This window comes from Tachypleus tridentatus, chromosome 13, assembly GCF_004210375.1.
Source record: "Tachypleus tridentatus isolate NWPU-2018 chromosome 13, ASM421037v1, whole genome shotgun sequence".
Lineage (NCBI taxonomy): Eukaryota > Metazoa > Arthropoda > Merostomata > Xiphosura > Limulidae > Tachypleus > Tachypleus tridentatus.
In genome coordinates, this window is record NC_134837.1 from 270,233,611 (window position 1) to 270,344,942 (window position 111,332).

A 111,332-nucleotide genomic window follows, 5' to 3' on the forward strand; every position below is an offset into this window, starting at 1 on the left:
TTGCCAGTATCTTATACAGATATTTCGTGTAAAATGACGGATTCATGGCACATGACAAATTAATAAAAGCCGTAGCAGCATAGACATGAGAACTGGACAAAAGTAAAGTAGATGTACCTCTTTAAAATAACATATTAATATTTTACCATTTAATGATATTTCTTGAAATTAAATAATCTCACTAAAACGTATAATTTTAATTAAATATGAAATATTTTCGTTTATATTTTCTCTTTCTGGAAACAATGAAAGAATGAAACACTTCTACAAAAAGTGAAAGTTAGAGACAACCATAAAGCCAAATTAAAATCTAGTTGTCGGTAATTCTAGCACTAGGAGATAATGATAGCGTCAATCTAACCATAAGGGAATAAAAAGATTAAACTGAGGAGTTGTTTTAGAATGATGCTCGAATATGATGATGATTGTCAACTCGAAGAAGATAAATTGTAAGAATGAAAAAATATGTTATAACAATTTTCTACTCGTAAAATTAAATTGTGAATTTTGGTCTAAGACACACTGGAGTATGTAGTGTAGATGTTGAGCTTGCGTTCAAAAGTAAGGCTAAGACTAATTCTGCTGGTATTTCCGTGCCGGTGACGTGTAATAGTTTAGACTTGGTGATAATACTGTAATTGTACAACTTGTTGAAAATAGTAGCAATTAGTAGGAAAAAGACTAATTACACATTAATAAATGTTTATATATACCAACAAAAGTAAACATTAGGCTATTTCAAGTCTTAAAAACTAATCAAACACGTTAAAGTTCTGTTACTAGTCTATAGAGTTTATTATAATTTTGCTTGGTATTACTTTGATTTAAAGTTTAAATGTTTTTTTCTGGTATTGGTTCTGTGTTTTGCAATTTTAGTTAGACTAACTAAGACATGCATCTCAAATAAACAATTTGTAGGTATTCATATATTTTCATAACAAGTAACTTAAAATAACCTATCAGTAATGTCTAGAAAAGCCACTTGTAGAGAAATATATATGCAAAAACGGCTCGTTTGGGTTGAGAAAATATTTTACGTAGAAGAGCGAACAACGTTTCGACCTTCTTCGGTCATCGTCAGGTTCACGACGCTCTTCTACGTAAAATATTTTCACAACCCAAACGAGCCGTTTTTGCATAAAAAAATAACAAACTATAAAGGAGCATTCTTTTTATATTTGTAGTATGTTTATCTTTGCAGTTTTTCAGAAATGTTTACTTTTAACACAACAAATAGAAAAGGACCAAATGGTAGACCAGCATGTAATTTATGTTTATATTAATGTTTTGTGCATGATTGAGCCGTTTTGTTCATTACTTTTGTGTTTGTGTGAAACTTGTTGTGACATTCAATAATAAATATTTGCAGAGATCAAGTTTTATTCAGTTGTAGGAAATAATATTATCTGCTTGTTTTTTTTTCTCATTAATTTTATTTAGCTACATGTAAGGAAAGCTGCTCGCACAGTGTTTTCTCTTATGATCTACTCTGTGTAGTAATAAATCATGTAGAATATGTCTGAAGAAAAACACTACAAATACCAACTGTTGTCTACTGTGGACCCTGAAGAGCATTATTCATTTGAATTTTTCACTATGATGGAAGATCGCATGTATGTTTCAAGTTTTTTTTTGTCATTCTGCTTTAATTTATTTACTCAGTTTCTTTTGTATGCTTTGTTTGTTATGTATCTGTATTTACTGTTTTTCGATCTTTAGCATTCAAACTGTTTTTTGTGTTTGTATATTTTTGTCTAATTTCTCAGTATGGTATAATTAAATGATCATATGGCATGATTTATATTTTGTAAATATTTTCTATTTTAATCTTTATCTTTGTGACTGTTTCCTTCATGGTGTAACTAAATCATGTGAAGATTGGATTTGAGCTCATAATGTTGAGTAATTATTAAGAAGTACAATCTCAATGTGTTTATGTGTAATGAGGTGAAATGACTATTATGTCAACCACGATTACTTATTTCATAACCAGTGTTAAATTTTTAGGCACAGTAAGTATCAACAGAAATAAAGGATACAAGTGCAACAATAATAGCCAAAAATCACTATCTAAGTAAGTTTGGTTTGCACAATAACATGTCTATTGTTAGAAGGTTCATACAACAGTAAATTTGGTTTACACAATAACATGTCTGTTGTTAGAATGTTCATTCAACATTTCCTAATGACTGACCAGGTTTTAAATATCTTAAATATTTTTTTAACCAAGTAATCTTTGACTCGATGACAGATGAAAATGTCTATTTTGGTAGATGGTGGATATCCATTGGATCCAGAAACCTATAAACAAGGTAAATGACCATGTAGGACATGATTCAGTTATCATTTTGCCATGCTCTTTACTTTGATCTAAATGATCATTGATGTGTTTATGTCATTATTGAAGTGAACACTCATCAAGCATGTTATTTTGCTATTATTATAGTACCTCTATTCAACTTATCCTTGTAAAACTCTTATCCTTCACTTAGAAAGCATCTTTGTGTTCTCCATTTCCTATCTGATGTTGAATGTTTCCATTTTTTGTTACTCTCATCCAAGTTTGTTGGATAAATGCCCAAGTTTACTGCTAGTTTTCTTCAAACATTTGACGTTATCTCTAGCCAAAGATTCACTGACATCTGCTAATTTTTTGAGCAACTGGTGTGTCATCAAAGTTGCACATACGTGTTATACTTGTAATATGTTGGGTATTTTGCTGCTTTTACATTTACAGGTTAAATTTAAAACTTATCTTGTTTACATTTTATCAAAAATAGACACTCGGAGATTCTGGCTTGTTTTCTCAGCATTTATTTACAGGTTTCACAATATCTTTAGGAAATGGTGTGTTTTCCACAGGTAATATCCTAAAAGAATGACATGACAGTTATCTGAATCAGGGTGAAAAAAAACACTCAACACTAGTGACAAAAGAAAGAGTCATAACCTATTTGGATGTTATCTCATTATACATTGGTGTATGCTTCTAGATTACTTATAAAATAATGCTAAATGTGTAGATTTTTCAAAAACAAAAATAAATTCCAGATATAATTCCTATTCTTTCTGTTGTTGTTGAGTTAGAGATTTATTTTTAACATGTTCTGTGCATGAACTTCACTGCTTTGTGAAGCACAGTCTCATACTTTATCCAGTATACTGATGAAGGATGAAGTTCCCTGAAATCAGTATAACTTTGTCACAAGTGGTGAATTGAGAAGTAGATTAGGCTTAACAACTTTTATGAAAAACTTATGATGATGAAAACATTGGTTTATTGAAAATAGGAAGCTAATTTTTAGATTTTTAAACATCTATGCATGTTGTCTGGGTATTGGTATTGAAGATTTTCAAACAATGCATGTTGTCTTGGTATTGGTATTGAAGATTTTCAAACAATGCATGTTGTCTGGGTTTTGGTATTGAAGATTTTCAAACATCTATGCAAGTTGTCTGGATATGGGTATTGAAGATTTTCAAACATCTATGCAAGTTGTCTGGATATGGGAATTGAAGATTTTCAAACATCTATGCAAGTTGTCTGGATATGGGAATTGAAGATTTTCAAACATCTATGCAAGTTGTCTGGATATGGGTATTGAAGATTTTCAAACAATGCATGTTGTCTGGATATGGGTATTGAAGATTTTCAAACAATGCATGTTGTCTGGATATGGGTATTGAAGATTATCAAACAATGCATGTTGTCTGGATATTAGTATTGAAGATTTTCAAACATTGCATGTTGTCTGGATATTGGTATTGAAGATTTCCAAACATCTATGCAAGTTGTCTGGATATTGGTATTGAAGATTTCCAAACATCTATGCAAGTTGTCTGAATATGGGTATTGAAGATTTTCAAACAATGCATGTTGTCTGGGTATTGGTATTGAAGATTTTCAAACAATGCATGTTGTGTGGGTATTGGTATTGAAGATTTTCAAACAATGCATGTTGTGTGGGTATTGGTATTGAAGATTTTCAAACAATGCATGTTGTCTGGGTATTGGTATTGAAGATTTTCAAACAATGCATGTTGTCTGGGTATTGGTATTGAAGATTTTCAAACAATGCATGTTGTGTGGGTATTGGTATTGAAGATTTTCAAACAATGCATGTTGTGTGGGTATTGGTATTGAAGATTTTCAAACAATGCATGTTGTCTGGGTATTTGTATTGAAGATTTTCAAACAATGCATGTTGTCTGGGTATTGGTATTGAAGATTTTCAAACAATGCATGTTGTCTGGGTATTGGTATTGAATATTTTCAAACAATGCATGTTGTCTGGGTGTTGGTATTGAAGATTTTCTAACAATGCATGTTGTCTGGGTGTTGGTATTGAAGATTTTCAAACAATGCATGTTGTCTGGGTGTTGGTATTGAAGATTTTCAAACAATGCATGTTGTCTGGGTGTTGGTATTGAAGATTTTCAAACAATGCATGTTGTCTGGGTGTTGGTATTGAAGATTTTCAAACAATGCATGTTGTCTGGGTGTTGGTATTGAAGATTTTCAAACAATGCATGTTGTCTGGGTGTTGGTATTGAAGATTTTCAAACAATGCATGTTGTCTGGGTGTTGGTATTGAAGATTTTCAAACATCTATGCATATTGTCTGGGTGTTGGTATTGAAGATTTTCAAACATCTATGCATGTTGTCTGGGTGTTGGTATTGAAGATTTTCAAACATCTATGCATGTTGTCTGGGTGTTGGTATTGAAGATTTTCAAACATCTATGCATGTTGTCTGGGTATTGGTATTGAAGATTTTCAAATTATAAAAGTATTGTCTTCAGATTATACAAATTATTGATTTCATTCTTTACAGTTGATTCTTAATAATGGTATGAGTAAATAAATATTTTAAATGTTCCACTGAATTCTTGTTTTGTTAATAGTTAAGTCTTTTCTGAAATGAGTGTCTTTCAGTACAGTTTTTAATAATAGATGATTGTATAATTTTACTATACCTTGTAATAATAGTTGAATGTTTTACCTGTTTGTACAGTTTTATTAATAGATGATTGTGTAATTTTACTCTACTTTGTAATCATAGATGAATGTTTTACCTGTTTGTACAGTTTTATTAATAGATGACTGTGTAGTTTTACTCTACTTTGTAATAATAGTTGAAAGTTTTACCTGTTTGTACAGTTTTTAATAATAGATGACTGTGTAGTTTTACTCTACTTTGTAATGATAGATGAATGTTTTGCCTGTCTGTATAGTTTTTATTAATAGATGACTCTGTAGTTTTACTCTACTTTGTAATAATAGTTGAAAGTTTTACCTGTTTGTACAGTTTTATTAATAGATGACTGTGTAGTTTTACTCTACTTTGTAATAATAGATGACTATGTAGTTTTACTCTACTTTGTAATGATAGATGAATGTTTTGCCTGTCTGTATAGTTTTTAATAATAGATGACTGTGTAGTTTTACTCTACTTTGTAATAATAGTTGAAAGTTTTACCTGTTTGTACAGTTTTTAATAATAGATGACTGTGTAGTTTTACTCTACTTTGTAATGATAGATGAATGTTTTGCCTGTCTGTATAGTTTTTAATAATAGATGACTGTGTAGTTTTACTCTACTTTGTAATGATAGATGAATGTTTTGCCTGTCTGTATAGTTTTTAATAATAGATGACTGTGTAGTTTTACTCTACTTTGTAATGATAGATGAATGTTTTGCCTGTCTGTATAGTTTTTAATAATAGATGACTGTGTAGTTTTACTCTACTTTGTAATGATAGATGAATGTTTTGCCTGTCTGTATAGTTTTTAATAATAGATGACTGTGTAGTTTTACTCTACTTTGTAATGATAGATGAATGTTTTGCCTGTCTGTATAGTTTTTAATAATAGATGACTGTGTAGTTTTACTCTACTTTGTAATGATAGATGAATGTTTTGCCTGTCTGTATAGTTTTAATAATGGATGACTGTGTAGTTTTACTCTACTTTGTAATGATAGATGAATGTTTTGCCTGTCTGTATAGTTTTTAATAATAGATGACTGTGTAGTTTTACTCTACTTTGTAATGATAGATGAATGTTTTGCCTGTCTGTATAGTTTTTAATAATAGATGACTGTGTAGTTTTACTGTCCCTTGTAACACTGCACAACAAAGTTTTTGCTTCTTGAACACTGTTGAGTGTTCCTTAAAGATTTTTGGCTGCTGATCACGAAAATCACATCCAGATTTGCCCATCACGTACAGTTTCATTGAAATCTTCAGTTTTGCTACAATGGAAAAACGATATCAGGCCAACTGAAATCCATCAATGCTTACTGACTACTGTTGGACACTGCAACGTGATGCACCGGACATTGAATACAAATGAAAATCAGGAGGAAAACACTTTTAATTATGTTGAACTTAATAGCGTATTAGAAACATAAACACAATTAAATACATTATTGCCGGTAAACAGTTAACTGTTTATTTCTCAAGAGGTCCCATGTGATGAAGCAAAACCAGAACTCTATTTGTGCATACCCACCATGTACCTGTCACAATCAGCAAAAACTTTTTAAAAAAATGTTGTGCAGTTGTAATAACACCTGTTTGTATAGTTTTTATTGATAGATGATTGTGTAATTTTAGTGTACCTTGTAATAATAGTTTAAAATTTTACCTATTTGTGCAGTTTTATTAATAGATGATTGTGTAATGTTACTCTACCTTTTAATGATAGTTTAAAATTTTACCTATTTGTGCAGTTTTATTAATAGATGATTATACAATTTTAATGTATTGTGTAATGATAGATGAAAGTTTTATGTGTTTGTGCAGTTTTTTAATAATAGATTATAGTGTAATTTTAATGTATTGTGTAATGATAGATGAAAGTTTTATGTGAGTGCAGTTTTTTAATAATAGATGATAGTGTAATTTAATGCATCATGTAGTGATAGATGAAAGTTTTACGTGTTTGTGCAGTTTTTTTAATAATAGATGATAGTGTAATTTTAATGTGTTGTGTAATGATAGATGAAAGTTTTACGTGTTTGTGCAGTTTTTTAATAATAGATTATAGTGTAATTTTAATGTATTGTGTAATGATAGATGAAAGTTTTACGTGTTTGTGCAGTTTTTTAATAATAGATGATAGTGTAATTTTAATGTATTGTGTAGTGATAGATGAAAGTTTTACGTGTTTGTGCAGTTTTTTAATAATAGATGATAGTGTAATTTTAATGTATTGTGTAGTGATAGATGAAAGTTTTACGTGTTTGTGCAGTTTTTAATAATAGATGATAGTGTAATTTTAATGTATTGTGTAATGATAGATGAAAGTTTTACGTGTTTGTGCAGTTTTTGATAATAGATGGTGTAATTTTACTGAATCTTGAAATGTTTTCATTGTTCGTTAAATCATAGGTAGTAGTTTGTCAGTGTGTGTTAAAAAATAGAAAAAAGGTTTATTTGTGGAAAGTAGTTTTCAAAATAGAAAATGGTTTGTTAGTTGAAAGTAATGTGTCAGTAGGTATTAAAAATAGAAAATGCTTGTTAGTGAAAAGCAGTTTTCAGTATTTGTCAAAAGAGGAAAGTGGTTTGTCACTGTATGTTGAGAAAAAGGAATAAATTTTGTCTATTTGTGAAAAATGGAACAAAGTTGTTTCATAGTTTATGTTCATTTATCTTTATTCAGGGATCGAAATTTTCTATTTAAAGCCAGTCATGTCCGTTAAAAAGTCAAGTTTGACTAGCACTTTCCCATCTATCGCCTGACATTGTGACCAGTGGTCATATTCCTAACATATTGGACACAAATACATCATCCCATCAAAAATAAGCGAGGCAAAAGCTGTGTATGCACAGCCCAAAGATTTTGCTTAAAAGTATATTCTATAATGAGTGGAAAATAACTTCCAAAATTTAAGATTTAATTTAAGACAAAAAATAAAGCAAATTTAAAAAGATAACGGTCGTGAATGCTCCCAAAATGCTCTTTTTAGGTTGCTTTATCCGTGCCGTCCGGATATGTCATGTAACTGCCAAATTTTCATGACGATCTGATCATGGCGTCTGATAGTAAATAAACGGGAAAGTCTCATGATCTGTTTCAGTTTGGCTTCACAAGCAAGACTAATAAATCAGAAGACAATACTACGGAACCCCGAGGGAAAAAACCCAAGCTTGTTGACCCAAGCCCAAGTGTTAAAGCAAAAACTGTTACCGCTAGTACTGGTGCTAAGCCTACTCGTTTCCAGGATGAATGGAATAGAGGCCGACCATTGCTGGAGTATAATAATGCTACTGGACTGATGTTTTGCTCAATTTGTCAGGAATATGACCAAAGTAGTGGAAGGCAGAAGAACACCTTCATAACAGGATCTTCCAACCTGAGAGCAAGTACTGTTAAGGAGCATGAAAACAGTCGTGGCCACAGTCTAAGTTGTCAAGCTAAGACAGCAAAAGAAACACCTGATTTAACTCCCATGATGAAAGAATTGAGCAAACTTACCAGACTGAGGAAGATCATTTGCTTGTGCTGTTCAGGACTGCCCTTTATATGGCTTTGAATGCCCAACCATTCAGCGATTTTCAAGAGCTTCTGTTGCTGCAGGAGCACAACTTTGATATGAACTTAACAGAACATTATGCCAGTGACAAACAAGCAGTTATCTTTACGAAGTATGTTGCAGAAACAATTAGAATTAATGTCATATCTCATCTGCACACCTCATTATTCTTTGGCATTGTGACTGACGGCTCAACAGACACTGCCAACATTGAGCAGGAGATAGTCGATGTGAGATACTTGGACAGAGACTGTTACCCAGTAACCCACTTCCTGTGTCTGCAGTCAGTTGAGAAGGTTGATTCTGAACACTTGCTACAGGCACTTAGTTCAGGTAAAGGTTTCTTAATTACCTGGGATGAGAATTTTCTGGATTTATCCTGAATTAAGAAAATTAAAATGGACAATATTTCATGTACATTTGTGTTTTAATTCAGGTTTACATAGTCATTCCATTATTAATATATATCAGTGAAAACTCGAGCATTTTTCAATTGATTTAAACCAAGAAGAACCATGTATTTACCACTGACAGCTTAACCTCGCACAACTAGCATAATCGGTAATGGAGCAATTGATTGTGTTAGTCACAGATTGGAACTTGTAATTAAGAAGACCATCAAGGATATCCCTTACCTTGATAGTATCCAAACCTTTTTAGAAAACCTATGAAAGTTTTATGACAATTTGCCACAGAACTGGGCTGGCCTCAAAGAAGCTGGTAAAGCCAACAACATTGTTGTTAGAGAGCCAACAAAAGGGACAGGAACCCGGTGGGTGGCCAACAAAGAGTGCACTCTGGAGTCAGTTTCTCATAATTGGCCAGCTTTAGCAGAGCATTTGTATCAAGTAAAACTGCATGACAAAGGGGAACATGAACAGAAAGCTGCAGGATTATACAGTACTTTGACAAGCCTTCAATTCATCCTATACATGGACATACTCTTGGCAGTTCTGCCTGTTTTGACATCTCTTAGTCTCATAATGCAAGACAATTCTGCTACTGTGAACATTGTTTCTGACAAACTCACTGCTTGCAAAGAGAAGCTGGGCAATCATGTTGAGAGATCCCAGAAAATTGTTAAAGATCTCACAACATGTGAACTAGCAAGTGGTTACATTGAGGAAAGGTGATTGTTATTAGTGGTCAGACAAGGGCCAGAGGCTCAAAAAGTGCCACAAAAGAGAAAGTTGCTCAATCCATGGCTGAAGAAATTGCCATCTTCATAGGTAAATCTATCACATATCTGAATGAGAGATTTGAAGAATTTATAAGGATTTTATTGGTGCCTTTCAAATTTTTGAACCAAGCAACTGGCCTAAAAGCAAGGAAGCATTGTCATCTTATGGCCACAATGAACTCCAGACACTATTGGACCACTTTGGTGCTCTTCTAGAAGCTAAGGGTTTCAACATTGCAGCTGATATTTGCCAAGCTGATTTACATGAAACATTGCTCAAAGCCACAAAACTTGCCAAATCAGCTGAGTCCCTGGCTAGTAGTGCAAGTGGATTGTGGGCCCACATATTAAGTCAAATTACCATTGAGGACAGTAAACCTTTCTACATGTCCTGCTGAAAATTTAGAATATTTCTACCCCTGTTGTCAGTCTGAAAATTACTAGGTATGTAATTAAATCATGTATAGATATCATTGATGTACTATTATTGTATTAAAAATGTGTGTGTGTATATATACTTTGTTTAGGGGAATGACTGTGACTTCAGGCAGTGTCACAATACACAAAGATGAAAGTAACCTGATTGGAATCAGTATAGGGGGAGGAGCACCACATTGTCCATGTCTATATGTTGTTCAGGTGTTTGATAACACCCCTGCTGCCAAAGATGGCACTATACAGTCTGGTGATGAAATTGTGGGAGTTAATGGAACATCTGTGAAAGGAAGAACCAAAGTTGAAGTCGCAAAGATGATCCAAGGGGTTCAAGTTAGTTGACTGTAATTGTAAAATGGTCTAATCAGGAATATTTCTCAATTTTAACTTGTGTTAGTTGGCTCTAGTTGTAGTACAGTCTAACCAGTAAGATTTCGTAAGCTTAACTAGTGTTACTTGACTCCAGTTGTTGTACAGCCTAACCAGGAATATTTATCAAAGTTCTGTTGGTGTTAAGAGTAAAAGTTGTCTTGTGTAGGCTGTTGTTTATAGAAAGAATTGTTTATAATTACAATTAAAAAAATCAAACTTAAAGAAATGTTGCTGTGAAAAGTATATTTTGTTTGTACCTAGTTATGTGAATATAGTGATGAAAGCAGTGAGTGTGTTCACAGTTTCTACCTGGTTATGTGTCTGTAGTGTTGATTGCTGTGAAGTCTGTTCACAGTTTGTACCTGGTTATGTGTCTGTAGTGATGAATGCAGTGAAGTCTGTTCACAGTTTGTACCTGGTTATGTGTCTGTAGTGATGAATGCAGTGAAGTCTGTTCACAGTTTGTACCTCGTTATGTGTCTGTAGTGATTAATGCAGTGAGTGTGTTCACAGTTTGTACCTGTTATGTATTTCTAGTGATGAATGCAGTAAGTCTGTTCACAGTTTGTACCTGGTTATGTGTCTGTAGTGATGAATGCAGTGAAGCCTGTTCACAGTTTGTACTTGGTTATGTGTCTGTAGGGATGAATGCAGTGAATTCTGTTCACATTTTGTACCTGGTTATGTGTCTGTAGTGATGAATGCAGTGAATTCTGTTCACATTTTGTACCTGGTTATGTGTCTGTAGTGATGAATGCAGTGAATTCTGTTCACAGTTTGTACCTAGTTATGTGTCTGTAGTGATGAGTGCAGTGAAGTCTGTTCACAGTTTGTAACTGGTTATGGGTCTGTAGTGATGAATGCAGTAAGTCTGTTCACAGTTTGTACCTGGTTATGGGTCTGTCGTGATGAATGCAATGAAGTCTGTTCACAGTTTGTACCTGGTTATGGGTCTGTCGTGATGAATGCAATGAAGTCTGTTCACAGTTTGTACCTGGTTATGTGTCTGTAGTGATGAATGCAGTGAATTCTGTTCACAGTTTGTACCTGGTTATGTGTCTATAGTGATGAATGCAGTGAAGTCTGTTCACAGTTTGTAACTGGTTATGTGTCTATAGTGATGAATGCAGTGAATGCTGTTAACAGTTTGTACCTGGTTGTGTCTGTAGTGATGAATGCAGTGAATTCTGTTCACATTTTGTACCTGGTTATGTGTCTGTAGTGATGAATGCAGTGAATTCTGTTCACATTTTGTACCTGGTTATGTGTCTGTAGTGATGAATGCAGTGAATTCTGTTCACATTTTGTACCTGGTTTTGTGTCTGTAGTGATGAATGCAGTGAATTCTGTTCACATTTTGTACCTGGTTTTGTGTCTGTAGTGATGAATGCAGTGAGTGTGTTCACAGTTTGTACCTGGTTATGTATTTGTAGTGATGAATGCAGTGAGTGTGTTCACAGTTTGTACCTGGTTATGTATTTGTAGTGATGAATGCAGTGAGTGTGTTCACAGATTGTACCTGGTTGTGTCTATAGTGATGAATGCAGTGAGTGTGTTCACAGTTTGTACCTGGTTATGTGTCTATAGTGATGAATGCAGTGAATTCTGTTCACAGTTTGTACCTGGTTATGTGTCTCTAGTGATAAATGCAGTGAATTCTGTTCACAGTTTGTACCTGGTTATGTGTCTCTAGTGATGAATGCAGTGAATTCTGTTCACAGTTTGTACCTGGTTATGTGTCTCTAGTGATGAATGCAGTGAATTCTGTTCACAGTTTGTACCTGGTTATGTGTCTGTAGCGATGAATGCACAGTTTGTACCTGGTTATGTGTCTGTAGCGATGAATGCACAGTTTGTACCTGGTTATGTGTCTGTAGCGGTGAATGCACAGTTTGTACCTGGTTATGTGTCTGTAGCGGTGAATGCACAGTTTGTACCTGGTTATGTGTCTGTAGCGGTGAATGCACAGTTTGTACCTGGTTATGGGTTCGTAGTGATGAATGCAGTGAAGTCTGTTCATAGGAAATGTAATTAGCATTTGAACATATGCTTTCATTGTTATTGCTTTGATGAATACAAATAAGATAGTAATGGTTTTCTAATGTATCCAGCAGCTTCTGTTATAAATTTATTTTATTACATGTATTGGAAGTAAGCACCTCCTCTTAGAATGTTTATTTCTATTAGGATAATCAACTCATATTCTGAAGTTCTCTTTAATATCAAGTTATCAGTATAGAAAGTTAATGATGCTTGAGGTGGCTGTCAGATAATCTATTAGTGGAGGTCGTTATTTCAAATCTGTTTAACTTTCCTAAGTGTTAAGTAAGTACAAATTAAATTTGAGAGAAAGTAGAAAAATATGTTTATCATTGTTTTTTTTCAATATTTGGCAGGATGAAGTTACTATTAACTATAACAAGCTTCATGCAGATCCGAAGCAAGGAAGGACACTGGACATAAGTATGTTGTATGTTTTTTGCTTTCATCATGTTGATTTGTTACAGTAGTTTTACAGATAATGAATATTGTTGTTTCCTACATATTGAGGTCTTTCAATATGAATTACTGAAAAGAAATGTATAAAAATTGTTTCTGTGTGTGATAATCTTACTGTAATGAGAACAAATACTACATAGTTGATTTGTTGTTGTTGATACACTACACTGAGTGTGTTTAATCTTAAATGTGATAAAATATACAAAGTATAAATATATGAAAGATTTCATAGGACATAAATATACATTTCATTATTCACGTCCTGTGTGTAAAACAATCCAATAACACAATTTTTATTCAGTAGAGTAGATAAAATGTCTCTTCTGTTTTAAAACTGTGTTTGTTACATACTACTAAATCTGCATGCACCCTTTATTCTCTGGTAAATAATCATACTATAATGGAACTTTTGCTTATATGATACTGGAAACAGTTTTTTATTACATGATGTGCAACCCTTAACTTTCCACAATCTTTATCCTGTGTGCATGTAGATTTGTAACAGGTGTCATGATTTTCCTCTTTCACCATCATTTCCCACCATGGGAAAACTTTATTCACTTCATTCTCAAGATGCATGTATAATGTCATGAAAACATCACATGCAGATCTAATACATTTCTAATTTCAGTTTTCATGCTTTATACAAAAAATTATAAATATAGTGTCATGAAAGTTCTATCAACTTTATTGTCTAGAGTACTAAACCAAGAAATATCTTTATTAATGTTTCTATTTACCTTCATAGTCAGAAACAGCCAAGGAAAACTTGTACACTGTACATTATAGAAAACTTTTACTCAGAGACTCATAACTAACCTGTACACTACTACACTATACATTATAACTTTATTTTTTAAGATCTGGTGCCTTCAGTGTATCAGTCTGTTTCTGACCCTTGAAGTAACATACCGTGTTATCTCATAGTGTGACAGTTTTATTTTATGCATGAAGTACTTTTATTTATTTATTGAATGTATTGTGTGACATTTTAATGATTTGTCTACAACTATTACAATTTCAGTTTTGAAGAAGATGAAACACAGAGTGGTTGAAAACATGAGTTCTACTACAGCAGATGCCCTTGGTCTAAGCAGAGCAATATTATGTAATGGTATGTTGAGAAGTTGTTCCTTACCAGTATAGAAACACTATTATGTGTAATGGTAAGGTGACATGCTTAGTTGTTGTTTACCAGTATAGAAACAGTATTATGTGTAATGGTAAGGTGACATGCTTAGTTGTTGTTTACCAGTATAGAAACAGTATTATGTGTAATGGTAAGGTGACATGCTTAGTTGTTGTTTACCAGTATAGAAACAGTATTATGTGTAATGGTAAGGTGACATGCTTAGTTGTTGTTTACCAGTATAGAAACAGTATTATGTGTAATGGTAAGGAGACAAATTTAGTTGTTGTTTACCAGTATAGAAACAGTATTATGTGCAATGGTAAGGTGACATGCTTAGTTGTTGTTTACCAGTATAGAAACAGTATTATGTGTAATGGTAAGGTGACAAATTTAGTTGTTGTTTACCAGTATAGAAACAGTATTATGTGTAATGGTAAGGTGACATGCTTAGTTGTTGTTTACCAGTATAGAAACAGTATTATGTGTAATGGTAAGGTGACATGCTTAGTTGTTGTTTACCAGTATAGAAACAGTATTATGTGTAATGGTAAGGTGACATGCTTAGTTGTTCCTTACCAGTATAGAAACAGTATTATGTGTAATGGTAAGGTGACATGCTTAGTTGTTGTTTACCAGTATAGAAACAGTATTATGTGTAATGGTAAGGTGACATGCTTAGTTGTTGTTTACCAGTATAGAAACAGTATTATGTGTAATGGTAAGGTGACATGCTTAGTTGTTGTTTACCAGTATAGAAACAGTATTATGTGTAATGGTAAGGTGACATGCTTAGTTGTTCCTTACCAGTATAGAAACAGTATTATGTAATGGTAAGGTGACATGCTTAGTTGTTCCTTACCAGTATAGAAACAGTATTATGTGTAATGGTAAGGTGACATGCTTAGTTGTTGTTTACCAGTATAGAAACAGTATTATGTGTAATGGTAAGGTGACATGCTTAGTTGTTGTTTACCAGTATAGAAACAGTATTATGTGTAATGGTAAGGTGACATGCTTAGTTGTTGTTTACCAGTATAGAAACAGTATTATGTGTAATGGTAAGGAGACAAATTTAGTTGTTGTTTACCAGTATAGAAACAGTATTATTTGTAATGGTAAGGAGACAAATTTAGTTGTTGTTTACCAGTGTAGATATTGTTATGTAATGGTAAGGAGACAAAGTTGTTGTTTACCAGTGTAGATATTGTTATGTAATGGTAAGGAGACAAAGTTGTTGTTTACCAGTGTAGATATTGTTATGTAATGGTAAGGAGACAAAGTTGTTGTTTACCAGTGTAGATATTGTTATGTAATGGTAAGGAGACAAAGTTGTTGTTTACCAGTGTAGATATTGTTATGTAATGGTAAGGAGACAAATTTAGTTGTTGTTTACCAGTGTAGAAACAGTATTATGGAGTGGTAAGGAAACAAATTTAGTTGTTGCTTACCAGTATAGAAACAGTATTATGGAGTGGTAAGGAAACAAATTTAGTTGTTGCTTACAGATGTAGATATTGCTTTGTAATGGTAAGGAAACAAATTTAGTTGTTGCTTACAGGTGTACAAATAATATTATAGAGTGGTAAGGAGACAAATTTAGTTGTTGCTTACAGATGTAGATATTGCTTTGTAATGGTAAGGAAACAAATTTAGTTGTTGCTTACAGGTGTAGAAACAGTGTTATGTAGTGGTAAGGAGACAACTTTAGTTGTTGTTTACAGGTGTAGAAACAGTGTTATGTAGTGGTAAGGAGACAAATTTAGTTGTTGTTTACAGGTGTAGAAACAGTGTTATGTAGTGGTAAGGAGACAAATTTAGTTGTTGTTTACAGGTGTAGAAACAGTGTTATGTAGTGGTAAGGAGACAAATTTAGTTGTTGTTTACAGGTGTAGAAACAGTGTTATGTAGTGGCAAGGAGACAAAGTTAGTTGTTGTTTACAGGTGTAGAAACAGTGTTATGTAGTAGCAAGGAGACAAATTTAGTTGTTGTTTACAGGTATAGAAACAGTGTTATGGAGTGGTAAGGAGACAAATTTAGTTGTTGTTTACAGGTGTAGAAACAGTGTTATGGAGTGGTAAGGAGACAAAGTTAGTTGTTGTTTACAGGTGTAGAAACAGTGTTATGTAGTGGTAAGGAGACAAATTTAGTTGTTGTTTACAGGTGTAGAAACAGTGTTATGTAGTGGCAAGGAGACAAAGTTAGTTGTTGTTTACAGGTGTAGAAACAGTGTTATGTAGTGGCAAGGAGACAAATTTAGTTGTTGTTTACAGGTGTAGAAACAGTGTTATGTAGTGGTAAGGAGACAAATTTAGTTGTTGTTTACAGGTGTAGAAACAGTGTTATGTAGTGGTAAGGAGACAAATTTAGTTGTTGTTTACAGGTGTAGAAACAGTGTTATGTAGTGGTAAGGAGACAAATTTAGTTGTTGTTTACAGGTGTAGAAACAGTGTTATGTAGTGGTAAGGAGACAAATTTAGTTGTTGCTTACAGGTGTACAAATAATATTATGGAGTGGTAAGGAGACAAATTTAGTTGTTGCTTACAGGTGTACAAATAATATTATGGAGTGGTAAGGAGACAAATTTAGTTGTTGCTTACAGGTGTACAAATAATATTATGGAGTGGTAAGGAGACAAATTTAGTTGTTGCTTACAGGTGTAGAAACAGTGTTATGTAGTGGTAAGGAGACAAATTTAGTTGTTGCTTACAGGTGTAGAAACAGTGTTATGTAGTGGTAAGGAGACAAATTTAGTTGTTGCTTACAGATGTAGATATTGCTTTGTAATGGTAAGGAGACAAATTTAGTTGTTGTTTACAGGTGTAGAAACAGTGTTATGGAGTGGTAAGGAGACAAAGTTAGTTGTTGTTTACAGGTGTAGAAACAGTGTTATGTAGTGGTAAGGAGACAAATTTAGTTGTTGTTTACAGGTGTAGAAATAGTGTTATGTAGTGGTAAGGAGACAAATTTAGTTGTTGTTTACAGGTGTAGAAACAGTGTTATGTAGTGGTAAGGAGACAAATTTAGTTGTTGTTTACAGGTGTAGAAACAGTGTTATGTAGTGGTAAGGAGACAAATTTAGTTGTTGTTTACAGGTGTAGAAACAGTGTTATGGAGTGGTAAGGAGACAAATTTAGTTGTTGTTTACAGGTGTAGAAACAGTGTTATGGAGTGGTAAGGAGACAAATTTAGTTGTTGTTTACAGGTGTAGAAACAGTGTTATGGAGTGGTAAGGAGACAAATTTAGTTGTTGTTTACAGGTGTAGAAACAGTGTTATGGAGTGGTAAGGAGACAAATTTAGTTGTTGTTTACAGGTGTAGAAACAGTGTTATGGAGTGGTAAGGAGACAAATTTAGTTGTTGTTTACAGTGTAGAAACAGTGTTATGGGTGGTAAGGAGACAAATTTAGTTGTTGTTTACAGGTGTAGAAACAGTGTTATGGAGTGGTAAGGAGACAAATTTAGTTGTTGTTTACAGGTGTAGAAACAGTGTTATGGATGGTAAGGAGACAAATTTAGTTGTTGTTTACAGGTGTAGAAACAGTGTTATGGTGGTAAGGAGACAAATTTAGTTGTTGTTTACAGGTGTAGAAACAGTGTTATGGATGGTAAGGAGACAAATTTAGTTGTTGTTTACAGGTGTAGAAACAGTGTTATGGGTGGTAAGGAGACAAATTTAGTTGTTGTTTACAGGTGTAGAAACAGTGTTATGGTGGTAAGGAGACAAATTTAGTTGTTGTTTACAGGTGTAGAAACAGTGTTATGGAGTGGTAAGGAGACAAAGTTAGTTGTTTTTTACAGGTGTAGAAACAGTGTTATGTAGTGGTAAGGAGACAAATTTAGTTGTTGTTTACAGGTGTAGAAACAGTGTTATGTAGTGGTAAGGAGACAAAGTTAGTTGTTGTTTACAGGTGTAGAAACAGTGTTATGTAGTGGTAAGGAGACAAATTTAGTTGTTGTTTACAGGTGTAGAAACAGTGTTATGTAGTGGTAAGGAGACAAATTTAGTTGTTGTTTACAGGTGTAGAAACAGTGTTATGTAGTGGTAAGGAGACAAATTTAGTTGTTGCTTACAGGTGTACAAATAATATTATGGAGTGGTAAGGAGACAAATTTAGTTGTTGCTTACAGGTGTAGAAACAGTGTTATGTAGTGGTAAGGAGACAAATTTAGTTGTTGCTTACAGGTGTAGAAACAGTGTTATGTAGTGGTAAGGAGACAAATTTAGTTGTTGCTTACAGGTGTAGAAACAGTGTTATGTAGTGGTAAGGAGACAAATTTAGTTGTTGTTTACAGGTGTAGAAACAGTGTTATGGAGTGGTAAGGAGACAAAGTTAGTTGTTGTTTACAGGTGTAGAAACAGTGTTATGTAGTGGTAAGGAGACAAATTTAGTTGTTGTTTACAGGTGTAGAAACAGTGTTATGGAGTGGTAAGGAGACAAATTTAGTTGTTGTTTACAGGTGTAGAAACAGTGTTATGGAGTGGTAAGGAGACAAATTTAGTTGTTGTTTACAGGTGTAGAAACAGTGTTATGGAGTGGTAAGGAGACAAATTTAGTTGTTGTTTACAGGTGTAGAAACAGTGTTATGGAGTGGTAAGGAGACAAATTTAGTTGTTGTTTACAGGTGTAGAAACAGTGTTATGGAGTGGTAAGGAGACAAATTTAGTTGTTGTTTACAGGTGTAGAAACAGTGTTATGGGTGGTAAGGAGACAAATTTAGTTGTTGTTTACAGGTGTAGAAACAGTGTTATGTAGTGGTAAGAGACAAATTTAGTTGTTGTTTACAGGTGTAGAAACAGTGTTATGTAGTGGTAAGGAGACAAATTTAGTTGTTGTTTACAGGTGTAGAAACAGTGTTATGTAGTGGTAAGGAGACAAATTTAGTTGTTGTTTACAGGTGTAGAAACAGTGTTATGTAGTGGTAAGGAGACAAATTTAGTTGTTGTTTACAGGTGTAGAAACAGTGTTATGTAGTGGTAAGGAGACAAAGTTAGTTGTTGTTTACAGGTGTAGAAACAGTGTTATGTAGTGGTGAGGAGACAAATTTAGTTGTTGTTTACAGGTGTAGAAACAGTTATGTAGTGGTGAGGAGACAAAGTTAGTTGTTGTTTACAGGTGTAGAAACAGTGTTATGTAGTGGTAAGGAGACAAAGTTAGTTGTTGTTTACAGGTGTAGAAACAGTGTTATGTAGTGGTAAGGAGACAAAGTTAGTTGTTGTTTACAGGTGTAGAAACAGTGTTATGTAGTGGTAAGGAGACAAATTTAGTTGTTGCTTACAGGTGTAGAAACAGTGTTATGTAGTGGTAAGGAGACAAATTTAGTTGTTGTTTACCAGTGTAGAAACAGTGTTATGGAGTGGTAAGGAGACAAATTTAGTTGTTGTTTACCAGTGTAGAAACAGTGTTATGGAGTGGTAAGGAGACAAAGTTAGTTGTTTACAGGTGTAGAAACAGTGTTATGTAGTGGTAAGGAGACAAATTTAGTTGTTGTTTACAGGTGTAGAAACAGTGTTATGTAGTGGTAAGGAGACAAATTTAGTTGTTGTTTACAGGTGTAGAAACAGCAGTGCTAGAATACAGGGTGCATTGATGTGGGTGGAGTACTCAGCAGTGCTAGAATAGAGGGTGCATTGATGTGGGTGGAGTACTCAGCAGTGCTGGAATAGAGGGTGCATTGATGTGGGTGGAGTACTCAGCAGTGCTAGAATAGAGGGTACATTGATGTGGGTGGAGTAATCAGTAGTCCTAGAATAGAGTGTATATTGATGTGGGTGGAGTACTCAGCATATCAAAGATTACCAAGATCATTTATGAGTGGTATAAAAGCATGTGAGACCAATGTTTAGATAGACAAAGGGAGAATTACAGAAGCAATACTATATAATAGTAAGGTGACGCATTAGATCTTGTGATTTGTAGCCTTGAACAGTTTCCATTAAGGAATGGTAATGGTTTATGTGATATAGTTTTTCACAGGTGTTAGTAGCTGAGAAGGAGCAAAACTGATCTGTTGTTCATTATATTTGTTTTCACATGGTTTCTAGGTGTTTAGTAATTCAGAATGAATTATAAACTTACTTGTTTTTATAGTTTTTCATATGGTTTCCAGGTGTTTGGTAATTCATAATGAATTAAAATTGTTTGTTGTTCAAGTTTTCACATTGTTTCCAGGTGTTTAGTAATTCAGAATGAAAGAAACTTGTTTGTTGTTATAGTGTTTCACTTGGTTTCCTGGTGTTTAGTAGTTTGGAATGAATAAAACTTTGTTGTTGTTATAGTTTCGCACATGGTTTCTAGGTGTTTAGTAATTAAGAATGAGTAAAACTTGCTTGTTATAGTTTTTCATATGCTTTCCAAGTGTTTAGTAATCCCGAATGAGTAAAACGTTCTTGTTATTATAGTTTTTCATATGGTTTCCAAGTGTTTAGTAATTAAGAATGAGTAAAACGTTCTTGTTATTATAGTTTTTCATATGGTTTCCAAGTGTTTAGTAATTAAGAATGAGTAAAACTTGCTTGTTATTATAGTTTTTCATATGGTTTCCAAGTGTTTAGTAATTAAGAATGAGTAAAACTTGCTTGTTATTATAGTTTTCATATGGTTTCCAAGTGTTTAGTAATTAAGAATGAGTAAAACTTGCTTGTTATTATAGTTTTTCATATGGTTTCCAAGTGTTTAGTAATCCCGAATGAGTAAAAGCGTTCTTGTTATTATAGTTTTCATATGGTTTCCAAGTGTTTAGTAATTAAGAATGAGTAAAACGTTCTTGTTATTATAGTTTTTCATATGGTTTCCAAGTGTTTAGTAATTAAGAATGAGTAAAACTTGCTTGTTATTATAGTTTTTCATATGGTTTCCAAGTGTTTAGTAATTAAGAATGAGTAAAACTTGCTTGTTATTATAGTTTTTCATATGGTTTCCAAGTGTTTAGTAATTAAGAATGAGTAAAACGTTCTTGTTATTATAGTTTTTCATATGGTTTCCAAGTGTTTAGTAATCCCGAATGAGTAAAACGTTCTTGTTATTATAGTTTTTCATATGGTTTCCAAGTGTTTAGTAATTAAGAATGAGTAAAACTTTCTTGTTATTATAGTTTTTCATATGCTTTCCAAGTGTTTAGTAATCCCGAATGAGTAAAACGTTCTTGTTATTATAGTTTTTCATATGGTTTCCAAGTGTTTAGTAATCCCGAATGAGTAAAACGTTCTTGTTATTATAGTTTTTCATATGGTTTCCAAGTGTTTAGTAATCCCGAATGAGTAAAACTTGCTTGTTATTATAGTTTTTCATATGGTTTCCAAGTGTTTAGTAATTAAGAATGAGTAAAACTTTATTTGTTTTTATAGGTTTTTACATAGTTTCCAGGGTTCTAGTGATTGTTCTTTATTATAATTGTTTTTCACAGCATCCATCAGCTTGATCACTTTCCATTTTCATTGTTTTATACGAGTAAAAGAAAATTCATATGTTGGTGGTGACAGCAATGTATATTACTAAGCTTCAGTAAAAATAAGTTCTTGTACAGATAGTTGTGTAAATTTTCCATTATGTGTTGTTTTGACAAAATGAATTTGTATTATACGTGTTTATGACATTGCAACAGATTGTGTGTGATGTGATGCCAAGTTATTTAAAGATTTGTTTTGTCATCATTGTCAGACAGCCTAGTAAAGAAGCTTGAAGAACTGGAAAGAAATGAACACATGTATAGGGGAATAACAGAGCACACAAAATCAGTGCTTAAAGCATTTTTTGATGTTTGTAAAGTCTACAGAGGTATGTATTCTCTTTTTCACTGATGTCAAAGTTACAACAGTCAAGTAACAAAGCATAAACACAATAGGGCTAAGTGAAAAGTGTTGAGTACAAAAACATTCTCTGTGTTTGGGTTTTGGATGTAAAACTAGTTGGATGAAGTGTTATACAAAACTTAGTTGTGGTGTTTGGAATGGTAGGTTTCTATCATAGGGATAGCAGGGGTGGTGTTGTGTTACTTTATGGAATGGTAGGTTTCTGTCATAGGGATAGCAGGGGTGGTGTTGTGTTACTTTATGGAATGGTAGGTTTCTGTCATAGGGATAGCAGGGGTGGTGTTGTGTTACTTTATGGAATGGTAGGTTTCTGTCATAGGGATAGCAGGGGTGGTGTTGTGTTACTTTATGGAATGGTAGGTTTCTGTCATACGGATAGCAGGGGTGGTGTTGTGTTACTTTATGGAATGGTAGGTTTCTGTCACAACGGATAGCAGGGGTGGTGTTGTGTTACTTTATGGAATGGTAGGCTTCTAACATTGAATAGCAGGGGTGGTGGTGTGTTACTTTATTGAATGGTAGGTTTCTAACATAGGATAGCAGGGATGGTGTTGTGTTACTTTATGGAATGGTAGGTTTCTAACAGAGGGATAGCAGGGCTGGTGTTGTGTTTCTTTATGGAATGGAAGGTTTCTATCATAGGGATAGCAGGGGTGGTGTTGTGTTACTTTATGGAATGGTAGGTTTCTAACATAGGATAGCAGGGGTGGTGTTGTGTTACTTTATTGAATGGTAGGTTTCTAACATAGGATAGCAGGGGTGGTGTTGTGTTACTTTATGGAATGGTAGGTTTCTATCATAGGGATAGCAGGGATGATGTGTTACTTTATGGAATGGTAGGTTTCTAACAGAGGGATAGCAGGGCTGGTGTTGTGTTACTTTATGGAATGGTAGGTTTCTAACAGAGGGATAGCAGGGCTGGTGTTGTGTTTCTTTACGGAATGGTAGGTTTCTATCACAGAGATAGCAGGGGTGGTGTTGTGTTACTTTATGGAATGGTAGGTTTCTAACAGAGGGATAGCAGGGCTGGTGTTGTGTTTCTTTATGGAATGGTAGGTTTCTATCATAGGGATAGCAGGGGTGGTGTTGTGTTACTTTATGGAATGGTAGGTTTCTATCATAGGGATAGCAGGGGTGGTGTTGTGTTACTTTATGGAATGGTAGGTTTCTGTCATAGGGATAGCAGGGGTGGTGTTGTGTTACTTTATGGAATGGTAGGCTTCTAACATTGAATAGCAGGGGTGGTGTTGTGTTACTTTATAAAATGGTAGGCTTCTAACATTGAATAGCAGGGGTGGTGTTGTGTTACTTTATGGAATGGTAGGTTTCTATCGTAGGGATAGCAGGGGTGGTGTTGTGTTACTTTATGGAATGGTAGGTTTCTATCGTAGGGATAGCAGGGGTGGTGTTGTGTTACTTTATGGAATGGTAGGTTTCTAACATAGGATAGCAGGGCTGGTGTTGTGTTACTTTATGGGATGGTAGGTTTCTAACCGAGGGATAGCAGGGGTGGTGTTGTGTTACTTTATGGAATGGTAGGTTTCTAACATAGGATAGCAGGGGTGGTGTTGTGTTACTTTATGGAATGGTAGGTTTCTATCATAGGGATAGCAGGGGTGGTGTTGTGTTACTTTATGGAATGGTAGGTTTCTAACAGAGGGATAGCAGGGCTGGTGTTGTGTTTCTTTATGGAATGGTAGGTTTCTATCATAGGGATAGCAGGGGTGGTGTTGTGTTACTTTATGGAATGGTAGGTTTCTAACAGAGGGATAGCAGGGCTGGTGTTGTGTTACTGTTTGAAATGGTGGGTTTCTAACATAAGGATGGTAGGTAGAGGTTAGATGTTACTGTTTGTATCATATTTAACACAGGGATGGCAGGTAGTAATGTATTATTTTAAATGACATGTCAGAAAGGATTGTGAATGATATTTTGTGTTTTTATAAAACTCTAGGTGGTTTTTGTAATGTATTAGAGAAAGGCAGTGGAACTCCATGTCTTTCTAAGAGAGGTTAAGTAAAGCATAATTTATACTTTATATTACAATCAGGTAATGGTACAAGTGTGTATACTATGTTTTGGAATGTTTTTTATATCTATTTTCAATATACTGAAAGAATCATAGATTTTATTAAACACATAATATAATGTGGTATGATGTACTATTTTATGTTAGTTTGGTAGCTTGCTCCATTTGTGTAAAACATCAAGTTTTATAAAAGAAAAAAGTTCAATTTTTAGCCACATAGTTAGTTCTTTATTTAAGGTTTTGGTGACGTATTTTCATCTATTGGTGTGAGAGAACCACAGAAAAGAGCCAGTGAAGCTTTTACGAGGTTCGTGAAGCTCATCGGTCAATGGAAAAATATGGGATTACACTTTTAAAACTGTCCGCCAGTAAGTTTGTAGTGTTTGTTTAGTAATTTTGTTTGCAGATAATGCATTGATCATCTGTTTTAACAGACTGCAACAGTTTGTGAAAAAACTAATTATGTGTATTGGATGATCTTGATAAGATAATGGATTCTAGGTTGGATGATCTTGATAAGATAATGGATTCTAGGTTATTGCTTGAAAGGCTAAATGTATAGTTTTCAGTAATACTATGCCTATGTACTTAGATCTGTTACCTTTAGGTAAAGTGTTTGAATTTTATTCAGTGTACCTGACTTTTAACTTAAGGGACATGAAGGTAAAACCAAATCATGATATGATTACTGCAGGTACTTAAATCGGTTTTTAATGTATTTTCTATTCAAGCAATTGTGTTTAGAATGTAATTCATAATTGACCTTCTACCAGATGCTAAATGACCTGAACACATACCTGAACAAAGCAGTACCGGACACGAGGCTGACCATGAAGAAGTATGTTGATGCCAAGTTTGAATATCTGGTAAGTGGAACATCCTTACGTACAGTCTTACTTCATAGATCATCACCATGTTTGCTAAGTGGAACATGTTAGAAAATCCTTACGTACAGTCTTACTTCATAGATCATCACCATGTTTGCTAAGTGGAACATGTTAGAAAATCCTTACGTACAGTCTTACTTCATAGATCATCACCATGTTTGCTAAGTGGAACATGTTAGAAAATCCTTACGTACAGTCTTACTTCATAGATCATCACCATGTTTGCTAAATGGAACATGTTAGAAAATCTTACGCACAGTCTTACTTCATAGATCATCACCATGTTTGCTAAATGGAACATGTTAGAAAATCCTTACGCACAGTCTTACTTCATAGATCATCACCATGTTTGCTAAGTGGAACATGTTAGAAAATCCTTACGCATTACAGTCTTACTTCATAGATCATCACCATGTTTGCTAAGTGGAACATGTTAGAAAATCCTTACGTACAGTCTTACTTCATAGATCATCACCATGTTTGCTAAGTGGAACATGTTAGAAAATCCTTACGTACAGTCTTACTTCATAGATCATCACCATGTTTGCTAAATGGAACATGTTAGAAAATCCTTACGTACAGTCTTACTTCATAGATCATCACCATGTTTGCTAAATGGAACATGTTAGAAAATCCTTACGTACAGTCTTACTTCATAGATCATCACCATGTTTGCTAAGTGGAACATGTTAGAAAATCCTTACGTACAGTCTTACTTCATAGATCATCACCATGTTTGCTAAGTGGAACATGTTAGAAAATCCTTACACGCACAGTCTTACTTCATAGATCATCACCATGTTTGCTAAGTGGAACATGTTAGAAAATCCTTACGTACAGTCTTACTTCATAGATCATCACCATGTTTGCTAAATGGAACATGTTAGAAAATCCTTACGTACAGTCTTACTTCATAGATCATCACCATGTTTGCTAAATGGAACATGTTAGAAAATCCTTACGCACAGTCTTACTTCATAGATCATCACCATGTTTGCTAAATGGAACATGTTAGAAAATCCTTACGTACAGTCTTACTTCATAGATCATCACCATGTTCCTTAATGTTTGACTAACGCACATGAAATATTTGTTTGTAGTTCTATATCCACAGAAGATAGATAGTTTGGTAGATGTCTGAAAATTAAAATATCACATTACACTATTGTTTTATATAACTTAGTCAAACTGTCTGTATCACAATATCATTATATGTAGCTTCCAGTCATAGTGTCTGTATTACATTACAGTGTCATTTTATGTAGCTTCCAGTCATAGTGTCTGTATTACATTACAGAGTCATTTTATGTAGCTTCCAGTCATAGTGTCTGTATTACATTACAGTGTCATTTTATGTAGCTTCCAGTCATAGTGCCTATATCACATTACAGTATCATTTTATGTAGCTTCCAGTCATAGTGCCTATATCACATCACAGTATCATTTTATGTAGCTTCCAGTCATAGTGTCTGTATTACATTACAGTGTCATTTTATGTAGCTTCCAGTCATAGTGTCTATATCACATCATATCATTTTATGTAGCTTCCAGTCATAGTGTCTATATCACATCATATCATTTTATGTAGCTTCCAGTCATAGTGCCTATATCACATCACAGTATCATTTTATGTAGCTTCCAGTCATAGTGCCTATATCACATCACAGTGTCATTTTATGTAGCTTCCAGTCATAGTGTCTGTATTACATTACAGTGTCATTTTATGTAGCTTCCAGTCATAGTGTCTGTATTACATTACAGTGTCATTTTATGTAGCTTCCAGTCAGTGTCTGTATTACATTACAGTGTCATTTTATGTAGCTTCCAGTCATAGTGTCTGTATTACATTACAGTGTCATTTTATGTAGCTTCCAGTCATAGTGTCTGTATTACATCATAATATCATTTTATGTAGCTTCCAGTCATAGTGTCTGTATCACATCATAATATCATTTTATGTAGCTTCCAGTCATAGTGTCTATATCACATCATATCATTTTATGTAGCTTCCAGTCATAGTGTCTATATCACATCACAGTGTCATTTTATGTAGCTTTCAGTCATAGTGTCTGTATCACATCACAGTATCATTTTATGTAACTTCCAGTCATAGTGTCTGTATCACATCACAGTATCATTTTATGTAACTTCCAGTCATAGTGTCTGTATCACATCACAGTATCAATTTATGTAACTTCCAGTCATAGTGTCTGTATCACATCACAGTATCATTTTATGTAACTTCCAGTCATAGTGTCTGTATCACATCACAGTATCATTTTATGTAACTTCCAGTCATAGTGTCTGTATCACATCACAGTATCATTTTATGTAACTTCCAGTCATAGTGTCTGTATCACATCACAGTATCAATTTATGTAACTTCCAGTCATAGTGTCTGTATCACATCACAGTATCATGTTATGTAACTTCCAGTCATAGTGTCTGTATCACATCACAGTATCATTTTATGTAACTTCCAGTCATAGTGTCTGTATCACATCACAGTATCATTTTATGTAACTTCCAGTCATAGTGTCTGTATCACATCACAGTATCATTTTATGTAACTTCCAGTCATAGTGTCTGTATCACATCACAGTATCATTTTATGTAACTTTCAGTCATACTGTCTAAAAGTAAAAGAAATGGATGATGAAGAATACACTTATCAAGCACTTCAAGAACCTTTGTACAGAATTGAAACAGGAAACTATGAGTACAGGTGAGTTTTAATAACATTAAAACTATGAGTGAAGGTGTGTTTTAATAAGTAACATTAAAACTATGAGTGAAGGTGTGTTTTAATAAGTAACATTAAAACTATGAGTACAGGTGTGTTTTAATAAATAACATTAAAAATGTGAGTACAGGTGAGTTTAATAAATAACATTAAAACTATGAGTACAGGTGAGTTTAATAAATAACATTAAAACTGTGAGTACAGGTGTGTTTAATAAGTAACATTAAAACTGTGAGTACAGGTGTGTTTAATAAGTAACATTAAAACTGTGAGTACAGGTGTGTTTAATAAGTAACATCAAAACTGTGAGTACAGGTGTGTTTAATAAGTAACATCAAAACTGTGAGTGCAGGTGTGTTTAATAAGTAACATCAAAACTGTGAGTACAGGTGTGTTTAATAAGTAACATCAAAACTGTGAGTACAGGTGTGTTTAATAAGTAACATCAAAACTGTGAGTACAGGTGTGTTTAATAAGTAACATCAAAACTGTGAGTACAGGTGTGTTTAATAAGTAACATCAAAACTGTGAGTGCAGGTGTGTTTAATAAGTGACATCAAAACCGTGAGTGCAGGTGTGTTTAATAAGTGACATCAAACCGTGAGTGCAGGTGTGTTTAATAAGTGACATCAAAACTGTGAGTGCAGGTGTGTTTAATAAGTGACATTAAAACTGTGAGTGCAGGTGTGTTTAATAAGTGACATTACAACCGCGAAAGTGCAGGTGTGTTTAATAAGTGACATTACAACCGCGAGTGCAGGTGTGTTTAATAAGTGACATTACAACCGCGAGTGCAGGTGTGTTTAATAAGTGACATTACAACCGCGAGTGCAGGTGTGTTTAATAAGTGACATTACAACCGCGAGTGCAGGTGTGTTTAATAAGTGACATTACAACTGCGAGTGCAGGTGTGTTTAATAAGTGACATTACAACTGCGAGTGCAGGTGTGTTTAATAAGTGACATTACAACTGCGAGTGCAGGTGTGTTTAATAAGTGACATTACAACTGCGAGTGCAGGTGTGTTTAATAAGTGACATTACAACTGCGAGTGCAGGTGTGTTTAATAAGTGACATTAAAACTGCGAGTGCAGGTGTGTTTAATAAGTGACATTAAAACTGCGAGTACAGGTGTGTTTAATAAGTAACATTAAAACTGAGTACAGGTGAGTTTTAACAACATTAAAACTGTGAGTACAGGTGTGTTTAATAAGTGACACTAATAATCAGAAAAGTTTTATTACTTTTGAAAAGTTAAGAAAAATTGTATTTAGATAAAATTTTATATTATGTATCAATTTTCTGTAATATTGTACCATATTACACAATTTACATCTTGTTTGTAACAAAACTCATAGTCCAGTGGTTAAGACATTCAACACTCAATCTGAAGGCCACTTGTTTGTTTCCTCAACACCTGTATGGTTGCTGAAAGGGCTGGTCAACCACAAACATTTTGGGATTAACTCTATCTGTACAGGCTTAGTCAATTTGTCTGAGATTATGACCCAAAAACTCTTCAGTGTTTCTGTTACCGTAACATCTAATATTTTGTTTCCTTGCTGTAACGTCTAATATTTTGTTTCCATCCTATACCCTCTATTATTTTGCAGGCTTTTAATAAATATTGTCTTTCATAGAAAAAAAACAGAATTATTAGTAAATATATAAAGTCAAATTGTGTCGACCGGTTTAAGTGCAAAGTAATTTGCATGATGATATTACAAACATCTATGTTCTTAGAGCATCATATACTTGGACTACTTGTGAACTCACCTAGTGAAAAATTATTTTTCTCTATACTTCCTAATCTAGCCCAACTAGTTTCTTGTCTTCATATTTTAATTACTTTTATAATAATAATAAAGAATGTATGTGGAAACATACCTTAGTAACTGATTCCTACCTTTTCTTTATACTTCTGATCACTTGTTTATTTAGAACTTGGCTGTTTCTCCTACCGATCACTTGTTTATTTAGAACTTGGCTGTTTCTCCTACTGATCACTTGTTTATTTAGAACTTGGTTGTTTCTCCTACTGATCACTTGTTTATTTAGAACTTGGTTTGTTTCTCCTACTGATGAGTTATTTAGAACTTGGCTGTTTCTCCTACTGATGAGTTGTTTATTTAGAATTTGGCTGTTTCTCCTACTGATCACTTGTTTATTTAGAACGTGGTTGTTTCTCCTACTGATCACTTGTTTATTTAGAACGTGGCTGCTTCTCCTACTGATCACTTGTTTATTTAGAACTTGGCTGCTTCTCCTACTGATCACTTGTTTATTTAGAACTTGGCTGTTTCTCCTACTGATCACTTGTTTATTTAGAAATTGGTTGTTTCTCCTACTGATCACTTGTTTATTTAGAACTTGGCTGTTTCTCCTACTGATCACTTGTTTATTTAGAACTTGGCTGTTTCTCCTACTGATCACTTGTTTATTTAGAACTTGGCTGTTTCTCCTACTGATCACTTGTTTATTTAGAACTTGGCTGTTTCTCCTACTGATCACTTGTTTATTTAGAACTTGGTTTGTTTCTCCTACTGATGAGTTATTTAGAACTTGGCTGTTTCTCCTACTGATGAGTTGTTTATTTAGAATTTGGCTGTTTCTCCTACTGATCACTTGTTTATTTAGAACGTGGTTGTTTCTCCTACTGATCACTTGTTTATTTAGAAATTGGTTGTTTCTCTTACTGATCACTTGTTTATTTAGAACTTGGTTGTTTCTCCTACTGATCACTTGTTTATTTAGAAAGTGGTTGTTTCTCCTACTGATCACTTGTTTATTTAGAACTTGGTTGTTTCTCTTACTGATCACTTGTTTATTTAGAACTTGGTTGTTTCTCTTACTGATCACTTGTTTATTTAGAAATTGGTTGTTTCTCTTACTGATCACTTGTTTATTTAGAACTTGGTTGTTTCTCCTACTGATCACTTGTTTATTTAGAACTTGGTTGTTTCTCCTACTGATCACTTGTTTATTTAGAACTTGGTTGTTTCTCCTACTGATCACTTGTGTATTTAGAACTTGGTTGTTTCTCCTACTGATCACTTGTTTATTTAGAACTTGGCTGTTTCTCCTACTGATCACTTGTTTATTTAGAACTTGGCAGTATCTCCAACAGATCACTTGTTTATTTAGAACTTGGCTGCATCTCCTACTGATCACTTGTTTATTTAGAACTTGGCTGCATCTCCTACTGATCACTTGTTTATTTAGAACTTGGCTGTAACTGCTACTGATCACGTGTTTATTTAGAACTTGGCTGTTTCTCCTACTGATCACTTGTTTATTTAGAACTTGGTTGTTTCTCTTACTGTTGAGTTGTTTATTTAGAACTTGGATGTATCTCCTACAGATCACTTGTTTATTTAGAACTTGGCTGTTTCTCCTACTGATGAGTTGTTTATTTAGAACTTGGATGTATCTCCTACAGATCACTTGTTTATTTAGAACTTGGCTGCTTCTCCTACCGATCACTTGTTTATTTAGAACTTGGCTGTCACTGCTACCGATCACTTGTTTATTGAGAACTTGGCTGTTTCTCTTACTGTTGAGTTGTTTATTTAGAACTTGGATGTATCTCCTACAGATCACTTGTTTATTTAGAACTTGGCTGTTTCTCCTACTGATGAGTTGTTTATTTAGAACTTGGATGTATCTCCTACAGATCACTTGTTTATTTAGAACTTGGCTGCTTCTCCTACCGATCACTTGTTTATTTAGAACTTGGCTGTCACTGCTACCGATCACTTGTTTATTGAGAACTTGGCTGTAACTGCTACCGATCACTTGTTTATTGAGAACTTGGCTGTAACTGCTACCGATCACTTGTTTATTGAGAACTTGGCTGTAACTGCTACCGATCACTTGTTTGTTTAGAACTTGGCTGTAACTTCTACCGATCACGTGTTTCTTTAGAACTTGGCTGTTTCTCCTACTGATCACTTGTTTATTCAGAACGTGGTTGTATCTCCTACTGATCACTTGTTTATTTAGAACTTGGCTGTATCTCCTACTGATCACTTGTTTATTTAGAACTTGGCTGTATCTCCTACTAATCACTTGTTTATTTAGAACCTGGCTGTATTTCCTACTGATCACTTGTTTATTTAGAACCTGGCTGTATTTCCTACTGATCACTTGTTTATTAAGAACTTGGCTGTATTTCCTACTGATGAGTTCTTTTAAGAACTTGTCTGCATCTCTTACTTATCACATGTTTATTTAGTACGTGGCTGTATCTCCATATGATCACGTGCTTATTTAGAACTTTGTTATACTTCCTACTGATTAGTTGGGAACATTGTGTACTTTTGAACGTGGTAAGTTAACCGTTTTAGGTACAGTTAATTATTATACTTGTTAAGAGAAAAATCAATACACATATTTCTATCTCAACCTGTTAGAGCACAATTGTTAACAACTGCAAGTTTTACAAATTAATCTGTATCAAGAAGTTCTTATTTAGTGTGACAATAACTAAATCTTGAACTCATAATATTATAGTTTGGTGACAGATAATTTTGTACTTTTCACAGTGAACCAGTTTTCCTGTTATGATTCTTGTTGTTATTTAAATTTGACTTCGTTAATGAAATGATAGTTTTCTTTTATTGCATGTAGAATAAATAAACTTTTCTATTGCATCCACTGGTGTCTCGCTTTTAAGTTCTTCCATTTATGTTCTGTATAACAAATAGTTTCTGCTGTATGTTTTTGTCTGACTTATTTTATTTTTGTAAAACGTCACGAAAAAATAAATATTATTTCATATATTAAGTTCTTCAGTGTGTCTTCTTTGAAAACACTGATTTTTTTTTTTTACATTATTTCCTGGAGTCTTGTACAATTACTTTAAGTTTAGTTCTTAGAATATACATTATGCCATGAATATAAGTGTTGTAGCTCTAATAAAATTTTCTTCATGTTTTTTTATATTACAGGTTAGTCTTAAGATGTAGACAAGATGCAAGAGCAAGATTTGCCAAACTAAGATCTGATGTCCTTGTTAAACTTGAACTACTGGATCAGAAACATGGTAATCAGTGATTGCTTCTGTCTGTCCAGAATGTACATACATATGTAATCAGAATATTAGTGATGGCTTCTGTCTGTCCAGAATGTATATAAGTATATAATCAGAGTATCAGTGATGGCTTCTGTCTGTCCAGAATGCATATAAGTATATAATCAGAGTATCAGTGATGGCTTCTGTCTGTCCAGAATGTATACAAGTAGGTATATAATCAGAGTATCAGTGATGGCTTCTGTCTGTCCAGAATGTATACAAGTAGGTATATAATCAGAGTATCAGTGATGGCTTCTGTCTGTCCAGAATGTATACAAGTAGGTATATAATCAGAGTATCAGTGACGGCTTCTGTCTGTCCAGAATGTATACAAGTAGGTATATAATCAGAGTATCAGTGACAGCTTTTGTCTGTCCAGAATGTATACAAGTAGGTATATAATCAGAGTATCAGTGACAGCTTCTGTCTGTCCAGAATGTATACAAGTAGGTATATAATCAGAGTATCAGTGATGGCTTCTGTCTGTCCAGAATGTATACAAGTTGGTATATAATCAGAGTATCAGTGATGGCTTCTGTCTGTCCAGAATGTATACAAGTAGGTATATAATCAGAGTATCAGTGATGGCTTCTGTCTGTCTAGAATGTATACAAGTACAGGGTGTTTGGAAAGTCACTGTGCACTTATACATTAACAGACATGTTTCAGTATAGAATACAGGAGGTAAATATGAATGACAATTATAAACAATGTTGAAAATGACCCCTGTTGGCATCAATACAGGCCTGGATCCTTCTTATTTTGTTTCTAAACACTGCTATCAGTTGCTGGCTTGAAATAAACTGAATAAAATATGATTACAGAACTGCACGGTGACTTTCCGAACACCCTGTATATAATCAGTGTTGCTTATGCCATCTCTACAAACCCTAACTGATGAGTCATGTTCCTGAAGGAATATAATGGTGGATCAGAATGCTATCAGTTTGTGTAGATCACTGACAATATTGTACTGACTTTTGAACCACACATCACTGGATATATATTTTTTTATATTCAATAAGATAAACTGTTCATAATTGTGGAATATCGCTCAAACTTGTATTAATCTATAATAAGCACACACATTCTAGTTTGCTCATTCTCTGTTTGTTGTGTACTGTCCACCTCAACCTTTAGTTAGATTACTTCTCCTGTGTTTGTGGTGTGGTGTCTACTTCAACTATTTTAGTTAGGTTGCTTCTCTGTGATGTGATGTCCACCTCAACCTTTTAGTTAGGTTACTTCTCCTGTGTTTCTCATGTGATGTATAACCTTTTAGTTAGGTTACTTCTCTGTTTGAAATGTATCTACTTCAACCATTTTCAATTAAGATACTTCTCTGTTTGTGGTGGAATGTCTACTTCAACAATTTTAATTAAGTCACTTCTGCTCTGTTTGTTGTGGAATGTCTACTTCAACCATTTTAGTTGGGATACTTCTCTGTGATGTGTTGTCTACTTTAACCATTTTAGTTAGGTTACTGTGAGATGTGTCTACTTCAACCATTTCAATTAGGATACTTCTCTGTTTGTGGTGGAATGTCTACTTCAACCATTTTAGTTAAGTTACTTCTGCTCTGTTTGTGGTGGAATGTCTACTTCAACTATTTTAGTTAAGTTACTTCTGCTCTGTTTGTGGTGGAATGTCTACTTCAACCATTTTAGTTAGGTTACTTCTGCTCTGTTTGTGGTGGAATGTCTACTTCAACTATTTTAGTTAAGTTACTTCTGCTCTGTTTGTGGTGGAATGTCTACTTCAACTATTTTAGTTAAGTTACTTCTGCTCTGTTTGTGGTGGAATGTCTACTTCAACTATTTTAGTTAGGTTACTTCTGCTCTGTTTGTAGTGGAATGTCTACTTCAACTATTTTAGTTAAGTTACTTCTGCTCTGTTTGTGGTGGAATATCTACTTCAACTATTTCAGTTAGTTTACTTCTGCTCTGTTTGTGGTGGAATGTCTACTTCAACTATTTTAGTTAAGTTACTTCTGCTCTGTTTGTGGTGGAATGTCTACTTCAACCATTTCAGTTAGTTTACTTCTGCTCTGTTTGTGGTGGAATGTCTACTTCAACAATTTCAGTTAGTTTACTTCTGCTCTGTTTGTGGTGGAATGTCTACTTCAACCATTTCAGTTAGTTTACTTCTCTGTTTGTGGTGGAATGTCTACTTCAACCATTTTAGTTAGTTTACTTCTGCTCTGTTTGTGGTGGAATGTCTACTTCAACCATTGTAGTTAGTTTACTTCTGCTCTGTTTGTGGTGGAATGTCTACTTCAACCATTTCAGTTAGTTTACTTCTGCTCTGTTTGTGGTGGAATGTCTACTTCAACCATTTTAGTTAGTTTACATCTGCTCTGTTTGTGGTGAAATGTCTACTTCAACCATTTTAGTTAGTTTACTTCTGCTCCGTTTGTGGTGGAATGTCTACTTCAACCATTTTAGTTAGTTTACATCTGCTCTGTTTGTGGTGGAATGTCTACTTCAACCATTTTAGTTAGTTTACTTCTGCTCCGTTTGTGGTGGAATGTCTACTTCAACCATTTTAGTTAGTTTACTTCTGCTCTGTTTGTGGTGGAATGTCTACTTCAACCATTTTAGTTAGTTTACTTCTGCTCTGTTTGTGGTGGAATGTCTACTTCAACCATTTTAGTTAGGTTACTTCTGCTCTGTTTGTGGTGGAATGTCTACTTCAACTATTTTAGTTAAGTTACTTCTGCTCTGTTTGTGGTGGAATGTCTACTTCAACTATTTTAGTTAAGTTACTTCTGCTCTGTTTGTGGTGGAATGTCTACTTCAACTATTTTAGTTAGGTTACTTCTTCTCTGTTTGTAGTGGAATGTCTACTTCAACTATTTTAGTTAAGTTACTTCTGCTCTGTTTGTGGTGGAATGTCTACTTCAACTATTTTAGTTAGTTTACATCTGCTCCGTTTGTGGTGGAATGTCTACTTCAACCATTTCAGTTAGTTTACTTCTGCTCTGTTTGTGGTGGAATGTCTACTTCAACCATTTCAGTTAGTTTACTTCTGCTCTGTTTGTGGTGGAATGTCTACTTCAACCATTTCAGTTAGTTTACTTCTGCTCTGTTTGTGGTGGAATGTCTACTTCAACCATTTCAGTTAGTTTACTTCTGCTCTGTTTGTGGTGGAATGTCCACTTCAACCATTTCAGTTAGGTTACTGTGAGATGTGTCTACTTCAACCATTTCAATTAGGATACTTCTCTGTTTGTGGTGGAATGTCTACTTCAACCATTTTAGTTAAGTTACTTCTGCTCTGTTTGTGGTGGAATGTCTACTTCAACTATTTTAGTTAAGTTACTTCTGCTCTGTTTGTGGTGGAATGTCTACTTCAACTATTTTAGTTAAGTTACTTCTGCTCTGTTTGTGGTGGAATGTCTACTTCAACCATTTTAGTTAGTTTATTTCTGCTCTGTTTGTGGTGGAATGTCTACTTCAACCATTTTAGTTAGGTTACTTCTGCTCTGTTTGTGGTGGAATGTCTACTTCAACTATTTTAGTTAAGTTACTTCTGCTCTGTTTGTGGTGGAATGTCTACTTCAACTATTTTAGTTAAGTTACTTCTGCTCTGTTTGTGGTGGAATGTCTACTTCAACTATTTTAGTTAAGTTACTTCTGCTCTGTTTGTGGTGGAATGTCTACTTTAACTATTTTAGTTAAGTTACTTCTGCTTTGTTTGTGGTGGAGTGTCTACTTCAACTATTTTAGTTAAGTTACTTCTGCTCTGTTTGTGGTGGAATGTCTACTTCAACTATTTTAGTTAAGTTACTTCTGCTCTGTTTGTGGTGGAATGTCTACTTCAACCATTTTAGTTAAGTTACTTCTGCTCTGTTTGTGGTGGAATGTCTACTTCAACTATTTTAGTTAGGTTACTTCTGCTCTGTTTGTAGTGGAATGTCTACTTCAACTATTTTAGTTAAGTTACTTCTGCTCTGTTTGTGGTGGAATGTCTACTTCAACCATTTCAGTTAGTTTACTTCTGCTCTGTTTGTGGTGGAATGTCTACTTCAACCATTTTAGTTAGTTTACTTCTGCTCTGTTTGTGGTGGAATGTCTACTTCAACCATTTTAGTTAGTTTACATCTGCTCTGTTTGTGGTGGAATGTCTACTTCAACCATTTCAGTTAGTTTACTTCTGCTCTGTTTGTGGTGGAATGTCCACTTCAACCATTTCAGTTAGGTTACTGTGAGATGTGTCTACTTCAACCATTTCAATTAGGATACTTCTCTGTTTGTGGTGGAATGTCTACTTCAACCATTTTAGTTAAGTTACTTCTGCTCTGTTTGTGGTCGAATGTCTACTCCAACCATTTTAGTTAGTTTACTTCTGCTCTGTTTGTGGTGGAATATCTACTTCAACCATTTCAGTTAGTTTACTTCTGCTCTGTTTGTGGTGGAATGTCTACTTCAACCATTTCAGTTAGTTTACTTCTGCTCTGTTTGTGGTGGAATGTCTACTTCAACCATTTTAGTTAGGTTACTTCTGCTCTGTTTGTGGTGGAATGTCTACTTCAACTATTTTAGTTAAGTTACTTCTGCTTTGTTTGTGGTGGAATGTCTACTTCAACTATTTTAGTTAAGTTACTTCTGCTCTGTTTGTGATGGAATGTCTACTTCAACTATTTTAGTTAAGTTACTTCTGCTCTGTTTGTGGTGGAATGTCTACTTCAACCATTTTAGTTAGGGTACTTCTGCTCTGTTTGTGGTGGAATGTCTACTTCAACTATTTTAGTTAAGTTACTTCTGCTCTGTTTGTGGTGGAATGTCTACTTCAACTATTTTAGTTAAGTTACTTCTGCTCTGTTTGTGGTGGAATGTCTACTTCAACTATTTTAGTTAGGTTACTTCTGCTCTGTTTGTAGTGGAATGTCTACTTCAACTATTTTAGTTAAGTTACTTCTGCTCTGTTTGTGGTGGAATATCTACTTCAACCATTTCAGTTAGTTTACTTCTGCTCCATTTGTGGTGGAATGTCTACTTCAACCATTTTAGTTAGTTTACTTCTGCTCCGTTTGTGGTGGAATGTCTACTTCAACCATTTTAGTTAGTTTACATCTGCTCCGTTTGTGGTGGAATGTCTACTTCAACCATTTCAGTTAGTTTACTTCTGCTCTGTTTGTGGTGGAACGTCCACTTCAACCATTTCAGTTAGGTTACTGTGAGATGTGTCTACTTTAACCATTTCAATTAGTATACTTCTCTGTTTGTGGTGGAATGTCTACTTCAACCATTTTAGTTAAGTTACTTCTGCTCTGTTTGTTGTCGAATGTCTACTTCAACCATTTTAGTTAAGTTACTTCTGCTCTGTTTGTGGTCGAATGTCTACTTCAACCATTTTAGTTAGTTTACTTCTGCTCTGTTTGTGGTGGAATATCTACTTCAACTATTTTAGTTAAGTTACTTCTGCTCTGTTTGTGGTGGAATGTCTACTTCAACCATTTTAGTTAAGTTACTTCTGCTCTGTTTGTGGTGGAATGTCTACTTCAACCATTTTAGTTAGGTTACTTCTGCTCTGTTTGTGGTGGAATGTCTACTTCAACTATTTTAGTTAAGTTACTTCTGCTCTGTTTGTGGTGGAATGTCTACTTCAACCATTTTAGTTAGGGTACTTCTGCTCTGTTTGTGGTGGAATGTCTACTTCAACTATTTTAGTTAAGTTACTTCTGCTCTGTTTGTGGTGGAATGTCTACTTCAACCATTTTAGTTAAGTTACTTCTGCTCTGTTTGTGGTGGAATGTCTACTTCAACCATTTTAGTTAGTTTACTTCTGCTCTGTTTGTGGTGGAATGTCTACTTCAACCATTTTAGTTAAGTTACTTCTGCTCTGTTTGTGGTGGAATATCTACTTCAACCATTTCAGTTAGTTTACTTCTGCTCTGTTTGTGGTGGAATGTCTACTTCAACTATTTCAGTTAGTTTACTTCTGCTCTGTTTGTGGTGGAATGTCTACTTCAACCATTTTAGTTAAGTTACTTCTGCTCTGTTTGTGATGGAATGTCTACTTCAACCATTTTAGTTAGTTTACTTCTGCTCTGTTTGTGGTGGAATATCTACTTCAACCATTTCAGTTAGTTTACTTCTGCTCTGTTTGTGGTGGAATGTCTACTTCAACCATTTCAGTTAGTTTACTTCTGCTCCGTTTGTGGTGGAATGTCTACTTCAACCATTTCAGTTAGTTTACTTCTGCTCTGTTTGTGGTGGAATGTCTACTTCAACCATTTCAGTTAGTTTACTTCTGTCTGTTTGTGGTGGAATGTCTACTTCAACCATTTCAGTTAGTTTACTTCTGCTCCGTTTGTGGTGGAATGTCTACTTCAACCATTTCAGTTAGTTTACTTCTGCTCTGTTTGTGGTGGAATGTCTACTTCAACCATTTCAGTTAGTTTACTTCTGCTCTGTTTGTGGTGGAATGTCTACTTCAACCATTTTAGTTAGTTTACTTCTGCTCTGTTTGTGGTGAAATGTCTACTTCAACCATTTTAGTTAGTTTACTTCTGCTCTGTTTGTGGTGGAATGTCTACTTCAACCATTTCAGTTAGTTTACTTCTGCTCTGTTTGTGGTGGAATGTCTACTTCAACCATTTTAGTTAGTTTACATCTGCTCTGTTTGTGGTGGAATGTCTACTTCAACCATTTTAGTTAGTTTAATTCTGCTCTGTTTGTGGTGAAATGTCTACTTCAACCATTTTAGTTAGTTTAATTCTGCTCCGTTTGTGGTGGAATGTCTACTTCAACCATTTTAGTTAGTTTACATCTGCTCTGTTTGTGGTGGAATGTCTACTTCAACCATTTTAGTTAGTTTACTTCTGCTCTGTTTGTGGTGGAATGTCTACTTCAACCATTTCAGTTAGTTTACTTCTGCTCTGTTTGTGGTGGAATGTCCACTTCAACCATTTTAGTTAAGTTACTTCTGCTCTGTTTGTGGTGGAATGTCTACTTCAACTATTTTAGTTAGGTTACTTCTGCTCTGTTTGTAGTGGAATGTCTACTTCAACTATTTTAGTTAAGTTACTTCTGCTCTGTTTGTGGTGGAATATCTACTTCAACCATTTCAGTTAGTTTACTTCTGCTCCATTTGTGGTGGAATGTCTACTTCAACCATTTTAGTTAGTTTACTTCTGCTCCTGTTTGTGGTGGAATGTCTACTTCAACCATTTTAGTTAGTTTACATCTGCTCCGTTTGTGGTGGAATGTCTACTTCAACCATTTCAGTTAGTTTACTTCTGCTCTGTTTGTGGTGGAACGTCCACTTCAACCATTTCAGTTAGGTTACTGTGAGATGTGTCTACTTTAACCATTTCAATTAGTATACTTCTCTGTTTGTGGTGGAATGTCTACTTCAACCATTTTAGTTAAGTTACTTCTGCTCTGTTTGTTGTCGAATGTCTACTTCAACCATTTTAGTTAAGTTACTTCTGCTCTGTTTGTGGTCGAATGTCTACTTCAACCATTTTAGTTAGTTTACTTCTGCTCTGTTTGTGGTGGAATATCTACTTCAACTATTTTAGTTAAGTTACTTCTGCTCTGTTTGTGGTGGAATGTCTACTTCAACCATTTTAGTTAAGTTACTTCTGCTCTGTTTGTGGTGGAATGTCTACTTCAACCATTTTAGTTAGGTTACTTCTGCTCTGTTTGTGGTGGAATGTCTACTTCAACCATTTTAGTTAAGTTACTTCTGCTCTGTTTGTGGTGGAATGTCTACTTCAACCATTTTAGTTAGGGTACTTCTGCTCTGTTTGTGGTGGAATGTCTACTTCAACCATTTTAGTTAAGTTACTTCTGCTCTGTTTGTGGTGGAATGTCTACTTCAACCATTTTAGTTAAGTTACTTCTGCTCTGTTTGTGGTGGAATGTCTACTTCAACCATTTTAGTTAGGTTACTTCTGCTCTGTTTGTAGTGGAATGTCTACTTCAACCATTTTAGTTAAGTTACTTCTGCTCTGTTTGTGGTGGAATATCTACTTCAACTATTTCAGTTAGTTTACTTCTGCTCTGTTTGTGGTGGAATGTCTACTTCAACTATTTCAGTTAGTTTACTTCTGCTCTGTTTGTGGTGGAATGTCTACTTCAACTATTTTAGTTAAGTTACTTCTGCTCTGTTTGTGATGGAATGTCTACTTCAACCATTTTAGTTAGTTTACTTCTGCTCTGTTTGTGGTGGAATGTCTACTTCAACCATTTCAGTTAGTTTACTTCTGCTCTGTTTGTGGTGGAATGTCTACTTCAACCATTTCAGTTAGTTTACTTCTGCTCTGTTTGTGGTGGAATGTCTACTTCAACCATTTCAGTTAGTTTACTTCTGCTCTGTTTGTGGTGGAATGTCTACTTCAACCATTTCAGTTAGTTTACTTCTGCTCCGTTTGTGGTGGAATGTCTACTTCAACCATTTCAGTTAGTTTACTTCTGCTCCGTTTGTGGTGGAATGTCTACTTCAACCATTTCAGTTAGTTTACTTCTGCTCTGTTTGTGGTGGAATGTCTACTTCAACCATTTCAGTTAGTTTACTTCTGCTCTGTTTGTCGTGGAATGTCTACTTCAACCATTTTAGTTAGTTTACTTCTGCTCTGTTTGTGGTGAAATGTCTACTTCAACCATTTTAGTTAGTTTACTTCTGCTCTGTTTGTGGTGGAATGTCTACTTCAACCATTTCAGTTAGTTTACTTCTGCTCTGTTTGTGGTGGAATGTCTACTTCAACCATTTTAGTTAGTTTACATCTGCTCTGTTTGTGGTGGAATGTCTACTTCAACCATTTTAGTTAGTTTAATTCTGCTCTGTTTGTGGTGAAATGTCTACTTCAACCATTTTAGTTAGTTTAATTCTGCTCCGTTTGTGGTGGAATGTCTACTTCAACCATTTTAGTTAGTTTACATCTGCTCTGTTTGTGGTGGAATGTCTACTTCAACCATTTTAGTTAGTTTACTTCTGCTCCGTTTGTGGTGGAATGTCTACTTCAACCATTTCAGTTAGTTTACTTCTGCTCTGTTTGTGGTGGAATGTCCACTTCAACCATTTTAGTTAAGTTACTTCTGCTCTGTTTGTGGTCGAATGTCTACTTCAACCATTTTAGTTAAGTTACTTCTGCTCTGTTTGTGGTCGAATGTCTACTTCAACCATTTTAGTTAGTTTACTTCTGCTCTGTTTTTGGTGGAATATCTACTTCAACCATTTTAGTTAAGTTACTTCTGCTCTGTTTGTGGTGGAATGTCTACTTCAACTATTTTAGTTAAGTTACTTCTGCTCTGTTTGTGGTGGAATGTCTACTTCAACCATTTTAGTTAGTTTACTTCTGCTCCGTTTGTGGTGGAATGTCTACTTCAACCATTTCAGTTAGTTTACTTCTGCTCCGTTTGTGGTGGAATGTCTACTTCAACCATTTCAGTTAGTTTACTTCTGCTCTGTTTGTGGTGGAATGTCCACTTCAACCATTTCAGTTAGGTTACTGTGAGATGTGTCTACTTCAACCATTTCAATTAGGATACTTCTCTGTTTGTGGTGGAATGTCTACTTCAACCATTTTAGTTAAGTTACTTCTGCTCTGTTTGTGGTCGAATGTCTACTTCAACCATTTTAGTTAAGTTACTTCTTCTCTGTTTGTGGTCGAATGTCTACTTCAACCATTTTAGTTAGTTTACTTCTGCTCTGTTTTTGGTGGAATATCTACTTCAACTATTTTAGTTAAGTTACTTCTGCTCTGTTTGTGGTGGAATGTCTACTTCAACTATTTTAGTTAAGTTACTTCTGCTCTGTTTGTGGTGGAATGTCTACTTCAACTATTTTAGTTAAGTTACTTCTGCTCTGTTTGTGGTGGAATGTCTACTTCAACTATTTTAGTTAAGTTACTTCTGCTCTGTTTGTGGTGGAATATCTACTTCAACTATTTCAGTTAGTTTACTTCTGCTCTGTTTGTGGTGGAATGTCTACTTCAACTATTTTAGTTAAGTTACTTCTGCTCTGTTTGTGGTGGAATGTCTACTTCAACTATTTTAGTTAAGTTACTTCTGCTCTGTTTGTGGTGGAATGTCTACTTCAACCATTTTAGTTAGGGTACTTCTGCTCTGTTTGTGGTGGAATGTCTACTTCAACTATTTTAGTTAAGTTACTTCTGCTCTGTTTGTGGTGGAATGTCTACTTCAACTATTTTAGTTAAGTTACTTCTGCTCTGTTTGTGGTGGAATATCTACTTCAACTATTTCAGTTAGTTTACTTCTGCTCTGTTTGTAGTGGAATGTCTACTTCAACTATTTTAGTTAAGTTACTTCTGCTCTGTTTGTGGTGGAATATCTACTTCAACTATTTCAGTTAGTTTACTTCTGCTCTGTTTGTGGTGGAATGTCTACTTCAACTATTTTAGTTAAGTTACTTCTGCTCTGTTTGTGATGGAATGTCTAGTTCAACCATTTTAGTTAGTTTACTTCTGCTCTGTTTGTGGTGGAATATCTACTTCAACCATTTCAGTTAGTTTACTTCTGCTCTGTTTGTGGTGGAATGTCTACTTCAACCATTTCAGTTAGTTTACTTCTGCTCTGTTTGTGGTGGAATGTCTACTTCAACCATTTTAGTTAGGTTACTTCTGCTCTGTTTGTGGTGGAATGTCTACTTCAACCATTTTAGTTAAGTTACTTCTGCTTTGTTTGTGGTGGAATGTCTACTTCAACTATTTTAGTTAAGTTACTTCTGCTCTGTTTGTGGTGGAATGTCTACTTCAACTATTTTAGTTAAGTTACTTCTGCTCTGTTTGTGGTGGAATGTCTACTTCAACCATTTTAGTTAGGGTACTTCTGCTCTGTTTGTGGTGGAATGTCTACTTCAACTATTTTAGTTAAGTTACTTCTGCTCTGTTTGTGGTGGAATGTCTACTTCAACTATTTTAGTTAGGTTACTTCTGCTCTGTTTGTGGTGGAATGTCTACTTCAACTATTTTAGTTAAGTTACTTCTGCTCTGTTTGTGGTGGAATATCTACTTCAACCATTTCAGTTAGTTTACTTCTGCTCCGTTTGTGGTGGAATGTCTACTTCAACCATTTTAGTTAGTTTACTTCTGCTCCGTTTGTGGTGGAATGTCTACTTCAACCATTTTAGTTAGTTTACATCTGCTCCGTTTGTGGTGGAATGTCTACTTCAACCATTTCAGTTAGTTTACTTCTGCTCTGTTTGTGGTGGAACGTCCACTTCAACCATTTCAGTTAGGTTACTGTGAGATGTGTCTACTTCAACCATTTCAATTAGGATACTTCTCTGTTTGTGGTGGAATGTCTACTTCAACCATTTTAGTTAAGTTACTTCTGCTCTGTTTGTGGTCGAATGTCTACTTCAACCATTTTAGTTAAGTTACTTCTGCTCTGTTTGTGGTCGAATGTCTACTTCAACCATTTTAGTTAGTTTACTTCTGCTCTGTTTGTGGTGGAATGTCTGCTTCAACCATTTTAGTTAGGTTACTTCTGCTCTGTTTGTGGTGGAATGTCTACTTCAACTATTTTAGTTAAGTTACTTCTGCTCTGTTTGTGGTGGAATGTCTACTTCAACCATTTTAGTTAGGGTACTTCTGCTCTGTTTGTGGTGGAATGTCTACTTCAACTATTTTAGTTAAGTTACTTCTGCTCTGTTTGTGGTGGAATGTCTACTTCAACTATTTTAGTTAAATTACTTCTGCTCTGTTTGTGGTGGAATGTCTACTTCAACTATTTTAGTTAGGTTACTTCTGCTCTGTTTGTAGTGGAATGTCTACTTCAACTATTTTAGTTAAGTTACTTCTGCTCTGTTTGTGGTGGAATATCTACTTCAACTATTTCAGTTAGTTTACTTCTGCTCTGTTTGTGGTGGAATGTCTACTTCAACTATTTCAGTTAGTTTACTTCTGCTCTGTTTGTGGTGGAATGTCTACTTCAACTATTTTAGTTAAGTTACTTCTGCTCTGTTTGTGATGGAATGTCTACTTCAACCATTTTAGTTAGTTTACTTCTGCTCTGTTTGTGATGGAATGTCTACTTCAACCATTTTAGTTAGTTTACTTCTGCTCTGTTTGTGGTGGAATATCTACTTCAACCATTTCAGTTAGTTTACTTCTGCTCTGTTTGTGGTGGAATGTCTACTTCAACCATTTCAGTTAGTTTACTTCTGCTCCGTTTGTGGTGGAATGTCTACTTCAACCATTTCAGTTAGTTTACTTCTGCTCTGTTTGTGGTGGAATGTCTACTTCAACCATTTCAGTTAGTTTACTTCTGCTCCGTTTGTGGTGGAATGTCTACTTCAACCATTTCAGTTAGTTTACTTCTGCTCTGTTTGTGGTGGAATGTCTACTTCAACCATTTCAGTTAGTTTACTTCTGCTCTGTTTGTGGTGAAATGTCTACTTCAACCATTTTAGTTAAGTTACTTCTGCTCTGTTTGTTGTCGAATGTCTACTTCAACCATTTTAGTTAAGTTACTTCTGCTCTGTTTGTGGTCGAATGTCTACTTCAACCATTTTAGTTAGTTTACTTCTGCTCTGTTTGTGGTGGAATATCTACTTCAACTATTTTAGTTAAGTTACTTCTGCTCTGTTTGTGGTGGAATGTCTACTTCAACCATTTTAGTTAAGTTACTTCTGCTCTGTTTGTGGTGGAATGTCTACTTCAACCATTTTAGTTAGGTTACTTCTGCTCTGTTTGTAGTGGAATGTCTACTTCAACTATTTTAGTTAAGTTACTTCTGCTCTGTTTGTGGTGGAATATCTACTTCAACTATTTCAGTTAGTTTACTTCTGCTCTGTTTGTGGTGGAATGTCTACTTCAACTATTTCAGTTAGTTTACTTCTGCTCTGTTTGTGGTGGAATGTCTACTTCAACTATTTTAGTTAAGTTACTTCTGCTCTGTTTGTGATGGAATGTCTACTTCAACCATTTTAGTTAGTTTACTTCTGCTCTGTTTGTGGTGGAATATCTACTTCAACCATTTCAGTTAGTTTACTTCTGCTCTGTTTGTGGTGGAATGTCTACTTCAACCATTTCAGTTAGTTTACTTCTGCTCTGTTTGTGGTGGAATGTCTACTTCAACCATTTCAGTTAGTTTACTTCTGCTCTGTTTGTGGTGGAATGTCTACTTCAACCATTTCAGTTAGTTTACTTCTGCTCCGTTTGTGGTGGAATGTCTACTTCAACCATTTCAGTTAGTTTACTTCTGCTCTGTTTGTGGTGGAATGTCTACTTCAACCATTTCAGTTAGTTTACTTCTGCTCTGTTTGTGGTGGAATGTCTACTTCAACCATTTCAGTTAGTTTACTTCTGCTCTGTTTGTCGTGGAATGTCTACTTCAACCATTTTAGTTAGTTTACTTCTGCTCTGTTTGTGGTGAAATGTCTACTTCAACCATTTTAGTTAGTTTACTTCTGCTCTGTTTGTGGTGGAATGTCTACTTCAACCATTTCAGTTAGTTTACTTCTGCTCTGTTTGTGGTGGAATGTCTACTTCAACCATTTTAGTTAGTTTACATCTGCTCTGTTTGTGGTGGAATGTCTACTTCAACCATTTTAGTTAGTTTAATTCTGCTCTGTTTGTGGTGAAATGTCTACTTCAACCATTTTAGTTAGTTTAATTCTGCTCCGTTTGTGGTGGAATGTCTACTTCAACCATTTTAGTTAGTTTACATCTGCTCTGTTTGTGGTGGAATGTCTACTTCAACCATTTTAGTTAGTTTACTTCTGCTCCGTTTGTGGTGGAATGTCTACTTCAACCATTTCAGTTAGTTTACTTCTGCTCTGTTTGTGGTGGAATGTCCACTTCAACCATTTTAGTTAAGTTACTTCTGCTCTGTTTGTGGTCGAATGTCTACTTCAACCATTTTAGTTAAGTTACTTCTGCTCTGTTTGTGGTCGAATGTCTACTTCAACCATTTTAGTTAGTTTACTTCTGCTCTGTTTTTGGTGGAATATCTACTTCAACTATTTTAGTTAAGTTACTTCTGCTCTGTTTGTGGTGGAATGTCTACTTCAACTATTTTAGTTAAGTTACTTCTGCTCTGTTTGTGGTGGAATGTCTACTTCAACCATTTTAGTTAGTTTACTTCTGCTCTGTTTGTGGTGGAATGTCTACTTCAACCATTTCAGTTAGTTTACTTCTGCTCTGTTTGTGGTGGAATGTCTACTTCAACCATTTCAGTTAGTTTACTTCTGCTCTGTTTGTGGTGGAATGTCCACTTCAACCATTTCAGTTAGGTTACTGTGAGATGTGTCTACTTCAACCATTTCAATTAGGATACTTCTCTGTTTGTGGTGGAATGTCTACTTCAACCATTTTAGTTAAGTTACTTCTGCTCTGTTTGTGGTCGAATGTCTACTTCAACCATTTTAGTTAAGTTACTTCTTCTCTGTTTGTGGTCGAATGTCTACTTCAACCATTTTAGTTAGTTTACTTCTGCTCTGTTTTTGGTGGAATATCTACTTCAACTATTTTAGTTAAGTTACTTCTGCTCTGTTTGTGGTGGAATGTCTACTTCAACTATTTTAGTTAAGTTACTTCTGCTCTGTTTGTGGTGGAATGTCTACTTCAACTATTTTAGTTAAGTTACTTCTGCTCTGTTTGTGGTGGAATGTCTACTTCAACTATTTTAGTTAAGTTACTTCTGCTCTGTTTGTGGTGGAATATCTACTTCAACCATTTCAGTTAGTTTACTTCTGCTCTGTTTGTGGTGGAATGTCTACTTCAACCATTTTAGTTAAGTTACTTCTGCTCTGTTTGTGGTGGAATGTCTACTTCAACCATTTTAGTTAAGTTACTTCTGCTCTGTTTGTGGTGGAATGTCTACTTCAACCATTTTAGTTAGGGTACTTCTGCTCTGTTTGTGGTGGAATGTCTACTTCAACCATTTTAGTTAAGTTACTTCTGCTCTGTTTGTGGTGGAATGTCTACTTCAACCATTTTAGTTAAGTTACTTCTGCTCTGTTTGTGGTGGAATATCTACTTCAACTATTTCAGTTAGTTTACTTCTGCTCTGTTTGTAGTGGAATGTCTACTTCAACTATTTTAGTTAAGTTACTTCTGCTCTGTTTGTGGTGGAATATCTACTTCAACTATTTCAGTTAGTTTACTTCTGCTCTGTTTGTGGTGGAATGTCTACTTCAACTATTTTAGTTAAGTTACTTCTGCTCTGTTTGTGATGGAATGTCTAGTTCAACCATTTTAGTTAGTTTACTTCTGCTCTGTTTGTGGTGGAATATCTACTTCAACCATTTCAGTTAGTTTACTTCTGCTCTGTTTGTGGTGGAATGTCTACTTCAACCATTTCAGTTAGTTTACTTCTGCTCTGTTTGTGGTGGAATGTCTACTTCAACCATTTTAGTTAGGTTACTTCTGCTCTGTTTGTGGTGGAATGTCTACTTCAACTATTTTAGTTAAGTTACTTCTGCTTTGTTTGTGGTGGAATGTCTACTTCAACTATTTTAGTTAAGTTACTTCTGCTCTGTTTGTGGTGGAATGTCTACTTCAACTATTTTAGTTAAGTTACTTCTGCTCTGTTTGTGGTGGAATGTCTACTTCAACCATTTTAGTTAGGGTACTTCTGCTCTGTTTGTGGTGGAATGTCTACTTCAACTATTTTAGTTAAGTTACTTCTGCTCTGTTTGTGGTGGAATGTCTACTTCAACCATTTTAGTTAGGTTACTTCTGCTCTGTTTGTGGTGGAATGTCTACTTCAACTATTTTAGTTAAGTTACTTCTGCTCTGTTTGTGGTGGAATATCTACTTCAACCATTTCAGTTAGTTTACTTCTGCTCTGTTTGTGGTGGAATGTCTACTTCAACCATTTTAGTTAGTTTACTTCTGCTCTGTTTGTGGTGGAATGTCTACTTCAACCATTTTAGTTAGTTTACATCTGCTCTGTTTGTGGTGGAATGTCTACTTCAACCATTTCAGTTAGTTTACTTCTGCTCTGTTTGTGGTGGAACGTCCACTTCCAACCATTTCAGTTAGGTTACTGTGAGATGTGTCTACTTCAACCATTTCAATTAGGATACTTCTCTGTTTGTGGTGGAATGTCTACTTCAACCATTTTAGTTAAGTTACTTCTGCTCTGTTTGTGGTCGAATGTCTACTTCAACCATTTTAGTTAAGTTACTTCTGCTCTGTTTGTGGTCGAATGTCTACTTCAACCATTTTAGTTAGTTTACTTCTGCTCTGTTTGTGGTGGAATGTCTGCTTCAACCATTTTAGTTAGGTTACTTCTGCTCTGTTTGTGGTGGAATGTCTACTTCAACCATTTTAGTTAAGTTACTTCTGCTCTGTTTGTGGTGGAATGTCTACTTCAACCATTTTAGTTAGGGTACTTCTGCTCTGTTTGTGGTGGAATGTCTACTTCAACTATTTTAGTTAAGTTACTTCTGCTCTGTTTGTGGTGGAATGTCTACTTCAACTATTTTAGTTAAATTACTTCTGCTCTGTTTGTGGTGGAATGTCTACTTCAACTATTTTAGTTAGGTTACTTCTGCTCTGTTTGTAGTGGAATGTCTACTTCAACTATTTTAGTTAAGTTACTTCTGCTCTGTTTGTGGTGGAATATCTACTTCAACTATTTCAGTTAGTTTACTTCTGCTCTGTTTGTGGTGGAATGTCTACTTCAACTATTTCAGTTAGTTTACTTCTGCTCTGTTTGTGGTGGAATGTCTACTTCAACTATTTTAGTTAAGTTACTTCTGCTCTGTTTGTGATGGAATGTCTACTTCAACCATTTTAGTTAGTTTACTTCTGCTCTGTTTGTGATGGAATGTCTACTTCAACCATTTTAGTTAGTTTACTTCTGCTCTGTTTGTGGTGGAATATCTACTTCAACCATTTCAGTTAGTTTACTTCTGCTCTGTTTGTGGTGGAATGTCTACTTCAACCATTTCAGTTAGTTTACTTCTGCTCTGTTTGTGGTGGAATGTCTACTTCAACCATTTCAGTTAGTTTACTTCTGCTCTGTTTGTGGTGGAATGTCTACTTCAACCATTTCAGTTAGTTTACTTCTGCTCCGTTTGTGGTGGAATGTCTACTTCAACCATTTCAGTTAGTTTACTTCTGCTCTGTTTGTGGTGAAATGTCTACTTCAACCATTTTAGTTAGTTTACTTCTGCTCTGTTTGTGGTGGAATGTCTACTTCAACCATTTCAGTTAGTTTACTTCTGCTCTGTTTGTGGTGGAATGTCTACTTCAACCATTTTAGTTAGTTTACATCTGCTCTGTTTGTGGTGGAATGTCTACTTCAACCATTTTAGTTAGTTTAATTCTGCTCTGTTTGTGGTGAAATGTCTACTTCAACCATTTTAGTTAGTTTACTTCTGCTCCGTTTGTGGTGGAATGTCTACTTCAACCATTTTAGTTAGTTTACATCTGCTCTGTTTGTGGTGGAATGTCTACTTCAACCATTTTAGTTAGTTTACTTCTGCTCCGTTTGTGGTGGAATGTCTACTTCAACCATTTCAGTTAGTTTGCTTCTGCTCTGTTTGTGGTGGAATGTCTACTTCAACCATTTTAGTTAGGTTACTTCTCTCTTTAATGACATCACTGTAAGAGGCACAGTGTGTTACGACTGTATCACATACTGTTTGGTAACCTCATTGTAACAGATGCACAGTGTCTAATTACTGTATCACATACTGTTTGGTAACCTCACTGTAACGGATGCACAGTGTATAATTACTGTATCACATACTGTTTGATAACATTTCCGTAACACACACACACTGTATAACTACTGTATCACATACTGTTTGATAATGTTACTGTAACAGAGACGCAGTGTGTAACTAGTGTATCGCATACTGTTTGATAACGTTACTGTAACAGAGATGCAGTGTATAACTAGTGTATCACATACTGTTTGATCACGTTACTGTAACACAGATACTGTGTATAACTAGTGTATCACATACTGTTTGATCACATTACTGTAACAGAGACGCTGTGTATAACTAGTGTATCACATACTGTTTGATCACATTACTGTAACAGAGACGCTGTGTATAACTAGTGTATCACATACTGTTTGATCACGTTACTGTAACTGTGTATAAATAGTATATCACATACTGTTTGATCACGTTACTGTAACTGTGTATAACTAGTGTATCACATACTCTAGGATATATGTGGATGACCAATTATGTTTTCCAAGACTGGGCTGTAAGTTTCAACAAGTGCATGAAACGACAGCATCATGTTGTTGTTTTAGTATTAGACAATGTCATATTGCACAGTCAAAAGAATCTAGGAATATCAGAATTGTGTTCTAAGTTTGCAGTGCAGCATAAGTGCTAAAGCCTCATGACCCAGGTATCTATCATTCATGCATTGAAAACCACCAACTTCGAGAAAAATGTCTGTGTGCAAGAATGCTTGTGTTGAGTGAAATAAAGAACAGAACAGTGTAAAAGTAGACAAGAACAGTGTAAAAGTGGACAAGAACAGTGTAAAAGTGGACAAGAACAGTGTAAAAGTGTTTCATCAACTTCCCTTCAGAAGACAACAGAGAAGATGAAGACTAAAACATCCTTTTCCACAACAGCTTCAGCTGGCTGAAAACATCTTCCAAGGAATGTGTTGACCAAACAACAGTGTGCCTTCATCCAACGTTCTGTGACAACTGGGTACAAGAACATTTGAACAACCTGAATAATGACAGCAACCAGTACACAGACACAGAAGAGTGTACAATCAAGTCAAGATTGAAGTGTTTTGAATACGTTAAGAAGTTTGCACTGAAAGACCCAGCACTCCTTACACTGATGAACAATTTGAATAATGTAGAAGATATTGTTTAAAAACCCATCACTTCAAACAGTGAAGGATAATTTAAATAATGTAGAAACATGTTCTGATGATATTTCTTGTTCATCTAGTACAATACAAGTCCAGCTGAACAGTTTTGTGTTAATACTGTCCCACTACTGCATATTGTAATGATGTTTTCTGTTTTATCTGATACAAGATATATAGTCCTCCACCTGAACAGTTTTGTGTTAATACTGTCCCACTACTATATGTTCTAATGATGTTTTGTTTTATCTAGTACAAGATAGTCCTCCACCTAAACAGTTTTGTTTTAACACTGTCCCATTACTATATGTTCTAATGATGTTTCTGTTTTATCTAATACGAGATGTTTAGTCCTCCACCTGAACAGTTTTGTGTTAATACTGTCCCACTACTATATGTTCTAATGATGTTTTCTGTTTTATCTAATACAAGATAGTCCTCCACCTAAACAGTTTTGTTTTAACACTGTCCCATTACTATATGTTCTAATGATGTTTCTGTTTTATCTAATACAAGATGTTTAGTCCTCCACCTGAACAGTTTTATGTTAATACTGTCCCACTACTATATGTTCTAATGGTGTTTTCTGTTTTATCTAATACAAGATATATAGTCCTCCACCTGAACAGTTTTGTGTTAATACTGTCCCACTACTATATGTTCTAATGATGTTTTGTTTTATCTAATACAAGATAGTCCTCCACCTGAACAGTTTTGTTTAACACTGTCCCACTACTATATGTTCTAATGATGTTTCTGTTTTATCTAATACAAGATATATAGTCCTCCACCTGAACAGTTTTGTGCTAATACTGTCCCACTACTATATGTTCTAATGGTGTTTTCTGTTTTATCTAATACAAGATATAGTCCTCCACCTGAAGAGTTCTGTGTTAATACTGTCCCACTACTATATGTTCTAATGATGTTTTCTGTTTTATCTAATACAAGATATATGGTCCTCCACCTAAACAGTTTTGTGTTAATACTGTTGCACTGCAACATGGTATTATGATGTTTTCTGTTTTATTTAGTACAATGTAAAGCCTTCCAGCTGAACAGTTTTGTGTTAATACTGTCCCACTGCAACATGGTATTATGATGTTTTCTGTTTTATTTAGTACAACGTAAGCCTTCTAGCTGAACAGTTTTGTGTTAATACTGTCCCACTGCAACATGGTATTATGATGTTTTCTGTTTTATTTAGTACAACGTAAGCCTTCCAGCTGAACAGTTTTGTGTTAATACTGTCCCACTGCAACATGGTATTATGATGTTTTCCGTTTTATTTAGCACAACGTAAAGTCTTCCAGCTGAACAGTTTTGTGTTAATACTGTCCCACTGCAACATGGTATTATGATGTTTTCTGTTTTATTTAGTACAACATAAGCCTTCCAGCTGAACAATTTTGTGTTAATACTGTCCCACTACTGCATGTTCTAATGATGTTTTCTGTATTATCTAGTACAAGATACAGTCACAAAAGAAAGTGTTCGTACCCCTTCGTCCCGAGTAATTTTTTGCTCATAACTTAAAAAGTATCACGATTAGGCTAATAGAAGTATAGTATTTTATAAATATTATACTAACACACATCTACATAAATTTTTATGTCAGTTAAAGGACAAATAAACTGTTTATAAACAAATAATCAAAAATAGGAGGAGCAGAAAGTGTTTGTGCAGTTCAGAATGTGTGAAAAAACTGATATTCATGTAAACATTTTGTTTAGTTTGGCAAATAAACTACATTATACCATTCCAGAACTAGACACTGGGTTCATAATTATTGCAATTTAGCCAGTAAAAATATGTACTTCTGGCAATTTAGCGCAGTCTCCGTCATTATCTGCTTGGTCATCATAGCGAACAGGAAACAACTGTCCAGTGATTTAAAAAACCGAATTATTGTAAAATACAAGTCTCGTGTATCTCTTTCCAGTATTGCTACACAACTTAATGCGCCAAAATCTACTGTTCAAAGCATAATTGTCAAGTTTAAGCTTACAGGGTCAACTGCTAACCTCCCTCTTTCTGGATGCCCCACCAAATTTCCAGAGAAAACCAAAAGGAAGGTTCTCGGAGAAGTTAGTAGGAATCCTCGTTTAACACATAATGACGTACAGAAACTGGTAAGGGAAACGGGGGTTGAAGTAAGCACCTATACAGTTATGAACATGTTATGCTCTTCTGGGTTCAAAGCATGCCGTCCTCGTAGAACTCCATATATAAAGCCTGTTCATTTAGAAGCACGATTGAGGTATGCAAGAAAGCATGTAGATAAACCCTTTACCTTTTGGAAAAGTATCCTTTGATCAGATGAGACTAAAATTGAACTTTTCGGCTACAACAATGTTCGCTATCCTTTCCATAAGAAGGGGGAACAAAATCTTCCAAAGAACACCGTCCCTGCAGTTAAACACAGAGGTGGCTCGATCATGCTATCGGGTTCCTTCAGCTCTTCTGGTGTAGGCATCCTTAACCATGTCAACAGAATCATGAATAAAGAAGAGTACGTTGATATATTAGGCACTTCTATCAAGAATGATGCTCGGAACTTGCGGCTTGGGCGTCGTTGGATCTTCCAGCACGACAATGACTCTAAGCACACATCGAAATATGTGCAATCCTGGTTGCAGAGAAATCATATAAGTGTTCTGTAGTGGCCATCACAGTCACCCGATCTAGACCCAATTGAAAACGTTTAGCATGAGTTGAAAACCAGGGTTCATCAGCATCATACAAAAAACTTAGAAGAGTTGGAGGCATTCTGTAAAGAAGAATAGAAGAAAATACCAGTCGAGTACTGTCAAACGATCATGGAGGACTATGAGGAGAGATTGTGCCAAGTAATTCACCTGAAAGGCTACACAACTGACCATTAAAGTAGATGCATGAACACTTTCTGCCCCTCCTATGTTTGGTTATTTGTTTATAAACAGTTTGTCGTTCAATTTACATAAAAAATTATGTAGATGTGTGTTAGTATAATATTTATAATATACTTTACTTTCATTATCCTAATTGTGATACTTTTTACGTTATGAGGAAAAAACTCACGACGCAGGGGTACGAACAGTTTTGTGTTAACACTGTCCCACTACAACATGGTATAATGATTTTTCTTGTTTCAACTAGTACAAGATAGTCCTCTAGCTGAACAGTTTTGTGTTAACACTGTCCTACTGCAACATGGTATAATGATGTTTCTTGTTTCATCTAGTACAAGATAGTCCTCTAGCTGAACAGTTTTGTGTTAACACTGTCCCACTACAACATGGTATAATGATGTTTCTTGTTTCATCTAGTACAAGATAGTCCTCTAGCTGAACAGTTTTGTGTTAACACAGTCCCACTGCAACATGGTATAATGATGTTTCTTGTTTCATCTAGTACAAGATAGTCCTCTAGCTGAACAGTTTTGTGTTAATACTGTCCCACTGCAACATGGTATAATGATGTTTCTTGTTTCATCTAGTACAAGATAGTCCTCTAGCTGAACAGTTTTGTGTTAACACTGTCCCACTACAACATGGTATAATGATGTTTCTTGTTTCATCTAGTACAAGTTAGTCCTCTAGCTGAACAGTTTTGTGTTAACACTGTCCCACTGCAACATGGTATAATGATGTTTCTTGTTTCATCTAGTACAAGACAGTCCTCCATCTGAACAGTTTTGTGTTAACACTGTCCCACTGCAACATGGTATAATGATGTTTCTTGTTTCATCTAGTACAAGACAGTCCTCTAGCTGAACAGTTTTGTGTTAACACTGTCCCACTGCAACATGGTATAATGATGTTTCTTGTTTCATCTAGTACAAGACAGTCCTCCATCTGAACAGTTTTGTGTTAACACTGTGTCACTACTGCATGTTATAACGATGTTTCCTGTTTTATCTAGTACAGGATATCGTCTTCCAGCTGAACCGTTTTGTATCAGCACTGTCCCACTACCATAACAATTGTCATGCTGTGATGAAAACAGCCAACATTTTTCCCATTGAAGTGGATCTATCAGGCAGCACTTTCCACTACCCAGATCCAACTGTTAGTCCATACCAAGATGAAGAGGATGATGATGATGATGATGAACTTTTGGAAGCGAAAGAAGCCAAAGAGATTGTAGAAGGCAATCTTCTAGGGGACTAGTGTGTATTAATTAAATAGGTTGGTTTCTCAAATGTATAAATATGTTACAGTATTCAAGGGTCCATTGAAACATAGCAAGAAAGTTAAGAGTTTTCACGAATGTAGTGTAGCATCATTGTGATGAATTATCTTTACACATTTATGTAGAAATGATTTATTTCTCTTTGTTACTTTGTATTTTGATTAATATGATCTCTTAGTTGGAAACAACAGGATGTGAACATGTTAACATGTATGAACTGCAGATTAGTTAAGCAGGTATGGTGTTCAGGTGTGACTTTTTTTAAAAATTTAAACTATACTTTGTATGTCAGAAAGTTACATTATAATGAATGTGTAAGTATTCTGAATGTGATAGTGTCAATATGTTCAAATTATCTGTACGTTTGAAATGGCAAACTTCTTTTCTAGTCAGTTTTATGTGAGTTACAGCATGATGACCAAGAACATTACAGATTATCTGAATGTGAGTTACAGCATGATGACCAAGAACATTACAGATTATCTGACGTGGTAGACACTTTAAACTAAACTCGAGTCAATATGAAAAATCATTAACTCTGCAATTATGGCTTTTAAATAACAATTTTAATAAGTTATCATAAATTAATGTAATATATATATATATATATTTGTGCACGTTCTTAAGAGTTTCACTTATGATGATATGTAACATTTCTGTTATCTTTAGACAAGTGTATTTTCAGTTTTTGTTGTTTTTTAAGTTACATTTCACTTTTTTCTAAGTTGTTAAAGATAGAAAGTATGGGTTACTGTTTTTGTCGTTGAAATAATATTTCTATGCATAGTAATCTGATTTTATCTAGAAGGAAAATGTTTTGTCACATTTTAAAAGCTAAATCAAAACAGTAGTGTTTTCTGACATTCGAGCTTGTGATTCATGTTGTAGTTAAGTTTATGACCTGCTCTGTATTTCTAATTGGTAATTCTAACTTCATTTTATCTGTTAAAATGTTGTTTAGAAGACAACTTAATGTGTAACATTTAAAGTTGATCTTACCCATAAAAGTTTTCCAGAAATACATGGTTTTATAACTGGTATTTATTCTTATTACTACATCAGTTACAGGTGTTATGTAAACAAGGTTCTTGCAAACATCATTCTCTGAGAAGTACTTGTCACTAATTAACACAAATATTTTCTGAAGAGATTTTTAAACTGATATGATATATTTGAGATTTTTTCTTACATTTTAGTTAAGGTTTTATTTAGTCACCTTTCTGAGATGTCTTGTTTTTGAGGTCTTGAAATAAAATAATAAGATAAAAAAAAAAAACCATCCTGTTTGAATTATTCCATGTGTAGATTTATGGCAAGTTGCTGAAGTTTAGTACCCTTCTGAATAACACAGTATCTCAATATCTTTATAATTTAATGCCATATTTTAAAACCCACTTTTGTATATTAGATCAGAGACCCATAAATTAATGGAGATGTATATTTACTACACCTAAGATAGGAAGTTATAACAACTATGAAGAATTCCTGTAGATGTGCTACTAAAAATAAATATAATGAACATTTATAGAATGTTCTTGTGTATTGGAAACAAGTATTTCTATGTATACACTCAAACATTTCTGTTTTAAGATTTGGAAAACGTATCTTTTTTTTTGGTTAATTTTGTGAGTGGATGTATAAACTGGCATGTTATATTAACACTGATGTAGGTTATAATACAGTGAATATTGTGAATGTAAGTAATTTATTGTCTTTAATTAGGCTAGACAAAAATATTTAGACAAACTATGGTGTTTAGTTATTTACAAAACTCAAGACTGTGGAAATGTTATATAAGGAAAAATTAAACAAGGGCTGGAAAAGAAATATAAACGCAAACTATGGTTTACTAATCACAAAATTATTTCTCTTTAATTCTCAAACTGGCTTTCTAAATTTAACTTGAAATCACTACTGTGTGTCTATAAAATGTGTTTTAAAAAGACAGAAGTCAACACAGGCATGTTTACCAGTCAGCTTTAAGAAGAGAGGTTTTAGCACACATCTATGTAAAAGGATAAGTTATATGTTAAACCCTGTGATTTAAAATAATGTCATGACTACATGTAGAACCACAAATAAAGATCTAAACTGACTTAGGAAAACATGCACAGATAATATTAATAGGATTATTTAAAGATGCTAATATAATTACAGAGATAACTGTTGAGTAAATATGTACTGCGGGTCCAACTGAATATTCATTTGCATCCTGTAAATGAAGCTGTGTGTGTGTAAAAAGTGTGCCAGGCAAATCTCTCTTCTCAGTAACACACAGAGTTGGTAGTGGTTGATCTGTACAAGCTGCCATTCATCTGGTATATCAGAGATGATCAATGAAGATAGCTTTAGCAGCTTTGTACAAATATTCAAAAACTAATTCAAAAGGTTGAATAAAAGTTACAAAGACAATTGAAACCAAATAGCTTTGTCTTATAGAGTAATACTTAGAAGTTACACTAGGAATCAGCAAAATGTCCTTTAAAAGAAAAGTGCTTATTGCAAGATACTGATGTACTTTGAAAAGGATATACTTGGTGTAGTATAGAAGTTAAGATAAAGAAATATGGCATGTACTGTTATAAGTAACTAATATTTGGGTTATGAGTTTGAAACACAATATAGCAAATCATGGAAATTAATTCCAGTATAATCTTGAAACATGATTTCAGATCCTAGGACTTAATACACAGAATATAAGATTGAATTATCATTTTCTATCAATTGCACACAGTAATACTGAAGTTTCTCAGGTAAGATGACAATATTTGAAAAGCAACACTATTAGATCCAGGAGTCCACTGATGAGAGTTCTAAGATATGATTAGCCTTTAAACAGACTAATATCACCTCATTACTTACTGATTAATATGTCCAAAGTTCTACAGAATTACCACTTAACTAACATGTTTCTTATCAACTAATTGTACACCTCTAAAGTGTTTCTAACCTACTAATTTTCACAAATCTTCACCAACATACTTCATATCAACTAATCATTACACAGTTAACAAACACATTGCTTATCAACTACACCTGGCACACCTTCACCAACATGTTTCTTATCAACTAATCATTACACAGTTAACAAACGCATTGCTTATCAACTACACCTGGCACACCTTCACCAACATACTTCATATCAACTAATCATTACACAGTTAACAAACGCATTGCTTATCAACTACACCTGGCACACCTTCACCAACATGTTTCTAATCAACTGATTTTTACACATTTAACAAACGTTTCTTATTTACTAGTTTTCATACACCTTAACCAACATGTTTCTTATCAACTACCCCTGACACATCTTCACCAACATGTTTCTTATCAACTACATGTCACACCCCTTCACCAACTTGTTTATTATCAACTACCCTTGACACACCTACACAGACATGTTTCTTATGAAATACCACTGATGCACATTCACCAACGTTTCTTATTAACTACCTCTGACATACCTAACAAACATGTTTTTATCAACTAATCCTGACACACATTCACCAACATGTTTCTTATCAACTAATACTGAGACACCTTCACCAAGTTGTTTATCATCAACTGCCCCTGACACACCTTCAGCAAGAGTTAAGTGTCACACAGGTAGGTAGAAAGTGAGATTGTTCAACCTGGCCATTCTGTCTTAAGGATTACAGCCTAAAGTGGAGACTCATAATTACAAAATGTTTCGTAAGGCCCCTTATAATAATAATATATACATAATTTACAAGATGTTTCATAAGGCCCCTTATAATAATAATATATACATAATTACAAAATGTTTCGTAAGGCCCCTTATAATAATAATATATACATAATTACAAAATGTTTCGTAAGGCCCCTTATAATAATAATATATACATAATTTACAAAATGTTTCGTAAGGCCCCTTATAATAATAATATATACATAATTACAAAATGTTTCGTAAGGCCCCTTATAATAATATATACATAATTACAAAATGTTTCGTAAGGCCCCTTATAATAATAATATATACATAATTACAAAATGTTTCGTAAGGCCCCTTATAATAATAATATATACATAATTACAAAATGTTTCGTAAGGCCCCTTATAATAATAATATATACATAATTACAAAATGTTTCGTAAGGCCCCTTATAATAATATATACATAATTACAAAATGTTTCGTAAGGCCCCTTATAATAATAATATATACATAATTTACAAAATGTTTGGTAAGGCCCCTTATAATAATAATATATACATAATTTATTGACAACTATGATAAATATTCAAATCTTGAAAAAAGTGGTTTATCCTGAATAAGATTCGACTGGATAGTGAGGATAAAGTGGTCTTTCATCAAATGTAACCATAAGCATACTTTAAAAGTTTCCACAATTCAAGTGAGATGTATTCTTTCTCTAGAATATAGTTACGATAAGAATAATGTGTAAGTTCCTTTCTCCAAGTACTAGGATATCATGAAGAAGTAAATATATTTAAATATAAATATATGAAATATATTATGACATAAAAGTAAAATAACAGTCCAGTAATTGAAAATATTTAACCTTTCATGAATATATAATTCATGCAACCTTTGGTCTTCACTAAAACTAAGAAACGTCATTAAAATAATAAGTATGACAATCTTTACCTTTTTCTGTCCAGTAGATTAATCTTGATCAGTGACCAGATCTAGTGTTTGATACATTAAAAAACATATCACTAAGTTTGTATAACAAAGGTTTAATTCCTACCACATCAATAGAATATTTTCAGCTACTAGACATATACTAGAACAATGATATTATTCTAACATTACTTTTCAAAAAACCTAAAGTTTGAAATTATTGTAAATTAGTATATATTAGCTATGTATATTTTCATTTTCTGACTCAATATTTTGATAACATGAGAACCTTCATGGATGAGTAAATACACTTCACAACATAGAAATCAGTGTACATCATCCTAGAGTTCAGTCTTTCATTATTCTTAACTATACTCTTCAAAAAAAGAAACACAAAAGGCAAAATATGAGACAAATTGTTAACAAGTTTATTCTGGGTAGTTCTGTATGACATGTGTGAAACTTTGCACATTCACTGCTGAACATCCAAAGTTTGCAAAGGCCAAGTCCACGCTCATTGGGTGAAGTTTAACATCAATAACGAGTATGCCCCCCGTGAGCATCAATAACTGCTTGGCATCTCCTGCCCATGGAAGCGATGAGATGACGAATCACATCCTGTGGAATGGCTGTCACTCAGCCTGCAAAGCTGCTGCAAGCTGAGGTAGAGTCTGCGGTTGAGGTTGTCGCCGTCGCAGACGTCAGTCCAACTCGTTCCAAAGATATTCGATGGGGTTTAAATCTGGTGATCTGGAGGGCCAGGAAAGAACGTTGATGTTGTGGTGTCTCAAGAAGACAGTGGTGAGTCGGCAGTGTGAGGACGGGCGTTGTCATGTTGAAAAACGTTGTTGACATTCACCTTGATGGGTTGCACATGGGGCCTAAGAATCTCGTCAACGTATCGTTGAGCCGTAAGATTCCCTCGAACGTGCAAAAGGTCTGTTCTGGCACTGTAGGCGATGGCAGCTCACATCATGACGCTGCCACCATCAAATCTGTCAACATCCTGCACACAGTTTGCTGCAAAATGTTCACCTCAGCGACGGTAAACATGGGTCCTTCCATCCTGCCTACGAAGCATAAAACGTGATTCATCGCTGAACCAAACATGCCTACATCGTCGATGAGGCCGTGCCCGAGTCCACTGCAGCCGTGCTTGACGATGTTGCTGGGTGAGGATGATACATGTGACTGGACGTCGAGGTTGGATTCCTGCATCTTGTAGATGGTTGCGTACGGTCTGATCGGAAATCCTACGCAGCCCTGGTATGGTTGAGGCAGTAGATGTCGCAGTGGTGGTCCTATCCCAAAGGTGACATAACCGGATGTTGCGATCTTGTGCGGGTGTGGTCACACGAGGTCTGCCAGATCGTGGACGGTCACATGTTGATCCATGTTGTTGGTGACGATTCCATAGCCTTGTGATGGTGTTTTGGTGGACATTCACAGCTCTGGCAACATCTGATCGAGATTCGCCTGCTTCTAAATCGACCAATGGCATTGTTGCGTTGTGCTTCAGTCAGTCTTGGCGATGGCTTAACACTGAGCTATGGAAACCGAGTACCCGTCACTTTTGTAAGGATTTTGCACATGTTGCACTTGCAGAACATGCAAATCTCTCAAACGAATTTATTGGACACGCATGCGTTTTGGCGAAAAATCCAATGTTTTCCTCTGTTTTCAAAGTGCACAACTTTCATTGTCATTTTGGTCTGACAATCAGTGCCTTAACACGTGTAACATCACATACTCTGAGCTTGTAACGCTATTACATATATTTCTCTTTAAAATAACAAAAATATCCCTTTTGCGTTTCTTGTTTTGAAGAGTATAAATAAAACATAGTCAGTGATAACTATTTACATATATAAATAAAACATAAAATAACCTTATCTTCACAGAAAACAACTAGATCCATTAAAAAGATTTCAAAACAAACTACTGCAAGATAAACAAACCATAGAAGTAAAGATTTGACATATACATCAACATAAAATACTTATTTACTTCTCATGAATTTGGATCCAAGTGTGTGAAGCTAACCAGATGAGTACACTAAAGAATACACCTGCTCCTGCAGCTGATACAAACATGTAGACCATGCCTTCTCTAGAAACAAAATAACCTTTTCAGTTCTCTCTTAAATATTGTTTTTGTTTCATGTTATCTTAGAAATGTGTTTTGTCATAAGTATTTTTACACAACATACAAAGATAGGAAACTTTTTGTTTTCAATTAAAATAAATATCTGATTCCTTTCAGAAGTGTACCATACAAAATATCAATATGTGATTTCTTCCAGAAGTGTACTATACAAAATATCAATATGTGATTGCTTCCAGAAGTGTACTCTACAAAATATCAATATGTGACTTCTTCCAGAACGGTACTATACAAAATATCAATATGTGACTTCTTCCAGAAGTGTACTAAACAAAATATCAATATGTGACTTCTTCCAGAAGTGTACTATACAAAATATCAATATGTGATTGCTTTAAGAAGTGTACTCTACAAAATATCAATATGTGACTTCTTCCAGAAGTGTACTATACAAAATATCAACATGTGATTGCTTCCAGAAGTGTACTGTACAAAATATCAATATGTGATTGCTTCAAGTGTAATATACAAAATATCAATATGTGACTTCTTCAAGAAGTGTACTATACAAAATATCAATATGTGATTGCTTCCAGAAGTGTACTCTACAAAATATCAATATCTGATTTCTTCCAGAAATGTACTATACAAAATATCATCCTTGAGTTATGAAATACAAATTGGATTTTACAATAAAATGTTCTGGAATTAAACAAAACTTGTTTTTTAAGCTGAAACACCTTGGACATTAACAACTGTATGTAACATTCACATTTCAATCAAACTGGCCAAATATAAAGATAATAACAAGTCACCTGACAACAACATAATAAGACATTATAAAATATAAAGATAATAACAAGTCACCTGACAACAACATAATAAGACTTTATAAAATATAAAGATAATAACAAGTCACCTAACAACAACATAATAAGACATTATAAAATATAAAGATAATAACAAGTCACCTGACAACAACATAATAAGACATTATAAAATATAAAGATAATAACAAGTCACCTGACAACAACATAATAAGACATTATAAAATATAAAGATAATAACAAGTCACCTGACAACAACATAATAAGACTTTATAAAATATAAAGATAAGTCACCTGACAACAACATAATAAGACTTTATAAAATATAAAGATAATAACAAGTCACCTGACAACAACATAATAAGACATTATAAAATATAAAGATAATAACAAGTCACCTGACAACAACATAATAAGACTTTATAAAATATAAAGATAATAACAAGTCACCTGACAACAACATAATAAGACATTATAAAATATAAAGATAATAACAAGTCACCTGACAACAACATAATAAGACTTTATAAAATATAAAGATAATAACAAGTCACCTGACAACAACATAAGACATTTTCTTATTATTACAATAATTTTTCACTATACAGCTTGATTAAACATCTTTGCACTAACCTCTGTTCTTAATAATGAGGGTTTATTTACATTATTTATTAAAAGAGTTCAACTGTTCTTAATAATGAGGGTTTATTTACATTATTTATTAAAAGAGTTCAACTGTTCTTAATAATGAGGGTTTATTTACATTATTTATTGAAAGAGTTCAACTCACAAGACATCCACACAAGTAGCCTGCATAGCAATAACATATTCTTTATGCATAGCTTGACAATCCAAGAGAGTAACCATCCCTGATACAGTCTTCTCTGCACTGTTTAACTTTGTGGACAGGTGGTGTAGTGTTGCTCTCACCTGAATTGAATACTTTACTTCACTATTACACACTAACGATAAAAGTTATCTTCAAGTGATAACCATGATCTAATATTGAACATGTTAAACTAAGGTAAGACCTTAATGTGATAATAATACTTTTATATTAAACATGTTAAAATAACATAACACCATAATGGGAAAACCACACTTTAAATACTAAGGTAACAATATAATGTAAAATGAAAAGATTGGAGTTCTCAAACAAGAACTGAACATTTATAAAGAAATTATTGTAAACTGACAGAGTTTAACTTTCATTTTAACCCTCTCACCATAAATATCTGTTGTTGCTGAGATTCTTAATGTTCTACCAATCAGTACAACAAAATATCTTAGTTAACAATCCATATGGTTATAGTATACAAGTTTTATGTTCTTAATTTTACAATTCAATACTAAAAAATTCTCAATTTCTACTAGTGTGAGAATATCACCAATGCTCGTACAAAGCATGATTTTCCTGGCCTTCAATCTTGTTTGGTTAAAGAGCCACCAAATGGAAAATCTGGCTCTTCTTGCCTGTCACATCCTCTCTTTCGTGATTTGTTAATAGATCTTTCTTACCTTCAGTTACAGATTACCAATAAAATGTCAAGATTTTCATCTATCAAATAATTTATTGTATAATAACAATAAGTTTACAAGTTCACTCACTTTTACCCATAGGAAAATTAAAGGCCAGTTTAGATGAATTTGTAACGACTCTTGTGTCATATTTGGGAAGCCAGAAAAATTTTGAGAGTTATAGAAAATTGTCTGCTTTTTGCATATTAATATTCTATATTATTTTAGGCAAAAATAAATAATAATAACACAACAGAAACGTTTTGTGAGCAGCTTATGGGTAATGTACTTCAATAGCATAATATGAGATGCATCTTTGCCAAGTGATTTACAATGTATGTTGCCACAAATAGTAATTATACATGGTTCAAAGAACAGTAAAATAATACAATTTAAGTATAACAGATTTAGAGTTATCAATTAAAAGCTACTTAGGATAAACAAATGTATTATCATGTTACAATCTGAACTCTATCTAAAAAAAGGATAAATTGGATTATTTTGATATTTTTGGTGATTACAAAGAAAATTAAATTGACCAATCTTGTATAAAGTTAGGGTAGGCAAAATAACAGATAAAAATATTACATTTCACGAAAAATAGTTTGGAATATATTTAAGATATCTTTAAAATTATACAAATGAAATTTGAAATTTTCAAAATAGAGATAAGTATATTTATTCTTAACATGAAAGTCACTTTGCACTTGGACTAGTAAAAAAAATAGGCTTGATATATTCACAGAGAAAACTTTGTTCAGTTTATCAAAAATAGTTTGCTACAAAATCTGATCTTTTTGTATCTAAATGACTTGTAATGTTTATTGAAAAATCTGTCCATTTTCGTGAAGACATACTTACTGTATTAAACATTAGTAGTGTCCAAACTTTAGACAAGCACAAATTTATAATATGGTCAGTCAGTTCAACTGAGCCCGTGTACATAGAGTTAAGGAAAAATCCTAAATATACGAAGTTAAACTAAAGTAATTGTAAGTTCTGCATTTACAGGTTTACCAATACAAAATATTGAATTTAAGTAAAATCTGATTTGCATGAATATGATCTCACTTAAAACTAAATAATTGTGTTTAGAATATTCACAAAAACCGTGGTGGTGGTGAATTTTCGTAGTATTGACAGAAAATTTACTATCAAGGTGATGGCAGTTTTAGAGTGTTGAAATAAACACTGAACCAGCTACCTAAGCTTCACTACACATGAACAAGATGACTTGACATTCTCTACATGAGGCAACTGACCTTCACTACACATGAAACAACTGTCTGACATTCTCTAAAGTTCAAGTAAAAATTGAAAACATATCTCACCTGCTGCTCAGGATACAACACTCCAGTTATCTGAATTAAAACATTCACAGTACTGTCCATATTGTTTACTGTCATAGTGATTTCTTTGATTGGCTAGAAATAATGTTTGAAAATGATGACTTAAATAAAAATAGAAATTTATAATGATTAATTATTAATGTTAAAACTTCATAAACTTATTATTACTTCATTTATTTAACTTCCAAGACAATAATAGGAGAAAAACATCACAGTATTGTAATTTTTAAAGACAATTATCATTATATATGCAGGTATTCTTTCATTCTTTACAGGTTGTATTACCACCAAAAAAATATTATTTGTATTCTACTAATTACAAGTTGACTAAGTTTGAAAAGTAATATCAACCACTTATGAACACACTGACTAAATTAACTGATTATGAAGAGACTGACTAACTTTATAAAAATAGCATCAACTTATCATGAACAGACTCAATAAGTTTGTAAGAGTGATATTAACTAGTAATGAAAAGACTTTAATTTTATAAGAGTAATATCAACTGATCATGAACAAACTAAGTTTCTGAGAGTAATATTAACTGATCATGAATAGACTGACTAAGATTGAAAGAGTAATATCAGCTGGTCATGAACAGACTCTCTAGTTTTCAAAGAGTAATATTAACTATTCATGAAGAGGCTCTCAAAGTTTGTATGAGTAATATCAACGGGTCATGAACAAACTAAGTTTAGAAAATTAATATCAATTGATCATGAAGAGACTCAATAAGTTTGTAACAGTAATATCAACTGGTAATGAAAAGACTCTGTAATTTTGTAAGAGTAATATCAACAGATCATGAACAAAATAAGTTTGGAAGATCAACTGATCATGAATAAACACCCTAATTTTGGAAGAGTAATATCAACTGGTCAGAAACAGACTCTCTAAATTTAGAAGCGATATCAGCTAATAACGAACAGACTTTCTAAATTGGTTGAAGTGATATCAGCTAATCATAAACAGACTCTTTGAGTTGTTAATCTTATGTCAACTGATCATGAACAGACACTCTAATTTTGTAAGAATAATATTAAATGATCAAGAACAGACTCCCTAATTTTCTAAGTTTAGAAGATTAATATCAATTGATCATGAAGAGACTCTCTAAGTTTGCAAGAGTAATATTAATTGATCATGAAGAGGCTCAATACGTTTGTAACAGTAATATCAACTAGTAATGAAAAGACTTTCTAATTTTGTAAGAGTAACATCAACTGGTCATGAACAGACTCTCTAAATTTAGAAGAGAGATATCAACTGATAATGAACAGACTGACTAAGTTTGTAAAAATAGTATCAGCTAATCATGAACAGACTGAAAAAGTTTGTAAGAGTAATATCAACTGATCATGAACAGACTCTCCAAGTTTGTAACAGTAATATCAACTTGTAATGAAAAGACTGACTAAGATTGTACGATTAATATCAACTGATCATCAACAGACTCTGTAAGTTTGTAACTAATATCAGTTGGTAATGAAAAGACTTTCTAATTTTGTAAGAGTAATTTCAAGTGATCATGAACACACCATCCAAGTTTGTAAGAATAATATCAACTAATGATGAACAAACAAAGTTGAGAAGAGTAATATCAATTGATCATAAAAAGACTGACTCAGATTGTAAGAGTAATATCAACTGATTATGTACAGACTGACTAAGTTTGTAAAAGTAACATTAACTGGTCATGAAAAGTCTCTCTAATTTTGTAAGTGTAATATCAACAGATCATGAAGAAACTACGTTCAGAAGAGTAATCCCACTTGATCATGAACAGACTCTCTAAGTTTGTAGGATTAATATCAACTAATCATGAACAGACTGACTAAGTTTGTAGGAGTAATATCAACTGATTATGAACAGACTGACTAAGTTTGTAGGAGTGATATCAACTAATCATGAACAGACTCACTAAGTTTGTAGGAGTAATATCAACTAATCATGAACAGACTGACTAAGTTTGTAGGAGTAATATCAACTAATCATGAACAGACTAACTAAGTTTGTAAGAGTAATATTAACTGATTATGAACAATCTTACTATGTTTGTAAGAGTAATATCAACAGATGATGAAACAGATGATAAGTTTGTAAGAAACCAAATTTAGAAGAGTGACATCAACTGATCATGAATAGACTATAAGTTTGTAAGAGTAGTCTCATCTGATAATGAAAAGACTATGTTTGTAACAGTAATATCAACTGATCATGAACAGACTCTCCAAGTTTGTAACAGTAATATCAACTTGTAATGAAAAGACTGACTAAGATTGTACGATTAATATCAACTGATCATCAACAGACTCTGTAAGTTTGTAACTAATATCAGTTGGTAATGAAAAGACTTTCTAATTTTGTAAGAGTAATTTCAAGTGATCATGAACACACCATCCAAGTTTGTAAGAATAATATCAACTAATGATGAACAAACAAAGTTGAGAAGAGTAATATCAATTGATCATAAAAAGACTGACTCAGATTGTAAGAGTAATATCAACTGATTATGTACAGACTGACTAAGTTTGTAAAAGTAACATTAACTGGTCATGAAAAGTCTCTCTAATTTTGTAAGTGTAATATCAACAGATCATGAAGAAACTACGTTCAGAAGAGTAATCCCACTTGATCATGAACAGACTCTCTAAGTTTGTAGGATTAATATCAACTAATCATGAACAGACTGACTAAGTTTGTAGGAGTAATATCAACTGATTATGAACAGACTGACTAAGTTTGTAGGAGTGATATCAACTAATCATGAACAGACTGACTAAGTTTGTAGGAGTAATATCAACTAATCATGAACAGACTGACTAAGTTTGTAGGAGTAATATCAACTAATCATGAACAGACTGACTAAGTTTGTAAGAGTAATATTAACTGATTATGAACAATCTTACTATGTTTGTAAGAGTAATATCAACAGATGATGAAACAGATGATAAGTTTGTAAGAAACCAAATTTAGAAGAGTGACATCAACTGATCATGAATAGACTATAAGTTTGTAAGAGTAGTCTCATCTGATAATGAAAAGACTATGTTTGTAACAGTAATATCAACTGATCATGAACAGACTCCTGATGAGGAATTCAAAGTAGCATGGGAAGTAATCTCAATGGCTATATCACGAACAGTCTTTGATTTTGGGAGAATATAGCTATGTTTTGATGTATATGTTTCCACCAAGATATCCCCATAACTAAGCTTCTTAACTAACTTCAGATAGCCAGCAAGCCCCTTTAATCCCTTCTAAATAAAAACACATTTGCCCTAAAAGTTTGTTTAATAACGAATGAGAATGAAAAAACATGGTACAGGTGCATTTTGGGATAGTGATTGCTATTGAGTATTCTAAATATGGTCTCTTTCCAATCATCGAGTTTTTTTGGTGGGGAGGTCACTGGGTGTAGAATCCATACAAAATTGAGAAACTTCAGTGCCCATTCACTCCACCCCCATGAAGTCCTAAAAGTGGTGCACTACAGTTATCAAGCAGTGACATCAGGATTTCAAGAGCACTATACCAGCATCAGACACAATGTCTACAAAAGCCATTGAGGATGTCTAATGTTGGTACTTTGTTGACCCTAGTCCAATAGAATCAGCCAATTAACCCTTGAGGAACCACTCCAAGACCACCTGTCTACAGGAATTCAAATCCAATGTGGTTTGTTAACTCTTTCACAATGGACCACGAGTCAAAGGTCATGTCATGGCGTTTGTTGACCTCCATTCAAAATTTTATTGAACTAATATTTTATGAATTTATCTCAAGACGTTTGGTATTAAATTGTAAATAATACATTATTTACTTTCTTAATTTAAAGGTGAATATTAAAAGAACCCACCTAAATATATATTTTATGAGTCATGTAATATGTTGAATATAGCACTGTTTAAAAATAGATGTTTGTGATGTCAAAATAGTAAGTCTATAGTTTTGTGCAAATTAGGAACTCAGATTATTAATATTGACAAGCTAGAATGTAAAATAAGAACCTCATATCTTTTTATTTTACTGAGATATGGCTCTGGTACTGAATAAAACACAGTGGGCCTGTTTACTTCTTTCTGTTTTTTGAAACAGTCCATAAAATATACTTACTACAATATATGACTTTGGGATAACCAATCAACAGCTGAAAATTTCTCCTGGAGGTTTTCTCAGCCATTTTAATCTGTGAAAAGGCTACCACATTTTTTCATAGCAAAATTTCAAGAATGTAGGTTGTGTTTTTAGTCTGCTCAAAGTTTCATATTTTTTTAAACCTAAATATATCTTAGTTTGTAACTTAATAAATTATAATAGACTTCTGTGGTATCAGTAGAGCTATTTATATAAATTATAATAGACTTCTGTGGTATCAGTAGAGTTATTTATATAAATTATAATAGACTTCTGTGGTATCAGTAGAGTTATTTATATAAATTATAATATACTTCTGTGGTATCAGTAGAGTTATTTATGATTTTTTGGTTATTCAACTGTATGTATAAAAAAACCTAATATAATTTCTCTTTGATATCCACCACAGGCTAAATTTTAAAAGGTTTAGCTACCTATGTCCAGCAGCAAATGAGTTCAAAGGTCATAGCTAGAAGAGAGAAATGTTTGCTTCACTTCTGTATTCTAAGTTTTAAGAAAAATAAATTTAATAACTCATTTCAAAATAGTAGTGATCTGTATATATATATAATGTATAATAATTAAAATGTGACTGTATAATACAATATACTAATCCACTAAAACACAGCTAATACAGGAAAGATTAACGGTCATCCTTATATTACTGGATACATAATATGAGTGAATATGCACCACATAAATACAAGTTATGTAACGTTAGCTAAGCATAACTAGAGCCCCCATTAGTACAGCAGTAAGTCTACAGATTTACAACCCTAAAATCAGGGTTTTGATTCCCATCGGTGGGTTCAGCAGATAGCTAAATGTGGCTTTGCAATAAGAAAAGCACACATCCATGACTAGAAGGTCAATATAATAAAAAATAGTAAATATATATGTCAAAATAAATAGTATTATGAGACATAAGCTACTTAGACTAAACATTTGCATTTTCCTGTTGTAATACTTTGTCATTCTAGCATGAAAGAAGCATAATTTATATTTATTTCCTAATTTTTTAATGATGGTTACAAGATTGATCAAGTGTCAGTGCCCATATACCTATAGTATAGAAAATAACATAAAAATCTTACTGAAAAAAACGTTTCAAATGTATTTAAGAGGTTTCAGATATTATGTAAGTACTATCTGAGATTTTTTAGAACACAGAATAGTTTTTTTCATCACAACATGAAATTGCTTTGCACTCAAACTAGTAAGGAAGCAGTCATGATATATTTACAAACAAATCTTCAGTAAAAATAGTCAAAACATCTAATTTTTTGTGTATAAAAAACTTGTAACATTTACTAAAGGTCTAACAATTTTTGTGAAAATACACACACTGTATCAAAGGTTACAGTGCAAATAGCTAACATATGGAAATGTATAGAAAAACTGGTGTATATTATACCAAGCCTATAATGAGAGGTTTAAAGTACCACTGTGTAATGGACTTAATATTATATATTTGAAAATGCATGTAATTTCTATTGTAAAATATGTAATACAAAGTCCCACCCATTCTCTAAATTTGTAGGAAATTCACGTGTGAAAGGATCAACCACGTAAAATGCCAGTATTATTCCTACATGAAGTTTCAAGAATCTCACCTAATGAGTACAAAAGGTAACCACAATAATATTCCCACATAAAGGTTCAAGAATCTAACCTACTGAGTACAAAAGATAACCACAGTATTATTCTCACATGAAGTTTCAAAATTATCACCTACTGAGTACAAAAGGTAACCACAGTATTATTCCCACATGAAGTTTCAAGAATCTCACCTACTGAGTACAAAAGATAACCACAGTATTATTTCCACATGAAGTTTCAAGAATCTCACCTAATGAGTACAAAAGGTAACCACAGTATTATTTCCAGATGAAGTTTCAAGAATCTCACCTACTGAGTACAAAAGGTAACCACAGTATTATTCCCACATGAAATTTGAAGAATCTCACCTAATGAGCACAAAAGGTAACCACAGAATTATTCTCACATGAAGTTTCAAGAATCTCACCTACTGAGTACAAAAGGTAACCACAGTATTATTCTCACATGAAGTTTCAAGAATCTCACCTACTGAGTACAAAAGGTAACCACAGTATTATTTCCACATGAAGTTTCAAGAATCTCACCTAATGAGTACAAAAGGTAACCATTGCAACATGTGTGGAGAAAGTATAGTACTTTTGGTTTGCTACAATCAGTATACTTTGAATCTTGGAAGCCATAATTGTAATAAGTGTTTATTAATCAGAAAACTACAGATATTTGACCAGGAACATTTATAGATTGGAAACATTAACTTTGGACGTTAATATTTCTATAAGGACATTGGATAACTTTGTTGAAGAAAGGTCAGCTTGTAGATAGCATGGGGCTAGCCATTAAGAGAAGTGTATATATGTATTAACATAGAATTAATTCACTCTCCATAAACAGTTATTACAAATCAGTATTCATGGTATGTATGCATGTCAAAGACATAAGTGAATATTCAGATCCCAGAAGAAGTAAACTGCAGATACAGAACCCTCACCACATATAGGAATTTACATATGAGTGTATCAAACTTGAGAAAGATCCATAAAGGTACAATACTTCAGGTGAGAAAAAAAAAATGAAGACATTTATTCAAGACTAGAGATTTTATATCTAAAAATATGTGATAGTCTAAACTCAGCCCAAACTATAGAAAGTGAAAAACAACTGAGCTATCCTCCTGTTAATACCAAACAGTACAACACACTACTGATTACAGTAGCTTAAATGTCTAGTATAAATTACTTTTGATTTGTTTCTGTATAAATTTAAATATTTTAAGAAAAATAACACTTTTTTCTTCTGGAAAATGTGATAAAACATCAACATGGTTACTCTGGTTTGTCAGTATTTCATTCAGAATACTAAAACTTAACATATCAAATCTTTAGGTACAAAAGAAGCACAAGAAAATGTATACTTACAGTATATATATATATATACTGACAATATATATATATACTTCCAATATATATATATATACTGACAATATATATATATATATACTTACAATATATATATGTATACTTACAATATATAAATATGTATACTTACAATATATATATGTATACTTACAATATATATATATGTATACTTACAATATATATATATATGTATACTTACAATATATATATACTTACAATATATATATATGTATACTTAAAATATATATAAATATATACTTACAATGGTAAATGGATTATCAACCATGTGATCACAATGTAGGTAGTAAGATACTACATCTGTATCAAATAAAGATTGGATATAAAATGATGTGATAGATAGAATAATAGAAAATCATAACTATACAAAGCATCAGAACTGTATATAGGAATGTACATAGAGGGGGTGGACAATAAAAACTGTATATAGGAATGTACATAGAGGGGTGGACAATAAAAACTGTATATAGGAATGTACATAGAGAGGGTGGACAATAAAACTGTATATAGGAATGTACATAGAGGGTGGACAATAAAACTGTATATAGGAATGTACATAGAGGGGTGGACAATAAAAACTGTATATAGGAATGTACATAGAGGGGTGGACAATAAAAACTGTATATAGGAATGTACATAGAGGGGTGGACAATAAAAACTGTATATAGGAATGTACATAGAGGGGTGGACAATAAAAACTGTATATAGGAATGTACATAGAGGGGTGGACAATAAAAACTGTATATAGGAATGTACATAGAGGGGGTGGACAATAAAAACTGTATATAGGAATGTACATAGAGGGGTGGACAATAAAACTGTATATAGGAATGTACATAGAGGGGTGGACAATAAAACTGTATATAGGAATGTACATAGAGGATGTGGACAATAAAACTGTATATAGGAATGTACATAGAGGGGTGGACAATAAAAACTGTATATAGGAATGTACATAGAGGGTGGACAATAAAACCGTATATAGGAACGTACATAGAGGGGTGGACAATAAAACTGTATATAGGAATGTACATAGAGGGGTGGACAATAAAAACCGTATATAGGAACGTACATAGAGGGGTGGACAATAAAAACTGTATATAGGAATGTACATAGAGGGGGTGGACAATAAAACTGTATATAGGAATGTACATAGAGGGGTGGACAATAAAACTGTATATAGGAATGTACATAGAGGGTGGACAATAAAAACTGTATATAGGAATGTACATAGAGGGGTGGACAATAAAACTGTATATAGGAACGTACATAGAGGGGTGGACAATAAAACCGTATATAGGAATGTACATAGAGGGGTGGACAATAAAAACCGTATATAGGAATGTACATAGAGGGGTGGACAATAAAAACCGTATATAGGAATGTACATAGAGGGTGGACAATAAAACTGTATATAGGAATGTACATAGAGAGGGTGGACAATAAAACTGTATATAGGAATGTACATAGAGGGTGGACAATAAAACTGTATATAGGAATGTACATAGAGGGTGGACAATAAAACTGTATATAGGAATGTACATAGAGGGGTGGACAATAAAACTGTATATAGGAATGTACATAGAGGGGTGGACAATAAAACTGTATATAGAAATGTACATAGAGGGGTGGACAATAAAACCGTATATAGGAATGTACATAGAGGGGTGGACAATAAAACTGTATATAGGAATGTACATAGAGGGTGGACAATAAAACTGTATATAGGAATGTACATAGAGGGGTGGACAATAAAACTGTATATAGGAATGTACATAGAGGGGTGGACAATAAAACTGTATATAGGAATGTACATAGAGGGGTGGACAATAAAACTGTATATAGGAATGTACATAGAGGGTGGACAATAAAACTGTATATAGGAATGTACATAGAGGGGTGGACAATAAAACTGTATATAGGAATGTACATAGAGGGGTGGACAATAAAACTGTATATAGGAACGTACATAGAGGGTGGACAATAAAACTGTATATAGGAATGTACATAGAGGGGTGGACAATAAAACTGTATATAGGAATGTACATAGAGGGTGGACAATAAAACTGTATATAGGAATGTACATAGAGGGGTGGACAATAAAAACTGTATATAGGTATGTACATAGAGGGGTGGACAATAAAACTGTATATAGGAATGTACATAGAGGGTGGACAATAAAACCGTATATAGGAATGTACACAGAGGGGTGGACAATAAAAACTGTATATAGGAATGTACATAGAGGGTGGACAATAAAAACTGTATATAGGATTGTACATAGAGGGGTGGACAATAAAACTGTATATAGGAACGTACATAGAGGGGTGGACAATAAAACTGTATATAGGAATGTACATAGAGGGGTGGACAATAAAACTGTATATAGGAATGTACATAGAGGGGTGGACAATAAAAACCGTATATAGGAACGTACATAGAGGGGTGGACAATAAAAACTGTATATAGGAATGTACATAGAGGGGTGGACAATAAAACTATATAGGAATGTACATAGAGGGGTGGACAATAAAACTGTATATAGGAATGTACATAGAGGGGTGGACAATAAAACTGTATATAGGAATGTACATAGAGGGGTGGACAATAAAACTGTATATAGGAATGTACATAGAGGGGTGGACAATAAAAACTGTATATAGGAACGTACATAGAGGGGTGGACAATAAAAAACCGTATATAGGAACTACATAGAGGGGTGGACAATAAAAACTGTATATAGGAATGTACATAGAGGGGTGGACAATAAAACTGTATATAGGAATGTACATAGAGGGTGGACAATAAAACTGTATATAGGAACGTACATAGAGGGTGGACAATAAAACTGTATATAGGAATGTACATAGAGGGGTGGACAATAAAACTGTATATAGGAATGTACATAGAGGGGTGGACAATAAAACTGTATAAAGGAATGTACATAGAGGGGTGGACAATAAAACTGTATATAGGAATGTACATAGAGGGTGGACAATAAAAACTGTATATAGGAATGTACATAGAGGGGTGGACAATAAAAACTGTATATAGGAATGTACATAGAGGGGTGGACAATAAAAACTGTATATAGGAATGTACATAGAGGGGGTGGACAATAAAACTGTATATAGGAATGTACATAGAGGGTGGACAATAAAACTGTATATAGGAATGTACATAGAGGGGTGGACAATAAAAACTGTATATAGGAATGTACATAGTGGGGGTGGACAATAAAAAAGTGACCTTCCTGAAAATCTTGTTAATTTGTTATATCTCTTATTAGGTAACAGAAAAATATGTAATAACTACATGCTTTAAGAACATGCTCAATGAAATCGATTCACATATTATCTCAGATCCTAATTTTAACATTAGCTTTTGTTAGAATCAGAATGTTTTCATCATTTTAGTTGCATGTTCTCATATAAAATGTTGTTCACGTGCCGAAGTTTCTTAGATCTTATGCCAATTAACCTACAAAATGATCGAACAGGTTTCTCTGCAATAAGTGAATGTAAAAATTAAACTTAAAATAACACAAACCAGTTTCACAAGTTAATACATAGTTGGTATTCCCTTAGGTTTCAGTGCTGCTTCACATTGACATGGTATACTTTCAATTAGTTTGTACAGACATTCATCAGTGATTAACTGCCATCCTTCTTTGAGTACATCAAAAAGTTCATTTTCCAAGTTTGGCTTGCCATCTTTCATTAATCAGTTTAACTCGGCCCATAAATTTTCAGTTAGATTGATATCAGGTGACTGACCTGGCCATTCCATAAGATCAATTATCTTACTTCAAAGATATCTTTTAATGATTCCACAACTGCAGAGAAACTTATTTAATCATTTTGTAGGCCAACTAGAATAAAAAGATCTGAGAAACTACAGCACGTACAAAACAATTTCTTGATAAAATGTAAGTAATGTCAAGAAAAATTCAAGTGTTTACCAAAACCAGTGTTTAAATTAGGATATGAGATCTTATATGAGCAGATCTCATTGAGTGTGTTTTAAAAAACATATAGTTTTACATCTTTTCTGTTATCTATTAAAAGATAAAACAAATTATGGAGACCACTATTTTTTTCCAACCCCTATAAGTATATCAATTATGCAGATTGTAAAAAGTTAATTTCAAAGAAACATTTTTTATTAATTTGGTGTATGTGTACAAGATTTAATATTATAATTTCTCATTCACAGCCATCTCAGTTAAAGTTATAAACCTACGTGATTTGAATGTTTAAAAAAAATTGTTATCAACAACCATCTTAGTAAAAGTTATAAACCTACATGATTTGAATGTCAAACTTTGTTATCAGCAACCATCTAAGTTAAATTTATAATCCTAGATTATTTTAATATTAAACTTTAATATCAACAACCATCATGATTTGAATATTAAACTAAACTTTGTTATCAACAGACATCTCAGTTAAAGTTATAAACCTACATGATTTGAATGTTAAACTTTGATATCAACAACCACCTCAGTTGAGGTGTTATTAGTAGTTTTTATAATCACAACCTATTTACAGAAAGAATTTCTAGGAAATAAAAACAACAATAAATTAAACAGACATTATATCATGTATAGTGTTAAAAAGATACAGAAACAATATGTTTATGTTATGCAGTTGTTATTATACAATGTCCAGTCAAAGGTATGCAAACAAATTGGACATTTCTTCAACACTTGACGTGTCCCACTCAGCATGCTCTACAATGAATCTGGACTCCCTTTCAACATTTGACATGTCCTACTCATCATATTCTACAATGTACCTGGACTCCTTTTCAACACTTGACATGTCCCACTCAGCATGCTCTACAAAGTACCTGGACTTCCTCTCAACACTTGACACGTCCCACTCAGCATGCTCTACAAAGTACCTGGACTCCCTATCAACACTTGACATGTCCCACTCAGCATGCTCTACAAAGTACCTGGACTCCCTTTCAACACTTGACACGTCCCACTCAGCATGCTCTACAAAGTACCTGGACTCCCTATCAACACTTGACATGTCCTACTCATCATATTCTACAGTGTACCTGGACTCCCTTTCAACACTTGACATGTCCCACTCAGCATACTCTACAAAGTACCTGGACTCCCTATCAACACTTGACATGTCCTACTCATCATATTCTACAATGTACCTGGACTCCCTTTCAACACTTGACATGTCCCACTCAGCATGCTCTACAAAGTACCTGGACTCCCTATCAACACTTGACATATCCTACTCATCATATTCTACAATGTACCTGGACTCCCTATCAACACTTGACATGTCCCACTCAGCATGCTCTACAAAGTACCTGGACTCCCTTTCAACACTTGACACGTCCCACTCAGCATGCTCTACAAAGTACCTGGACTCCCTTTCAACACTTGACATGTCCAACTCAGCATACTCTACAACAATCTCAGTATTTTAAATAAATAGATATTTATAATAAATAGATACCAAATAGATATTTCAGTAATGTTTACATCTGTGCAACATGAAAAACTGTTAAATGAATATGAGAGAAATTGAAATTATTGTAAGATTTACAATGTGTGTAGAATAACTGATACATGAAATAACTACAATGGTTGGTTTAGTTAGATATGCAACAATATCTAAAAATCTGGGAAAATTGGTGCCAAACACTTTCTGGAAATGTGAGGAAATTAAATTCATTTTTAGAACAAATTAACGACAATTTAGTACATTCAGTCTAGCCACATGAGAACAGACACCATCTAATTAACGATACTTTAGTACATTCAACCTCGCCACATGAGAACAGACACCATCTAATTAACGATACTTTAGTACATTCAACCTAGCCACATGAGAACAGACACCATCTAATTAACAATACTTTAGTACATTCAATCTAGCCACATGAACAGACACCATCTATAAGGTCTTCAGAAGGTGTTCTCCTTGAATTTGTATAGGTTTGATAGACTCAGAAAGGAAACACTAATCAACATTACTTTGTTTAACTTATATCTTAATGGCTGGTTATGATGAAGGAAAAACAACCATCTTCCCAGATTTGAAGTGATGGGCAAACTTCAGTCTTCTAATGATTCAACCATTATGCTGAGAAACACTGTAGTGAAGGTTTTGTAGTGTAAGCTGTATCATGTACAAGTATAATCTACAAAGCACTTAGTAGTCTAAGGTAAATATCAAAAGATTTGCTAATTATATTCAGAAGCCATGTAAGTATAACATATAACAGGGAAATACATTTATAAAACATCTAAGACTGGATTACATTATGCCACAAATGTTCCATCTGGGAATGTACATTAGCTGGGACCAAACATTTCATGTTGTAATTATATATCTAACTGTTTTTTATTCCTACAGCTATTTTAAATGAAGGATATCTCAAAAATGAATATATAAGATAATGTGTAAAACCACGAACAGTTTCACCTTAACTATATTAAACTTCTATGGTAATATCTGGAAGAGACATCGTCATATCATTCTGGTCACTATCATAAAGCAAATGACACAGCTGCTCAGAGTTATAAACCAGAAGTTATATTAAGTCATCTCTCTATAATGGTATGTTGAGATACTCTTGGCAGAATAGAATAAACAGTATGTGTGATCTTACATCTGCCAAAAAATACTTTATTTATAAAGAATATATTTCTTAAGGAAGTAAAACAGATAAAAATCTATCAGTTAACACAAATAGTTTTCTTTAGGTTAGTACTAGTTTCCTACTGGTATTGATACTTGATTGAGCTTGCTTATACAAGAATGGTTCTGGATGCACACAGAAGTCAGAGACAGCCTAAAAATAAAAAGATACATCAGAAATAAGTCTATGTTGAAATATTTATACTTCTTATACAAAGTGTCTTTTTGTGCTATGACTTACTTTACTATAGTATCACGATAGTAGTCTATTGTTAGAGTATCTCTAAAATTTTCACTTTACTCTTGTGAAAACCTTCATTTCCTGCAGAAGTGTGTTGAATAGTAGAATCTTTATAATCTGACGTTACTAATGTTCAAGTCTGTAACCACTGACAATAATATTTACGTGTTTTTCTAGATTAGATAATAAATGAATTCAGTGTGACGTTAAAATTTTTGTGTAGATGTCACTACAACACGGATTTCTCACAAACCCAAACATTCAGGTCTTGATAAAAGTTAATTAATAAATATGAAATAAAAATGTTTAACTGAGACTTTTGAGCATCCACTCAGTTTCAGTAATTTAGTAACTGACCAATGGCATTTCTCCATCTTAATTAATGAAATTAACCAATGAAACTTTGTCATTATAACTGACTGCCACTTGGACTCCCACAAATAAAGCACCTGAATAACTACACAATATAATTTCAACAGTGCTATCATCATATTTGCTCCTAACATCAATTTCTAAACAGCTTGCCATCATAGATGAGATAAAGGGGCTACCCAATCATCCATATAGACAAAAAATGTGGCATCACTAAGTGGCTACTCAGACATCCATATTGAAAAAAATACACACAAGGCATCAAAGTTGCAAACAAGAAGACGAATTTTTGCAAAGTTTCCATGGAGATAAATGAATATGAAAAACAAACAAAGAAGACCTAATTATCCAACAAGCAACTGAACAAGACAGCTTTCATATGGTTCAATCAACAGCAAATTGATGCAGTAACAATATCTGAACCAATTCTCCAAGCAAAAGTTTGTGTGTAATTAAGCACAACACTACACAATGTGTTAGCTCACGGGTGACTATTTTAAATTTAAAAGTATTTTTACTTGATATCATTAATCCAATTCTTCCTTGTTTTAAGCACCACTGTCTTCATGTTGCTTATGGTCTTGTGAGGATATCTGAACAATTGTGTGTACATTCCAATTTTATACTCACATTATATTTACATTTTCTTAATAAAAGTGAGTTTGTATGTAAATCCACATAAGTTGTCTTGTTCTTTGTATCATTCATTCATGGTTTTTGGCAGTTTGGGGTTGAACAGGATGTCAATGAACATGTTGAGAACCCACCTTAAGTGGTAGTGTGACAGGACATCAGTATAATGCACCAAAGTCATATTGCAGTCCCACAATATAGATCTTGACTTCTGTGTTATAGAATACACTTCTGTGTATTCACCTTATTTGCCAATCATACCTAATGTATCTTCAGCCTTTAAAAATATATTAATCTAACATGAAATTATATTCTGGAACAATCAGAAACTATAAGCAAAATTTCAAATCTGTAGTCTTTTTCCTAAGTGTTGTAAACTTCCTTAAATAGAAGTACATCAAACACTACCTATCTTGGAATCTCAGTATAGCTAACACATCTTAGAGTATCGGTAGATTGAATACATCATTATTCTAGAACATCAGTACACCAAACACATTATTTCCCACCTATCATAGAACATCAACATATACATCTTTCCCAACAATCCTAGAACACAAGTACATCTAATACATCATTTCATAACTATTCTAGAACATCAGTATATTCAACACACCATCCCTTATACATTTGTCAGCTACCAAAGGAACATCTAAGTATACATGTAGAAACCTAGGAATATCTTCTAGTTAATACAGATATCATCTGCTAAACAAACAATAATGAGTTTTAAATCCATGTATACATGTAGAAACCTGGGAATATCTTCTAGTTAATACAGATTCATCTGCTAAACAAACAATAATGAGTTTTAAATCCATGTATACATGTAGAAACCTGGGAATATCTTCTAGTTAATACAGATATCATCTGCCAAACAAACAATAATGAGTTTTAAATCCATGTATACATGTAGAAACCTGGGAATATCTTCTAGTTAATACAGATATCATCTGCTAAACAAACAATAATGAGTTTTAAATCCATGTATACATGTAGAAACCTAGGAATATCTTCTAGTTAATACAGATATCATCTGCTAAACAAACAATAATGAGTTTTAAATCCATGTATACATGTAGAAACCTGGGAATATCTTCTATTTAACACAGTTTTCATCTGCTAAACAAACAATAATGAGTTTTAAATCCATGTATACATGTAGAAACCTGGGAATATCTTCTAGTTAATACAGATATCATCTGCCAAACAAACAATAATGAGTTTTAAATCCATGTATACATGTAGAAACCTGGGAATATCTTCTAGTTAATACAGATATCATCTGCCAAACAAACAATAATGAGTTTTAAATCCATGTATACATGTAGAAACCTAGGAATATCTTCTAGTTAATACAGATTGCATCTGCTAAACAAACAATAATGAGTTTTAAATCCATGTATACATGTAGAAACCTAGGAATATCTTCTAGTTAATACAGATTGCATCTGCTAAACAAACAATAATGAGTTTTAAATCCATGTATACATGTAGAAACCTGGGAATATCTTCTAGTTAATACAGATATCATCTGCCAAACAAACAATAATGAGTTTTAAATCCATGTATACATGTAGAAACCTGGGAATATCTTCTAGTTAATACAGATATCATCTGCCAAACAAACAATAATGAGTTTTAAATCCATGTATACATGTAGAAACCTGGGAATATCTTCTAGTTAATACAGATTGCATCTGCCAAACAAACAATAATGAGTTTTAAATCCATGTATACATGTAGAAACCTGGGAATATCTTCTAGTTAATACAGATATCATCTGCCAAACAAACAATAATGAGTTTTAAATCCATGTATACATGTAGAAACCTGGGAATATCTTCTAGTTAATACAGATATCATCTGCCAAACAAACAATAATGAGTTTTAAATCCATGTATACATGTAGAAACCTAGGAATATCTTCTAGTTAATACAGATTGCATCTGCTAAACAAACAATAATGAGTTTTAAATCCATGTATACATGTAGAAACCTAGGAATATCTTCTATTTAATACAGTTTTCATCTGCTAAACAAACAATAATGAGTTTTAAATCCATGTATACATGTAGAAACCTGGGAATATCTTCTAGTTAATACAGATATCATCTGCCAAACAAACAATAATGAGTTTTAAATCCATGTATACATGTAGAAACCTGGGAATATCTTCTAGTTAATACAGATATCATCTGCCAAACAAACAATAATGAGTTTTAAATCCATGTATACATGTAGAAACCTAGGAATATCTTCTAGTTAATACAGATTGCATCTGCTAAACAAACAATAATGAGTTTTAAATCCATGTATACATGTAGAAACCTAGGAATATCTTCTAGTTAATACAGATTGCATCTGCTAAACAAACAATAATGAGTTTTAAATCCATGTATACATGTAGAAACCTGGGAATATCTTCTAGTTAATACAGATTGCATCTGCTAAACAAACAATAATGAGTTTTAAATCCATGTATACATGTAGAAACCTAGGAATATCTTCTAGTTAATACAGATTGCATCTGCTAAACAAACAATAATGAGTTTTAAATCCATGTATACATGTAGAAACCTAGGAATATCTTCTAGTTAATACAGATTGCATCTGCTAAACAAACAATAATGAGTTTTAAATCCATGTATACATGTAGAAACCTGGGAATATCTTCTAGTTAATACAGATTGCATCTGCTAAACAAACAATAATGAGTTTTAAATCCATGTATACATGTAGAAACCTGGGAATATCTTCTAGTTAATACAGATATCATCTGCTAAACAAACAATAATGAGTTTTAAATCCATGTATACATGTAGAAACCTAGGAATATCTTCTAGTTAATACAGATTGCATCTGCTAAACAAACAATAATGAGTTTTAAATCCATGTATACATGTAGAAACCTGGGAATATCTTCTAGTTAATACAGATTGCATCTGCTAAACAAACAATAATGAGTTTTAAATCCATGTATACATGTAGAAACCTGGGAATATCTTCTAGTTAATACAGATATCATCTGCTAAACAAACAATAATGAGTTTTAAATCCATGTATACATGTAGAAACCTGGGAATATCTTCTAGTTAATACAGATTGCATCTGCTAAACAAACAATAATGAGTTTTAAATCCATGTATACATGTAGAAACCTGGGAATATCTTCTAGTTAATACAGATATCATCTGCTAAACAAACAATAATGAGTTTTAAATCCATGTATACATGTAGAAACCTGGGAATATCTTCTAGTTAATACAGATATCATCTGCTAAACAAACAATAATGAGTTTTAAATCCATGTATACATGTAGAAACCTGGGAATATCTTCTATTTAACACAGTTTTCATCTGCTAAACAAACAATAATGAGTTTTAAATCCATGTATACATGTAGAAACCTGGGAATATCTTCTAGTTAATACAGATATCATCTGCCAAACAAACAATAATGAGTTTTAAATCCATGTATACATGTAGAAACCTAGGAATATCTTCTAGTTAATACAGATATCATCTGCCAAACAAACAATAATGAGTTTTAAATCCATGTATACATGTAGGAACCTGGGAATATCTTCTAGTTAATACAGATATCATCTGCTAAACAAACAATAATGAGTTTTAAATCCATGTATACATGTAGGAACCTGGGAATATCTTCTATTTAACACAGTTTTCATCTGCTAAACAAACAATAATAAGTTTTAAATGTTATTCTGAAGATATTTTACATGATAATTGTTTTCTACAAAAGGCTTGAAAATATTATGTATGAATGTTATATCAAAATTAACTCACAATAGCTTCTATTAACTAAAGATAAATATCTTCTTAAATTTCTAAAATTAAACAAATTCTGAAATAAAAAGAACAAAAAAATTAAATATAAATATTTTAAACATTAAAAGAAGAGATGTACATTTCCACGTTTTGAAATAAGTTAAAAAGTGTTACATTTTGGAAGTAAAGTTAATTTTAAACAGGTAATTTTCTCTAACTTACTGAACATTTCTTGTCATGTTTGTGGCTATACATTTTCTAATGCCTTTACATACAGCAGAAAATGCATCACTTACCCATAATTCTCCACTCTCCTCTTTCTATATGGTTTTACTGTGCAAACATCAGGGTATCTTATATAAGCTCTGCTTTCTTCACATAACTTTTTTTTTATTATTCACTTCTACCACTTACACAGCTGGGCTACAGTGATCCATTATTTTCTAACATCCCTTGTAGGTACAGTGATTGTGTAGATGCTTAACTTATGTACCACTCTGCATTAACTTTTGTTTTTGATGAAGACTGATATTTTTGCTCAGGCCTACTTTCCTTCAGAGCTTGCCAAACTGGATTTGTCTACTACAATGCCAGTCCTAATCCTGATGACAATTTTAATGGTCTCATTTCTTTTGCTCTCAACTGTGTTACAAATTTTCAATACTGAACCTATTTCCAACTTACTATAATATACACAAGGTGTATGTCATTATCCACATATGTAACCAAAATCCCTGCATTATTTATTGAATGGCACCACAAATAAAAACCAATAAAAAATTTCATACTTTGGATATTCAAGATCTAGACAATTAGAAAAATAGCTGTTTTATGTGCAACAATCACTTCTTTATAATACAACACAATTTCAAATGATAGTAGTTACAATAAGAACACAACTTTCACTAGGCCTGCATGTCAGGATTTAATTATATCTTTATTGATGCAATTTTCAAATGTTGTACTCAGAAGCTGAAAGTCTTAGAAAAACTATTATTTTTTCATTAAATGGTAGTACATTTAATATATAAAAACATTACAGTTTATATCATCCAAATGTATGAAAATTTGAGCTTGAATGATTTTAATACAAGTTTTGTGTGACTAATTTGTTTTGTGTGACTAAGTTTTGCATGACTAAGTTGTTTTGTGTGACTAAGTTTTGCATGACTAAGTTGTTTTGTGTGACTAAGTTTTGCGTGACTAAGTTGTTTTGTGTGACTAAGTTTTGCGTGACTAAGTTTTGCATGACTAAGTTGTTTTGTGTGACAAAGTTGTTTTGTGTGACTAAGTTTTGCATGACTAAGTTGTTTTGTGTGACTAAGTTTTGCGTGACTAAGTTGTTTTGTGTGACTAAGTTTTGTGTGACTAAGTTGTTTTGTGTGACTAAGTTGTTTTGTGTGACTAAGTTTTGCATGACTAAGTTGTTTTGTGTGACTAAGTTTTGCGTGACTAAGTTGTTTTGTGTGACTAAGTTTTGCGTGACTAAGTTGTTTTGTGTGACTAAGCAGCACAACCTGAACAAATTTCCAATGCACTTCCCAGAAAAAAAAATTCTTTTCATGAACATTTTTTTTCTAAATTTTTTCAAGGAAGTAAGAATACTATGATTAATAAATACTAGCATAAATATCAGTGATTCTGCAAGTTACATTAATTATGAATATGTAATGCACATTCTGCAATGTGTAGAGGGCATTCAGAAATATTTACCTGCATGCTTTGTTCACAGAATGAGTTAAATTCAACAAAAAATATTTTTATTAATTCAGAAATCAATCTACCTGATTTGAACAACAAACTTACAAAACAAAGTCCCAAGTAAAGAGACACAAGAACCCAGCACAGGACCACTGACACAATCCCCATCACAGAGAAACTAAAATGAGAAAAATCAAAATAACCTACTTTAAACTGTGTGAGAATTTTGTTTCATGCTTTGAAATTTGACTCAATATGAAAAAATAGTTTTTAATTTAGTATTTGTACTAGTAATTTTATTAGTACAATTACAAAGATGTGTAAAATTTTTTATACACATAACTTATAAATCACAAAACTTTCATAAACTTAAAACAAAGAGTAAAATGATGTCTCATTGAGTTTACTCTCCTGTCCAGTACTAAATATATAAAAGTTTACTCTCTTGTCCAGTATTAAATATATAAAAGTTTACTCTCTTGTCCAGTATTAAATATATAAAAGTTTACTCTCTTGTCCAGTATTAAATATATAAAAGTTTACTCTCTTGTCCAGTATTAAATATATAAAAGTTTACTCTCTTGTCCAGTATTAAATATATAAAAGTTTACTCTCTTGTCCAGTATTAAATATATAAAGTTTACTCTCTTGTCCAGTATTAAATCTATAAAGTTTACTCTCTTGTCCAGTATTAAATATATAAAGTTTACTCTCTTGTCCAGTATTAAATATATAAAAGTTTACTCTCTTGTCCAGTATTAAATGTATAAAAGTTTACTCTCTTGTCCAGTATTAAATATATAAAAGTTTACTCTCTTGTCCAGTATTAAATATATGAAAGTTTACTCTCTTGTCCAGTATTAAATATATGAAAGTTTACTCTCTTGTCCAGTATTAAATATATAAAAGTTTACTCTCTTGTCCAGTATCAAATATATAAAAGTTTACTCTCTGGTCCAGTATTAAATATATAAAGTTTACTCTCTTGTCCAGTATTAAATATATAAAGTTTACTCTCTTGTCCAGTATTAAATATATAAAAGTTTACTCTCTTGTCCAGTATTAAATATATAAAAGTTTACTCTCTTGTCCAGTATTAAATATATAAAAGTTTACTCTCTTGTCCAGTATCAAATATATAAAAGTTTACTCTCTTGTCCAGTATTAAATATATAAAAGTTTACTCTCTTGTCCAGTATTAAATATATAAAAGTTTACTCTCTTGTCCAGTATTAAATATATGAAAGTTTACTCTCTTGTCCAGTATTAAATATATGAAAGTTTACTCTCTTGTCCAGTATCAAATATATAAAAGTTTACTCTCTGGTCCAGTATTAAATATATAAAATTTACTCTCTTGTCCAGTATTAAATATATAAAAGTTTACTCTCTTGTCCAGTATTAAATATATAAAAGTTTACTCTCTTGTCCAGTATTAAATATATAAAAGTTTACTCTCTTGTCCAGTATTAAATATATAAAAGTTTACTCTCTTGTCCAGTATTAAATATATAAAGTTTACTCTCTTGTCCAGTATTAAATATATAAAAGTTTACTCTCTTGTCCAGTAGTAAATATATAAAAGTTTACTCTCTTGTCCAGTATTAAATATATAAAAGTTTACTCTCTTGTCCAGTATTAAATATATAAAAGTTTACTCTCTTGTCCAGTATTAAATATATAAAAGTTTACTCTCTTGTCCAGTATCAAATATATAAAAGTTTACTCTCTTGTCCAGTATCAAATATATAAAAATTTACTCTCTTGTCCAGTATCAAATATACAAAAGTTTACTCTCTTGTCCAGTATTAAATATATAAAAGTTTACTCTCTTGTCCAGTATTAAATATATAAAGTTTACTCTCTTGTCCAGTATTAAATATATAAAAGTTTACTCTCTTGTCCAGTATTAAATATATAAAAGTTTATTCTCTTGTCCAGTATTAAATATATAAAGTTTACTCTCTTGTCCAGTATTAAATATATAAAAGTTTACTCTCTTGTCCAGTATTAAATATATAAAAGTTTACTCTCTTGTCCAGTATCAAATATATAAAAGTTTACTCTCTTGTCCAGTATTAAATATATAAAAGTTTACTCTCTTGTCCAGTATTAAATATATAAAAGTTTACTCTCTTGTCCAGTATTATATATATAAAAGTTTACTCTCTTGTCCAGTATTAAATGTATAAAAGTTTACTCTCTTGTCCAGTATTAAATGTATAAAAGTTTACTCTCTTGTCCAGTATTAAATATATGAAAGTTTACTCTCTTGTCCAGTATTAAATATATGAAAGTTTACTCTCTTGTCCAGTATTAAATATATAAAATTTACTCTCTGGTCCAGTATTAAATATATAAAATTTACTCTCTTGTCCAGTATTAAATATATAAAAGTTTACTCTCTTGTCCAGTATTAAATATATAAAAGTTTACTCTCTTGTCCAGTATTAAATATATAAAAGTTTACTCTCTTGTCCAGTATTAAATATATAAAAGTTTACTCTCTTGTCCAGTATTAAATATATAAAGTTTACTCTCTTGTCCAGTATTAAATATATAAAAGTTTACTCTCTTGTCCAGTAGTAAATATATAAAAGTTTACTCTCTTGTCCAGTATTAAATATATAAAAGTTTACTCTCTTGTCCAGTATTAAATATATAAAAGTTTACTCTCTTGTCCAGCATTAAATATATAAAAGTTTACTCTCTTGTCCAGTATCAAATATATAAAAGTTTACTCTCTTGTACAGTATTAAATATATAAAAGTTTACTCTCTTGTCCAGTATCAAATATATAAAAGTTTACTCTCTTGTCCAGTATTAAATATATAAAGTTTACTCTCTTGTCCAGTATTAAATATATAAAAGTTTACTCTCTTTTCCAGTATTAAATGTATAAAAGTTTACTCTCTTGTCCAGTATTAAATATATAAAAGTTTACTCTCTTGTCCAGTATTAAATATATAAAAGTTTACTCTCTTGTCCAGTATTAAATATATAAAAGTTTACTCTCTTGTCCAGTATCAAATATATAAAGTTTACTCTCTTGTCCAGTATTAAATATATAAAGTTTACTCTCTTGTCCAGTATTAAATATATAAAAGTTTACTCTCTTGTCCAGTATTAAATGTATAAAAGTTTACTCTCTTGTCCAGTATTAAATATATAAAAGTTTACTCTATTGTCCAGTATCAAATATATAAAAGTTTACTCTCTTGTCCAGTATTAAATATATAAAAGTTTACTCTCTTGTCCAGTATTAAATATATAAAAGTTTACTCTATTGTCCAGTATCAAATATATAAAAGTTTACTCTATTGTCCAGTATCAAATATATAAAAGTTTACTCTCTTGTCCAGTATCAAATATATAAAAGTTTACTCTCTTGTCCAGTATTAAATATATAAAAGTTACAATATGTTATATGGAAAAATTAGCTTCTACTCTTGTTAAAACCTAATTATTCAAATAACTTTCCTTATATACTTACAAAATAAGTAGCCAGCGAGAATGTTGGATGATTCCGAACAACAGAATAAGGCAGGAAAAAATTAAAAAGTAGAGAATGACAACTGTAACTAGCCTCCTGAAAACATTATTTACTCTGTGTTTTCATTCTTTCATTGGAATATAACACTAAAACAAACCATTAAAAATCAAAGTAAAACTTCATTTTGATATGTACAAACAATAACTATCAGACAGAAATGTGATTTTAACCAATTTCTAATAAAAAACTCATGTGTTGGATGATTCCGAACAACAGAATAAGGCAGGAAAAAATTAAAAAGTAGAGAATGACAACTGTAACTAGCCTCCTGAAAACATTATTTACTCTGTGTTTTCATTCTTTCATTGGAATATAACACTAAAACAAACCATTAAAAATCAAAGTAAAACTTCATTTTGATATGTACAAACAATAACTATCAGACAGAAATGTGATTTTAACCAATTTCTAATAAAAAACTCATGTGAAAACAAATTAGGTTTTCCTTTTTTGAGAAAAGTCAAACTGATATTTGTACTTTATCTGATAATACCACATTAACGTATGAGAATGTAGTACAAACTCATACGTCATCAGATGATGTAAAAATGTAACATTTTCCTACATTGATATTCTCATAGATACTGCCATTCACGTAATAGATTTTCTTGATTTGTAAAGTTTTCCATATGCACAACTTTTGCTTGCCACAAGCTTTTGAAGCTCCCACTTAACATTATGTGTTCATACATGGCATAGTTTCATCATAGCATGCAAATTAGCAAGCAACAATCCTCCAACAGTAGGAGTGTGAGATACTCCTAGTGCAGCAGACTCCCTCTACACTTGGGACAAAGAAAGGTGCACCAAAGTTTGGGAGGATGAAAGGAAAATAGGAGAACAGGTAATTATTTATCTGAAACACATTTTCAGTATAGGAGAACATTAACTAATAGCTAGAATCCAAAGTAAAAAGGTGGAAAGACAAGTTACATAGGTGAGCACTTTTTGGAAGGCCCCAAAAGAAAACCCATGAAGACAGAAACCCTAGTGTACAGAATCACACTTGTGGGAGATTTCACCTCATCTGTTACACCCATACTGTTGTAAAGGAAATGTATAACAAAACTGGATAGAGAAGATTCAAGTCTAAACAGTAATAGATGTCACATCAGACTGGGTCAACTCCCGTCCAACACCAGGAAGGGTCAAACATTTGACGTCAGGTCCACAGTAGGAGGAGAGTCCCGACCCTCTTCACCTCAAGCCCAGATGGAAGCCCAAGTCCCCAGGAGAAAGAGAACATCCTGCACAATGAAGGAAGAAGGAGACATGGCAAGGAACACCAATCACTCCAGAACAAGAGGATATGGCTGGGGGTTGCAGATACATGAATGAAAAAACACCTAAATGAATGAGACATGAAATGAGTGTAAGATGCGATTCCTCCAAGATAAACCAACTCATCCAGGTCCAACACCTGAAAGGGTAGAAGAAAAGGGTAGCTGTAAAAAGCTTGTTAGGATAGAGCCAAAGGAAAAAGAAAGCATCCAAGATAGCCATCTTGATCATCCAAAAATCTGAGGTGAGAGATAAATATAGGGTGAGAAATTTTCAATGCAAAAGTGATGGAAGATAAGAACCTGACTACAGACTTCCTAGAAACTAAGAGCAGACAAGAATTAAAACCTGGAAAAGATGAGAAATCCATCCAATAGTTACTGAAACCATTAGGACAAACACTGCTATGGACCATTGTTGGCAAGAAACAAGATCCTTTGGATGAGACACTGGAAGAGCAGAGGAAAAGCAAAGATTAAGACACTGATAGAAATCCCTATGCTCATCAAATGGCCACATATAAAGGGCAATGGTCCATAAACCTAATGAAACAGGCCCTACTAACCTTGGTTCTATATGACAGCTACCACTTAGCTTGACATCACTGAAGTCTAACAGCAATGGAAGAATGGATGGGAAGAGAAATGGAAAGTAGTAACAGAGAGAGATAAGGAACCAGGAAGACAGGATGCAGAGGCAAAGAAGCAGCACAGGAGAAGTGGTAAAGTAGTCCATGAGTGTTTTAACACTAGTAATGAAACAAGATGACACCATTTCAAAAATATGGTAAAACTACACCTGTGAAAGTAGTCAACAACATCTGTACAATCTACCAATGAAATATGGTAACATTGTTTAATACATGAATACTAATTGGTGAACTCTCTAGTAACGAAACAATAAAGAGAAATGTATATATAACAGGAACCCACTGCTTTCTGTAATTATTTTTAAAATATGAGTAACTGACTAAATTATGTCTACAACTGCAAACCATCACATCTTCTCCTAAACTGTAAATTGGTCCTGTAACCACACGTAACTTATACCATTCTGGTAACAGTTTTTTAATCCCAAAGGTAAATTAACTCTGCTACACAATTTATAACAATATACCTGAAAATTTCCACCTCATGGATTGTTTCTGGAACTTTCTGTAGATCCACAAGGTCAATGTTACTTTTTATTTCTCGTAGCTGTTCCGCACCTTTTGAGACATTACGTTTAATGCACGCTAAAGCCACCTGTAGAAAGACATGGTTTGTGCTGTTCAATATTGGCTCCTTAAGCAAATCTGTCAGCGTGTCAAGTTCTTCACTGATTTCACTGTTCAGGATGTATTCAAACTCTGTGGTCTGAGAAACAATAATACCTTCTTGAAAGTTCATATTAAATCTAAAACATGGTATGATGTTGATAATATAATGAAAACTGAGAAAACAAACCAACTTCATCATATTTTCAATATCTTTTATGAGCCTTTATGAATGAAAGTGAAATATGTCACATACACATTATCTGATTTATCCTAAAAACTGTTTCAAATTGTATGTTGCATGATTTGCCCTACAAACTTTTTGAAATTGTATTCACATGGTTTGTCCTACAAACTGTTTCAAATTGCATTCACATGGTTTGTTCTACAAACTGTTTCAAACGATATTTTACATGGGTTACCCTACAAACTATTTAAAATTCTATGTCACATTGATTTCTCCTGCAAACTGTTTTAAATTATATGCCACACTGGTTTCTCCTACAAACTGTTTCAAATGGTATGTCACATTGTTTTCTCCTACAAACTGTTTCAAATTGTATGTCACATTAATTTCCCTACAAACTGTTTTAAATTATATATCACATTGGATTCCCTACAATCTCTTTCAAATTTCATGTCTCATTGATTAACTTACAAACTGTTTTAAATTATATATCACATTGGTTTCCCCTACAAACTGTTTCAACTCTTTAAATTGACAATCTATGTACAGCTTCTCACACTATCTACTCTACAGACAAGTCAACTGTTGAACTAGACAGTATATGTGTAGCTTCTTGAAGTCTCCACTCGAGAGACAAATCAACTGCTGAACTTGACAATCTATGTAGAACTTATCAAAACCTCTACTCAATAGACAACTAAACTGTCAAACTAGTCGATGTATGGCTTCTTGCAGTCTCTACTCTATAAACAAGTCAACTGTTGAACTAGAGAGTATATGTATAGCTAATTGAAGTCTCTACTCTGTGGACAAGTCAACTGTTGAACTAGAGAGTATATGTATAGCTAATTGAAGTCTCTACTCTGTGGACAAGTCAACTATTGAAATTAACAATCTATGTGTAGCTTCTTAAGTGTCTCTACTCTATAGACAAGTCAACTGTTGAACTTTACAATCTATGTATAGTTTCTTAACTGTCTCTATTCTATAGACAAGTCAACTGTTGAACTTGACAATCTGTGCATAACTTCTTACGTGTCTCTACTCTATAGACAAGTCAACTGTTGATCTTGACAATCTGTGCATCGCTTCTTAAGTGTCTCTACTCTATAGACAAGTCAACTGTGGAACTTTTCAATCTATGTGTAGCTTCTTAAGTGTCTCTACTCTATAGACAAGTCAACTGTTGAACTTGACAATCTGTGCATAGCTTAAGTGTCTCTACTCTATAGACAAGTCAACTGTTGAACTGTACAATCTATGTGTAGCTTCTTAAGTGTCTCTACTCTATAGACAAGTCAACTGTTGAACTTGACAATCTGTGCATAACTTCTTAAGTGTCTCTACTCTATAGACAAGTCAACTGTTGAACTTGACAATCTGTGCATAGCTTCTTAAGTGTCTCTACTCTATAGACAAGTCAACTGTTGAACTTTACAATCTATGTATAGTTTCTTGAGTGTCTCTACTCTATAGACAAGTCAACTGTTGAACTTTACAATCTATGTATAGTTTCTTGAGTGTCTCTACTCTATAGACAAGTCAACTGTTGAACTTTACAATCTTTGTATAGCTTCATTGAGTGTCTTTACTCTATAGAGAAGTCAACTGTTATACTTAAAAATCTATATATAGCTTCTTAAGTGTCTCTACTCTATAGACAAGTTAACTGTTAAACTTGGCAATCTATGTATAGCTTCTTGGAGTCTGTAGAGAAAGGTGAAGAGTGAATTAATAAAACATGTCTTGTTTCATGATTATAGTAAAAAATCTTGCTTTTCACCAAATCAGTTATTTCATTTTTAAATTACTCAGTAAGATACACAGTTATATTTTCATGTAATTAAATTTCGTAGATGTTTTTATACACATGTGTACTTTATTTTAACATTACTTCTGAGACCAGGTGCTCTGGAATTGTCCTGGATGGCAAACCTGGAATTGTCCTGGATGGCAAACCTTAATATATAGTATCATTTGAGAATAAGGTATCATTTGTATCATTTTTCAAGTTGAAATAATATCGCACACAAAGTTTGTTACTTTCGTAGTACACAGTAATAAATTTAGAATGTGTATGAGTGGTGTTGTGTTGTTGACTTACCCACTCTACCTCCAGGTTAAGATCAAGCACAGTTGTTGTGTTCTTGGCTGAGTGGAGTAGTGTTGTTGACTTACCCACTCTACCTCTAGGTTAAGATCAAGCACAGTTGTTGTGTTCTTGGCTGAGTAGAGTAGTGTTTTTCACTTACCCACTCTACCTCCAGGTTAAGATCAAGCACAGTTGTTGTGTTCTTGGCAATTTTTGCCTGTTCCTGTTCTTGTCTTTTTTTTTCTCTGATAATTCTCATCAGTGGTACTCTACCACTTTCAGTGCAACTTACAGTAATGCTGGAGAGATTGTACTGTAGATTGAAACCCATATTTCAGTAGACAAAAGTGCCATCTAACTGTTTTAAAAGTTTGTTCTTTAGTCTCCAATCTCTCATTAACTTCTATGAATGTCAATAATTAACATAACAGTACAAGAACAACATTTCTCTGGCAGAACTTGTTGCACATCTTTAGCAGGTGAAAATAGTCTTGTATCATCAGACTTTTTTGCAAATGTCATTTCAAATCATGTTCATAAGACATCTGGATCTCCTGGAAGTAACATCATGCATAAAGTCCAAATACATTCACACAGAATGCAAGAAATGAATTGTTCTTGTCTGAAACTTTCTGTTGAGTTTCTTCAGTTGGAAAGTTTGATGTCACTGTGGATTCGATACCAAAGAACTGCCAAATGTGATAGACGTTTCTCTCACACCCTGCTGGAGTATTACAAAAATCCCTTGAATGCCTTGCTTTCACACTTGAGTTCTTGGATGGTCTACATCCATTATATAATGTCTTGAAATCCAAAGGATCTTCAGAAGTAATGCCAGGCATTTCATCTTCATCAGCTTCCAATGGTACAGCACAATCAATCCTTCCTTTTTACTTTCTTCATATCTTTAATTTCTCTTTGGCTGTTTCCCATCTGCTTTTCATGGGTCTAAGTTGATGCAGCCAAAGTGATATTGAGAGTACTTCCTACAAGTACCACACACAGCCAAAGTGATATTGAGAGTACTTCCTACAAGTACCACACACGTGAACTGTGCACTTACAAGCCATCTTGTTCTTTTCATGTATTAACATTGCTTTATCAATACAAAATCAGTATATTTACTCACTGGATGTCACTAATATGTTGGTATCCATTTTGTGGCCAGCTGTTGATCTGGTTTTCACAAAGGATGTGGCAGCCACCTGCTTTTTGTCCAATTAGGTTTTGTTGAAAGAGTTAGCCAATAAACAAGGTTCTAGAATGACTTGATAAATCATGTTCTGCAATATCCTAGGTGCTTGGCCAATGGAAGCACTGTTAAAAAACCTTTGTGATTTATGTACTTTGTTAATCTATAAGGAAAGTTATGTGTCCTGTAACAATACGTTTAAATACTACATTACAGTATGTTTTGTGTTTAAATACTATATTACAGTATGTTTTACGTTTAAATACTACATTACAGTATGTTTTGTGTTTAAATACTACATTACAGTATGTTTTGTGTTTAAATACTACATTACAGTATGTTTTGTGTTTAAATACTACATTACAGTATGTTTTACGTTTAAATACTACATTACAGTATGTTTTGTGTTCTGTAGCGCTCATTATAAAACATTGTAAATTTATAAAATTCACTGAATCTATTAGTATAAAAACTATGTAAAAAATGTACCATGCAAAACTGTGTAAAAGTAACATATTTATCAAGTAGCACTACGAAAAATGTACCCTTCAAACTACATACAGACTTAACGAACATAAAAATACTTTACTCGTGCAGATAAGAAGTACCTACTATCACATTAAGTTAGAATTATTCCATTTACCTTTTCTTGGAATGACTGTTTATAAAAATGGGGCCTAGTTTCAAGTTCGCAGAAATCTCAAACAGGTTTAAAATTATTTTCAAAACTTATGTAAAATGTATATATTTAAAGAAATAATATTTTAGAAATAGTGAATATATATTTTTTAAAGCAAACAGACCTTTGCTTTATATATATATATAAATAATTTATTTCAATACATTTAAAATAATACATAGCAATTAATTTATAATGTTTCTAAACTAATGCTAAATAAACCACAATTGTCTTAAAAGAAGCACTTACCTTGTTTTGGACAGATTGGACTATCTTCTCCATGTTTTCTGTAGCCATCTTGGCACTCTTCATACCGTTATGAGTTTCTTCATTTCCAAATAACCCAAGAGATAAAGCACCACTAAATAAATTAATATTCAAATAACATAAGTATTCCACAAATCACATGTACTCAGAATACAAAAATCAGTTTTTATTTCTACACTACTGAAGTTAGGAAAAATTAAAATGACTGGACTAAAATATTTGTTATATACCATCGAGTTCAAACATTCTATCACAATTCACTGAGACCACAGACTACCATCCCAGCTCCTCTATTGTCTCCCATTACTAAAAAACTTACTTAGAAGGGAAAAAGTCCATACTAGAAAAAAGAGAAACATTTTAAGATACCTGTCCTCAGGTAAATGTACCTGAAACATGTTAACAGAACAGAAACCTTGGCAAGTATAGAGTTTAGAGAGGGTGGTGAGCATCCTGTCACAACTGGGGTGTTTGAAAACATCTTCATTCTCGCAGATCATAAAGTATAAGCTTATCTTGGAAGACTGGAGTTGTTTTGTTACTATGGGATCAGAATAAGCTTATCCTGGAAGACTGGAGTTGTTTCATTATTATTAGTTCAGAATAAGCTTGTCATTGGATACTGCAGTTGTTTTGTTACTGTGAGATCAGAATAAGCTTGCTATGGGAGGCTGGAATTGTTTTGTTACTGTGAGGTCAGCATAAGATTGTCATGCAAGACTAGAGTTGTTTTGTTACTGTGAGATCAGAATAAGCTTGCTATGGGAGGCTGGAATTGTTTTGTTACTGTGAGATCAAAATAAATTTGCTATGGGAGGCTGAAATTGTTTTGTTACTGTGAGAGCAATATAAGCTTGCTATGTGAGGCTGGAATTGTTTTGTTACTGTGAGAGCAGTATAAACTAGCTATGGGAGGCTGGAATTGTTTTGTAACTGTGAGAGCAGTATAAACGAGCTATGGGAGGCTGGAATTGTTTTGTTACTGTAAGAGCAATATAAGCTTGCTATGTGAGGCTGGAATTGTTTTGTTACTGTGAGAGCAGTATAAGCTTGCTATGTGAGGCTGGAATTGTTTTGTTACTGTGAGAGCAGTATAAACTAGCTATGGGAGGCTGGAATTGTTTTGTTACTGTGAGGTCAGCATAAGATTGTCATGCAAGACTAGAGTTGTTTTGTTACTGTGAGATCAGAATAAGCTTGCTATGGGAGGCTGGAATTGTTTTGTTACTGTGAGATCAGAATAAGCTTGCTATGGGAGGCTGGAATTGTTTTGTTACTGTGAGATCAGAATAAATTTGCTATGGGAGGCTGAAATTGTTTTGTTACTGTGAGATCAGAATAAGCTTGCTATGGGAGGCTGGAATTGTTTTGTTACTGTGAGATCAGTATAAACTAGCTATGGGAGGATGGAATTGTTTTGTTACTGTAAGAGCAGTATAAATTAGCTGTGGGAGGCTGGAATTGTTTTGTTACTGTGAGATCAGAATAAGCTTGCTATGGGAGGCTGGAATTGTTTTGTTACTGTGAGATCAGAATAAATTTGCTATGGGAGGCTGAAATTGTTTTGTTACTGTGAGATCAGAATAAGCTTGCTATGGGAGGCTGGAATTGTTTTGTTACTGTGAGATCAAAATAAATTTGCTATGGGAGGCTGAAATTGTTTTGTTACTGTGAGATCAGAATAAGCTTGCTATGGGAGGCTGGAATTGTTTTATAACTGTGAGATCAGTATAAACTAGCTATGGGAGGCTGGAATTGTTTTGTTACTGTGAGAGCAGTATAAACTAGCTGTGGGAGGCTGGAATTGTTTTGTTACTGTGAGATCAGTATAAACTAGCTGTGGGAGGCTGGAATTGTTTTGTTACTGTGAGATCAGTATAAACTTGTCATGGAAGATTGAAATTGTTATATCAACATGAGATCAGAATAAGCTTGTCGTGGAAGACTGGAGTTGTCCTCAGCTTTGAAAAATAGTGTTATGTAATTTGTGTTTGGGCACAGTACATGTTGTATACTGATACTGTTTTGTGTGGTGCACATCACATGGCATGAAGGGCAGAGATGAGACTGTTTCTTGTTTCTACTAGTTTGTAGAGGTAAGTTACTTGCTTTGTGCAAGTAATCTGTTAGAGTTAATTTTAGGAGCCTTAGGGCTAGTCTTAAAACATGATTCTGTTAATGTTGTATCCATCAAACTTTCCTGGTAACATACAAATGGTGACTTGACAACCATATTCGATTATTTGGTGGATGTAAGCTTTGTATATATGTATAATGCTACTAGCCTTGCATCATTTGTTTGATCCTACAGTTAGTTTGAGGTGAGGTGATTAATTCTTTCACTGATAGTTTCATGTTTCTTGATGTGCTCTACATATGTGAGTCTTTTGTCAAAATTAATTTCAAAATATTTACTTTGGGGCATATTATTTATTATTATTATTATTATTATTATATCTTTACATGTCCCACTGTTTATTATCCTGGATCATCAGTCGTTACCCACAAGACTTTCAGAATCAGCTGATAACAGTTTCAGGTCTTTATTATCCTGGATCATCAGTCATTGCACATAACACTTCCAGAATCAGGTGACAATATCATCTGGTGTAGATTAATGTTTGCTCTTCACATTGTTTGTTGTTTAGAACTGAGACTGTTTACAATAAAAATGTCCCTTATAAACTTCTATAATGCACTCATCGTTTAAATATTTTAAACAAAAAGTGCATAATGAGCAATTGAAATGTGTTAAACATATATAATAATGTAACTAGATCTTCTGTTCATTAGAAGTAAAATTAATGACAGTAAACTTAAGGACAGTAAAATTAATGACAGTAAAATTATTTCTAAAACAATTAAATTCCTTTACTTAATCAACATTTAAACCATAAATTTTAGTGAATTGTTCTGTCAAAGTTTGAATTCAAAGCAATGTTCCAAACATCTTAATCATAAGGCTCAATAGACAAAAAATGTTTTTAAGTTAAACTTTCAACCTCACATATACAGGATGATTGAAAATTTTCTTTCCTATTTTAAAATTTGATAATTTAAGAAATATAACCATGTAGTATTCAATATCATGTAGCCCAATTGAAATATCTTTTATTGTCATGTTACCCTGTAAACTGGCATCTGTGCATAAAAAGGCTCAATGTGGTGGACTGGTAAGTGTGGGTCAACTCTGTGTTCACAGAACATCACCCCACTCAACCTCTTTCTCTGGATATGTTAAGAAGATAGTGTAACACACAAATACAACAAAAATCCCAGAGCTAATGATCAGTACAACAGACACCATAACTGTGGCCATGTTATAATGAATATGGACTGACATAAAGTATAAGTTAAACATGGTGCACACACAGAAGTCTATTATCAGGCCAATAAAAAGTGTTCAAGTTGGGCTACTAATTTGTAATTTAATTGTTAAATTTTAAAACAAGGTAATTTTGTACTGCCTTGTATATTATAAGGTAATTTTAATGATACAAATGATGTACAATTCATTACTGTAAAGCCAATCAATATGAATATAGCTAAAATCAAACTTTTAATACAACTAAATCTTACTTACCAACAAAGCAAGGCAAAAACAGATAATGTCCATTTTAAAGGGGTTAACTTTTTCTTTTTCTTTAAAGTGGCATCACACCGTTGATAGAGTAAGAACACCACAAAAATGAGAATGGTGACAATTATCCAGAAGCCTGGGCCAGCTATGATAATTCCCAGAGCCTACAAAATTAAAAAAATACATCTTTAAGTGACCATTGGTACCTGTAAAATCATACAAAAATCAGAACAATTTTAAATAACATCTCAGTCACTACTGTGTTGTCATACACCAGCTAACTTGTTGAACTCTGGTGTTTAGCCTTGTCATCACTTGATATAGCAGGCATAGAGTAATTAATATATGATCATACATTGTTTTTATAAGTTCTTAAAAATATTAACTTTGGTATTATACACATAATAACAGTTTCTTCTTCCACATGCTATTAATTAATAAGACATTTATACTAATATATCACAGTTAATTTGTTCTATTCTAATTATTTTAAAATCTTTAATAGTTTACTATTGTTTTACAGCAATGAGCACAAACAATTTTTTAACCTAAGAAAACAGTATGATAAAGATGTAAAAACAACAACAACATACTGAATAAGATGTGTAAGTATAGAGTGTACTTACTGGTCGCCTGATATTAGCATACTGTATTTTAAAGTACATGAAAATCATAAATACCAGTATATTGTAATCAGAGATAGTTTTAACAAGCACCCAATACTGTCAAAAAGTACTAAGTGTAACGTATTAAGGACCATAGTAATGATGCTGTTAATATTTAAAACCTGCTGGTCACATGAAACACTTCTAGTAACTTGATACAGAAACCCATCATCAACACTTAGAGACCCAGGATTACATAAACAAACACATCTACTCACTCTGAAACTTCCACTTTTAAATGTTTAACCTGAAGCACAAAATTATGGCAATAATTTTCTTTTTTAACAGAAATAAAATTTTGGTTTTCTTTATTTAAATATAATGTCATGACACATTTTAATCTGTAGTTTGTACAATAACTAGGCTTATGTACACGTTGGAATTCTTACTTTCACAGAAATTTCACATTTACAGCTTCAAATCCTATACAATTAATGTTCTATAGCAACAAGCTGAGTCAGCCAAAGGTCATAAAGGTTATAACTGAAACTTATTTATCTACATATTGTACACCTTCAGATTTTTAAAGTGTATATTCTATCTTTCTCAGATGGATACATAACCAAGTTTTTCCTACTTGCATTAGACCATGTATTTTGTTTTAAAACAAAACAGACTTACTAAAAAATAAAGTGCATTACATTTACTCATCACTTCAGGACTGTTTTCTCTGCAACCAAACCACAATTGTGGTGAGCAAGAGAAAATCTTATCTGTATATGGTAGTAATTATTTGTTACATCAAATGTAGCATACACTGACTCTAAAATATGAGACAAAACATGAAACCAGTTGGTTCTGTGAATCTTCTCACTGGAGTACAGAACGTTACGTAGCTGTCTGAAATAAGATAGATAACTCATAAAACAGAGTTAAAATAATTTCACAGAATGTACATAAATAGACTCAATTTACACACATTACACATAAAAATATTCAGTATACCCTTAAACAGACAATGTTTTCATATTCCTTACTGTATCTCCATTACAAATCATTCTCACTACAGTAATATTAAAATATCCATACTATATTCCATTAGAATGTATTAAGTGTAAATTCATTTTGTCATGAGATAGCACAATAAAAAGACTAAACTTTATTAGACAGTGAGGCACATTTAATTTAATAAGTTCAGATATTCATTCGTCCTAACCTAAACTTGCTTTAGATTGTTAATCTAAACTATCATTTTCAATAGCTCTTTGATGATTATTTGACAGAAAAGAATTTGAATGCTACATAAAAGGCTGAATTAATTGTTACACCTATATCAAAGTTATTTGGTTTGTGTCCACATATCTTCCAGATGCAAAGAACAAAAACACTAGTTCAGTAATTGTTTTTAATTAGACACTAACACCAAGTAATGTTTGGATTATTCTCTCTTGCTTGCTACTACATAATAGTTCAATGAGGAACAATTACTGACAAATCACAAAACTTCTCTAGATACAGCGGCATACTAATTTATGTATGAATACAGTTACTGTGATAAAGTATAGTGTTACAGCTAATTCTAATGAAACATAAGACAGTATAAACTAACTCCTGAGGAACTCGTTTAAATAACAAAGGAAAAGATACTAAAAATATATATAATAATAAACAACAAAATGGGAGTTAGAGACTGGTCATTGCTTAAAATTTAGTTAGAGCGTTTCAGTGTTACGAGTTACAATTACTCAGAGATTCTGAATTATTAAGTATATTTTCAGGTAAGTTATAAAGACAGTTTTTTATTTTCGTTTTTTTCTTTCGTAACTTCTTATGTTAAGATTATATTAGTAAACTGCACATTTCAAATGCATTTGTCATCATTTTTTTAAAAATCAGGGCCTGACAGTTCTATATTGTGAATACATTCTGTTTAATCTGAAGAAGTTCTGCCCATAGCTAGTACAGCGGTATGTCTCCAGATTTACAACGCTAAAATCAGGGGTTCGATTCCCCTCGGTGGGCTGAGCAGATAGCGTTATGTGGCTTTGCTATAAGAAAAACACACAAACACACACTGAAGAAGTTCTAATACAAGGTCTCTTTTTGTTTTCCTTTCAGAATTCTGGTGTGAACAACACAATTATTTAGAATAGAAGAAGAATATTAAGATTACAAGCAAACATTTCACATCTACTTCTGTGTCGAAAGAAAATTCATCACTTTTCAATCTTTTATAAAACATCAAAATTGCTTGTCTGGTTCAAAAGTATTTAAATTGTTTTGTTTGTTTTTTTGGAATTTCGCACAAAGCTACTCGAGAGCTATCTGTGCTAGCCGTCCCTAATTTAGCAGTGTAAGACTAGAGGGAAGGCAGCTAGTCATCACCACCCACCGTCAACTCTTGGGCTACTCTTTTACCAACGAAAAGTGGGATTGACCGTCACATTATAACGCCCCCACGGCTGGGAGGGCGAGCATGTTTAGCGCGACGCGGGCGCGAACCCGCGATCCTCGGATTACGAGTCGCGCAAGCGTTACGCGCTTGGCCATGCCGTGCCAGTATTTAAATGAATATTTCATCATACAAAACCAGTTTTAAATGATTCTGTAAACATTTTATCTAAAATGGAGATCAAATTTCTTTGTACATGTATTAGATATTCCTACAAAACTACACAAGAGCTGTCTTTATCAGTCATCCCCAATTTTGACCTTATAGATTAAACTAAAAGGAAAAACAGCTAGTCAACAGCATTCACTGACAACAATGTGGCTATTCTGATTGAATAGCAGGACTTACCAACCACATTTATAATGCATCTATAGTGCCAAAAGTGCATATTTTTTGTTTGCTTTTGAATTTCGCACAAAGCTACTCAAGGGCTATCTGTGCTAGCCGTCCCTAATTTTGCAGTGTAAGACTAGAGGAAAGGCAGCTAGTCATCACCATCCACCTCCAACTTTTGGGCTACTCTTTTACCATCGAATAGTGAGATTGATCGTAACATTATAACGCCCCCCACGGCTGAAAGAGCAAGCATGTTTGGTGCGACCGGGATTCGAATCAGCGACCCTCGAGTCGAACGCCTTAACACGCTTGGCCATGCCGGGCCCTCAAAAAAGAGAGAGAGAAAGAACATATTATTTACACAGTTATCTCATTTGGGTAACTTAAGTTCCTGATTGGTATTTTTTTTTTCACTTTGTCTAAATTTCTAAAATATTAAATTTTCAATTTTAAAATTCTAAGAGTGAGAAAATTTGTTGTTACAAGTTACATCTGGTTTACTTATTATTATTAACCAATTCATAAACTTGAAACGGAGATAATTGGTATTACCGCTAACGTGGATAATGGTTGTTTTAGATATATCTTGATGAACTCAGTTAGTGATATCAGGTTGCAAAATGTACTTTAGTACCAAAAATGTATTTCCAACACTGTTATTTCGATTTTTGTTAAGGCGTGCGACTCGTTATCTGAGGGTCGCGGGTTTGCATCCCGGTCGCGCCAAACATGCTCGCCCCTTTCAGCCGTGGGGGCGTTATAATGGTACGGTCAATCCCACTATTCGTTGGTAAAAAGAGTAGCCCAAGAGTTGGCGGTGGGTGGTGATGATTAGCTGCCTTCCCTCTAGTCTGCTAAATTAGGGACGGCTAGCACAGATAGCTCTCGAGTAGCTTTGTGCGAAATTCAAAAACAAACAAATGATATTTGTTTGATTTGATAGAGCTGGAATATCATTGTATCTGACGACACAAGCTTCGTATAGCAGGTAATGATATTATTATAAAGTTGTTATTTTCGAAGTTGGTTCCTTTAAATTATCTGATGAAAAATAGTTCAATGTCCAGTCGATAATAATTTAGTTTTTTCTTCCTTTATCGTTTCTTTAAGATTTAACACTGTGGTATCTTGTAGACCAATTTATAGCAACGTTAACTGTACTACACTAACGTAAAAAACAAACTTACATGCACAACTCCACGGCTGATGAATCCAGTAAATAACAAACAAGACACTGTGTTATTCACGACCATCTAAAACAAAAACAACCACTTATTGATTCACTATATTGACTAGAAACAACGTTATAGCATGCTTCATTTAACTTTTTTTTTTATAAGCTGTTGCTCAAAGTTACTAGAAATACTAATGTCAAATTTTTTAGAACTTTATACGCCTACATTATAAAACTTTTTTAGTCTTAACATCGTGCATTCTTTAGTTGTCATCTAAATTGCAATATAAAAAAATATAGCTTATAACCCTTTCATGGATTCTTAAATCCTTTGAACGATCTTAATTAAAACTAAAATATCATTTTAAATTGTTCATTCAACAAGTCTTGTTGGTGATTTTGTCTTCCAAGGCCTGTGGTATTTGGATGGAATCTCATCTTGTCCGTTGTTGTCTCTTGACACTGTCACTGTGGGAGTTCTCCTTAGATAAATGGTTAAATGAATCCACTAGTAGCACCAACTTTGATCATACTCTTGAAGTTTTCTTTTACTCTTTGAAATTCCAAATTAGCCGTTCTCTCAGTGATATACTTCCAAAGACAATCACAATGGACCATCTTTGGCTGGGATCACCTCTGCATCTGGCTTCCAAAGACAATCAGAATGGATCATTTTTGGCTGGGATCACCCCTGCATCTGGATTTTGTAAACCACATCATTATTACTTTTTCCATGCAGCATATAAGGCTTTTTCTAAATATGCTTAAATTTAAAATTGGTCCTTTCTTGTGGTGGGGGTTGTACAAAGATACCATATCATCTTGTTGGAATCCATTCCAATCATCATCAACGTCAGGGTAACTTTTCATTTTATTACTAGCTTTTATTTGGTTAAGTCATTTATTTTTCTACTTATAGTGTGTAAGACTCTTTTGAATGATTATTTGCAGAATGACTGTACAGATGGTATAATACCACTTTATGTTCTCTCCTAAAACATCAATGATTATGTTGTGTTGATGACAGTTTCATGCACTGTTATACAATAGTTCATCAATAACAGCTGGAGATCTTTATCCATATACATGATTATTAGATTTAACAATGTCCAGTTGTATATTTTCACCATGTCATCAGGAAATGGAATTCCGTAGAAACACCAAAGCTTGGGAAATATTTATTGACGAGTTTAATTGCAAGGGTTTCTGCTTTTCGGTTAAGAACAGCATGTACTTTTAGCCATTTGTTGAAATAGTCCATCATAACTGTGATGTCTCTGTTCCAACTGTTACTCTGTAAAAGAAGAAAGAATGCATCGACAGAAACTCTCTGTAATGGAATTAAACTTAATTTCGTTATACTTACCCATGCTTTTTCTTTCATAGACCTTTGTTAACAATCACTGTATGTGGATTTCTCTGGACTAATATCGACGTTAGAGCCTTTTTTATCGTTCTACAAACCACGAGAAATATACCTCTAGTACATAAGCAGTTCACAAGCTGCATGACGTCTCATTTCTGGATAGTGTTTGCTTGTGCTTGCACTTTGAGATTTTTTCAATATTATTTATTCATTGCTATGGCAACAAGTGAGAAAATAACCCAAACATATTCTGTTATATTTGTTGTAAAGAGAAAGGTGAGAAAATTACAAAATTCATCATAAAAACGTATTACGCTTATTTTTATATGCGTAAGAAGGTAAGAACAAGTCTTTAACTTTCGGAATTTTAATTCTCTGGCGTGAGCCTAGAAACCACGGAGATGACTTGTTTTTGCTCATGTAACATGCAAACTACAACACTCGAAATAAAAAGGAAGTTTCTTATCTGAAACTTCATTCTGCTATAAGAGCTGTTTGTTATGTACCTGATGAGCATATACATACTCTACTGGAGACTATTCATACAGTTTCATCTGATTCTAAATCAGATGTCAATAGAAATAATTACTGGAATTGTTTTCAACCTGAAACATCTGGTGAACGACAACTTTTCTTACAAGTTGAACTTAATGAATTGGTGAGAGTTTTGTGCCTTCCCAAAGGATTTTTCAGAAATATTGGGGTCCATGGTCCATACCTCAGGCTAATAATGTACTATCTCCAAGAACATCATTTTACTGGTGCAGAAATTGTGAGAAAGAGTTTGCGCCAAACTTCTTGCTAGACAGTTCGCTGGCTTATTGCTAACAATATTGTTGAATTAATACTAATGCTAGGAACTGCAATGTTGAAAGAAATGAGTGGAGATGGGTCTCCTCCAAAAGAAATATAAAAGGTGTTTTTTATTTCACAATGGTAGCATATATGCATCTGTTTCTATTGCTCATTCGATTCACTTAAAGGAAGTGTATGAAAATATCGAACTGTTTCTTAATAGTGTCATTTACAAAGAACCTGGTTGTCTACTTTGTGGAGACGTAAAAGTCCTTTGTATGTTGTTGGATCAACAATCCAGTTATACAAAGTTTCCGAGACCCTAACTCAACTATAGACATTCCCAGCAACCAATTAGTAACCCTCATAGAATTCACCACGATAAAGACAAACTTCATGTTCAACAACCACAACTATATACAAACAAATGGCCTAAGCATAGGCAACCCAGTATTACCAGTTCTAGCCAATATTTATATGATGCAAGTTGAAACACAAGCAATTAACACAGCATTACATCCACCACTATACTGGTACAGATATGTAGATGACACGGTTGCGGGATTCAGATCTACAGAACACACACTTAATTTTTTCAATCACATTAACTCCATACATCCCAACATTAACTTCACATGTGAACAGGAAGAAAGCAATCAAATATCATTTCTTAACCTCAAAATTACAAGAACCGACACACAATTCAAAATAGAAATCCACCGAAAAATCACACATACTGGACTATACATTCCTTGGGACTCAACACATGAAACAAAACAAAAACTCAACACACTAAGAAACCAAATAAACACAGCCATAAAACTATGCTCACCAGATAAAATTAACGATGAATTAGACAAAATAAAACAATACTTCATCAACATCAATACGTTTCCTCCACAAACCGTAGAAAACATTATACGCACACATCTAGACAGAAAGCAAAATCAACTAACAAAAGTAAATATATCTCACAAATCAAAAAATCACGAAACCATATACTGCTGCATACCATATATTCCCGACATCAGCAGACAAATAACCAACATTTGGCAAAAACTAGTAACAAAATATGACATTCCAGTTTATACCAAATTTATTCAAAAACCAGGCACAAAACTGAGGTCTATACTATGTAAAAACTACACTGACAAACACCACACCAACATTATTTATAAAATACAATGTGATAACTGCAAAGACTTTTATATTGGAGAAACAAGTAGAAAAATGGAAACCAGATTAAAAGAACACAAAAAGTCACCTTCACACGTTTTCGAACACTGCAAGTCAAATAAACACAACATAACCATAGAAAACACTCAAATACCAAATAAAGAAACAAACATAAACAAACGCAAAATTAAAGAAGCCTTACTCATACAACAACTTAAACCCAAAATAAACCAATATAAAGAAATGCCTTTATACCTATATTAAATATAATAAAATAAAATTATATATTCAAACATCTAACACCGTCCTCTACATTTCGACACTCAGTTACACAACCCCTTCCAATCATGTGGTCAACTTCCGGTCAGTTACTCTTTCTTTCTTTGTGAACCTGACGAGACCGAAGGAGGTTGAAACGTTGTTCGCTCTTCTACGTAAAATATTTTCTCAATCCAAAAGAAGCCGTTTTTGCATACATAAAGTTTCCATGCTTTTGGTGTGAATGGGACAGCAGAGCTCGAAATAAACATTAGATAAAGAAGCAATGATAAAGCAGAGTAAGGTTGATATCAGAATCGATACATTTTGAATATGAATGTTATTTGGTTAACAAAGAAATTACTTTCACTTCACATAACTCTGGGTTGGCTGAAGCAGTTTGTAAAGGCCTTCAACAAAGATGGCGACTGTTTCAACTATCTATGTAGGCGATTCCCAGCTCTTTCAAAAGCAAAACTTAAAGAAAGGATTTTTTGTTGAGCCTCAAATGAGGAAATAGATGACTTCGTATGAACAGTTGACAATGAAAAACAGTTGGAAAAGAAGTGTGAATGTTATTGTCAAATTTTTATCAAGCAAGAAGGGCCCAAATATTGTGAAAAATTTGGTTTGTAATATGAGTTTGAAAGTTATTTTTTACATTCATACACACTGCTGGCCAAAATCTTAAGGCCAATGAACATAAAGAAAAAATATGCATTTTGCGTTGTTAGACGAAACCACTTATTTGAGTAGAGCTTCGAAAGATGAAAATAAAAGGGAAAGTGAAAATAAAAAAACCTTTTTTAGAATTTAATCGGGAAAATGTAAACACTATGAAATTAGCCTAAATACTAGCTGGTCAAAAGTTTCAGACCATACTAAAAAGAAGTACTAAACAGGGTATGAAATGCCCAACAAGAGGTCTCAGTAGTGAGAATAACATTGTGAATAACTTCAAATATTTGCTTTGGCATGGTCGATATAAGCGTTTGCAGAAGGCTGGCTGGAATGTTATTCCAAGTGGTGAAAATGTATTCACGAAGATCATGCACTATTTGGAATTGACGTCCATTTCTATAGACTTCCCTTGCCATCCACCCCCAAGAATATTCAATGGGGTTCAGTTCGGGTCCACACGCTGGATGGTCCAAAAGAATCATGTTATTCGACATGAAAAAGTACTTTGTCCTGCGGGCATTGTGGGTTGCAGCGTTGTCCTGCTGAAGGATCCAGCCATTTCCACACAAGCGAGGGCCTTCACTCAATAAGAATGTGCTCTCCAACATGTAGCCAGCTGCTCTTTGACGCCCCTGTATAACCTGAAGCTCCATTGTTCCATGGAAGGAAAAAGCACCCCAGATCATGATGGAACCTCCTCCACTGCGTCGTATAGAAAATGTCTCTGGTAGGATATCCTTATCGTGCCAGTAACGTTGGAAGCCATCTGGACCATCTATGTTAAATTTTTTCTCATCAGAGAACAAAACCTTCGTCCACTTTTTACGTCCCAAGTTTGGTGCTGCTCAGCAAAGTTTAACCGAGCTGTTTCTTGGTGTGAAAGGAGGCGTGGCCTTTGAAGACGTTTACGGTTTTTAAAGCGTTTCTCTCGTCGATGCTGTCTTATTGTTCTTGAGCTGCATTCTGCGTCTGTAAGGGCCTTAATCTGGTTCGACGATCGGCTGGTGTCTTGCCGGGCAACCCATCGAATCCTCCTGCTCAACGCCGGCGAAATTTTCTTGTGCCGACCACTTGAAATTCTTGTTCCGTATCCTTCAGGGTCTTTTAAGAAGGGCCCGGCATGGCCAAACGCGTTAAGGCGTGCGACTCGTAATCTGAGGGTCGCGGGTTCGTATCTCCTTCGCACCAAACATGCTCGCCCTTTCAGCCGTGGGGGCGTTATGTGACGGTCAATCCCACTATTCGTTGGTAAAAGAGTAGCCCAAGAGTTGGCGGTGGGTGGTGATGACTAGCTGCCTTCCCTCTAGTCTTACACTGCTAAATTAGGGACGGCTAGCACACATAGCCCTCGAGTAGCTTTGTGCGAAATTCAAAAACAAACAAACAAAACAAACTTTTAAGAAATTTGCGATAGCAGTTTTACTACGCCCAATCTCACCAGCAATGGCACGTTGAGAGAGACCTTGCTTTTACAGCTCGACAACTCTTCTATGTTCAAACTCTGTCAACTTTTTAACCTTTGCCATGTTTTTACCCAATGTACACAGGAGATGTCAGTGGGTGATGTTGACAACGCTGATGCTGGAACACAAATAACTAAATTTCGTTACGTGTTTACCGATAAACGCTTCGTTTCAGCATGGCCTTAAACTTTTGATCAGCTAGTGTTTCGGCTAATTTCATAATGTTAACATTTTCCCTATTAAATACTAAAAAAGTTTTTTGTTTTATTTTCCCTTTTGCCATTTTCATCCCTCAAAGCTCTACTCAAATAAGTAATTGAGTCTAACAACACA

At 33.5% G+C, this 111,332-nt stretch overlaps 1 protein-coding gene and 1 pseudogene across 3 annotated transcripts; one reads left to right on the plus strand and one right to left on the minus strand.

The window, feature by feature from the left end:
* The first annotated feature begins 292 nt into the window (after nucleotides 1-292).
* Nucleotides 293-56,932, plus strand: LOC143237674 (PRKCA-binding protein-like; annotated as a pseudogene). The gene is made up of 11 exons (XR_013020191.1): nucleotides 293-449; nucleotides 1,441-1,613; nucleotides 10,248-10,488; nucleotides 12,924-12,990; nucleotides 14,051-14,140; nucleotides 21,819-21,935; nucleotides 24,237-24,375; nucleotides 24,773-24,865; nucleotides 27,511-27,611; nucleotides 32,578-32,672; nucleotides 55,387-56,932. The product of XR_013020191.1 is annotated as a PRKCA-binding protein-like (transcript).
* Nucleotides 56,933-57,333: 401 nt separating this feature from the next.
* On the minus strand, nucleotides 57,334-101,467 carry LOC143237673 (protein tweety-like). Of its 2 annotated transcripts, XM_076477181.1 has the most exons (13): nucleotides 101,320-101,467; nucleotides 100,697-100,857; nucleotides 97,096-97,207; nucleotides 92,558-92,796; nucleotides 90,101-90,196; nucleotides 86,713-86,785; nucleotides 79,953-80,022; nucleotides 73,439-73,494; nucleotides 66,047-66,139; nucleotides 63,988-64,127; nucleotides 62,275-62,376; nucleotides 60,292-60,332; nucleotides 57,334-57,971 (listed from the first exon to the last, which is right to left on the minus strand). In XM_076477181.1, exons 1-12 carry the CDS (start codon nucleotides 101,365-101,367, stop codon nucleotides 60,320-60,322), a joined length of 1,203 nt encoding a protein of 400 aa, XP_076333296.1. In that variant the 5' UTR covers nucleotides 101,368-101,467; the 3' UTR covers nucleotides 57,334-57,971; nucleotides 60,292-60,319. The 2 variants fall into 2 exon arrangements, with proteins under 2 accessions (XP_076333296.1, XP_076333297.1); XM_076477182.1 differs by lacking the exon at nucleotides 90,101-90,196.
* Nucleotides 101,468-111,332: the final 9,865 nt, after the last annotated feature.

Bases quoted from the DNA above. Each gene is read 5' to 3' on its own strand.
- LOC143237673 (XM_076477181.1), bottom strand. From the start codon at position 101,367: ATGATTTTCATGTACTTTAAAATACAGTATGCTAATATCAGGCGACCA. The intron at 97,208-100,696 runs GTAAGTAAGATT...TAATTTATTTAG, and splicing joins GTTTTTGCCTTGCTTTGTTG to TGGTGCTTTATCTCTTGGGT. The intron at 86,786-90,100 runs GTAAGTATATAA...TTCTCATTTTAG, and splicing joins TCTCGCTGGCTACTTATTTT to TTTCTCTGTGATGGGGATTG.